The sequence below is a fragment of the Pseudopipra pipra genome, chromosome 2, assembly GCF_036250125.1.
Source record: "Pseudopipra pipra isolate bDixPip1 chromosome 2, bDixPip1.hap1, whole genome shotgun sequence".
Lineage (NCBI taxonomy): Eukaryota > Metazoa > Chordata > Aves > Passeriformes > Pipridae > Pseudopipra > Pseudopipra pipra.
This window is the reverse complement of record NC_087550.1, coordinates 94811299-94955477: the sequence shown is the minus strand read 5'-3', so window position 1 is coordinate 94955477 and position 144179 is coordinate 94811299. Positions and strand designations below refer to the sequence as shown.

At 39.4% G+C, this 144179-nt stretch overlaps 1 protein-coding gene across 5 annotated transcripts; it reads right to left on the bottom strand.

Moving 5' to 3' along the window:
* Positions 1 to 77876: 77876 nt before the first annotated feature.
* On the bottom strand, positions 77877 to 126714 carry IRS2 (insulin receptor substrate 2). 5 transcript variants are annotated; one of them, XM_064646532.1, is made up of 2 exons: positions 122827 to 126713; positions 77877 to 93775 (listed from the first exon to the last, which is right to left on the bottom strand). In XM_064646532.1, the coding sequence occupies exons 1-2, from the start codon at positions 126326 to 126328 to the stop codon at positions 93759 to 93761; spliced, it is 3519 nt and encodes a 1172-aa protein (XP_064502602.1). In that variant the 5' UTR covers positions 126329 to 126713; the 3' UTR covers positions 77877 to 93758. The 5 variants fall into 5 exon arrangements, with proteins under 5 accessions (XP_064502602.1, XP_064502603.1, XP_064502599.1 ...); XM_064646533.1 differs by lacking the exon at positions 77877 to 93775 and adding an exon at positions 99279 to 101711 and having other exon boundaries at positions 122827 to 126712; XM_064646529.1 differs by lacking the exon at positions 77877 to 93775 and adding an exon at positions 104788 to 108845 and having other exon boundaries at positions 122827 to 126714.
* Between the last annotated feature and the right edge of the window lie 17465 nt (positions 126715 to 144179).

Below are 144179 nucleotides of genomic sequence, written 5' to 3'. Positions count from 1 at the left end.
CATACACAAAATATTAACTAAATTAAAAGTATCTGAAGTTCATTAAATCAGTATAGGAAAAAAGAAACATCCTATTTTAAAAATATTTTCAAAAATGTAATAGCCACTGTAGTTTGTACTAAATCCATTGAATCAGCCCCATCTATTCTCTTTAAGGCAATAACCAGTGGTTATTTCTAACCTCACTGACATTGGAATAGCTCAGTTTTTTTCGTCAAGTTACTTTGATCCACAGAGCTTTTAAGCTCACCCCTTAATATATTTTAGAAAGCACTCACAAAACTGCACTGACTAAATAATGTTTTCATAACCACTTTTTTGTTTGTGGGGTTTTTTTTAAGTAAGGATTTGGGTTTTTTTAACCTGTGCTCTCCTATACTAAATTTCAGCATAGATAACATGTCTAGGGCCATTTTATAATCCTCTGATCAGTGACCCGATTGGTACCAGCGCATGTTGATACTGTCTGAAAAGGACCTGGTAGCAAGTGCTTCAAGAATGTTTCTGAATTTGGCTCATGGTCAGGACTCACAAACCCAGATAATAACAAACCCTCTGTAATTATGGAGATTGAACAAGGAGCAAGATCCCTGCTTGAGAAAGAGGACATTCTTCTCTGGATAAGCAGTACCAGCAACACTGAATGACAAAAATTAACTCAGAAGGGAAGAAGCACCGGATGATTGTGTCACAGGAAGGAGAGTCAGAACGCTGCGTCAGCGTCTGTATGTAGGTGTCGTAGGTGTTGTTACAGAAAAAGAAATGAGGTCAGAGATAGCTGTGACATAGCAGAGGATGACTGAGTAGGGGAGGAGCTCCCCATTGCAGATTGCTCAGCAGGGAATGAGGACAGCAAGTTTTGATGGTTCTGTGTGGTGTCGCATCTTCTGCGGAAGAGAAAACCTAGCAACTCCTCACGGAAGTGTATAGGAAATGAATGGAGGGAGGTGTCTTTGGCGTGTGGGAGGTTATGTGAGGAGCTGTGGGGGAACAAGGAGAAAGGAGTCTGATGCAGGCAAGTGAGTCACAGCACCCACCACAAAGAACGTGAAAAGGCAGTAAGCAAGCCTAAGACTACACATGAATATTCACAGGGAGGAGGTGGGAGAAAGAAACTGAATGACTAAACTACAAGCGTTTAAGATTTGCCAAATACAATGTGCCATGCCTCAGCCTGAGAATTTTATTTTTTTCCATGAGTTTCAACACCCAGTATCTTAATCTGCCAGCAACTTTCACAGCTGCATGACATTCACATAGGGCTGTCTAGAGCATGCCCATGGAAGCATTTCCCCATTTTATTCAATGCATGTCTTCTTTTGAGTGTTCTCCAGCATTATTCCCATCTGGTGTGTCTGGGAATAGTGCAGTGGTTGAATGGCAAAATGATCATGTGGGAAAACACATCTTTTTTGGTAACATGGTGAGCGAGCTGTGCCTACCAGGTATTTCCTCACTCACCTGGCAAGAGGCCCTTAGTGGGCCAAACAGCTTAGAGGATCAAAAGTGTTTTTAATTAAAGTTTGGGGGCCTTTTACCATCCTGGTTGCTTATTCATCATCTCAAACAGATGGATGGAAGGTGAAAGCTGTTACAATCTGAATGTTACTGTTGAAGAGGGTTTTGTGAAATGAGCTGGGATTCAGCCAAGCTCCAAGTGAAAATGTGTCAGCAGTGCAATTGACACCTGAGCTGTTGATCTTAGTTGCCACTAACTGCAATGTATTTTGCATCAGGGTGTTCCTTTTGCTGTAAAGAAATGGCTGAAGCACAAAAGATCTGTGTACAGAAATCCACAGTTTTCACTGATTTTATTCAAAACCAGAATTTAAATAACAAGCATCTCTATAGGAACTGTATTTGTTGTAATATGTAGAACAGAAACTCAACGTACCGTTTGTTTTTACTAGCAAATAGAGAGAACCATGTCTCCATACTGAGTAATTTTACTGAAGTGTGCAATCATTATTCTTAAATCACTTATTTAAAAACTGGTACTCTAATCTTTAACAAAACTGGTGTAATGCTACAGTCCCAGCTGCGATGAGGCAGCTGGATGCTTTTCTTTGTACAGGACTCAGATGTACTCTACTGAGTTTACTATGTGAAATGCTACTTAGAGCAGGAATGTGTCACAAGTAATGTGACAGATACCATCCAGCACCAAAACTGTGACATAATAAAGAATCAGGCCAAATATTTCCGGACAGACCAGTTTTGCACAATTATTTTGAAATCTTCGGAAAGCCAAAGAAATTGTTTGGGGCCAAAACTATATAGGACTGAATGCAAGAGATGTTAGAACATCCAATTCTGTTCATTAAACTTACATATTTCTGTGGTATTGTCTATCACATGTTCTATGTTAACATAATTTTGGCCATTTTTTCAAAGTATATTGCCCTGGCTAGTCATAATTCAAGGATTTTCTCAAAATTATAAGGTGTTCATATTTATTTCATCTTATTTGTCAAGACCGTTATCAATGGGTTAAACTTGCAAGCCTAATCAATACATAAAAGTCACATATCTGTAATAAATGTAATTAGTGTACAATGGAAATGTTTTAATCAAGACAGCCAGAAGTATATCACTCCTTTATTGATAAGTTGCTATTAATAGCACTGTTAACTGCTCCAGCTGTCAGAGACATTGAGGTTTCCGTAAAGTGAATCCATTTGCACAAAGTTAGCAGCATTTATCTCAAATGCCATTCAGTTGGGTCAAGGCTGCAGGGCAGGTGAGTCCCACACCTCAGCTCTCCTTTTCCTTCTGACTCTGCTTTGTGTATCCTTGACTGCCTGCATACCAGGGCTTCCCTCACATGGAAGCCAGAGTGCTAGAGGGGACTGACATGCACTCAAATCTTACCCCGACAGGAATTTGGGATGCAGCCAAAGTGACCTTGAAGCTGGGACTCATTCCCAGTCCCTCAGTACAGGCACAGTCCCTGTTAGATTGTTTTCAGCATATTCATTGTCTCTTGTGAGAGCCTCCTCTAACATTTTATTTGTTCAACAGTTCAGACTTGACTGCATGTTGCCATTTGATATAAGAGGGGATATAGCTGTGTTCTTTCTCCTGTGTGTGAGTTTAATAGCTGTTATTTCACGTGGATTCCTCTGAGATTCATTCTGCTTTTTCAAGAGTAAATCACACTCTCTGCATAACAATCATAGCTGTCTATTTGGAGTATTTCAGAATGATTGAAAAATGTGTGCATGTTGTGCATTTCTGATTTCTCATTCCTGCCATTCAGTTTCTTACCCTATTCTCTCCCACTCAAAGTGTCCCTCCCCTCCTGAAGCCATTTTTTCACCTCCACATTGCAAGAATTTCTAAATCCTCATCAGAAGAGGACATTTGGAAGTTGAGAATATATTTCTCTGTACAATGTACAAAATATACACTGTTGTTTGTTCACCAAGGGAATTAAATTGGAAAGCTGGTATGAGCTTCCTACCAAGATGGATCTTAAAATAGTATTTTCTTTTCACTAGAAATCTCATCAGTGCATATTAGAGTAAAGCCTTAGCCACTCTGTTTATGATCACCATAAATCTTAGTTAGGTTCTTTTTTTATTACCAGTAAAACCTATGTCAATATGATTTTCACATTCTCCAAAAAATGTGTTGCAGAAATATGCAAAGTAGAAGTTAGGCAATATTGCCAAGTGCAATATGCAAGGCACAAACACTGTAATCACACACACACACACACACAGAGAATCACACTGCCTAAAAGTAATTACAAAGAAGCATTATTGACTCCATAAACTCTGGGCTGGGAGTAGCTGACATGGAAGGAAGTGAGACATAAAAATTCTCTGGTAGGACTCCAGTATTGCAAACAGAGCTACTGCTGTCTCCTCTCTGATTCTCAAAGAGGTGACTGCATTCTTACAGATTATATAATGAGTAACAACAGCACACACCTTGTTGGATTGTTTTTAGGCATTAGCTTTGTCACAGAGGTTACTCTCAAATATCAGGACTCCTTGAGGAAGTCTATTGCCTGGTTTCATCAGAACTCTGCTTCCTCTACAGCTCCAGCTCTTTAAGGAAGACACTGTTTATAGACATGTGATCACAAGGCCTCAGACCCCACTGAAAGAAATTAGATGTAGCAGCAAACCACTGTTAACACTGATATTTTGATAGCAAACTCAGATTTCAATGTAAAAGGATAGAGAATGCAAGATGAATGTCTAGGAGTAAGACCATACCATCTTCAGATTCTTCCAAGACTGGGAAACTATGAAAACATGCTTGAACTCTCAAATGAACATACTGTGTTTGCTAACATGAAAACAGTTCAAATAAGAATAAATTTCTATTGATTTTCCTATGTTACAGGTTTTGTACTTGAAATTTTCAGTCCATTCAAAACACCAGAGTCAGTCTTTGTCTAATACCTGTAAAATAGATATTACCTATCAAGGCCAGGTTGGACAGGACTTTGAGCAACCTGGTCTACTGGAAGCTCTCCCTGCCCATGGCAGGGGAGTTGTAACTGGATGATCTTAAGGCCTCTTCCAACCCAAACTATTCTATGATTCTATGAGTCTGTGATCCTATGAATGTGAGAGTTTAAAAAAAAAAAAAAAAAAAAGTGGAAAGAGGAAAATCTTGAGGAATTTCTAAAGATTTTTGCAAGACATGACTGGATGTTTCAGGGCTAAAGTCTTTCCCCCCAAGAATTGACAGAAAGAGATTTTCACTGAAAGAGAGAACAAATAAAAAGAAATATGAAAATGAATGGCCAGGACATGAAGACATGAAGCAACAAAAACTGATAGCAAGTGATGTCTTGAATTTTTCACTCCTTTCCTGCTTCCTCCAATAACATTTTATATTTGCTTCAACAAACAAGATTCACCATCACAGTCTTATACATGGTGGAGAGGTTGCCTGGCTGGAGCAAAATGGTTTCCAATACGACCCTTGGGACAGATCTCATTGCTGACAATGTTTTACCATTCTGGTTTTCAAGTAGCCTAACTGGAGGAAATATGTTTGTTCACTGCAGCTCTGGACCATTTCTTGGCTGCAAGCTATTGAGTTAAATTTCCCTCATCCTTTAATTTAAACTCTTATTGTTTGCAGTACTCTAAATGTTTGCAGTGTTCTAAATGTTCTCAGTGTTTGCAGTTTTGGCACTGCTTGTACTGATTGCACTTTAAGGACAATAAAGTCATGTTTTGTGAAATTACAGAACACTTTGAATTTTGCCTATCAGCAAGAGCCCTGCTGTGGTATCCACAAACAACATACAGCATATACCTACCTGATGGCAGACAAACCCTTCACTCTTGTAGCCCCAGGTGCTGAAATCACTTGTGCCTTTCAGTTTAAAGATTCACAACATTCAGAATTTGTGATAGCACAAAAGTATAATGCCTCCTATAGACCAGTATTCTCTCCTACAGCCAAAAACATCCTCAGAGAACAGCAAAACCTAAACTTCCCACTCTTCCTCAAAGCAGGTGTAAAACACATTCTTCATGCTGAGTCCTGGCAACAAAAACAGTTGCAGGACGTCTTGATAGCTTCTATTTCCCTGCTTGCAAATTTCTGGCATAATTTCTTTCCCTCATTCTCACAGCTGTGGTGTAGGAAACAAACAGTAATCAGTTGAAGCTGGTGTTATTCAGCTATCTCAAGGCTAATGTCTGCCATCTACTTCTAAATCTCTGAGGTACACTCCAGTCTCATGCACCTCTGCCTTTTCTTTCCTAAGAAAAGCATCCCCAGTACAAAGTTCTTCATCGACAATTGTGGGTGGTAAGAGGGTTTCCCAGATAAAGAAATAAAAGGATGATGTCAATTATGCTCACATCTTTAACCGCACAAGGCAAATCATTGTGTTCTCACTGGGTTCCTAGAAATCCCACTATCCTATTATTAGGAAATTTTCTTGTGTATTCATTCATCATGTTATTAAGTCTACCTATGTGGTCTTACAGAACAACAGGGAATAAATCTTTTGTTCTGCACTCTGTGGAAAGCAGAAGTTAGGTCATTGCATTTCCTTTCACACAGTGAGAAACACTAGTCATGCAAAGCCATGAAGAATTCCCTGAGAAATTGTAGACTTCAGAGCCTTTTTAATAATGCTGCACATGCTCATCTAAACAGATCCTTGATTTAGCATTTAGGGTTTCTACATGTAGTTTCCATATGGAGAATTAATCCCTCAGTACTGAATGGAGATACTGCATACCTGCTGACAAAGTTGAGAATGCAGATAGCTTACTCATGAGTGTTGATTGTTTAGGGATAGTAAATAAATAAATAAGTTTCCAGAAAGAAATGTTCTATGAGAGGAATGAAGGAAGAATTATGGAGCTTTCTAAAGTGTATTATCGTCCTCTTTTTGGCTAATTTCCCCTGTCTAATAGACTGCATACCTTGGAAACACTTCCACAGTACTGAAGGTGAGAAGTATATAATGTATCCATTCCTTATGCTGAATTCATGAATTCATGCTTTGAAAGAATTAATAATATGAGGAAGCAATGACCTAAAGTGAATGAGAGCCAGGTACTTCTCCAAAACATCTGATTCATGACAGTTTGTTCAAAATTGTTACTTCCAAGAATCTCTGTAAGACATAAATTTTTTTTCTGCTGTCAATTTTGAGAACAGAGTCTGAATTATATTTGCACAAGTAAATCTACACAGTTTTCAGAGAAGACCCACAGTGGATCTGATTTTACTTCTTTATATACCTTGTATAGACTTCTAGAATTTGATTTGGTGGTCTAAACACAAGCATCTAGTAGCACTTGAAATATCCCTGGTAGTCCCGCCTAGTCTTCTGCATGGTCTGCCGGATCAGTTTGAGATGAGAACTTCATAGGTCCTGTATCTTCCAGCCCCATACCTCACATAAAAGGCACTATGTCCTATGATGTTTAAAAAAACAAGGTACAAAATACAAAAAAAGTCACATTTTTATTTAGTCTGCTATTTGTAATTTAAATGTAAATAGCTACATAAGGAAATAGGGTAGAGAAGAAACATGTTCAGAATATATATTGTACTTAATTTTTCAAAAAAGCACTAGTACCTGCGCTGCTTACCATTAAATAAAGAGCCGATAACAACAGAAATTATTATACCAATAGGGTATCATTAAACCTGAAGGCTATTTTGGCTGCTACTAAAGTGAGTATCAAGAATTACCTTGGCCCTGAAAGACCATCTGCTTTCAGTTTTAGACTGTTTTAATCCTTCTAGAACATGCCAGAGTAGTGCTCCCTGGGAACAAAACATTTGCTTCATTTCTGCCTAAAGGTGAGATTGAAACCATTTGTTTTTAAACCTCATGCTGTCATCTATAATTAATGGTATGACCCTGACTACAGAGCTTGAAGGGAGTATATAAATTTTCAACTGCAGCTCTCAGTTTTTTATTTGGCAACTAGCCAGTTTTTTAAGCTTTTATCTTTGAATACAAAAGGTTATTTCTAGAGATTGAGTGCTTCATTTGTTTTCAGTACTTTTACTATTTTCATCTGCTAGGATCAGCATTGAATGGACTTTTGCCATTTCAAGCTGTTTGTTAAGCCAGTGTTCCCCAAATCACTGTAGGGAGATTAGTTTTCCTTCAAGCAGAATATATGCCAGCAGTTCTTCTGCCACTTTACATTTTTTTATTTTAAATAGTTGGTCTGGCAAAGCATTGCCATTTTGCCAGAAATGCAAAGGGCCATTTCTCTCATGGTAGATGTACCAGCACACCGAAACAATAGCCTTGTCGCTCTGAAAGTCACAGATCTAAAGGAAATTAAGGCCTTGTACATATGGTAAATATGAGCTATGCAATTAAAGTAACACCTGGTGGTTGGAAGGAATTATACTGCAATTAGATTATTGTAATATATGTTTGAACATGCTGAACTGAGTTGAAAAAAAAAGCACATGGGGCATGAGCCTATGCTCATAGAAGTAACTGGAAGTTTTGCTACCCACTTTCTTGTAATGCAGAACTGATCCTTACTTTATAAGTTTTGTGTACAAATATGAGGTTGTCCAAAAAATATTGCATGTATTTTTCAACATCAGCATTCTCACAAGTGGAACAGAACTCCTCAGTACTCTCAGATGGTAAGCATTAACACAAGAAATTATTTTTGATGTATGGATCATTCTTCTTTCACCATAAACATAGATGTTCCAAAGGTGAAAGACATAGACTTCTGTTTTTCAGAGCTACGTGTAGTGTTGTTCCCTGTGCCCAGCTAGTACACCAATGACTTAAAAGACCTGGAATAAGTTCAGACCACAGTTACCTGACTGAAGCAACAGCACATACAATAAGGATCACATTGCCCTGAGCACAGTTTTTTACCCAAGCTCCCAAGAAGTGGCACCACCAGCTACAGCTGGTTAGGAAACAAGACAGAAGTTGTGGGCAACATTAATTTGTTGTATTCATTTTCATCTGGAGAACTCCATTCAAATTAATTTCTAAGGAATATAAAATTATTTAATTCACCAGAAAGGACCTTGTTTTCCCACATGGATAAAACACATGGGAAATGTGTAGTTTGAACTAGACACCAGTTTCAAAACCCTGGAATTCCAGGCAAAATGCTGAGGCCTTAGTGAAAGACCTGCTTGTCTTTAAACTCATTTTGCATCTTGCATGTAAAAAGATGAATCAGATTATGGAGAGGAAGGAAAAGTTTTGGGTTTTTTGGTCTCTGGTCAAGCCAATCACTGCATTTGTACAAGAAAGCACACAGATCACAGTAAACTGGCAGAAACACTTCCACAGAGCCCCTGCTTTGCCATGTTGGCTTTTCTTCCAAAGTTCCTTTCAAACCAGTAATTTCTCTTTTCGTTCTGCCCATTGAGCTCATTGCTTTCTGTTTCCTTCCACAAAGAAGGAGGTGATTACTGTCATGTCTTCACCTACCAGTAAGGAAAGTCTTGTCTCTGTTACAACAAGAATTCAATTGAGAATCATGAGCTTTGATGGATGTTTCCCAAGAGATATATGACACTAGTATAAACTTTTTAAATTAATTTCGTGAGGGAGGAAAAACTAAGCCCTCATTTATTAGAATAAAGATACAGTCAGGGTTATCTAAATGTCATGCTTAGGTCTTTTCAAATGCTTTTAATTTGACAGAAATAAATTAATGTAATTCTCTAATTTTCATGTAGCTCAAGGGCCTTTCAACTTGCTACAAAACTTGAAAAAATATACCAAAAAATTGCTATTATTATCTTGGCTGCCCTAGGGAAAAGAAAGTAAAGGAGAGGTGTTTAGTTGTTATACATATGTGCATATCATTAGATATTTAGTGTGATATGTAAAGTCTGTCTGCTAATTTCACTAGAAAACAAAAAGTATTCAAAGATAAACATGTAAGGCCAGAAGTTACACACATTTTCTTTCTCACTTAAAGACCAAAGTTTTAACGTGTTTTGAAGGTAAAGACTCAATATATTTTCCTAGTGTTTTAGGCATGATTACCCCAAAATATCACTAATATCAACAGAGTGACATTTCCACAACTTTATTACGGATTTACTCATGGAATCACTGTCGTCTTATGATTAGGAGGAAAGTAAGATAGAAAAAAAATCAAATGTTTTGTCCCATGAAACAGAAAACAAATTACATGGAATGTATTTTGTCTCTCTTACGTGGAAACCCAACAATTAAGTAGTGAAGGTCAAGCGTGAAGCGTGATTCAAACAATAGCATTGTTCAGTTACTTATAAAGTCATTTTAATCCAAAAGTTCAGATAGGATTCCTTTCAATTATACACTGCAACAAAAAAATCATGTAAGGTTGAAACTCACATCTGAAGAAATAGAAATGAAATAAAACATGTTACCAACACCTATTTTGTATTTCAAAACACTAGGATTTAGACGTCTGTTAATTAAATTGCTGTCACCGGTTCATTTCGAGGTGTTCTTACAACACATTCATTATTTGTACTTGCAGAAAACCCTTAATGATTTCTCAGGTCTGTACAAATTGTTTTAGAAAGGAACACCTAGTCAATGAAACCAGTGCATTTTGCCAAGTATTTGGTAGCCAACCTTGAAAGTGAAGTGTTTAGTTTGACTTCAGTAAACGATATTCACTTTGTAAGATATTGTCTGTTGTATTCACTCACAAAACAAGGCATGCTTTGGTAGTCAAGGTTTCTTTTCATCTTCAATTCATTGGTCTTCCTGTTGCTAGTGTTCATTAAATCCTTTTTTTTTTTCAACACAGAAAAGAGAGTAATACACAGTGTTAGGCAAACAGAGGCCCCGTCTGCCTTTCCAAGGACTGATGCTCCTGCGGTCTAAGGCAATGGGAACATTCTGCAGGCTAAACAGCACAAATTCAGTCTCAGGGTCATTCTATTCAGAAAATCCCTAACTTCCTCATGCACTTCCCAGGATATTCTCTTGCTTTTTCCACAGATGTTGTGAAGAGGGAACAAACAGGCAAGAGAGAAAAGCTGTGTATGAAAGAGAAGGGCTATCACAGGTGCATGAGAGAAGACAAAAAGATAGGGGAGAAAGAGATGGAGAAACAAAGAATAGGATGCATTTAGAGTAATAAGTGTGATTTTCATTTGGTTAACTCTGCATGGACTTACTGCTGTCAACTGAATAAGCAATTGGCAGAATATCTATATATACCCTTATAAAAAAATTTAAAACTCTTGAGTTTGCTTCCCACACACCCTAGTTAGATTTCCTCTTTTTTTTTTTTTCTAATCAGGCTGGAGGATGGAGTTTAGGAAAGCAGATTGTAGTTACTCCACTAGATTAATTTTCTTATAGATCAAGTCTTTTCTCAGCAGAATGAAATATAGTCATGATATCTCATCACGGTCTCTATCCATATCATAGTGAATAATCTCATTATACTCTGTACCCAATTTCCTTTCATGACAGATCCTTAGCTAATGCCACTTGGTATAGTTCTGTTGAAGGAACAGACTATGTCTGTATTAGATTTGTAAATGTCCTACGGAAGAACTAGCTCCAGATTTATAGCATCTTAAAATAGGTATTATAAGTTTAAAACATTAAAAAATGTATCACTAATTGTAGCTTCACATATATCACAGCAATGTAACTTCTATGACTCCATCTAAGTCCATTTTGATTAACACCAATACAAATTGAATGAAATTCAGATGAACAGATGATCAGTACTTGCAGATATGTGAGACTTCAGCTGCATTGGTCATTTTACTGCCGTGTTCAAACGTGTTTTCCATGCACAGTGTATAGTACATTTATACTTGAGGATCTCAGTGCCTTTTATGAAGACTAATGGATAATATTTCACAACAAGTGTATGAAGTAAGGATTACTGCTACTGTTATTTGTCATCTATTGAAGGTTACAGCGGATTTGAGTTTATTGATTGATGTGATATAGTGCTTTCTCTCTTGAGCTTAGAAAAGGAGCATGTGCCTTTGTTACCAGTTGACGTGGTTTAAGGAGCAGCAGAAAGGCATTCTGTATTTTCATGCTTCTCTTTTCTATATTTAAACAAGAAACATTGGTGGTATGCTCCATTACTAAACAAATGAGTATTTCAAAGAAATACAGTCTAAGAATTGTTTTTTAATGTCTTTCTTCTACACCTAACTTCCACTATCCCTGTGCATGATATCTATATTCTTCCCTTGTTTTTCTCTTACCTCCCACACAGTCTCCACAGCATCTAAACATGCCTTAGCAGCAGCACATGGTTGTGCCTCACTCTGGCTACCAACAGCATCATTCACATAAGAGTTATAGTCCCTGTCAGCCTGAAGACATGAAGACACAGTAATTTTCTAGCCACACTCCCCTATGAATTTTGTGGTGGTTTGACAGTGAGGCACAAGTTTAGTAACGTCTGTATTAAATGGGCAGTGACAGAAGTGCAGGACCAAATCTTGCACTAACGCTAGTTGTGGCCACATCATCTGTCAGCTGTGAGCACAATCCCCAGTTTCCCCTTAAGCATGATGATTTCAGCTGGCCTAAAGCACACATCAAAGCCAACAGGTTTTGAAAACGTGACACTATTTCCTTTACAGCTCTTTCCTTTTTAAATGAATAGATTCAGCATGCCATAAAAAGCTATTGCTTCCAGGAGGAAAGGGATGACAAGTCAGCTCAGCTCGTATCATCGCTGTAGTCAAAGTGTTAGTCTGACCCTCTTCTCAGAGTCATCTTAAGGCATCAGCCAACACATGAGCCCACCCACTGTGACTGATGATGCAACACATGCATGGTATAATCAGAGCATGTGGCAACTCCTCACATGTGCATGGATCTTGTAACAAATCTAGCACCCTATGCATCTGCAAATGCAAAAGTGTCTCAGAAATAAATAGGAGATTTCTCTCCACGCAGGATCAAGTTAATTCTTAAACTCTGTGGTGAATTAACCATAGCTGGCAGTTAAGCTCCACACAGCCACTTGTTTGCTCCTCATCTTCCCCAGTGAGATGAGGAAGAGAACAGGAAGAACAATGGAGGAAAGAGGAGAAAAAGTAAGTGATAGAAAAGCAATCGTTCACTGCCTTCCCTCAGTAGATCAATGCTCAGCCAGCTCTGAGCGATGACTACATACCACCAACCACTCTCCACAGTTTTTATGGCTGACCACAAGGTTATATAGTATGGAATATCCCTTCAGTCAATTCAGGTCAGCTGCCCTGGCTGCCTTTCTTCCCAATTTGTGTGAATCCCCAGCTCTCTGAGGGGGCAGAGTGAGAAAAAGACAAGTTTTGGTGCTGTGATAGTACTGCTCAGCAACAACTAAAATACTGGTGTGTTGGTCATACTTTTTAGTCACAAATCCAAAACATAGCACCATATGGGCTGCTGTGAGGAAAACTAACTCCATCCCGGACAGACCCAGCACACTAGGCTATTGGGGAAAAAAATCATGTGTGCAATAACAAAGGAAGACAATAGTCTGAAATTTTTTTCTTTGTCCTTGACCAAGGTAGTGGGCCATCCACCTAATAACCACTTGCATTAGGTCTCAAAGTAGTTTTTCTGTTATAATACTGACACCCATCTAAATTGTTGATCCTCTCTTAATTTTCCACTGTGTCTCCCTCCAAAACTTGAACTTTCATTCTTTTCAGTAACAAGCTGAAAAGTTCTTCATCCTTGTTTCAGTGGATATCTCGGTCCCACTTTTACAATGATACTAGAATAAACTGAATGAGAAGAACAGATAGGAATCCAAACCCCATTTACTTCAGTGGAATTATTCTCACTGCAATGCACTGCTGTTAGTCAGACATGACTCTGGCCCTACATCATTAGCTTTTCTGGAATTTTATAATTTAAAAATCACTCAATGGTAATCGGGAATTCAGAATTTATTTTTTTTTTAAAGGGGGAATAAATGTACTACTTCTGGTAGCAAATATACTGGTTTACAAAGCCAACATTGAATCATCCCTCAGCCTTGGTATTTCAAGACATCATGGCAGTGTTGCACTTGCAGGAAGGATGAAGAATTAAATATGACAACTGAGGGAGCTGGAAGTGTGACTTCAGAATTGGATACAATAACAAGGGTCATGGATTTGTAGTTCTGAAACTCTGCCTCCCTTAACACACTTTCCACTTTGCTGCTGGAGGTTCAGCACATACAGTACAGACTGTAATCAAATGATGGATGTTAAACTGTTAATGGTAGCTTACTCAGAGAGTAGTAACTTTGGGAAAGGAAGCTCTTTCCTCGAAGTGTTGAAATGAGGATATTTAAGAGATCCACTGAGTTAGAGAAAAAATAAAGCAAAGTTCAAAACTGAACAGGAAAGAAAAAGTAATGGGCAGATTTTTGTAACAAAACCTACTGCATTTATTTGAATATCATTTAATGTCACAGGGGACAATCTAGTCCACAAGGAATTTACAGGCAAACAACATGATGGTAAGAAACCATGGCCATATTTGTATGAAAAATGTCTTTACAGCAAGACTCATGTCAGCTGAGTGGTAAGAAAATGTGTGCTTTAAGATTAGCACTGTTTGAAGTTTATCTGGCTGTCACAGGTGATTACCTGGGAGCAACATTTAGCTTCTGATAGTTTCACCACAAATTTTAAAGTAATCTCCTAGTTTGGAGAGTGAAACTTAAAAAATTTGGACCATATTACAGATTTTTGTTAGCTTCAGCATACAGTGGCTTGGGACCTAATACCTGGTGTAATTTACCAGATGATCCAACAAAGTTCCCCACCACCTCAAACAAATCTATCTGTACTATTCCAAATGTGTATTTCCCAGGAGAATTGAATTAAGGGGCCTGTGCTCCCCCATGAACACTATCTCATATTACACACATGCTCTCAAATCACTTGATCTGTTTGCTATTCAGGTTTCTCTCCTTCAGAACAGCTTCAGATTGCCTTGGGACCAAAGCTGTGTCTACCCTTAGCCTCTCACCGATTTTCATAACAAATGACATCAATTGTTTTTCTATTGCTCTTGGCATTACTCATGTATACCAATCAGAAATGATCAAGAGAAAAAAGGCAGCACTTTAATCAGTAAAAATTGCTTCCGTTTGTGGTTGCCAATGTCTGGACATTTTAGATTAAGGACCTCTTGAATATGGTAACTCACATCCTCTCTCCCATCTTGTAGTGATGATATTTCCAAGTCAACCTTGATGCTTGATAAGACAGAAGCACTGAAAATTTGACTTACCTCTCCAGGGTATTAGTTTGTCTTCAGATAAATAGGAAATTATATTCCATAGAGCTGTCAAGCTGGTAAATTCTACCAATGAAATAACTGAAGGTTTCCTGAATCCATTTAGTTTTGAATATGATTGATCAATTCTTTTCCCAAGCCCTTCAGTTTGCCATTTCCTTAGTTTTGTGGGACTTTGAGGAGCAAAAACAAATGCTCCTCTCACAGTGCAATTAACCTTTTCTATATATACCCTCAAAATAAATGCCCTTTGTGAATTCACCTGTGACACCAGGGAAGGATAGATAGTACCTTATTTATGGACATCTAGAGAATTCATTAGTCAAAGCCATTTTCCTGAGCTCTAGTTCAAATATTCCTTTTCACAACATGAGGAATTGAGAGGACTGCCAAGCAGCAGAAGAATTCCAAAAGTTTTTATTCTCAAGGGCAAGAGACAGTCTCAGGGAGCAGCCATTAGCATGATTCTTTGTGCCAAGAACACTAATGTTTACATGCTCAACAGCAATGGAAAGCAATGAGGCTCGAGACATGGAACTGCTTGTTTGAAAATGGAAGTTGGCTTCTGAATTGTCATCACCATCTTCAGAAGACTGAATATGACATTTCAGCAAAGGATGTTTATTAGTGCTTCTCATACCTAGACAATGTGTCATGACAGTGACTTTTGCTTAAATGTATGATAATTTCTATTACCTTAATTCAAGCCTTTACAAGGTAGTAGAGACAGTTTTCTGCTCAAGAGTTCCACGTATTACTGCTCTTATAATTTATTTTCTACAATGCAGTTACAGTGCAACCAATGGTGCTCTGGATATGTAGTGAAGGTCTGGAAATATCATTAAAAAGTTTGGTATTTTGAATTCCATACCATTTGCAAGGTGGTTCTTGTGCTTTAAATATTGGTGAGGATCCATATTTGAATCATTTGACTAAGAGTCTTGCATAAACATGTAGTCTAGTGTACTTTCTAATATTCTTGTTGAATATTATAGGAATTTTATTGCTATAAACAATTCAGCTTAGGAATCCACATGGAAAGAACTTTTTCTTGCTTCTTTTAGGAACATGGTTTCATCACAGTTTTCACAATATGTAAGGAACCTACATATTATGGTCGTTTAGAGGGTAGTGAGGGATTTTGGGTACAATTTTCCAAGGAGGCTAACTCCCAGGATATTTTATTGCAAGGTTCACAGTAATTGACATTTTTTTTTCTGAAGTCCCAGATGCTGGAATGGATGCCTATAGGGATACATAAGAATTTCACCTTTCATTTTAAATAAATGGCTTTCTAGAAATTGTGATTACTGAAAAAAGGTGAAACAAGAATCATTTTACTTCACAAGACTTACAGAAACAGAAAGAAATACAAAGAATAAGGCATTCATTTGTTTAAATCTTCAGCTATTTAATCCTCCCTATTACTTTTTTCAAGAGTGACTCATGATTTTTAACTTGCACAATTAGTAACACTTATTTTCAAAACTAGAGTTTTGAGTATCAGAAATTCCTTAGGTACTGCATTTATACACATTCAGTCTCAACTGGGTTTTTTTGTATTTGTGTTACCTTGGCGAAATTCCTCCTTTTGCTATTAATTTACATGGAAGATTTCAGACTAGTCTGAAAGCACTGAAACCCTAGGACACTCCTGTGCTGTTTTGTCACTTTGTTCACTTTTAACCCCTCAATCCTCCATCCAAGTATTTACCTATGGGAAGAGTCACAGATCAAAGGGTCATTGTACTCTGAGAAAATCGACACCCTTTGATCTTTTGACAGTTGTTTTTCTCAGGCAGTTCGGGCCATCCTCCCCCTCTCCTACATTCCTCCTCACACATATGCAGCTTATTCCAAGCAGATGTTAGGTAGTGCATCTGCCACTTTGCTTCTCAAATAACTTGCAGAACCATATCTGCTCAATATAAGATAACTGTTTTTGAGGCTCTCTTCACATTCATATCTTCCTACTGTATGTTTTCATCCTTGTCCACTTCCTATATCCCACACATGTGTCTGTCTCTTCATTTTGCTTCTCTTCATTTTCAAGTCTTCTGTATCTCTTCTAAGCTGCCGTCTTTTTTTCCACTCCCAATTTACACATTTAAGAAAGTGCTGAGCAAGAAGCCGGCTTCTTGTAGATAAGGACAGAGAGATAAGGCGATTTGCCCAAGGCCACACAGAAATTCTGTGGCAGAAAGGTGAATTGATTTTAGGTCTCTATGACTCAACAGACTCATAAAAGAAGTCTTATTTGAAGAATATATTTTAAACATCAAATCGAAGTTTGAGTCCAAATGAAAACAGCTCCAATTACAGGGCTACTTTTATCTGAAGTTTCATCTTAGCACTGTTAGGCACATGGGCTGTGTCTAGACTCACCAGGTGGGGCATGCTGCGGTACCTGTCTGACTCATATGCCTGGCTTTTGTCTCCTTCGATCTCATTTACAAAATGGCTGAGGTACACACCACGAGCTGAGAGGTGCAATATAGATGTAAACATATAGGGTTCAGTGTCAAAGCTCAAGTTGTCCAATAACTGTCTCTGAAAATTACAAAGTTCCCAAGGATTTGGCCCCTATCTACCTAATCTTTGAAACACAACCACAACTTTTTCTTTTCTTTTTTTTTCTTGTTTTTTAACAAAGAAATTATTTTTTGAAGCATAATCTTTCATTTGTGTTAAGACAAACCACCAGTTTACATGAGGTTTCATGGGTACGGCTTTTAGGTAGAGTGTAGGTGTTTGCTTATATGAAATTTCTTAATGCAATGATAAACAAAGCTGTTTACTTATACCGCTCAAAACAGAGTCTAATGTTACTTTCTGCCATACTCCAAGCTGTAATGTCATTATCCTTGGCATAGAGCTACTAGAAAATTTTGTCAGCCTGTCCACAAAAATAAGCTCTGCAATAGTATTGAATTCAAGGGGCTAAGCCAGTGCTTTGGACTGCTGCAGGGTATCTCTGTTTTGCAGCCACCAGAGAAAGTTCTCTTAGAAAAACAACAACACAAGTTTATGATTCACTTTCAGACTTTGTTCACCTAAATGACTTGTTTGTGCACTATGGAAGGAAAACAAGAGAATCCAGAAACACGCATACACAGCATGTCCTTGTTTATGCCTTTTAATTATACAATAAATGCGCACCTAAATATATAAGGGAAGGGCTGGATGATCTTTCAGTGAGGCTTTTCAAGTTAACTGTCTTCTACACTGAAGAATGACAGTCTGCTATAATGAAGGTTTAGTATCTGAATTTAATATTAAACTGTGCAACAGAAGGAAAGGGTTGGGGGGGGTGTTGAGTTTTGTTTTTATTTTTTAAATCCTGAAACCTTATCTGAACTGAAAGCATGACTATAAGTGTGGGGTAGTTCAGGAGAAAGCATAGGAAAGGTTAGGAATTCAGGACATAATTTTTTCCTCAGAAGTACCTAGTTTAAGGAGGTTTTAGCTTACCAAAGTTTAAAAAAATAGTTTAAACATCTGTTTATCTCTGAATTCTTATCTACTAAGTAAAGAAAACCTCAGGTTTGCATCAAAATGTCCTGTAAGTCTGTATTTCCTTTTTTAAATTCAGATTAGTCTTTTGCTGTATTCATTCTCCCTCTGTCATATCTGTGTTCTCTTCCCTGCCACTTGAGATTTTTAATGAGCAATATCCACTCACTCAAAAAGACTGGGTACAGGAAAAGATAATTAATAATTTACAGAAGACTGAAATCCAGACTAAGAAATCAGAAAGGTTGAACCCTGCAAAATTGCAAATTCATTTATGACACTTCCAGTGAAATCAAAGGAATCTTGATTGTGAACAAAACCAGCAGATTTTTCTTGGATAAGTTTCAAATAGAGATGGGTAAAGTTCACAAGGTTGTTTATATTATGATAGCATCCAAAAGGTCCAAATCACAAAGGGAATTGTTTTCTATAATCTGATAATCTGAGATGAAGTAAAGTCACATAACATGCTGTTAGGAATGCATTAAAAACTCTTCAAGGTCTTTTACAGAAATGAAATATAAGTGAAGAAAAAGATATCACTCAAGATCAGTGATAGGAAGGATCAGTGATCAGAAAGGAATAGCAGAGGTACAAATTTACAGTTTTTGTGGAAGTGGTTGCTGAAGCTGAGGGCACAACCAGCAGTGGGAAATGTAAAAGGCAAGGAAAAGGGTTCACATAGAACCTTGAGTAGACAGAGGAACACATCACTAATGGAGCAAGAAGCGGCTAATTTCATCCCTTATCACAAAAAAAAAGAAAAAAGATACAAGTAAAGAAAATATTGACTTTTAAAGAAGGGATGGGAACAGAGAAATAACAAGTTACCAAATACACTGGATGTATTCATGTTAACAGAGCCTAATGAAATTCAATAAAGAATGCTGAAGAAACCAGGCAAAGGGATTTCTGATCTGTTAGAAAAGTTCTGAAGAACTCACAGGGAGCAGAAGATACTCCAAAGAAGTGAAGAAAGGGAAGGAAAAAACTAAACTCCTGATAAGAAGTGAAAGGAATTTAGAGGAAAATGGGTCAGTTAAATTGCTGTAACACTTCTGAAATATCAAAATACATTATTGAACAGTTTATTTGTATGGATTGAAAAATAATGAAGTCATAAACTACTATCAGTAACACACTAGTATAATTTCTTCTCTACCAGGACAACTGGCCTATTGGATAAAGAAATAATTCAGAATTAATTAGAGAAGGCGTTATGTGTGATTTATCTGGTCTTTAATTTCAAACTGCCCTACAGGAAGAAAACTGACAAATATGGCTTTGATTAAGTCCATGTAATAAGATTGGTGCACACTGCTTGGGAAGAAAACAGACTTTTAGGCAGCTACAAGTTGTTTCCTAGTCAAACCGTTGTCTAGAGCACATAGAAATAGTGGCTTCCTCTATATGTTCTGAGTTTATTTACATTCAGTATTTTAAAGTACTGCTTTGGGCAGGTGCCCAAGTTTCTTCTGCCTTCATGTTTACTGTCTAGTAAAGCAATTCTAATGTATATGCTGTCTCACCAGAAAAAAAAAAAAAAGAAAAAAGAGGTCAGCTGCTTGAAAGGTCTCAAGAACAAGACTATAGATAGGCAAAGAGGATCATCTGCCAGATGCTTTGAAAGGCAGCTATTTTTCATCACTGGCTAGTTAAAACATAGGCACTTATTTTAGAAGAATGAGTTTAGTAAACATCTAAATTGCAGATGTGTTTAAATCAGGAAAGCTGGATTCAATCTCTTGATAATGAAATTGAGTATGCTTCTAGATTTCTTAGTTATTTTCACAAGTGAGAGTTGCCAAGCAGTTGGAGGAATAGAAGTTGAATTATCTAAATTAATTACCAAAATTACTTCAAATTGCTAGATTATATTCAACAAATAGAAGTGTACAGATTACTCTGAGGAAACATTACTCCATTCTACAAATACAAAAGAAGAAATACGTTTAATTACCATGCTGCAAAAAGAAAAAAAAATTAATTATAAATTGAATTTATGGCTTTTGCAGAAGAGACAGCCCTTATTCTGATTTTAGTGACTATAAGCATTTAATAACTACTTAGACAAACATCTTTCAGAGAGTGTTTGGGTATTTCCTGCCCTGTGGGGGGATACTAAAAGACTTGTTGAGATCGTTTTGACTACTATACTCCTTTGATACAGTAAATACACTGTAGAAGAAATAGAGGATATTAATCAAAAGCTTTATTATTCACATTTGATTGATGGAAAATCAAGCTATATAAATGGAAAATAACCTACACATGGCAAAATAGAAAGTCTATGGCAATGAGCCAGAGATGAGACACAAGTCTGTTAAGTCATAGTCTGGAATTTAACCACAAACCCATCTTCTTTCTGGCCTTTGTATTCAATTTAGATATATATTCAAACATTTGGATGTTTATCCAAAGCCTATCAGGAGTGATCATCCCCTCCAGACTACATCGCTTTGCACAACAGGCCTGGCTCCCCTTCCTGAGGGAAGAGCTAGCAAGTCCTGTCTCCTCTCACACCCACCATCTCTGTTTAGATACTCAGGCAAGAGCCTCACTGCCGTGTCAGACCTGTCTGTCTCACAGGTTCCTGCATGATAATGGAGAAAACACTTTGCATTATGGACCGCGTCAGCCCCAAAATGCATTTTGGGTTCGTTGGGAGGATCGAGGGGACAGCTTGGGGCACTGACATGGGCAGGCAGAGACTCCAGTGTTCAGAACATGCCCTGCTCATATTACAAGAAGGCTCTGTGAGATTTAAAAATCTGCATCTGTCAGAAACTTCCCATTCAGACAAAAGCTAACCCAGTTATGTAAGAAGGTGTTAAATGTACACAGAAAAATTATGCTTTTCCAAGAAGCCGGCAGTGATTACATTTGCTAAATCTGCAGTCATCTTCCAGTAACGAATAAATAATCAAAGACAGCACATTCTGTGAAAAAATAATAATGTTGAACTAAAGGAGGCAATTGCCATTTCAAATCAATAAAATGTAGTTCCTTGTATTTTCATGTTAAATAAAAACAAACACTTGCCCAAGGAAAGCAACAGCTAAGCTGTTTGTTTTTATATTCACTTGGATCCTTAGATCTCTTCCAGACAGACTTGTGGATAAATAGGTTTGTTTATGAAAAATCTGCTCATTACCCCATCAGCTATATCTATGGAGTTTTGGTTTCAGATGAAGCTGTTTTGAAGACATTTGTTTGCCTAAAGTTAGGGGAGGGCAGCTCCTAACAGATAGAAGTGGGGGCTGTGGTGTCATAATTGGGGTTCTTGAGTAACTCTTGCAAAATTATAGGCTCATCTTGAAGCAATTCAACTTTAAAATCAACCTTACAAAAAAAGTCAATAAACATAAAATATGTAAACCTATTTTGTCCTTCTATTTCCTACTGTGTTTGACACTATTCCAAATGAAGGTTGCTAATATTGTTTACACAGGGTTCCTGAGAACTTGAGAAGACAACCTCTAAATAACACTCCACTTCCCACACATTTTCAAGAAGTTCAACTGTTCCAGAGCACACAATCCCTCTGTAATGCTCATTTGCCTTTATCTTCCATCCATCTCTGAGAACATGCTGCCCCTTTACTTCCAGGTAAATACTAAAGCATGTTTTGCATAATGATTCTGTGTTTTTATTTCTGTCTTTTCAATAAGGAAGTTAATTGGGCGGGAGGGGAGAGACTTGGCAGACAATAGTACACAGCCATCTTCACCCAACTGACAACTGTGTTAATAGGCTTTTTAAAAAATGTGTTACACGTCACTGACTTGACATAGAACAGCTGTGTCCAGGCAGAGAACACTAAAAAGTACCACCTGGTAAATGATATATTTTTATGGATAACAGCTAGTCTTTGGAAGACCAGAGATGTCGCTTTTTCTGCTTTGTTGAAGATTGATGGCCACCTATTGAATGAGAAATGTACTTTTAAATTGGAAAGCATCTTATTCAACTAATGAATACACTTTTCCTCAGGTACAGCATAGGCAGAATTAAAAGTCAGAGGGTGTTCTTCAGTTACAGTTCTCTGCATTACCAGTATAGTTTGTGGGGACTGTTCTAGGGTTTTTTCCTTCATTGTGCTTCTTTTTCCTCTGATAAGCTAACATTTCCTTCTTGTAAGTGGACTAATGCAAATTTCTCCATGGGGTATTGCTCATCAGTTATAGTGACAAGGGACAAAATGATCAAAATATTTCTGGATAGGAATGTGAGGTTCATCTGAAAGACAAAGGGTCTGATGATTTCCAATGAATGTCCTCTCCTCATGACAGGATGCATACTGGCTTTGATTCAGGACAAGGTGCTTTTGTGTATTGCAGTGAACAACCCTGGTGGAAAAAGAGATTAGGCTGAAATCCCATTTCATGAAACCTGCGGTCATGTGCTGACACTAAGGAGCAGCTGATCATGGCCATTGTCCTTAGGTTGTGCAGCCAACATAAAATCCTCTTTTCTTATGCATAATATGGATTCTATTATTACTTCCTCCTTTCCTCTTGCATTCATATTTCCCTAGACAAGGTGAGCACTGTTATTATTTTCCTCTTTTGCCATTGTCTGTACAGTTTCTATTGTATTGACTGCCTGGAGTGTCTTTCTTCTTCCCTTCCTTCAGCACGGGCTAAAAAGCAACACACTGCCTTGACTTTCTTGTCACTATTCGTTTGTGAATTTTCATGTTTCATATGCAAACTTTAATTAGAAAGCACTGTCCTTTTTTTAAATAGCAAGTGTGAAAGAGTACCATTTTCAATGCACTAGCTCACCCCCTTTTTAGAACCATGAGTGTTTATCTAGTGACTGCACATGGTCCATTAAGCAGAACGTAAATATTCTCCCATTTACTTCTTATTCTCAGAATGGAGCAAGGAAAGAGTACCCAGAAGAATAATTTCTCTTCCTAGAACTCCAAGATTTGTCAGTTTTCCTAGGGCTGCTTTTTTCTCTCAGGAATAAATGTATTGCATGTTATAGAGCCCAGATCCTTAATAACTATAATTAGCTAACATTTTAATTAATTTTCAAATAAAATCATATTTATAAATATCTAGCTTGTATAGGACAAGGCTGATGCTGAACTCACATTGGAGTCATAATATTAGGTAGTGTAATGTTACGATGAGGTCACCACAGGCCTTGAGAGTATATTTCTATATTTACGTGTGAAGAGAACAGCCTGACAGAGTTCAAGAAGCATTGGGATGATACTCTTGGGCACATGGTGTGACTCTTGGAAGTGAGTTCAGGGCTAAGGGTTAGACTCAATGATCCTTGTGGGTCCCTTCCACTGCATTTTCTGATCTACATTAAAAGAGCCTTTTTGTCCGTCTGCTGATTAATAGAACTGTACTGCACAAAGGCTCCAAGGTAGCAAATACAGCCTTGCTTTTCAAGGCAAGCAGATTGGCTTAGACCTAATAAAGTCCAGTTTGGGAGTGACTAGGTTTTAGAACTTACCTACATTTTACTGGAAAACTGTAAAAATAGAATGGGAAATATGATTTTAAATGGAAAAATGGGCATACCCATAGACAATGGGATAATTCTCCACCTGGAGGCAAAAACTTTCTTTTCCTATAAATTAAGAACAAACAAAGCAAAACATTGCTGTTAACACATGTTGATTAGGTTAAGTACAATGACCACCTTTACTGTGACAGGCATGATCAAGTTGCCATTATAAGTTAGTAAGTTCAAAAGGAACTTTTGAACCTTTGAATCGAAGTATCAGGAATCTTTGTAATGTATTTCTGTCTGTGGGCCTGAGAAAGCTAAGGAGTAAGAGGATTTGAAAAAACAAGGGTGGGTGGAAGAGTGAGGGCTCTGGTGTCCCAACTGACGGATATGCAAGAACAGAGATGACTCATTAAGAGTTATTATTGATCTTTTGTATTTATTTAGTTATCTTAATCTATAAGTTTATTAAAAGATACGTTCATAAATATAAGATACAAAAGAAAGAATATCACTTTTACTATAATGGGTAGCAGTATTCTGGCAAAAAAATAGGTAGCCCCTATACTTTGGTGGTAATAATTTTTTTGTGTGTGATATTGATTGTCTGAGTTATAACATAGACAGGACAGGTGTCATTCTTGTGGAGACTTACACTTTTAACAGACTCTCAAGACCAGACTCAAGGACTCATGAGGAGCCCCAAGCAGCTTGAATTTAGCTACTAAAACAAGCAGGTCTCATGCAGACACCATTTCTTTGAGGTATTAGCAAACAGCAGCAACAAAAAAGAAAACCAACCTATATCTGAGACCTCTGTTAAGCAGGAGGCCAGAACATTTGATTTTGCTGACTTCTTTAAGCCTTAACAAACGTGGATGTGAATGCAGCAGGAACCCTTTGACCAAGGGCATTAGGGAAATCAAGCATACATGGCTGTATGCAAATCAAATCATGGCCAGTCTTTGCCAACAAAGATTTGGGAAGGGTCTTTACCCTTCGAGCCTGCGCAGTGGATTTTTTAGGTGAGACACAGTGTGCACTGAACTGAGCCCACCCTTTAATCCTAAGGTTCATCTGCCAGGGCTGAGCGAGCTTGGACGGTGGCAGTGAGGTCCTCAGGACGTAGGTTTGTTTAGCGTGACCTTCTCTTAGATGGATGGCCTTACAGGGCTGACGAGCTCCATCTGTCCGGAGAAATTCCCTGACCGGGAATCAAACCCAGGTCATGGTGGTGAGAGCGCCGCATCCTAACCACTAGACCACCATACCACTGAAGAAAGCAGTGTCAGCTGTCATTTCTGCATGTAGGGGGAGCTGCCTGAGATGTGAGCCAGAATGGAATCTTTTATTGCCAGATATGCACACAGGATCTCACCTGTGCCAAGACAGATACCTCTGTATCTGGGTGGTATGGGTTTAGAGAAGATACAACAGCAATGTCTTCTTGCTGTGTACAACAGAGGTCTTAACTCCTGTGTTTTCTCCTCAGTGTATGCTTGAGCCAAGGACACAGCAAATTCTGGCACTATCTCAGTATTCAGAAATCGGGCAAAAGAGGGAAAGGAATGGTGTACTGAGGGATAAGTTAAATGTAGTATTGAGGGATGTAGTTAAATAAATGGTGCTGAGCTGCTAGTTCTTATGAGCTATATGGAGCCTATTACCAGGTGGTTGAGAGCTTAGTTGATGGTCAGGTACAGAGGATGCTGATGATCCAAGGCTAAAGATCTGGTTATGGGTGAGAGTCTATGAAAGAGGGATCATAATCCAAGACTTGGTGGAAGCCTAGGAGTGCACACAGCCTGTGCAAAGAAACGAGGTTATCCCAGTGATCAGATACCTTCCCCCAGACACTGCTTCTGACAGCAGTACATTCTCCATCAGCCATTCCCAACAACGGCCCCTGCCCTGCTGAGACTGCTTATGATGGCAGCTGACCCTGCCAGCAGGTCAGTCATGAGGCTTGCCCAGACCATTATTGGCAGGGCTGCATCATACAATATTTGGAAATTTCTCTTCTGGTTTATTAATGATAATCTGGTATCTGTAATGTCTACTCTAGCCCACCAGTACATGTGTGTGTAATAGTTGAGGTACATCATCTTTCAACTATAACTATTTCTCCTTCAAGACTTAAAAAATAATTTTTTGTGACTCTTGAACCTCACTCAGCACAGCTTACTGAATTTGGTTTCCCAGTGGAATTGCTACAGTTGTCTCCTATGATTTGCCACAGTTCCAGCTCAGCCCTGCTCCCTAGTGAAAGGATTGGATGCAGTACAGGTTGCCCATCAGCCGTGGGCCACACCTCTGGACTCTGCCACTTCTTGCCTATCTGTACTAGGAGGGTAGCTAGCCAGGCATACTCAGAAGCAAAGATTATTCTTTCTGTGCAAACAAATTTGTAGGAGTAAACACCGTATCCTTGGCTCATCATATTTGTGAGTCACTCTTTGTTGATGGGTGGTGGTTTCAAGTGTGGGATTATAGCAAGGAAACAGCTTTGTTTCTGCTTTGCTTTAATTCCATGAAAAGAAAATAACTACCATACTTAGCATTCTTAAAGCTCTGTAAAAGCTAATCCTTGCAACATTCCCATGAGGTAGGCAAGTATAAATTAACTGTATTTCAAAATATGTGGAAGCCAGGACATAAGAGGATGAGTCATTTGCCCAGAACCTAAAGGTAAGTAAGGATCCAAATCCAGAAGAAGTATCTTATGCTAGACAAATTGGTAAAGGACTGGACAAACTGCTTCTTAAGCCTTATCTCAATTACCCAGTCCAAAACAAGGACAGCTAAAATAGAAAGAGCAGTACAGGCTGTGGATCCCATTGAAGCTCCAAGTTCAAAAGCAATGCCTGTCCTCACATTAGGGGATGTTTGGGTCCAGAGTATAGAGCTCAGCTTTATGTCTTGCTCTGATTTTATGGTAAGATGCTGTTAAAATTTAGTGAGAACCTAATGTAAGGAAAGTATATCAAACAGCTTACAACTTTTTCATCCTGCTTTTGCATCAGTTGTCACACTGGTTCCTACCCACCACCATTGTCCTTAACTTCTTTCCTCAGGTCTCCTTCCCTGTTATTTTCTCTCTCAGCTACTTGACCTTCTCCTTTCCCTAAGAAACCCCTTCTCAACAACACCCAGCTCCTTTTAGCCACTTAGCTGACTTCACGTGTGCATATTTGCTCCTCTTATCCTCTCTCCACTAGGAAAACATCCAGCTTCTTCCCTGACTGAGACATCACAGACCTCTCCCACCCTTGCTGTTCACTCCGCAACCACCTGACAATACACAAGCATTTGTCTGCCGGCTTGTCAAAGTGTCTTTCCACTTGTATTCCTACAAATAGGGTCAAATTATCTAGGGAAAGAAGGGGAAGGGGACTGTTAATTTTGTCTGAAATTGTTATAAGAGGGAGTTGGGAAATGCAAAGCAGACCATACTGCATACTAGGAAAAACTGGTGTGGCTTTGCTTTCGCCAGGGAAGAGACAAGTGAGGTTGACAAAAAGAAACACTTGGCCATCTTGACCCGTTTTTAATTAAAACTGATAAAATCTGTCTTTGCAGTATGACTCTGCATATGGATGCCATTCTGTTTTAAAACCACAGGAGATCATTTTGACCTTACAACTACTTTGTGCAAGTTTGTTTATATATTTAATGCCAAAGCAGATTCATTTAAATTTACTATTTACCTGCACAGTAATCCTGAGAAATTGTAATACATAGGAAGCATAACAAAACACCAAGCAAATGTTAAAAGCCATGTTAAGATTACACAGAATTTCACAGAATGTTCTGGAGTTTCTCCCTTTTGTTATACACATAAGAATGACCTCCTCATTTTTTAGAGGGCCAAAATATGTAATTCATTATTTATCTTTATGAAAAGCATACACATATATGCGTGCATACATGATTGTGCATATGCATCTACATGTGTGTATTTCTCCGTGGGGAGATAGATTTAGATAGGCATGACATTTGTGGAAATCATCCTGTTTTCAAAGTCTACATTGTTAGTATTGAATAATTCATTCTAGAAACCTCTCCTTCACAGAGTGAAGTAATTTATCTTTCAGCAAAGCCTTTTCAGCTTTCTAATTTAATTATGAAACTGAAATGCTTCTCTTTCCAGATATTATCCTGGCAAGGAATATCTATTCACTATTTCGCAGGCAAGCACACTATGCCTAAATCAACAAACAGGTTTGGAAGGAATGATTGCTAAGAAAAGGTCGATATATCCTTTGACAGCTCAGTTACTGGTTTATACCTAGCTGAGTGCGTTAGCCACAAAAATGACATATCTCGTTGCAAAAGCAGCAGTTTTCATTGGCACTAAATTTAATTTTCTTGAAACATTTTTAAGAAAAAATAAGATTCTGAGCTCTGTCATATTTTACACTATTTCAAGGAAACAGTTCTAATTATTCTAAAGTTCACTTTATTCTTTTCTGTGTTTTCTCTCTGTTCCAGTAATCTCTTAATTAATGGTTTATTTGGTCAAAGTTTGCAAGGCCTTTGCAAATGGAAAACCAAACAGGTTAAAGAAAATACTTCTGAGAAGCTATAATTCAGTGGAAACTAACTTTACAACCCCACCTGTGAACTGTTTCTTGTGAAAGAAACAAAATGACACGCTGAATGTGAAAAATCCCAAATTTCAGATATTTGCACCTGAACCTAAATTAAGGACAACTGCTCTAGGAAGAGACCCAGGTATGTATTCACTCACTGAGAACGTCAGTCCAAAAATTCAACACACAGCTGAACTGCAGAATCTCCTTCACTGGAATGGTAATTATACCATAGTATAAACCAGGAGGGGATGTCCAGGTCTCAGGTATGTGTGGCAGCAGAAACAGGCAACACTGAGAGATTGGAGATGGATAGACATAGAAGATGGTTAGAGACAAAAGATGGTTAGGCACACACAGGCCACACAACTGCTGCCATAACTGTCTGAATACACCCACTACTGCTTCAATAACCTGAAGGTCCCTTTGAAGGGACCAGCCTGGAGAGAGAGAGAAAGGAAGAGAGTGGGACAATTCAACAATGAAAAGCAGAAAGATCAGGGAACTATGGAGATGAACTGGCTGTGAGAGCATGGAAGGAGCTGAGTCTGAGGGAGATTCCTTTAATTTATGTGATTAAAACTCAGAAAAGCTAAAAAAAAAAAAAAGTGACTGGCCAAGTTTCAAGACATTATTTTAAGCCCACTATCAGATTTAGGTTATTAAACTAATTCTAAGTTTCTTGCTCTGCTTCCCAGGTTGCTCCCTGGAACTGCAGGTTGATCTGTTCAGAGAGCTGTTTTTGATTCTCCAGATATCAAGTTTGTAGTAAACAGAAAAACCTTTTGCATAGTAAGGGCTATTTGAGTGCAACATATCAGTAACAGATAAGTGCCTACAGAGGTATTACCACACTCACAACACTGTGGAAGCGTTAACTAATTGTACTAAGTATTTTTACCTTCATTTTGCACATGAGGACATTAGGTAGAGACAGGAAATACCACACCCTAGATGACAAAGTTCAAAGAGTTCAGAAGCCTTTTGACCGTACTACCTCAGCATTTTACAGATCTGTTTACTAAAAATACAGAACACTTTTGTTTATGAAAGATGAGGATTAATAATTTACCTGGGCCATTAGGCCCTTTGTACCTGGTGTACAGTAGCATGCGTTGGAAATGTTTGAACTTTTTACAGAGAAATGACAAAGTTTAAATTGGCATGCGATGCCTCAGGCCACACCGGAGTTGTGCATGGCCTCCAACTGGCAAACACACATACATGTTGGGGATACTTGTAGGGGGATATTAAAGACAAAAACTTCAGTTTAAGTGTGTTTCCTGTCCCATGTAGCAATGGTGATTGCTTGCTACATCACTCAGTGATCTGTACCATGTGAGGTTTAGGTGGGCCTCTCTTGTGGGTAAAAAGGATTATGCATTTAAACATATAGCATTCTTCTGCTTTATTCTTCCTCCTTTTTACTGAAATGAATGCAGATGCCAGTAACAGTATCTATTTCTAGTTATCTGTGTTAAAAGTGCACTTGCACTGTGCATTGGCTATATTGAAACAAACTGCTTTATTTCATAACCACACGCTTTTCTGCCAATACATTGCAGCTTAGATCAAAAGAACCGGGTTGCCTTCTGTTTTCTAATTCATCTAGTTTGTTCAAGCATTTGCTTTCCTGAAGTCCTAAAAGAGGGTAAATGATTTGTATATCACTCACTCTTCAAGAGGTCAATATATTCTAGTAAAACAAGGATTTTGATGTGTCTATACGCATCGCATAACAGGTGACTTCACATAGGACATTTTTATTATGGAAAGCAAAACTCAAGCATTTTTCTTCATTGCCTTCTTTTCTTATCATAAAAAAATCTGATTTCAGTAAATGTTTAGGTACTTCTCTTCAGAAATTCCAGTTTCCAACAACCTAAAATTTGCCACCTCACCTGAATCCAGCTGCTCCAAATCTCTCTGTTTGAAGTCACTCTAAGTCCTAGGTGCTTTCTAAAATCAATAGATTTTAATAGACTTTCTTGCATGTTCAAGGCTATGTTTCTTGCCCTCTAAACCCCAAAGAAAAAATGCTACAGAAATCTATTATTATATTGCATGTGGGCATTTTTGTCAGGCTCATTCTTTCTCTGTTCTATATGTAATTTTTTTCTCTCTTTCTGTTTCATTCTAAGACTTATAATCATAGAGGTGAATGCTGTATTCTAGCTGTTAATAATCCAGCACTGGCAGGTTGCTGAATCTATTTTGTGATGGTGAGATTTTATCAATAGTAATCATTCACATGATTATTTATACATCACAAAATAGAAAGAGATCCTAGTGTATGGTATAACAAAATGGGTTGGAAGGAAAGCAAACATATTCCAGGCTCTGAAATGTCTCAGCTATGATTTTGAAGACGCACATGAGACTGTATCTAACGTTTAGTAATGGCCCATGTGCAGCAGCACTTTTCTGATGAGTCTCAATATTTCATCCTACACAGTAGATAGTGAGTTTGTGACTACAACTTACAATCATGTTGTAAGCTGAAGGGGGATGATGGAGCTCTGAGCAGACCAACCTCAGATGGAAGTGAAGTTCATACTGTGCTTTGTAAAGGATACGTGCTGGCAAGTAGTAAGAAATTTAGGAGGCTGGATCTCATGGGAGGTTTTCGATATTTGCATGTCAGCACATCCACACAAAGGGCTTCTCTCACTGTAAAATCAGAATATAACTGGTTACAAACCAGGGATTCACAAGTGGAACTGTATGAGTACTGAAGTAAATGTTTGTTTGCAGATCGTGGTCAGATGAAAAAAAGAGTACAAAATTGCTACCTGAATCTTGATAAAAAAGTCGAATAACATCTACACTAAGAGAGTTGTGGTGCTTGACTGCCTCTGATGATAAACTGCTACGATGACCTGAACTTTCTAGTCTTACAGATTATTGCAGTTGAAATAATGGAAGTGCATTTATGTTCATAATACTTTTCCATTATGCTTGATTTTTTAAATCTAAATTTAATTCATAGTGGCAGAAAATATGCTTCATAAAAAAATGCTCCATAAAAAAAGCACACATAATTAATCTCTTGTTTATTATAAAGTGAATTTCATTGAACTAATGCTGTCTTTTCCATCAGATACCCCTAATTACTTACTGCTCTATACTATAAAAGTGATACCCAGCCCCCTTACCAGGTTTCTGCTCATGATACGCCAGCAAAAATAAAAATATGTAAATCTCAGCTGTTTGGTGTCTATGAGAAGTAAGTAAACTCTGTAATACACAGACTAAGAAGTCACTGTTTTTAATAAGGTGCACACATGATGGAAGGATGATGTCTGAAAATAATGACATTTTTAAGCCTTGGCAACAGCATATTGACGTCCTGCACTAGTTACACATGCTTGCTGTTGTAAACGACAGTCTCCTCTCACCCTGGAAGCAAGCGGTCTTGAATCCAGGGGATTTATATGGAAAAGGAAAAACGTGTTAGCTTTTAGTTTTTCCACTTACATATGTAGACAATTTAGTGGACTCTTATTGATCTTTGTGAGAATGTTTGCCTTCCACAAGCAGCTGTAGTACTGAGCAATCTTTGATCAAGAAAATGATCTGATAGTAATAAAGGGAAATACAGTGTTACAGAAGGGCATTAACGGAGCTGTATCAAAAGTAAACAATTAATAATCAATGCCAAAAGATTTGGCTCCTAATTTTGAGTTTTCAATTGAGATGGATTGGATGAAAGTTTATTTTAGGGTTTCCAAAAAAGACAATATTTTCTTGAAATACTTGAAACAGATTGAACGTACCGTAACTTCTGTTCTACATCTCAGTGAACCACTTCATTTTTAGCAAAAATTATTTTCTGTTTTCAAGTGAGATGATTCAGGAGGGTATGTGAAAACAGAAATTAATCAAGATTTAAACAATTCTAGTGAATACAGGTGTCCTTGCACATGAAGAAATGCAATTAATAAATCATATTATGAGTCTCTCTGAATGGTGCACATGCTGCAATTACAGCTAGATTTTTTCGCCTGAATTATTAATATGATTTAACTCATTTGAATTGGTCCATTTTCATGCACAGATTATCAATGTCAGATATCCTTTTCATTTCAGACAGGTTTGGCCCAGACAAGTCTATCCAAACATAAAATCAGGTTTTCAATACTAGGGCATTCATTATCGAATTGGCCATTTTTTAGAGAACAACTTCTATTCCAGCACTTACACAGACTTAAAACATAAAACATTTCTTAAAACATAAAACATTTCCTTCCCTTCCTTCAAATCCTTTGAATGTATATGTCAGGTCTTGGGCTGAAGATTTCCGACCTCTTGTATAACAGAGGATCTCAAGCGAGGAAAAGGCAGGAAGCAAATGCAATTAGCATTTGCTATTCAGATGGAAGTGAATGCAGCCTGTAGATACAGAATTCATGAGGAGCAGCAGAGAGAGCATAGGACTCTTTGAGGCCACAGAAAGAAATTAGTTCATCTGCTCTATTTCAGGATTCTTGCAAATCAGAGACAAAAATCCACATACCAGACCACCATAGCCCAGCAAAACAAGACATACTAAGTATAATGCAAGGGTCCAGATAAATAATAGCCCTAAGAAATGAAGGATTACTATAAAATATGCAGGATATTATCCTGCTTCATGTATTCTCTTGTTCCCACATGTCTGCTGCATACCATAGCTACAAAATATGTGTCTCTATTTCCATGAGACCCACTCATAAAGGTTTTTGCTTGGCTGATTTTTCAAGTTAATGATAGTCAAGGCACTTGGGAGAAAGATTTATGTCAGTGATACACAGGTTCAGCAAATTGTCAAAGAGTTCTGCTGTGCAATTAATCATCTTTTCTCCATTACAATTTGTAAGTGCCAAGCATATATACAAAACCATTTTTATAATATAGCTATCACGGGTATGTAAGTACTATATGAATCATCTATAAAAAAAATACAAAGAGTGCTAGCTACCACATGGATTTGTAAATCTTTTTCTGCATAAGACAGCCCTCCAAAAATTGTGGAGGCTGTCACATTTAACTGTCATCATTTTTATGACACTACTTTAAGCAGATCTGCATCTCAGTTATAGCTGTGCTCTCCAGGCTGCTTCATCTAGAATTATGTACATTAGGTTTTTGTGTTTTTCTCAGAGGGAAGCCATTCTTAGTGAAAAGAAAAAAAAAAAGCAAACCAAAACCAGGAATCACCTAAGGGTCCTTTTTTTTTTTTTTTAATAAAAGCGGAAATTCAGAAAACATCTACATAGATTGAAAAATTGATGGTGCCTATCAGGCCATTTGCAGCAGCTCCACTCGATCTCTTCCAGGTCACCCAGACAGCATGCTATATCCAGGGTCAAGTGAGGAGGTTGTCTTCTCTTCTCTAGGCCAGAGCTACTGCATTGCCAGGAGCAGCCCTGAAAGATACCTTGATACAGAAGGAGCTGAGGGTGACCTTTTCCAGTGGTTTCCATGAGATACTTTGGCAACTCACACTGGCTCTTTGAGAACCAAAAGAGGTTTTCCTCCTTTTTCAGGGAGAGGAAGTACTATGGTTCAAGCCCCAAAACTAGACTTGTGAGTGATGCAGATGTAGATTCTTGTGTCATCCTAAGCCACTTGCCCGCCTCTGTTTCTCCCTTTTCTAAATATCCTCAGAGTCAAGCTCCTTATTGCTCTCCATGAGTATAGGCTCAGAACACAGCTTCCTATGCAGTGTATTAAAAACTAAAACTGCAGACTGGATGTCCTAACAAGCACAGAGCAATTCCAGGGGAAGCAGACTCATCTCCAAAGTTGTTGGTGCTGTGAATGCTCACGTCTTCTTCTCTCCAATCGGTTTCCCTTTTCAAGGGATTCTGTGGGAGTTATGTTCATTTTAAAAGTTACACCCTCAACAACCTGTTGCAACTCTTATAAGCACTTTCCCTTTGGAACTCAAGAATAAAAAATGTCTGGATTATTAGTGTTTATTACCCCAATAACTTTTGGAAGTCAGTTTTATAACGTGTATACTACAACATTCCACACAGATCAAAGAAAACAAACTGCTCTAATTGGGTTTTGAGATCAAATACACCAAGCTTTACATTCACTGAGCTACATGTGGCTTAAATTATCTATATTGTACAACCCTGGATTGCATATTTTGTGCTGTACAGTAAATAGAGAACATGTGGTTTGGAATGTGCCTACTGTATGCCTTAGTCCTCATACTAACCAGCAGGATCACTTAAATGCATGATCAAAAGCCTAATAAAAATTGATTGTGAGTTCCAGAGTCAGGCTTGATGTGGATAGACAACAATTCATTGGGGTCTGCGAGTGCTAAAAGTAATACTGAACCTTTTATGTGAGGCTTCAAACACAAGTAGATGAAGAATCGACATAGCACAGGGCAAATTCTTGCCTTTCTCATTAACGCATGAAATTACTCTGACTTACATGAGCGGAACAGGTATCAGAATATGTGCATGTATGTATATTTAGATGATTGTAGAATTCTACCCCTCTTTGCTTTAGCCTTTTTCTGTACCAGAAATATTCATACCTAGATATACCTGGGGGTTTATGTTAATGACAATGAAATAAATATATTCAAGCCCCACTTCTAAAGACTATGAAAATTTTGTTGATTTTAATCAACAGAGACCAAAAATTATTTTCTTATGTTATATTGAAATTTTTAAAACATATTTCAGGAAAATACAGAGATCATCTTGAGGTAACTTGGGTACCAAAAGATGTTTGAACTACCTAAATAAAACAACATTCTTATTTCAATTTTTTTGTAGCTATTTCTGCTCTTCCAGAAACATATAAATTTGCCCACAAAGTTGCAAAGTCATTTTGAAAGACTCCAAATGAGCGATATTTTAAATATTACAGGAAATTTTTGATTACTAAAGTACGGCAGAATGTAAAGCCTGGCACAGACAGAATATCTGAGTGCATTTAACTAGTTTTCTCACTTTCCAGCACTTTTGGAAGCAATAAACCCGAAGGCACACTTCCTAGAGAGCTGTCACTAACTTGTCTCACAGTAGCAACCTTCACAGTTGACTAAAGTGAAATCTTTGTCAAAGCTTCTACTGACGTGTGTTTCTTGATACTGCACTGTTTGGAAAGAAGTGTAATAGCAACAGAAAGACTTGGGATGTTTTTGAAGAGGAAACACAGAGGGGATACACAGCTGTAACTGGACATCTGCTAGTGCAGCAGGGTATGAATGTGAGAGATGAATTCCTCATTTTAACACGGTGCATTATGCAAGAATTAATAGTACAACCAGCAATGCTAAAGGATAATACAATATCCTAGATCAAGCTATTCATTCTGTGACCATTAAAATAAAATAAAATAAAAAAAATGCCAGAACATTGGTGAAATCTTTTCTGGAAAGAGCTTATTTTTTCATGTATTCTTATTTCATTTTGCTAGCAAAAACCTGGCAAGTAGCAATTTTACAGTACTTTCTGCAATCTGAGATGGAGGAGGATATTATGTAGGAGGTTGGTATGTTTAAAAGAAGTGCAGATATGCTCACCAGCAAGCAGGCTTAATTTTTCAGTCAGAGTGATCACTCCCAATATCTACTTTCAGTAGTGATAGAGGTGAAATATCCAAATATCTTACAAATAGCTGAACCTTTTGTGCCCTTGGACCTGAAGTGAGAGAGCACTTCAGCATTCCAACAGAGCCCAAGAGATTCACCTGGAGAGAACAGAATCGACCAAAGCAAGTAGTCGATCACTTTCATTAGTTAGGGATGTGCTGCCTAGCTGCAGTGCTAGTTTCACTTCATCCAACCTGCTCATTACTTTTCCCCTGTGATGACAAGATTCCGACAAACCATCCTTTCAAAACGTGGACACACAAGAATCAATAACAGACTTCAGAATGGAAGAAAGAAAATGGTAGTTGTCTTCTCTGACTATGTTCATGGTGCCAAATGGGAGAAATCCACAGCACCAAAATCGCGTGGGCTGACCCATGCACCTGCGGTGTAAGTCTCTCTTTCTGCCTATCAGACTGACTTCCTCCACACAGCACAGTAAGTGGCCCAGCATCCCTTCTGGCTGCTGACTGGTGTCTTTGAGACCCCAAGAAATAAATATTACTCTAAACGTGTCTATTAATTCCAAGATTTCTAAAATGGTGTGAGGGTTCTGCTGCTGCCTGTCAGGGTGAGTGAAGCTCAGGGCAGGTGTTGCATGACCCAGGGTGTGACAGGAGAACATATATTTGCTTGAGACTTCTGGGATGGTGCTGAGGGACAGACTGATCCACAATGCTTTTTTTTGAGCAGCCCTTGGAGCACACTCTGACTATTGTCTTGGAAGAGTTACCTGGAATGGTCCAAACCAGAGTCAGACAGTGAGCTGACAATTAAGATATCTGGATCATAACAAGGCTTATGCTCTGGCACACTGCCTCATCTGCTTTTATTTGGTAAATTTACTTTATTCAGTAAAGAGCTGAACTACACACCAAATATCATGTAGAGATTATGATACTAAATGAGGAGGGCAGAAGGGCTCTTCAGTGGCAGGCAGGTGGAAGCATTTGTAACTCACATCCCAAGAATGCAGGCAGAAAATTATAGCTAAAAGATGTAGCTTTTTTTCTGCTGTTTGCTCACCAGGGATTTATTCTGTCTCTGGAAACACTTAAGTTAATGCATTCTTCTGTAATTCGTTTTTGTATATATTTTCCATATTTTCTCCCCTATTTTATTTTGTTACCAAAGGTTACTTACATGGTAACAGAAATATTTTGAGGGTTTCTATTTAAATTTTTCTTTTCCTCCTACGTCAGCTTTTTTGCTTAAACTCAGAATCTTTAGTGTTCCAAGATGGATTGGTTCTGAGCAAGAGCATTCCTCATGGACAACTGTCCGACAAAGAACAGGATAGCTCAGCTGTGACAGGGACATTTACAGAGGAGAAGCTGTATGCTAGGCAACAGCAACATCAATCTGCATATGTGTTTGACTTTTCCTGCTTGAGTCTGAAGACTTAGAGCTCAAAAGGCACTTGACATTCAGGAGAATTTGTACAGCCACTTTCAGCAGATGTGGGCTTACCAGGCATTGAAGAAATATTTGGGAGTCCCTTGTTTCTTCTCCCTTTTGCTACAGATGGAGAGAGGCCAAAGAAGTATGCAGTCAGGTGAGGGGGGGGAAGGAGAGAGAGAATCCATATGTGTATCTGTGCGTATCTGGTTCTGTTCTCCAGAGAGTCAATTTTGTGTTGCTTTTCCAGACTTGATCCTCTGCTCAGGTAAAACTGCATCTACCTCTCTCTTGTCCTTTAGCAAAAGACAAGAGGAACACTAATATCCTTTTCCTGATACCTGTCTCTTGGCTTGGCTAGTATTACAACCCTGTCTGAATACATGCATCTTATTTTCTTTTCTCTTTTCTATAGTGAAGATTGAAAAGCAGTAGGTGTGCTGGTCAAACGCAGTTGGGAGCAATCAGCAGTGCAGATATGGGTGGCATCCAGAAAAGCAGCAGGACTCATACCCAGACCACCTACCTTCTGTATGCGTCAGAGCTGCTGCAGCATATAAATCCAAGGCAGCAGAGTGCAGTTCCTACAGCCTGCTATCCAGAGCTGTCTACAGCAGGTCACTCTTGTATATAATTCTAGGCTAGGCTTCATAAAGCTAGGTTTCATACTCTGAATTTTTAGTGGTGTTGAATTTGTCCTAACTTCTATAAAAGATAAAACATACTAAACCTTTCTTTCTTTTCACCAGTTTAACTTCTCATTTTATTGTTTTATTTCTTCTAAAAGTGAAGAAAACACCTTTTAGCTTGCTTTGTTGCAAAGAAAACTGAGAGATTATCAGTTTTCTTTTTTCTTTTTCTGTTAGCTAAAGTTTAAGCTTAAGTGTTTCTATGACTCTTTAATAGTAATTTTTTTAATTAAACTACTCTTTTTTTTTTTTTTTTTACTTGAAGAGGTTTATTACTTCAGTTTTAGAAGTGTGATCATGTCTACCAGCAGTTTATTTTAGGAACTCTGAAGGAACTGCTTCAGTGAATCTTGGTACCTTTGTAGTCAAATCGCTTAGAAAAATCTTAACTGTTTAAAAGCTAGGCATTTAATCCAAAGGAGTGGAATCAACTCCCTTTACAGTCAACAAGAAAAAAAGCACATCCAAAAGAAAATTCACATCTCTCTATCGATTTCAGAAATAGTTGAAGCGTCTCTACTAGACTATAAACCAAATTATTAGTTGGCTAAAAGATATCCATCACTTTATAGAAATTGGGCAGGATATTAATTTTGAAAGCAAAGATTAGGAAAAAAGGAGGTTGTTTTCTGAAGAAAGGCTTGGATTTAAGCAATTGCACAGGATCTATCTGCAGCAGTTAGATTCATGCATATATATTTCATTAGAAATAAGTGATTTTGTAGGAAGAACTTTCAAGAAAGATATATGTGTAAAAGTCCCATGAAGTTCTTTTATATTCCTGAGATATCTGACTAGATACAGAGTAATTCCTCCTGAGACACATCCCTTGTCTTTCATTTCCTCTCACCATTCAAAGTAACAGTCCTTAACAGGATCGTGGCAGTTTCAAAGGTAGGAAGACTGACCCGGGATGTTTCATCCACCAGCTATCCCGAGATTTGGAAGTCATATCAGATAATCAGTTTTCTGTGTGCATCCCTACCAGAAGCATTTCAGAATTTCTAGGGCAGTTAATTGTCCTCATGAGCACTACAATCAGACCACGAGAGACTTTCCACAAAATAAAAGGCTGTGCAGTAAGTGCAAGAGTTTGTTTACTGTTAGGTTGTCCATCTGGTTTTGACCCTACCTTCCTTCATACCCTTCCCTCTCCAATCTTGCCATAGATGTTGGGTCGCTGACTGTACAGCTGTTGTGCCTGTCCCCTAGGCTGTATGGTGAGATCTCTCTGTGCTACATTCTAGCCCTTCCCATATCTGTTCTGTCTATGCTCTATCTTTCATTGTGCAGAGAATTGTGAAGAAGAAATGGTAAATGATGCTTCAGGAAAAACTCAGCACCCAAAAACCTGCCTATTTATGTGCACTCAGACCAGGGTTGATTCTTCAGCTATTCTTGCTCACCCCACCATTGTGTCTTCTGACCTCAGAAACCCTAAACATTAAGAATAAGAATTGTTAATCTTTTTTAAACCACAATCTACACAGCAGCAACATGAGCTGTTCGAGAAATGCTATGGGATCAACTTCATTCACAATATTTTTCTTCATTAAGCATAAATAAAGGGACAATGTCCTTAAATACCAGCTAGTGAACATTCTAGAGTCAAATAAACAGAAATTGCCAAAAGAAATTGTATAAGTGGTATGTACTTCTGTATTTGAATGTTAACAGTTTCTTTTTTAATAGAGGAATTGATTATGCAAATTTGATTTATTGTTAACTAAGCTCAATAACATTGACTTAGGTATAGAGCATGATATGTGCTGCTGTAGTTATTGTTTCCCTGAAATGTCTTGCTTTGATATATATACATTGATCAAATTTTTACTGTTTTAATAGTACCAGTTATATGCAAGCATTATATACTGGTCGTTATTTCCAAAGTGATATGTTATGGGGCAGGGTTACCAGATATATGCTTCTTATTGTTGTGTATCCTGAAAGTCAGCAGTTAGCATCCACTTCTTATTATTTTTGAAAATCAAATGGAAATCATACATTCATTACCACCTGACACAGCCAATTAGTACAACCTGAGCAGGGAAGACACCTGGTCAGTCTCAAATAAGAAAGCATTCTCTCTCTCTTGGAGGACACATCAGGTACCTAATACCTAAAAATCCCAGGTCTCTGCTGGTCTTATCCTGAAAATGTCCCCCTCCCCAACCTGTGCATATTGTTTATTCATGTCCCTTTGCCTTCTCAGGGCCTGAGAGGGAAGCATGATTTTTACAGCACTTGCACAGTCTTCTGGACAGTAGCTACAAACAAACTGTCAACTTCGATATCTTTTTATTGTTCTCTCATTCTCATATCTATGAAATGAGAATACACAGCAGTTATGCATGCATTTGTGGGACAACTGAGAGAAGTATTATCTTAATAGATTGCCAGTTACTCTGTCTTTGAAAACTAGTATTGTTTGCAAATGACATTAGTTTTAGCATGAAGAGCAACCAGCTTGTCCAGATATTCCTCATCTTCTGATTTCCTCACATCATCAGCTTTTGCAGCCACTTTTCTCACAGGGTGGGGAATCATCACATACTTTCTTTTTTTCAGACAACAAGCCTCTGAACTGATGATCTTCGTGATATTCTGTGTAATTAACTATGTCTTTTCCTTTTTTTAGATCTAAAATGCAGGGTTTGCTTGGGATTTGCTGGGTTTTGTTTGGAGAAATTTCAGGTTTTATTCGAAATGGAATCAATTCCCCTTGATGGTATTGTGTACATGCCCTCAAATTTGTTGCAAGCATTTGCCCTTGTTTTCTGAGACTCCATGTGTAGTTTTTATCAGCTACACCTTAAGAGTTCTAAAGCACTTTCACTTTAAAGAATACAATCTTCACTGCAAATCTTCACTTCTACCTGTTCTGAACAACATCATGTCCATTTCTCACAGGGAATGCTTTGCTTTGATCTTATTGCCAGTTCTAATGCTTTTAATTTGATCTGTAATTATTGCCTATAATAACTGTTTCAGTTCATGTGTTTCAGCTTTAATATAAGGTTGATTAAGCACTCAGTGATCCTGCTTGGCAGCCACCTTCTAGTAAAGAAACATACCATTCCCTGACAACATTCAGGACTCCAAGTGCTCTTAAATTGTACAATGATTTTAGGTTTTATATATCCTTCTTTGCGTTCCCAGGGTCTGAGATATAGCTCAACACGGTGCTGACCCCTCCACAAATACCCATGTGAAATACTTCTGGGCTTTATAATTACCCTTGCTTTGCTGTGCAACCACATTTTCTTGATCTGCTTTTCTTCATTGTTTTTAAACGTTAAGGTATGGTTGTGTAACACATAAGGCTTCTCGTTTAGAGAGAACTTTATGTCCTGTTTTTCCCAATCTTAGATGGACCAAGGTTGCTGAAGGTTATGGTCCTCTCATGTGGCATGAAACACTCTACTGACTTTTGTAACACCATGAAATGTTGAGCTACATACATTGTAATAGATGGGAATATCATAATGAATTGAATTAATTATAGCTTGCTGATTTTGTCAGAGCATGTTTCTAGAGCTGTAGCTAATACTTTACTTTCAACATAGAATAAACATTCGCAAGTTACAAATGGGAATTGAATTTATGCAGGTTTTAGAAGGCACAGAACTGTAATTTAGAGACAAGATTGACTCTCCTTTTTCTTTTCTTTTTATCTGGAAAGTGGTTTCATCTCTCAAAAACACAGAGAGAATTTCACCTTAAGTATGTTTTCCCTTGCAAGATTTGAGAAAATATAAAATACTTTTACTTTAAATTATAAATTAGAAACACATGTCAATCAAGTATATATTTATGCAGATCATAAATAGCTTTATGCAGAGCTATGCCAAAGATATAGATAAGGGTATTGATATGCATACATATTTTTTAAGAAATAATTTTGTATTTATAATCATTCTATGGCATATCTCACTGCATTGATATTGACTGTATACTGTTTACTAAGAAACAATTTTTCCAAAAGCTGCAAATCTTTTCATAAATATTTTCAAACAGCATCAAAGGAAAAAGTTACACATCCTAACTTTGATATAGTTTCTTTTTTCTTTTTCAGCTCAGCTGCAGCTTTTAATTCCCTCTGTTGATAAACCCTTTTTTCAAATATGTCCAGTGGAAATTAAAATGGACACTTATTTCAATATAGGTTTATGAGGATGTGATAGCTCAAGACAAATAGATTATAACAAGAAATAATATTAGACTAATGGCACCTGTTCTCATAGATGAATTCCATCTTTGCCTCTTAGAAATCAAGAATTAATCATCTCATATATTCTAGACATTTCTACTTGTTCTTCTCAAAGGAAGAAAAGACAGCATTTATTGTTATTTAATTGTTTCATTGGTGCTGGATATTTCCCTCTGTGAAGACTGTACAGTAGGAGAGTTGTAATTACTGCAATAAGCAGTTGCATATGCTGCTTTAAAAAAACTTTTTATTACCTTTATTCTTGAACTCTAGGACAACGTACACTGTGCCTTTTGGGGATTCTCTCTGTCCATAGCCAGATGATCTTCTCCTCATAAGGTAGCATACCCTTTCCCCCACCCCACTGCACTTGAGAGATGGTCAGAGGTGTTGGTGTTGGATGTACATGTGCTCTTTACTCAAAGATATGAGGGGCTTTAAAGGTTGCAGCAAATCAGAGAAAAGAGGGAAGCTACATCTCAAAGAATAAATACAGGTTTCAGTCTCTTGTCAAGGAAAACAAAACACTGAAACTCAGAATTAGAGCCCACTTCAACAATGGAGAAGAGGCCACTGAGAGGGGATCTTGTCACTGCATACAAATATCTTAAGGGCAGTTGTCAAGAGGATGGGGCCAGACTCTTTTCAGTGGTGCCCAATGACAGAACAAGGAGCAATGGGCACAAACTGAAACATAGGAAGTTCCATCGAAGATGAGGAAAAACCTGTTTACTATGAAGGTTCCAGGGCACTGGAACAGGCAGTCCAGAAAGGTTGTGGTGTCTCCCTCTCTGGAGATATTCAGGAAGTTGCCTGGACACAATGCTGTGCAACCTGCTCTAGCTGAGCCTGCTTTAGCACGGATGGTTGGACTACATGATCTCCAGAGGTCTTGTCCAACCCCAACCATTCTGTGATTCTGCATGTAATTGGTGAAATGTTGGAACGCCTACTTGCTTTTAAGAGACAATTAGGTGATAACTGCTGTGCTTCAAGACCATCTCTGTGTTCATATGGCCCTCAGCATAGCAAAGTCCCATAACAGGAGCCTGTAGATACAGGAGCCTGTACACTCTGCTGTGATAGACAGGTAATTATTATCTTAATGCCAAGTGCCTGAATTGTCCCATTGATCTTCCTCTGAGTAAATACACTGCTGAGTAAATATGCTGCTCCAGCCTTTTAGAAGGGATGGTGTCGAGAGTACTTAGTACTTGAGAAAGGATTCCAAAATGTCCAAGAGGAAAAAGAAGTGTGTACAAGGAGATGCACAGGCCAATTAAAAGGGCAGGTAAAAATCGCGTCTTGGCCTTGGTTTTTACAAGCTACATGTAAGAGCAGATATGATGACCACAAAGTTAGCACAGTATTGTAAAATAGTGGCATATGTCTAAATCTTTCCAGAGAAGAGCTCATAGACCAAGCAATGGCTGATGCTTACGGAAATCCTCAGTTAATCTTTACATTTTACTTTTGCAGTAGCTGACTGGAAATCTCATATCCATCTCTTTGGTGAACATCTGGATTTACAAAAGCAAACTTTTCCACTTTCTGGGGAACTTTCTGGTTGGGCAGTAAAGTTTCATGTAGGGCTATATCTATTATTTTGACTAGGTTTTCTCTTTGTGAAAATCTCTCTCCTAGTCTTCTGCCTTCAGGTGTTTTATAAGCTTTATAAAGCATATCTTCTCTTCAGTGGAAAAGAAAGGAATTCCAGTTCTCTCTCACAACTTTTTGTGCTTCTGCAGTCATTTTGTCCCAGACTTGCACCTCCTTGTCCCATTTATGGCCTGTTGTTAAGTGTCATAGAAGAGCCTATTCACCTATTTCTGATACAAATATGGAGGTTGCTTTCCCTACTTTTTTACAACTTTCCTTCTTTCCACATTCAGGTTCCTTGCTTCTCTCTTTGGGGTCAGATCATTCTGTCCTGTGGTCAATCTGGTTTTACTTTTTCTTTCCTTTTCCCACTATTTCACTTTCTTAGTCTCGTTTCCATCTGCTTTTCAGCTTGTCCATGTTATTCTCTCATGTGTCACAACTTATTTTAAATTAAGATTAATAGGAATTTTGTCTTCCTGCAGTTGTGAACTGCTTTTTAGAGATGGAGATATAAACAATGTAAATATTTATTAATCTTGTTACTTATTCATCACCTGCATAACCAAAGTCTTCTGCATTAGCAATACCAGTAAGTCTTGTTCCTCTTACAAGCTGCAATAAAACTAGATCATGATCAAATTTTTTGTTCTATAAGCCTTGCAAATTTTGACATCTGATTTTGCCCTAAACTGACATCCTACCTTTCAATACCAGTTTTGCCAAGTTCAATCTATAATTATATTCATATACAACCTGACTCAAGTTTCAATTGTCATGAATATTTTTGTGTCCTAAAGTCATCCAAAGAATGTAGCTTTTCTGAGCAACCCAGCCACAGATATCTTTCAAGTGATCCTTAATTGCTATTCCTGTAAAAATTCCCAATTCCTTTTTTTTATAGTAGCTGTCTAATGTCACTGCATTAAATTTAAAAAGGAGAAGAGTATGAGAAACAGCTACTCTAGTTTAAAAAGACAGTCATCTTTTTGCTTACAGTGATTGGTTTTTGAAAAGAAGTTTTTCCCAGGTCCAAGCCAGTCTCTCAGAGAAAACTGAATATGTAGACGTTTTCTAGTTAATAACATTTTTTTACCTTTGTATACACGTGTATAAACAGACATGGTTGAGATGAGCTCACAGTGTGCCTGCAAGCCTTCTTCTGAAACGTATGGACCCAGTCTGGGATTGCCTAACAGCAAGAGGAATAGTCTTGCAGCAGAAATGACATCCCTAGCATTTTGCTAGCTGTCTTTCTAAATCTATATTTGGTTGACACCTATGCCCTCTTGAAAATGGCAGAGAGTTTTCTGAGTGGGCATAGTGCCACCCCAACAGATGGTCACAGACAAAGGCATGCCAGAGAACCAGTATGTGCTTCATGTTTGAGTATGAAGCGATGGATTTCCATCCAAGAATGTCAAAATAGCAGTCAATGCAGAACATCTGAGCCTATGGTTAAGAGGTTATGCTGAATATTCCTGCTTAGAACTGCATTAATTTTTAATTTTTTTTTTTTTTTTTTAAAGAAGAAGAGAAACAACCTTCTCCAGATGCAAGATTTTGGCACTAGAAAATCAAGAATAGAAGGAAAGAGAAGTATTTAATGAAATACCCACCTTTAACAGCTTCCTACACATTAAGCACCTGAAATGTCTCCAAGTAAATAAAAATAGCCATTATTCTGAGTCATGGCTCAATTTTCTGGTGAATAGTCTGAGTGATGGCAGAAGTTAGACCTGTAGACTTTGCATCATGGTAGCCCAAGTCTGCTTTTTGTTAAACACAGTCCAGTCCTGTTTAGGTTATGTCACACATCATGTCAGTTCATAGTGGCACACACTGGTGAATAATATTGTGCTTGTGCCAAGAAGGTTCTGTTTGTTTCTAATATTGATCTATAGCAGAAGTAAAGCCCTGAAAGAAAAGAAAGGATATATTGAGTAGTTTCAGCTGAATCAGGGTTAACATTTATTCCATAGAATCATAGAATATTCTGATCTGGAAGAAACCCACAAGGATCATGAAGTCCACCTGCTGACCCTGCACAGGACAGCCCCAAGAATCAAACCATGTGCCTGAGAGCATTGTCCAAATTGCCCAAGGCTCTGTTCTTGAACGATACCATGACCACTTCCCTGGGAAGCTTCTTCAATAACTGATCACCTTCTGTGTGAAGAACATTTTTCCAGTAGATAAAGGCATTGTTAATAAACAAGTTGTATGGGTCTAAGGATTATATTGTGAAGGTAAAAGCAGATGCTGATTGGAGAGAGAAATATTAAGGAAGTTTTCATATGTTTCTTCTAGGACTTGAAACGAAATTATTTTTTGAACTCACTTTAAAGTCAAGTCAAATTTATGGGTAAGAGAAGATGCTGAGTACCAGCGTGAGAAGAAGCTGACATTCACTACTATGGAGGCCTTGAGTCACTGGGGAAGGGTGAGTAATGTGCATCCTCTCAAGCTACCAAACCTGCATCTTGCCTGGCCTGTTTTGCCTAAAATATCTCTGATATTTTAGGCTATATCTACACAGAAATGTACACTGAACTATTTATTTCAATCTGGTTGTGGCAGCTCAACTCCAACAAACTGTTCATTTCACTTTGCTACCTGATCGAACTTCCTTGTTAATCACAGTGTAAATGAAGCTTTGTGATAATGCTTCTTAATTGCAAGTCCTTTGCTAAAAAACAAACAAACAAACAAACAAATAAAAAACCCTAAAAAACTATTCAGTTGTGTCAAAAATTACTGCTCTGATTTTTCTTGTCCTTGCGTGGATACCTAAAAATATGAAAAACCTGAGGTAGATTCAGCATAATCATTGTTAAGACCTGGATAGAGCATTTAGTTCTCCTGAGAGAATATTCTTTTGCTAACAAAAAGCAGAGGTAAAATGTTGCTTTCTCAGTACTGGCCTAAAAAATTAAACAAGAACAGGATTCAAGGTTTAAAACATAGAAGGAATATGGGGGAAGGGGGAGGGGAGAGAAGACCACTTGCAAGCTTCTGTCTGTAATAAATCTTTCCCACTATCCACAGAGTTAATGTTTGGGGCTGATGCTAAAACAAACATCCTATAGGACAATTTTATAAGGTGTGATCTCTTTTCCAAATTCCCTGGAAAAGTACCCCTTCATAACTCTGTTTTCACAGTTGTCTGCAAACATGGGCACCCAGGTTCCTAAAAGCGCTCTTCAGCTACTTTTCTTCCATCCCTCCTTCTCTCCTCTACAGTTCATGATGTTTTAGATGCTCTCTACATGATGATGCTCCTCTTGCAAGGGCTGAGGAATGGCAAGCAAAATTGGCCATGAAATTAGAAAAACAAGTACCCATTCTAACTCCTGTTCCTAGGAATATTAGCATTGCAGTTTAAAGATGTGTTTAGATATACAGATTGAAGTAGTTAATACAAGTATGAATTTCATGGAAACATTTCATCCCAGCAGTCACTTTTAGCCAGGGTGCAGATGAGATTTTCAGCTGAGTTCAGTCCTGCACTGTGAGCCGTGCCCATGTTAGGAAGGTTACATTGGCTGCTGCAGTGCAGACATCGCCCTCATCTTTTTGCTGTGATGACAGTTTTAATTTCTATAGATTTGGGATGCTGTTTCCTGTTGCTCCAGATGTGATAATTTCCATATTAATTCTCCCAGGATAGATTAAATATTTGGGAAATTCTGTTGATTTTAGGTAGATGAAATAGCTGGGAAGCAGCAAGACAGTAATTGCATACATAAACACCTAAGCTGTCTTTCTGCAGGGAGATATTTATTGCCAAGAAAACATAAAAAGATTTAAACAGGGCTTTCAGCTCTCCCCAAAATAGTCTGAATGCTTAACAGAAGTAGTTTTCCTTGCAGTTATACTGTGAAATAGCTCATAAATAATGTTCAAAGATTTCCTTTGCAGAATTTTTTACAAATATTTGAATTTTCATATTCATAATATATGAAAAGCAGTGACCAGGTAGCCTTTGTCCAGTGTCTTCCTCTTGAAGAGAAAGGTGAGAACTGCTGTGTTATAAATACGTTCTAGAAGAAGAGAACAAAAGAAGAGAGACGACGAAGAAGCCATGGGAACTGAGCTGCAAGGAGGAGAAATCTACTCTGGGTTGTGTGTGATTGCCTGTGTGCAACATTTCTGTACTATCCAGGGTTGCTGGGGATGTGGTTTTTAATTGTCTTGATAAATTCTCTCCTGTTAGATGCCTATATTGACTAAACAACATTGAGAAAGCTCTGGGTAGCTTGCTAAAGCCAGGCATTTTGCATGGGGTGCTGACTTCAGTCTGTGTGTCCCTATCAAAGCACTCTGCTTTGCAGATGGCAGTGTCTGCTAAAGAAAGGCCTCCTGATTCTCAAAACAGGCACGTTATCAGAACTCCTTTTCTGTCTTGTTCTTTCCTAATACTCTTTTAGTCTTTCCTCGCCCTCCTTACAAGCTGTGCCTAGCTCCAGGGGTGCTTCCGCATCTAGATTTCCTTTAATATACCGACATCCATATCCTTCTGACTCTGGCCTAGATAGGACTGAATGAACAATTCTCAGAAGCCCAGGACTTCCAAAATAGCCTAGGTCAAAGCACATGGGAATTCATTAATGCATTATATTAGAAAAAAAAAATGATTTCTGAAAAGTAGTTGGCAGCTGTACATTGTTATCTGTGAGTCCTCCTGAGTTCCTCTCTTTTTTGCCAGTTGGTACATTATGCCTTTTTTATTTTTTCCCCATCTCTACTCAAAACTAAGCACCCTGATGTAATAAAACACTTCAAAGAGCAAACCTTGAAGGTCCAAGAACTGGTATTAGCCTTGTAAAGCTCTTCCCAGAGATCTGATTTTTATAAGGACATTGTTGTTAAATCAGGTACCACTCTTCATTTTTCCAGTGTACTGATGTTAAATAGGTGAGTGCTACTCCAGAGAAGTGCCTCTTTCTGGAGGAAAAGAGTGAAAGAAGAAAAATGAAAATGGAAGAGTGTGCACTGAGCTGTAAAAGGGTGATTTCAGGATGTATGTTTATGTTTCTGAGGAGATCAGAAAACTAGGGAAAGGGGTAATTGTGTAAATGTAACAGCTATTTTACTTGAAATAATGGTGGTTCATATTTCCATAAAGAATAAAAAGATCTGATATAAAGGATGCACACATTTGTATATCTTACTTTCACATGTTAGATAAAAAGTGCTCTCCCTACTGCAGAGCCCCAGTTTTACAATAACATACCTCCACAGATTTTTCAAGGAGTTGATAACACCCTTGAATAAGACAGGTGTGGAACAGACCCAGAACACGTATTATTCATTATCCAGAGGGGACTGAAAATGGCATCCTTGAGGAGAATGGGACTACTTAAAGATCTGAATAGTTTTCATAACATTTTCCCAGTTTTGTTTCTCACCTTTCATAATTTTCATATTTGACCAAACATTCACAAAACAACAAACTGCCTGAAAATCCCTGCAAAGTCAAAAGACCAGTGATAACAATTTAACTTGATACCTAACACACCTGCACTGGAAACGATCCACTTCTAAGATGCAAATGATGCAAAAGTGAAATTCATTTGCAATTTGAGACAAGTGCCAGTGTTCTTTATGTTTGAGGATTTTGAAATTGAATCTGTGCAAGTACTTTCCTGCAAAATATGCTTTTTTCCTGAACAAAGTGTTTACGTGATTGCCCTACTCCTTTCTTGCACCTACTAACACTTTTCTTCACTACAAAAATAAGGGGGAAAAAATTGTATCTGTGTTTTATTTGTAGAAAAAAATATAAACACAGTTGTGACTCTCTATTTTCTAGTTTTTGTTTTTTCCCAAGACTTATTGGTTGCTAATTTCTGAGCCATTTATGGTGTAAAATATTCATGGCACAGAATCACAATATCTAAATCTCGATATGTGAAAAAAAAAATAAATCATTTCTAAAGGCTTAAAGCACCAGGATGCTTGAGGGTGAGCAAAACAGTATGGGTCCAGTGATTTAAGGGATAAGAAAGTTTTTCTGGATTAATATAGTGTACGTTTCTGTTTCCAGCATTAAATGCCACTTGCCAGAACTGTTTGATGCTGTGAATTAGTTTGGAATTTTAATTTCATGAATAATTCACAACTCACTGTAGTGATTCCAGAAAGTCGTAACACCTTATCATACATTCATATCAGTGCTCAACACTGAAGGGAATATTGTTTTGTTTCTGGAAAGTGTTGTGATATCTTGGAGAGTAAGTGCAGTTCAGCTAAACATTAATAAAATGTCTGTACTTACGTGCATTTTCTTCCTGACAATCTCCTGTATAACCCATCGGTAACATTTTTTTAATTCTGACACGCAGTCTGAAGCCACTAAATGGTCTGTGCCCGGGATTTTGTTACCTGTCATGTATTTCAATGGCATTTCATCCATTTTCATGAGTTATTGGAATCTTGCCTTAAGGGCACCAAATAGTCAGGTACCATAGTAGCTAAAGTAGATCCCATCTGCAACTAAACTGAACTTCAAAAAATATTGCTGTCATCCTTCCTTAGAGGCACCAACAGAGAATAAGAGAACCAAATAAGAAGGGAGCCTAAATCAGGAGAGAAAATGATCCTTAAGTGGAAGTTTTATCACTCAGAGGACCAAAATTTTACCTCTGATAATGATAGTCTGAGCTAGTAAGAATAGGTCTTCAAATACTCTGACAACGTTTCTAAACCTTCCTTTGTGAGATACAGAAAATCTGTGCTCTTCCCAGGCTGGGGAAGATAAGATTAGTGGAGGACAGGACAGGATGCATTGTCACAGAGCATGTGTGAAATGCAAACTTGCTAAATGTAGTCACAGACTACATTAATTATCAATCAATTAATCAGAGACAGAACCCTAGAAATGTGCATCCCCACAATAATTATTCATATAATATCTTAGACAACTCCCCGATTAGGGAACCAGAAATGTACTAAGTTAGAGCAACTCCAAACTCATGGCTTCAGGGAGCACAGATGGGGCTTATCCTCATATGTTGTGACAGATCGGTTCCCCACCACAGACTGCTAAGTTCACAGTAGGTCTCAGAAGTTTGAAAGTGAGAGAGTCAGCTTTCAGCATTCAAATAAAAATTTGTTTTCAGCTGCACATAGAGGAAGAAACACGAATTTGTGCTTCTGCCACAGTACGTGCAAATCAGGGTCAATGGGAAAAGTACAGAGGCCAGATTATTTGCATTTTTCTGTATCATATACAACTCAGCAAAAGGAAGATAAAATGCAACTAAAATGGAATGGCAGCATTTCAGGCTCTTTTTGCACTGATGCCAAAACAAAATACAAAAAAACCCCAACAAAACCAAATCAAAAACTTTTTCTCCAAGATACCTAGTTAAATGCCTGAAATCATTAGTACAGGGTCTCAGAGCTTCATAGTTATTCTTTACTCACTGTCATGAATAGCCTTTTGACTGTTTTCCATAGAAGCCCCTGTCTTTAAGGGTCTTCGAGGAGCTTAAACAGTTTAATGTGTTGTGATGTAAACAGAATAAAATAAGGAAAGTTAATGGAATTATTTGCCATTGATGGCTATGAATAAATTAGGCACTATTTGTAGTAACAAATATCATACTAGTGTGTAAATAGTAGTGAGTTTCAGGGCCCATGTAAATTATTCAATGAATAATCAGGAGTTGGATCACATTTTCAGTCGAAGCAGACACAGGTTTGCTTAAGAAATTTAGGAACACTAAAAGAAAAAACTGTGCAAAACTGTTCATTGGAGCTAACAAGATTGACTCAAATCAGCAGATAATTAAACTATTATTTCTTTCAAAATAAAGGATTAGAAACTTGTGCAGCCAGATGTGTTTTCAAATGAAACAGAGAGACAGAATCTGGTTTGATAGACAGGGAAGGGAGTGCCTCTCTGTTCCTGACTCTCAGTTAAATAAGCCCCTAGAATAACATTCGCAGCAGGTTTTCTCTGTGTCTAAGACAGTGATAATGATGAGAATAATACATTTCCCTGGTAGGGTTCCACTTAGAACACAATGTTCTGTTCTTGTCTATTCAGATTAAACAAGACATTTCGGGATTTGAAAAAGTATTCAGAGAAAGTGCAGCGAACTATGAAGATGGAATTGTACAAAAAAACAAGTAAACATGTGTGTTAGAGGTTCAGGTAAAATAGACAACATCTTGAACATATGTACAATATATCTGACAGGTGTGATGATACAGCTCCTGTAGCAATGTGCAAATGTACCTGTCCATAAATATTCTAGACAGAATATATGGTAAAAATATTATAGTCAGAAACTGAATACAAATTATTACTAAGGATGCCAAAATACCCATTACAAGATAATGTTTTCAGTGTATTACTAAATGAGTCATTCAGATATAGATTATCATGGGTTTTATTTTGCAAATATATATCATACACTTGTTAGATGAAAGTATTGGGCACATTTCTGCTAAGGGTTTGACAGTTTCCAAGAAAAAAATCATGGAAGTACACACTTTTCCCTATTTAGAAAACAATTTCCCTATTGAGAAAATAATTTAAAAGTCATTTTACTGTCAATCTCTAGTCTTTTTCATGTACTTCAGAGTGAAGGCTTGAAACACATTTGAGTTGAGTTGTTCTGCTGTCTTTTGCTATCCCCAACAAAACTTTCAGCGTCATAAAAAAAATTTGGGAAATTTTGATTTTATGAGGACTGCACTGAGTTGATGGGGATTGTGATGGAGTTCAGCAGCTTTGGATGAAGAGTCCATTTTCACTGAGTCTTTCATTACAGGTCTTCCACATGATCAAACTGCTGGAACTTTTCCACAGAGCAGTGTTACCTCTGGGATCACTACAAGACTTTCACCTACAAGGAGAGTTGCTGTGCTCAGCTGCAAGAGGCAGTCTCTGATAACAGAGTGAGCTTCCATTCAGTCTTCTCTTGGTGACCTGCAAGTGTGGGGGAGATAAGGACAGATGAGGGATAGATGAGCTGCAAGAGGAAGTTTCAGACTGGGAAAACAGCTGGGGAGAGAGGTAGGAAGGAAGAGTGGAAGAAAGAAGGTGGCAGAAGATGGGCCAAGAAGGAGTCTGATTTGGAGTAACGTGAGGTGGAGAAAAGGAGCTGTGTTAAATGACCATTGGACGGGAGGAGAACAGGCATGGAGACATGCTGTTTGCATAGGGAGAATTGCCTATAGCCTGCTCTTTTTCGAAATGAGAAGCTGAGCCCAGAGGACATGGCTGTGCAGCACATGGCAGAACACATTGCTCTATTCCATGCTGGTCTAACCAGCTGCCTAAATAGCCCTTAAGGTCTCACAGCTGCCACAGGCTGTTTTATTAGATGATACAACAGAAACCTAGAGAGCCAGGAGTTTGACCCCTGCTTAATAGATCCCAGATCAGAACCCAGTATCCTTCTGGGAAAGGGGCTGCTTTTTCCTGGGGATGTTTTATCTGCTTGATTTTAGGTTAAAAAAAAACCAACAAAGAACCAAACAAAAAAACTTATAAAAAATGCAAAAATAAAATAAAACAAACAAACAAACAACACCCCCCGCCCCTCCCAAAAAAACCCAAACCAACCCAAAACTTAGACTTTTTAAGGACTATTAATCTTGCAGAGTCTGTTCAAAGGTTGAGAAAGACTAGAACTAACATTGCCTGTGCAGTCTGATTTTTTGCAATATCTTTAATTACAGGATCACATATCATCTTCTACAGAGCTCTTGTCTCAGTCAGGATGGACATGATATGTGGATGAACTGGTCTGTGTGAGGATTGAGTTATGGTGCCATTAATGTCTGAGTGTGGATTCAGGCTACCCTGATTGCAAAGAAAAGTACATGCATCTAAGACACTTTCTCTGGGACCTTAAAGATCCTCAGTGATGAAGGCTAAAGGGTGAAGATTAAGCCAGCAATGTGTAGCAGATACCATTACTTAACAGCAAACATTTCCATATTTGAATTAAATTAATGACGTATGTTTCAGTTTTATCTACAGGCTATCTTCCTGACTGTCATTACTACCACATTTACAGAGCCACTCCAGCAGTTGTTCCTGCGCAGAGTTTTTAAGAGGATATCCCATTATGCACAGTAGTAAATGTCATTAAGTCACTAATTCAGAAGACCTCTATCCAAATTGCTCATTCCGCTTGAAAGAACTGTTTTACCTAACAGTTCCAGAAACCTTTACCCAAGATCTGTGTGTATAAGACACATTTTCCTTTCATTTGAAATGGAATACTGAACTCTAGGAGCTGAGTTCAGGTTTCAGTTATCTTTTTAAATGAGAAACAATAAAAATCATGAATTAGAAGACCCAAAAAGAACACAGAAACTCATTTCTGTTTTCTGTCTCTTTGTATCCACCCAGCTTACTCACAGCTACAGCTAGTAAGAGAGCCCAAATAAAAGTTGGTGCAGAGAAATGTATCCATTTTAGTGGAGTAGCTTATGTGATTTCTCATAAAAGCTTTACAATAACGACAGCCACGGCTCGGAAGCTATCATGGTCTATTTCCCTGGAGAGCAATATGTGAGCCACACTTGGTGTTTAACCTTTTCTGAGAGGCAAATGAAGCAGGACTCAGGCATAATTAAGATCTAGAGGGGGGAAACTATATAATCAAACATGTTTTTCAAAAATGCCATTCAAATAGTTTGTTCTGGGTCCTTTTCTTTGTTTTGATGGGGGGCAGGGTGTCATAGAGATGGATACTTGCTGTAAAAGCACTTCATGACAGATCAAAAAAACCCAAAGCTTTTCTGTATTAATTTTCATATTAACCAGTCACTTTCCTCTCTCAACTGAATCAGAGACCTTCCTTCCAAGGGTTTTTTCCCCACATGGGACAAAGTGAGATTATCAGTTTTGTACACGTCCATGCCTTCCACCTGCACGTGTCCATGGTGCCACAGCATATTGGGGATCTGCTCCTGTGTTTGGCCTTGCAACAGTGAAATCTTCAGTAGCTCTTGTAACTAGTCTCAGTGCATGCAAGATGAAACCATTCATAAGTATGCAAAATACCTGTGGACATCTCTAAGCTTGAAAGAAACAGCTCAGCCCCTAAGTAACTGAACCTATATTGTAGTATACTGTAGTATATTATATTAATGGTAGTCTGTCTTTAATGCTAAAGAGCCTACAGGTTTCTAATTGGAATATAGATCCTTTATTAATTCACTAGTGAGCATATGCCTTTGTGCCTGGAACAAAGTGCTGCTGCAGCAGCCAGATACATGTGAAATACCTTTGTGCTATAAGGCCACTGCAAGTGTATTTTACCCTCTCAAAAAAATCAGAGGTATTGCTATATATCTAGTATGTTACAAATACATATCTCACAGCTAATTTGACATTAAAATTGTTGTAGTCATTGTACAGGGGGCTTTTCTTTTTTTTCCCTTAAGTGCTAGGGAGGTAAATGAGAACATAATTACATTGTCAAAGTCAATAATAGCAAGCAGCCTCTGTCAGGTCTTGCTGTGCTCAGCACTGTTTCACAGGAACTGCTGGGGAGCTCTTCCGCCACCAATCCATTTGGCTCCATTTAAGAACTGAGTACAGGAAGGTAGTTATTGTACGAGATTAGTTTCCTGTATGCTGCAAACTGGCAGTTGCAGAAAAATACAGGATGAATTTATTAGCTTTCAAGGTCAGCTAATAAAAAGAAAAACCATATAACTCAGACCGTTGTTTACTTTTAGTCGGATCGATTATTAAACTTCATGCAAAATTCAAACTAGTCAAGTCCTACACTTGCAGCCTGCAAAATTGTCATACAAGAAAGGTAAAAAAAAGCTTTTACATAAAATCTAGTCTGAATGTTCATATTCAAGGAATTTAGCAGGACTATAACGCCCTGCTCTTAAAAAAACCAAACAAAAACCTGTACTCAATACAGACAGTTTTGTCACTATAACAGAAAAGAATACAATAAAGATTATCCCATAATATTTAATTTGTGAAATGAGCACTAGTATCAAGTTTTAAACTTGGGAAAGATTGTTTTTGCTAATGAGACTGAGCTTTTGGCCTAAACACCATTTTTGGTTGAAGTTCAAAAGAAAAAAAACCATAATTTTCAGACAAATTATATTATTTGAAGATGATAATAGCATTGTGATGGTCCTGGGAAACAATATATGATGCAAATTTAACTTATTGATGCCTTTTCTTTCCATAGACTCTAAAGGAACTGTGATAAAACCATTTCAAAAAAGAGTAACGCTGTGCTTCAAACAGCAGATAATTGATGTCAGCTCATCTTGAGTTTTCTCTGGAGTCTGAATACATATAGACACTCACACAAGTGTAAAACTGGATAGAAAGAGGGATTTTCAACTCTTTTGTAATACCTGTACAATAACCATACTCCAGATTAGCAGTCAGAAATTCTGAGTACTTAAATTGTTTAACTCTATTTTTTTAAAACCCCTAAAAAAGTTATACAGTCACATCACTCAACTTACTTTGAAGCACTTTGAGGTAAGAGGCACACATTCACATCCCTCCTTTCCTAGAGGAAAGCCTTAGGCTGAAGCCTAACATTAACAGGGACACCTCTCTGCAGCCTAGCAAGCCTAACCTGTGCTCCTCATCCAGACAGCGCTTCACCTGCTCTTTGGATGGGAGGACACCAGGATCTTAAACTTTCCAAACAGCCAAGGAAGGATCAGCAAGTAATTCTGAAGAGCACCAAAGAGAGATTCAAACCCTCAGTGTTAACCAGCAACTTCTTGCTGATGGTTCTAAGGTGGAACAATGGAAGCTGTGAGTCCTTCTCAGGAATTAGTGCTCAGATCTGTTCCTTTTAAATAAGTAGGTCAATGTCTCTGCCTTCTCCACCTAGTACAGGCATATATCTCTCTGCATGTCATGGATGTACCCCTGGAAGAGGTGGTGGTTAGAGTTTTGACAGACACCAAATTTTTGGGTTTGTTTTTTTTTCTATGAATTAATGTAATACCTGGGATGCACAGTTATTTAATGCATGTTTGTATATTTAATACACAGTTTATATATACTTGTGATGGAGAGGCAGGATCAGGATGATCAAGAGCATCAACTACCACAAGAGTTGTTAGAGATGATGGTTTGTGGTGATCGACTTTGTGATGGATAGAGGCACTGACTGCTTACTAAATAAAAAGACAAGGAATGAGTACTTGCAGGATGAAAATGTTGATTGGTAAAGGTCTTAACAGCATGCAATCTGATTTTGCTATGCCCTGGTGACCTTGTTCAACTATCTTACATTAGATGATTACTCTGAAAGGTCTCTTCAGCCACTGCAACTGTGACACCAAACACCCAAAGTCAGACTTCAAAAGCAAGCATTTTCTCTGCCTCTTTCTAAATAGAACCATCCAAACAGTTCACCATCTGCCTCAGAAGCTCACTCCTCAACAGATTCAGTCAAGTCAATGAAGGCTGAAGGAGGGAAAAATAGGGTTATGAAGACAATTACCAGATCACAGTACTAAATTAAAACAGTAGATGGTATGGATTACTGTACTAGATGTGCTCTTTAGCACTGCGGGAGATTGGGATTCCCCCATCCTGGGGGCCCAAGTTCCAGCAGGGTGTTACACTTTTTGCTGCCACTGGTGTTTATCTGGCTGTAGTCCGTAGCGTTACCTTGTTTAAAACAGCAGAACAGCCATACTAATTACTTCTATCTGGGGATGGAGAACACCCAGAAAGCTGCAGTACAATTACTGTCACCCTCAGTATTCCTTATCAAACGCTGTATAAACTCTTCTGGTTTGTGAGGAGGACACTCAGAGGAATGAATCTCTTGGCTCTGAAAACATGCACAGCAGTCAAAGTACAGGGAAAGGAATCAAAACCTAGAGGAAAGATATAGATTGAAAAAGATATTGAGGAATATTTGGAACAGACGATCACTGGCAAAAGGGAAAGTAGAACTCTTGTCACAACCCAGACTATAGAATCACAGTATGATAGAATAATTTCTGTTGAAAAAGAACTTTAGGATCAAGTCCATCCATTAACCCAACATTGCCAAGGCCCCAGTAAACCATGTCTTTAAGCACCACATCTATGCATCTTTTAAATACCTCCAGAAATGGTGACTCTATCAGTTCCCTGGGCAGCCTGTCCCAGTGTTGACAACCCTCTCTGTGAAGAAAAAAATTCCTAATATCCAATCTAAACCTCCCCTGGTGCGACTTGAGGCCACTTCTTTTTTTTTTTCTATTGCTTGTTACATGGGAGAAAAGACCAACCATCACATTGCTACGGCCTCCTTTCAGGGAATTGTAGAGGGGGATAAGGTCTTCCCTGAGCATCCTCTTCTCCAGGCTAAACAACCTCAGTTCCCTCAGTTGCTCCTCACAGAGCTTGTCCTCCAGACCAGCTTCTTTGCCCTTCTCTGGACACGCTTCAGCGCCTCAATGTGTTTCTTGCAGTGAGGGGCCCAAAACTGAATGCAGGATTCGAGGTGCAGCCTCACCAGTGCCAAGTACAGAGGAATAATCCCTTCTCCTGGTCCTTCTGAGCTCACTATTGCTCATACAAGCCAGGATGCCATTGGCCTTCTTGGCCACCTGGGCACACTGCCAGCTCATGTTCACTCTCAGATCCTTTTCCACCAGGCAGCTTTCCAGGCACTCTTCCCCAAGGCTGTAGTGATGCATGGGATTGCTGTGACCCAAGTACAGGACCCAGCACTTAGTCACATAAGACCAGTAAAAAGGAGAAGGAACACATGTAAATGGTATGGGGGAAAGGACTACGGTTTTCTCACTTTGAATCTACTGTTCTTCTCTTCCTTCTTATTTCTCTTCTTTTTTCCTTTTTTTTCAATAGATTGCTCTGTGGGTGTAATGACACAGATGTAAATTGAAATAAAAAGTCAAATCAAAGATAGGTTTCAGTAACTGTAAAGCTGATCTACCTTGTTCTGTGGAGAAGTCCACAATAAGCTGGCCCCTAAAAATACTATTGAGAGCTCTGACTCACTCTCACAATTATTGGCTGATCAATGGAAACTTTGAGAAGTCTTTTGTAAGTATTTGTGTATGAGAACATGTGAATAAGAGAGACAAAGAGCAGGAATGTGTTGCTATTAGATACCTCACTGTGTCCTGATAAATTCAACATGTTAAAGTTGCACTTACGCTGCACTCCAGAAGGCGTGCTGTGCTATTTCTCTGGTACAATTGTTTTGGTCCTCTTATCAGAATGTACATTAATAGCTTTATGCTACTTATATTGAGAGCTGGAAATTGCTAAGAATTTCAAAGCTCCATCAGGGAGGAAGTAAGAATGGTAGATAACCCAAAAACACCCTACTGAGAGATTTAGCTGCTGGCTGCATTTTTGCCTTTAGTCTGTTTTTTTCAGGCTCATACTATTTTCCTTCAGCCTGCAGAGACATCTATTTTCAGTAACATCACCCAGCGCAGAAAAAAATGCTATTCATATCCACTCATATTAATTAACTGAGAGTAAAATCTGCTTCTGAAATAACATCAAGTGTGTAGAGCAGAACAACATATTAGCCTGAACACATCAAAGTGCTGAATGAAGCTGCTCAGCTCCTGTAGTAAAGCAACTTATACACTACCTTTGTAAATCACAATAAAGAAAAAAAGCAATTTGTACAGTACTTTTGGCAGCTTTTGTGTTTCTCTTGTATATTTCACCTCTTGATTCCTCAGTCACAGAATATTCTATTCATATTCTTAAAGCCTTTAGAATAATGAAATATGTATCAGTAAAAACACTACACCATTGCATTAGAGCACTTTCACAGAGAATAAAAGGAATAATGTGATCTGGAATAGCATATTTCTTTCTGCCTTTTCTTTTCAGCATTTCATGCTTCTTGATGCACTGCAAGAAATCATTCCTAGAAGGAAAAGAAAACAAAAAAAACTCCTTCAAAAACTGATGAATTTGTGAAAATCTGGGAGATTTCACAGACACATGTTTAGAAACACAGCACAGTCTAACAATGACAACTGATTTGATATGGAACAAAAATTAATGATCTCAATTCTGCCAGGTTTTCCAAAAAGCTGGGAGGCATATGAATTCTGTGCAAGGGTATCACCTGTGACTGCACTGGATAGAACTACTTTACATGTAGCTTCCTTGCATGGATTACTTCTTAGTACAGAACAGACTTTGTTAGATCAGGATCAGGTAGCCTGAAGTCTCTTTTCCCTTAGTTGTTTTTCACAATCTACTGGTTTGGCTTTGTTTTTAAGGGCATGGGGGAGAAAAAACCCACCCTGTTGGAAGGGAAAAGATGGGGTGCTCTGCTGTCTCTGCTGAGGTCCTGCTATTTTATCAGAAATCTTTGAGCAGGATCAGCAGCAGGAGTAATTTGCCCTCCTTTAGGAAATGTCTACATAAACTATCAAATGAACCCTCCTGGGACTAAATTCAGACAGTTGTGGCTTTGATTCACTGTCCATATTATTTGACACAAGAAAGCAATGCCCTGTCAGGAAATGCTCCAGCAGAGGGATGTGCAATAACTGAAAAGAAAGGGGTTGCAGACACGCCCTCAGGTAAATCTGCACCTGAAGATCAATTTCAACCTATAAAAAATCCCTGCATCCTCCAGACTCAATAGCATAAATCCATGACATCACTGCATTTTGGAAGCCCCACACAATTTCAGGCCATCTCCCTAAGAAACAGTGAGGTGGCCCAGGAAAGGCTGGCAGAATGAAGACAGGGACTGGCAAGGGTGTGGAAAAGCTGCTCTGAAAAGGGAATTAAGTTGTTTGTAACCTCTCAGTCTGGGAAGGGGGCAGAAGAATATGACAGGAGTCTTAAGAGACATGAGTGGCAGAGAGGATTGAAGAGTTGTTATATTTTTATAGTATAAAATCTATTTTTTCTTCAAAATAAGTGAGTTTTTGTTTGGTTGTTGTTGTTGTTGTTTTATGTGGCATATAATTAAACTATGGGACTTCTGGCAAATCTAATTTTGCAGACCTGCAGAAGAAAAATCTACTGTGAGCTACCAAGAGGCAAGCTAGCACCTTTGTGCTAAGTGGATCCTACCTAGCCTGCTGCTGTTAAAAGGCATAAAGCTAAGGAGCATTCATCATACTCTGCTTGTTCCTCTGCTCTCCCCTTATCATCAGCTACTGAATCATGTCAGAGATAGGATAGGGAGCCTATGGCCTGCCTCAGTACAGCTTGTTCCTTACATCCTTACACAAGCTATATTTATAATGCATGAGCTCAGATCCAGCAGGAACCTATATTTGTAAAGACTGGCTGTTGCTTGCACAGTAAATGACCAAGAAGCATGGTTATATTTAAAAAGCCAGTTCTTTGGCTCCCATAGCACCAAAAATTTCCAGTATTGAGAAACACCTGTCCAGTATACATTCATACCAGTTACACCAGAACAGCCAATGTCTGTATGTATCTCCATGCTAAGCCTCTGGTTCCTTAAGGCAAGCTAGGTCATCTAAGTGAGCACCGAGAATTGGAAGACAGTACATGAAGTAGTCACAGCAAAGCAAGGGAAAGGACATATGCAGGAGCAATAGAACTCCTTTTAGAGGAGAGCAGATCACAGAATCACAGAATATTCTGAGTTGGAAGGGACTCACAAGGATCAAGTCCAACTCTGAAGTGAATGGCCCATACAGGGACCAAACCCATGACTTTGGTGCAATTAGCACCTTGCTCTAACCAGCTGAGCTAATCTCAGGGATGTTCCATGAGAGTTTGCAGTGGGAGTAGCTAGAGCTTGGAGCTTGTAAATAATTTCATTAACTACCCCCTCTTTGTGAGCTGGAGAGTTCAGTTTGTTGAATTAGTATATTTTCAATCAGTACTGATATTACTATCACTAGGAAAACAGGACCAAATCCTGAGAATATGGAATTTATCAACAAAACTTTGGCTAATTGAAGTCCACTTAACACCTATCTTCATAAATTATGCCATTTTCAAAACTGAAGGGATTATTATACCTCACTGTGACGCTCCTATCTGTTTTAAATAATTTTGAAATTTATTGTGTTTATCAGCATTGAAAGAAGCTTCATGCAAGTGTAAAATAACTAAGAAAGAAGAGAGTTCAGAACTTTGGAAAGAGTATGTACTTTATTTTGTCCTAATAAATACTTCAATAGATTTCACATAAAAATACCTTAGTAATCTCTCTGTTCAGCTCAATTTTCTCCAAAATTAAAAAGCACCGGAATACAGCTGAGAAAATAAGCTCTGGATAGTATTACTTTGTTTACATTTTATTTATGTGTATCAGCTGCAAAACAGAGTGTTAGTGCTATCCCTCTTTAATGAACCTTTGTACTAAGGACAGGGAGTTTATGAAGACTAAAGCCTGTGAATAATATTGGACTTCATAACTATATCAGCACAGTAGGACTAAAATGCTTTATTGGATCTTATTCACAAGAGGTTTATACTATACTGCTGATATCTTCCATTTCACTTAATCACTTTTACGAATACAAGCCAAGCTCCTACTGCAAATTGCCACCAGAGAGCTTAGGAGTCTAAATGATATTCCACTGAAGCTTCAGAAAGTCTCTTTGTTCTGGAGAAAACATACTAAATCACAGCAACCTAACCCTCTTAGTTTCTTATTTGCTTTAGAAGGTATTTGTCTCCACTCTTATTTGGTAGGATCATATGCATGAACAGAGACATTATTGAAATGCATCTGCTATTCATCTCTATTGCCACAGCCTGCATTGTCTTTAGGTAACTCAGTAAGTGCAAGGCCATTTATTTGTATTTCCTCAGGGCAAGAAGTTTAGTAACACGGTTTTGTAACCTAGGTGATTTATATTAGTAATATTATTGCATTACTTTTATATTCTATAGACACCATTATTGTCATCGTCACAAGTGTCATTAGTTATCTTCCAATTTATGGCAGCAGTTTTATCTTTAAATTAGTTTTGATTCACCCAAGCACTCTTTACATCAGTAGCAACTTGAATCCTTGTGTGAGCAGAGGTCTGAGGGATTTGACAGGTCATCATGTCTGTAGTAAGGAATTAAACATTCCATGAGCTGTACTCTGGCATTCAGATCAACTATAACTGATTATGTTCATAAAGATTCCAAGCTGTTCCCAGAGACTGGGAGAGTGCCAACTAATTTGGGCCAGAACCAGGGCAGGAAGCACCCTAGCAATTCACCAGGACAAGCATGCTAATAAAGACACAGACTTTGGTTGCTCTGAGCTTGTGCTTCAGTCGTCTGTCAGGGATAGTGGCACTTCACTGGAACATTTTGAATCTCCAAATGCTGAAGATCATATGGTGCTCAGCTACAATATTAATAGGAAGAGGTGGCTTTGGCATGGAGGTACCAAAAAAATAAGACACTTTTTCCATAATAAAAATAGATGCAATACTTTTATAGTAAAAGTAATTGAGAATAGCAATATTGTCAGCTTAGAGTTTCTTGGTAGTATAGTGAAAAACATCAACATGTTTTAACTTGTATGAGGGTGCAGGAATGCATCTCTAAGAAGCTAAAGTGCATTCAGATCACAAAAGGAATACTCCATGCAGTGCATCTCTAAAGATATTTCATTTCCTATGGAAGAGCAAGGAAGAAAAAAACTCTACATTGTCAAGAAGAGAACCTTCTTTACAAAAGTATTCATTTTAATTGGCTTTTTTTTGTAGTCATCATCTTCAAACAATACTGAAAGTGTCTTCTGACAGTAGCAAAACTGCTCCTGCATTTATTGATGATATTATAAAAGAAAGTAATTAAAAATTCCATGAAGCCATTCATTCTGACTGTCCCATGTGTAGCAAGACATTCTTTCCCACTGTGCTAAAATTAACTGTTTCAGAGAAACATATAAACAACATGAACTACAATCAATAACATCTGCCAGCAGCACTGCAGAGTGACAACCAATCTACCCAGCACTGGGATTGACTGCTCAGATTACTTTCAGCAGATCGAGTTCTGGTGATCAATACCAAATATTTAACACTTGTACCTCCTGCTTTGCTCAAGTACTAAGAGGACAGACTGAAACAAGTTTGCTGCACAATGCTTTCTCATCACTGGATTTATCTGTTAATTGATTCCCAAAAACTTCCCAGCTGTGATCCCCACATTCCTCAGATTTTACAGGGAAACGGTGAATTGACTAAGAAAATAATCTGTGTGAGGATTGTTATCATATATTCCCAAGGCCTGATGTCTTCTTTTGTGGGCACTGTGAGTAACTTACTTTATTTATTTATTTATTTTAATAACAATCCCATTACCTTTTCTACTGATCAAGTCAGTCTGAGTCTGCCAGCTGATTAGCTATTATTATGTCAAAATACTTTGTAATCCCCTCTGATATCTTCTTAGCAGTGATGCCGGGGCAGTGATACTCTCATTTGAATATGCTCAAACATGCAATCATAGGAGCAACTCAGCATGCTTACCAGTTTTTTGTTTTGATTTCTCTATATCCAGAACCACAGGCGAGTCTAGAAGATAGTATTTGTTGCTCTGACTTTCCACAGGGGCACGGCAGACAGTGAGGCTGCTCCAGAGCTACGTGGGCAGGGGGAGAAGGGACTCAGAGCTCCCTAAGTCTCCGATCCTCAGCTGCCCACATTTCCTTTCATAACAATGAATGGGAGATCCTAATCATTCATGCCTTCCATTGGTGCAGAACTGGGATCCTGCTCTTGGATCCGGGATGTGGGAAGCAACCTCTGATTCCCTAATCCTCAATGTTTATATTTCTGGTGCATCTATGCCTCAGAATAAGTAAATTCAGCAGCTGTCCTGCCTGAAGTTTACTGATGAGTATCTTCATCTGGGGTCTTAACCACAACAAAAAATGTAACAAAATGGGAAGAAACCAAACAAAAAATAATATTAAATCTTGGAAGACAAAAACACTGCATTGCCAAATTATCCTTTGGTAAACCAGCATAAATTCCTTCTTGTTTACATCAGCTAAGCGGAAGAATGGAAACTGCTGACGGAATTGGAGCTCAAGGGCACATCAGTCACAACTCATTGAATTTCCATACTCTCCTGACCTAGTAATGTTGTTGGGGCATTCACCAGAAGATGCTGCTTAAGATGCTTTTTCATCCCAATAAATGAATTTTTGCATTCAGGCTGCATACAAGAGGTTTCCAGAAAGCTTTCAAACAGTGAAGAAAAAATTCAGACTATCAGGTTGAAATCAGTTAGTCTGCATCTCAGGCAATAACTGCTTGCCAGGGAGATCAGCAAGGGTAAAAGAGTCTCCTAAGGGAAGCAATGGAAATTTCATCTTAATACATCTCAAGCTACCTGGATAAAGCAACAGTACATGCACAAGAAGAAATAACCTTGCTTTTCCAGGGAGGTAAGTTGAAAGATTGAGCTGCTAAGATACTTTAGGGATAAGTGTGATGTGAGGTCTAAAATAAACAGAGTGCTTCATTGCACTATCAACAATGAACCATAGAGAACTATCCTGGTGGTTGTACCCTGTCAATAGGGTTTTATCCTGTAAATTAATAAATGGTAAAAATTCTTGTTAGAGAGAACGGGGGGAAAAGGAAAAACAACTCTGCAATTAAATTAAAAAAAAAACAACAACCAAGCCATTCAAAATTAATTACTTACGTATTCTCACTTCGGAAAGATAACTAAAGAGCAAACACATGAATTGAAAATCCACAACATAAACAGTGTGTTATTTTATAAAACACTTCTATTCAGTGTAGCTTTCAGTTGCCTTCATACATGCAATGCAATTACCCTTAGTTTCATCATGTTACTTCAAAGGGGATTTATGGACAGTATGAATACATGTCAATATCTCACTTTAACTGATTCACAAAAACTCTTCCTGTGTGAAAAAATTTGCTCTAGATTGCACTCAGCATTCACCATTTTTAGTATGTCTGAGTATCTCAAGAAAAACTTCTTTTGATGCAGAAGCTGGAATAAACATTCCAGCCATTTCAAAATATTAAGTGAATAGAATTTGAAGGCAGAATATTGGTCTGGCTCCTGAAGTACTTACCATAGTTTGCAGAATTTGTCAGTGTAAAACATTTATCCTAAAATCCAGAAATCTGAACCAACTTGTCTTGTTTTCTAATCCTTCAGTAATACCTGTGGTTGCTTAAAAAATCTTTCAAGGGACAGAGGCAAGACAGAATAACATAACTTTTTGCTGTAATTGAATGTGAAATCAGGAACTTGTGTGCTAATATATGCATGGGTGGGAAATCCCTTTCCATTTGTTCCGCTTTGTCAAGATTTTTCTTCATATAAGTGCAACCGTTCTTACAAAATAATTTATCAATGACTATTTAAACTTATACTTCGTCTCATAGACTTGGGCACACGCAAAGCACATTGTTTCACTTTGAAGTTGTAACATAATAACTTTGAGCATTTTGTGAACTAAATCTCATTATTCTCCTCCTTGTGTCTACATGACTTCTGTGATGACATGGTGCTGCAGTCGCATCAGTAGCATATGGACAAGAACTACAAATAACAGTCCTGTATTTCCATGGCTCAAGGCATTCATAGCTACAGAAAAAAAAAAAAAAAAAAGCACAAAAACCCACCTAAACTTTCAAGGAAGATTTTAAATAATTTTTAATTGAAAGAACACTAATATAGTGTTTGCAGTACATAAAGCCTCGTCCCAAAAACATGCTTCATTTTAGCTATACACAAAACTGGATAGCTAGTTCTTCTTATTTCCCATCACAGTCAAGTGATCTATTGGCATGACAGAGGACGAAAATATTTTTGTTGTCTTTGTGGGGGAAAAAGTGTTATTTATTGTATTTTCACATTTCTTACTATAATTTTTTTTCCTCAACTCTTTATTTGGAGTCCCATTAGACTTATTTTTATCATCTGCTCCATTTGTATGCAGGCCTCCAATTGACAGACTGCTATAACTAACAGAGGCACTTCTGTATATGTCGTGATATGTCCTGTGGTAATCATTGCTATCTGATCCGTGCAAAATCATTTCCCTGCTTCTTCCATCAAGTGCCAGTTTCTGCTTTTTAGTGTGTATATCCCTGCCTCTCGTCAGAGTGTGGCCACTGAGTAGTGGTCAGTCATAGTTCACAAGAGACAGTGAGAAGCCAATTGAAAATAAACAAATTGTGCCTCAGTCCAGTCTCAGATGCCTGACACTTTTGTCTGTTCTACATCGCACAGGACCAGTTTATCTCAGACACTACATAGACAGTGTGAAGTGAGCATTTTTCCTATACAATAAGTTTTCAGTCTGCGTTAGACATATGGAAAATGGCAAACTCCATGTACCAGAAGTTGAGCATAGAAGGTAATCTAGTTACAGTTCTCCTGGGCAATACATTTCTAGTTTAGCTTTTCATATTTCAGCAATGATTTGATCATTTCTGTATGAAATCTGCAAAGAAATATAAGTTTTTTATTTTCAAAGAGTTATATAAAATCTAAACCGCTGTTGGCTCTTATCAAGTATATAGACCTTGATTTCAAACCATAATGTGGCTTTGATAAATGAAATGGCATTCAGCAAAGGTAACTTAGATCAAATCACTCAAATGTTGCTCTGAGTGAGCAAGTACTGCTGGTATCTCCCTGGCTTATTCCCAATCTCGCAGTAGCCAGATCCTTCAGCCTTGGAGAAGCATGTCAGCCTGGAAAGTGGGAGACTCCAACTACATAATTTTTACAATGAATTTTTTACCCCTGTCCTATGTCGCCCTGCCCATGACATTGCCCAGAGCTGCAGGGGAGCCCATTTCTCTCTCCAGCTCAACCCAGAGCTCCAGACTCAGCAAGTAGCTGCAGTTCTGCTCTAGCCATAAGATACTGAGCCAGGTGGAGATTTCCAGAGAGCTCCAGCAAAGGCCCTTAAAACATCCCAGCTCTGACAGAACAAGCTGTCTGGACCCCACGTGTCGAAACTGTACTTTATACACAGTATTCACTGACCCTCAGTAACCTAGGGGTGTCAAATATTTGCTCTTTATAAAGCCAATAACTCTTTTTTTCCTGGAAGTTTCCTTGCTTGCTTGAAATTTCTTGTATGGATTTCAAAGCAGAACAGTGAAGCAATATTGTGTTTTAAGCAGCAATCTCAAATAGGAAGCCAAATCTACGATTATTTTTTTCAAAGCATTCAATTAAGTGTAATCTTCAAAAAACATGAAAAGAAGAGCCTTTTTTCTTCTGTGCTTGGCAGTTACTTTTTGTTAAAGGATTTACCTAGGCTGAATTTTGCACTTAAAACAACATTTAATCAACACTTATATGCTTAGCATTGCACTGTGAATGTCTGATCATTTGACTGACTAATTCAACTTCTCTTTCCCTGTGAAAGACTGAAATGAGGGACTTTTAAAATGGGAGAAGGCTAGTTCCCTGAAGGGCTCAGTTTAGGAGAAAAGGCCAGTCTCCTAACATACAGGACTGGCAACCAGCCTAAGTGACACAGGTGGAGCTCTGGAGGGTACCACACATGAAGAAGGTACAATGTCCCCCATGCCACAAGCAGCAGCTCCAGCAGTAGCATGGAATATGTGCTGTCTCTGTTCCTTGGCAGCCTACAAACTACTCCTGGTAGCTGGGAGGAAAGGAAGCAGGAGAGACCTCTTACCCTGCTTTCCCATTCTTCTGTCAAAGATGCTAGCACCTACCATAGCAAAAGATCCTATCATGGCTTGCAAATTACACAGAAGACAAGCTTCTGCCTTCTCCTTCTGTGCTGTCTATGCTGTGGTTTCCCCACTGACCTAGCCTAATCCACCTATTTCTGCAGCCCTGTCTCAGCCAAGCAGTCATGTGATGCTTCTCTTTACATGTTGCTGCAAACCGGAATCCCCACAGAATGTGTGTGAGACTCACTTAACATCTGCAAATCATTTTGAGATCATGAGGAGCAATGTATAGTTTAAGCATAACAATATATCTACACAAATCTTTATCCAACACTGCATATTGACTTATTTAGATTTTCCATTTAATACTAGTGTTCATGTAATTTATAATTAAACAATTCAATTTGTCTGCTTGTGGAATTTCTTTCATCAAGGTCATGAATCAGAGCTCTACTAAAACACTAAGAAGTGTTTTGAAAAACCTGACTGACTCCCATAAGCACACAATTACAGAATCACAGATGTAGGAAGAGATTTCTGCAGGTCATCCAATCCAAACCCCTGAGTTTTCAATATCTCCAAGGACAGACTTTCCAGTCATCAGGAACCTCCCTCATCTGCCATGATTTCTCAAAGATGACAGAAAAGGACCTCACAATGACTCCAAATAGCTCCACGAGCACCCTCGAGTTCTTCCTGTCTAGTCCCATGGACTCGTGTATGTTCAGTTGGCTTAAAGACTGCCTGCCCATATCCTGCTTTGTGTTTTTCTCCCGCAGACTCTGCAGATAAAGGAAACAAATGTTTCTTCACTATTTCTTATAAATTAGGAGAATAGATCTGTGAATGGATTCAAAAAGCAATTAAACAAAGTCACAGAAAAAAAATCTGACATCACGCTGCCACTACTTCATACCAGGTAGTCCTTACTCCAAAGATTGCCAGACAGTGGGATGACAAACATGGGAAACCTCACAATATGATAACCACACTGCTTTTCTTTTCCTTGTGCCTGGTCACAATTGTTGTTGGCTTATGCTGAAGAAGAATAGATATGACAGACTTCCACACCACCACACAAGGTCCTGGACTACAGAAGTTTTTGTTCTACACAGTAAATTCTTGCCTGGGATGTTTAATGTTTTTTCTCTGCAATTTAAAACATAAGTTTTAAAGCTTCCAGTTCTGGTGAGAGCAGTAGTGTATTACAAGTACTCCAGTGATACAGGCTCAGATGTGAATGCCTGGTCATTCCAATGAGCCATCCTATTAAAAAATGCTTTCATTGCTGTAGCTGACCACCTACAAAAGCCTCCTGCTAACTGGACTATAGCAGCAGAAAGCTGAAAACGTTCTAAAAGTAGGTTTTAAACAGCCAACATAAACTGCACTTGCAGCACCTACGAACACACAAACTGGCTGCGGTTCGCTGTAGCCTCTTCTGCTGCTTTCTCCTACTCTATCAAGGCTTCTGAAGTAAGTGTTACAAGCCATTTCAGTGGTAGATAATTACAGGGCAATCTTGAGTCTTTAAAGCTATTTATTGATTCCTGACCTTGGCAAAACCACACAAGATTTAAATCTGCCTCCTCTTTAAAATATTGTCATACCCTCAAGCAACAAGTGAGGGACTCTACTCATGTCAAAGCTAGTGGTTTCATGAGGATAGCAGAAAGTGGAATATGAGGTTGTGCTTCATACAGATGATTATCTGAAGCCATAATGACCTTTCTTGAAAGCTGCACTGAAGAATAAAGAAGTATTATATAAACTGTGCCTCCTTAAGAAAAGGCAAAGGGTCAAAATAGCATCAAATTCCATTAATTACTAATAGATCCTGTCAAAAAGGGAACTTTTACTATTTAATAACTAATTCAGACTACTCAGTTATTTTTATCTCTAAAATTCTGCCTTATCAGTCATTTTCATTAAAAAAAAAAAAAAAAGAGCTATTACTTCTGATTTTCAGGATTTTTTTAATGTGTGTATTTAAAATCTCACGAATATTCTGAGGGTTTCACATGTGGAGGTCAGCAAGAGGCTGTGCTAGCACTGCCCTGTTTAATATGTATATTAGCCACTGGTAGTTGGGGAGATTGCTAAGTGTACAGCATAAGCAATTTGCCGAAACCACAACTCTCTGCTTCCCTGCTATTGAATGTAGATGAAACAGGATTTTGTTTTACCCACAAAACAGACTCTCTCTGAGACTAAAAGTCAATCCAGCTAAGGGACAGGTATTAGAAAAATGCAAAGAAAATGAGAGCAAAATAAGTACAATGAAAAACAGAAAAACAGTACTGGTGTTAGTCAGCTATATGTTATTTATTCTCTCCAGTATAGGTTTCATCACGACATTGATGGAATACAAATTGACACAAAATTAATGTAAATTTATGTAAATGCATATATAAATGAGTTGCAGCCCTCAGGGTCCTGGCAAGTTGCCACAGTGGCTCTGAGCAGAGCAGAGACTTTGCACCACTGTAGCACTCTGAGAGGTGTTATTGTGAACTGGAGTGTAGTTTTCTGAGAAACATTAGTAGCTTTTATCAGTTTCTACATGGAGTTTGCCAGGGGCAAAAGAAATACCACTTGTGAACTTTTGGCTTCCTAACTGAGTTAGTAATAGTACTGAGCCTAGAAATAGCTCATGTGTGACCATTACCAACTCTTTCACTTTCTCAGCAGAGTTTATAGGTACTGTGAGACAGAAACACGCAGCTCATGAACATGATAAACTTCAGTGGCATTTCTTTGGAATCTGTAATAGCTATGAACTCAGAAATAGCTGGTTCATGACCATTATAAACTCCTTTGGCTTCTCAGTGGAGCCTTTCTAATAGCCATGAGCACAGAAATAGCTGGTTCACAACCATTAAGATCTTTGGCAATATGTCCATTGGGAATATAATGGTTGTAAACCCAGGAACAGCTAGTTCACAGTTTTTACACATTTTTTTACTTCACCATACTGGAACACAAGTCATGTAGATATTTTGCCTGTAACAAATAATGCCATCATGCAGGCTTACTTAAGCATTCAGGGATAATGCAGAACGAAATAAAATACATTAAAGTAAATGGCAGGACTAGATTTAAGTAGGTTTCCAAAGCTTGTGCCTTATATCTGATGTATTTCTATATATCTGTTATGGTATTTAGCACCATTGCATTGGCATTCATAGAGTCCAATCCCATCTCCATTCACAAGGGGAAAGGACACCTCACAGACAATAACAAGAGCAAGGATGAGGTACTAGGCTGAAAGTGTGATGGACTGTTCAGGGAGGCAGCTCTTCTTATTTCCCTATAAAAAGACGTCGGGATGAATATGACACCTCTACGGCCTGTCTATGAAAATACCTGTGGCCAGGTCTATGGAAGTACTTGCTGGATTTTTCTAACTGAAGGTATACTGAGTCTAGCTGATTGTCTGTTGACCACACAGCCCAATTAAGACATCTGACATGGTAGCTGATAGTCTGCACGCAGAATCCCACCTTGGCTCTCAACAGCCCATACACATAGCCTACGCTTAGCCATGGCATGATGTGAAGGAAATCTGCTCACAGTCCTCCTATTCTCCATGAAACACCCGATCTTTGACTTCCTTCACTTCAGAAGTCTTCTGGAGCAAGTATAGGAAGCCTTCAGGGTCCTCACAGGTCCTTTGCTAGACATTCTGTATATTTACAGAATACCTACATGACAGTTGAGTAACATTTGCAGACTTTTCCAAAGGAACAAAAATATAACCAGTCCCAACTTCTAATTCTCAAAATAGAAAGGAAGCATGGAAGCACTTTTCCTCTATAAACCTCTCCACAGCCTCTGACTCCATATGTTTCCTTCAAATTCCCCAAGATTCCTCTCCTTTTGAACCACTTGCCACTGATTTCCCAGGGTTCTGATCTCTAAACACCTCTGTTATCAGAAAGACATTTTTCTGGGGGTGGAAAGTCTCTCCTTTGCCCAGCTCAACATGAAAAGGATTGAGTCCAACAAAGCATAAAAGTCCTGGTGGCACAGGTAGAAGAATATAAGTATCCATATGCTCTTCTCCCTAATGCTTTGGGGAATTTATTATTTCTTTAAATAAGAAGTGTTTGTGCAAATTAGCCCCTCTGGGGCCATGTAGTTGTAGTCTTGGGACCCAGTTCTGAAGTCAGTGGCCAACTCTCTATTGATTTCAAATGAAGCAGCTCCAGGCTCTTTGGTGTTTTCTCTGTATTTCCCATTAAGAATTTGTTTTCTTTAAAGCTCTGACATCACATGATGCAATCCACTGTAAAAATTATGCTTTTGATGTGTATAGATGTTCAGAAATGGAGAAGTGATTTTTCAGTGATAATGACATTTCTCTGTGGCACAGCAATCATGGGAGCCAAATTATTGCAGGACAGAAAGCCTCTGGAGAAACCATGTACTAACACATCAGGCTTCAGAGAAGAGATCATCTTCCAGCAATTAAGCATAAGAGAAATCAACCATTTTAAACAGTTTTATCTTAATTTTCCCAGTTTAAAAATGCCCTACCTTTGGAGAATTTGGAAAAAGGACAGATGGGGTTTTCAAGAAAGTTGAGGGATGAAATAAAAGGTTGAATAGGCAAACTGGCAGGAAAACAATAACAGAAAGAGATGCTGGAGAGTGTTGTTGTGGTGGTGCTGGGAAAGGACATTAGTTCCAAGATAAAAGAGGAGATGATCAAGGGCCTGATCCTACAAATCTTTATTTGCTTATGTGAATGATCTCATTGATCTTAACTGGACTCTGTGCCTGAGAAACTATATGTGGAATTAGATCACAGAAAGTTAGAGAGCAAATGCTACCTCATTCCTTGCCTAACCTGCAAACATTTAGCCAGAGGGACAAATCAGGGGCGGAGGGAGGAGGAGGGCACATCAGAGTAAGAAGAGACAGTAACACAGCTGGGGAGATTTTGCTCTGGTGTCAGCAGAGTGATGTCACTGATATCACCTTGTCACCCCTTGATCTAAAAGAAAGGGGAGATCCAGATATTCAAAAGCCATGTAGATGATGCACTTGGCGATGTGGTCCAGTGGTGGACTTGGCAATGGTGGGTTGGCATTTGGAGTCGATGATCTTAGAGGTCTTCTTGAGAGTCTACTTAAGAACATATTTTAAAAATTAAATGCAGTTCCTCAGCTAAGGTTTACTTCTCCCAAGGCTTAGCCCAAGGAAAGGTTGGACAATAAAGTTATGAAAACCATCAAAAAGTAAGAAATATTGATAGGAATGCATCTGGGCTGGTGTAAAAGCTGTATCCTACTGATATATCATGCTAGTCTATGAAGTATCATGAAACTGCTAAAAAATAAACATCTACTGAAGAAATAAATGTGTCAAAGTAACAATTTTGTGTTAAATATTCATTTCCTCCTTCTCCCTTGTACTCATTAAAGTACCTGAACAGTCTCACATTCTAAAAATGTATTTGAATGCCTGATTCCTACTGAAACCAGTAGGAGTTAAGCACTTAAATGTCTTTAAGTGCTCGAGCTCTAATTCACTAATTTTATAAATGTAACAGTGCTCTACCTGTTTTCTCCTAATTATGCTTCATCCAGTTTCTGATTGTTTATTTTGTTTCACTGCACTGGTAGCACATTAAGAATAGATATTTATATACAGGAGCTATCAAAAAATGTTTTCCATTGAAAAAGATTGTCATTTCCAAAATCTTTGGACTGAGTAATAACTTACACATTAGTTAGTGCAAAAAATTGTATTTCTGGCAGTTGTATTTTCCCTGGGACCAAAAATCTATATTTGTTGCTAGGTGCTAAGGTCCTTCTGACCTTGATGGCATAAAAGGTTACTATATCAGCCCTTAGAGAAAAAGCAAAACAGTAGATGCAATGTCCTCTCTTCTACTGCATAACCTGCTGCTAAACACAGAGCAGCTTAATTGCTACAGTGAGAAAGATAATGCTTTTAGCTCTAGCATTACAGATACTTGTGTTTTTCAGCAAAGCTTAGGAAAAGGATTTTTAAAAATTTAAAACAAGAATAAAATGATACAGGAAAGTTGCCTAATTTGGCTGCAAGGTCTACTGTGCAAAAATATATTAATGCTGAAACAATGGCAGTCATTTGCTGACATGCACTCAGAAGAAATACAGACAGAACAAAACTTTATCATCTACTAATAATTTTGGGAAATAAAGAATATTTTCTGCTGATCCTTTCCATGTTGTAGAGAGGTAGGAAGGTAAACAAAAAAACCCTGCAAAACACAGGTAGGTGACGAGAGATTTCTTTTAAGGTCCTGAGCAGCATAGAATAAATATCTATTTCCCCCCCCCGCATATAAGTTTAGTTTCAGGGAGAAATAACTCAATAATTCATCATGCCAGAGAAGTCAGTCCTTTCACAACCTCAAGCATAGTTTAATCTGTTTGAGGCCATAAGAATCAGATCTATTTTTAGCAAACCTAATGCTAAAAACCTTTCTTTCTGTAATTGAGATCATTGTAATAATCATTAAAGATAGGAGATCAAGGCACAGTTCCTTAAGAACTATGACTGCAATAAATATTGACAATATTGGCAATCTTTTCTAAAATAGAAAAGTATAATATGATTCTGATCTCTCCTGAGAATGTAATTCTATGGCCTCACTAAAGCTTCTCCACATTTACTTCAGCATCAGTAAAATCTGTAGTAGACTTGTTTATTCACCATTCTGAGGAAACTATCTGACTTTTTGTAATGGCAGAATTTTTTTTAACCACTGTTTTTGTGACCAAACTTCTTTCATGAAATACTAAGGGTCATACAGGGAGGTGCAAAGTGAAACCCTAAGACACACTAATTGAGGACAACAATCCCCACTAAGTTTCCAGACCTAGAATCATATACAAGATTCATATAATTTCCTGTTATGAATATGAATAATTATTAGGATTTTTTTGGTTTGTTTTAAGGTTTTGACTATTCAGACTCAAGATTGTCTACACACATCAAGTCTGAAAAAAGCATGCGCTGAATTTTGACACATTTTCTTCCCTTTATTTAAAATTCTTGTCATGACATGTTTTTTTCATAAATTATATTCTGAAGGTTTTCCCCACTTCAGCTATCTCTCCTCCCTTTACTCTTGTCAATATAAATACTTTCCAAAGGACGCTTGTTCATGAGCGCTCCCATTTATCAAAGGGTGCCCACCAACTAAATATAGAATAATGCACACTTGCTAAAAATACTCTGGGACTAGTAAGGAGGAGTGGTTACATGGTAAAGGGACATAAGGGATAAGGTAGAGTCTGTTTAATTTCTGTGAAGGTGTGGCCTGGCATTCAAAGGGAGAGGCAGCTCTGGAATCCTGGCTGTGGTCAGTATCAATACTATGTTCAGCACCAGTTGGTGGCCCAGAGCCAATCTCCACATTATTGTCCCCTGAAGTAGGCACACCAGAAGCACCCTTTATTTTCTGTTGCATAAAAGGTACATTACAAAATGACAAAAACAGCAAGTTATGCATATGCAGACGAGTCACCTGCAGCCAGTTATACTGCAGATGAGGTGGAGCATAAAATTGCCAATTAAGCCTGAAGCTTACTAAGCAAGTAAGAAAAGTGCACTTTGATGGTCAATATAGTGACACATCGTACACCAAAGACAAGTGTTAGGAACATCCATGTTTGCTGGTAAAAGCTTATTCAGATGTCTGAAATGTTGCTGTTCCACATGTCTAGAGGATCCACCACTGTGGTGGTGATTGGCACCCTCTCAAAGACTATTTGGAGATCACCTGTCTAAGCACCCAAAGTCTTCTGGGACCCAGTCTAACCCATGCCCGCATGTCTCTCCTTGACTATTCAGAATTAAAAATCATGTTTGCGTGTCTTCTTTCTAATAGCCAAGCAATTAGACCATCCTGCCTTGTGGTAGGAGACTTGGTATTTCCAGATTGTACCTAAACAATACAGTTATTCATACTTATTAAAAGAAGTTTGTGATGAAATGACAGAGAAAAACCTATGATGAGCAGGAGTCTCCAATGCAAATTAAAAGTATCTAATTCTCTCTGTGTGCTGTATAAATCTGGCATGTATTTTGGAAATACCTAATATGTGTCACAGCTGAAGCTTGGAAAGTAAACAGGCATAAGAATATTTGGCAGATAACCCAAATTACAGCCTCGCCATTGCAACTTCATTAGAAAAGAGATATATTAGAAAACTAATCTCCTAGGAGGTGTGGAACAAACTGACACTTGTCTTTAAGCTCTTAAAATGTCTGAATTATAGAATTTATTATTATTATCTTAACATATTTAAATGAATTCAATCAAGTATGTATCTGAACTCTAGAATGAATTATTATCTCTGTGTCACTGCCTTGAAATCTGTTAATTATCTAGGAAGGATCCATTTGCAGAATTGTTGCATATGTACCATATGCCTGAACTGAAGACATTCACCTGTCATTTAAAATCAGATTAATCTCTTGCATTTCAATACATGAGTACAGAGTCATGAATCTGAACGAACAGATTCTAAGGCAATTCTAGTTTCTTTTTCTGGAGGGATCTACAAGTCCTTGAGACATTAGCCACTTGAGAAAGATAAGAAACCATCTACTCTGTAGTGGAATTTAGGACATTCAACAGGCTAAATATACTCAAGGTGAAATCCTGACTCCAGTCAAGCCAGCAGCAAAACTCCCTAAGACTTTTAAAGGCCAAGATTTTCCCTTATCTCATCACATGTGGTTTCGAGCCCAACTTTGTAAGATAATGAACGTACAGAAGTAATGACTATTCACAGTGACTGCCAGAGTTATGACTTGGTTTTAGATCTGGCAGATCTGAAATGTTTCTTCATACCCTATAAGGGAGGAGATGCTCTATACATGCAGAAACAGGTCCTTCATAAACTGGCAGTAAAGTCTGTCTTCCTTATCAGGGTACTGTTTAGGGATCCAGAGAGTGGAAAAAAGCTTCAAAGGAAGAAAAATCCCCTGCACTCATTTCTTCCATTCACACTCCTCCTACCCAGGAGCAATGAAAGAAGTCCTTTTTGCTACCTCCACAAAGAAATTTTCCTAAGAACCTATATGTTGAATTTTCCTTAGAACCTATATTTTGAATTTTCCTTTGACTAAGTGGAAAAGGAACCAACAAGAAAATTTAACTGTTGGTTACTAGTCTTCCAATTAAAAACAGAATAAAAATAACAGTTACAGGACAGCAGCACAGTAAGGAACAAGGAAATAAAGCAGAAAGGAAAACAAGCAATAAAATATTCCTATTGATTTAGTAAAATAGTCTGAATTGTTCTCAGAACCTGAGTCAGAGACAATTATGTTATGGGAAAGGGAAAAAGGATAAAGTCCTAGTAACAGAGAGAAAACTGTTTCAAATATGGTCTTTAGACCTTGTGAGAACAACAACAACAACAACAACAACAACAACAAAAAGATAGTATGCAAACTGAGAAATCGTGTTCTTTATTTAAAGGAGGAATATGATGGATCAATTTCATTCATTGTTTACATTCCTGGATAAAGCCAGCAGGACTCTATAGATGTTAATTCAAAATCACACAGAACCCAATTTCAAAATCCATGAATTTTTTACTTTATTACCCAGTAATATTCCAATTTCCTTTTCTCTCCTGAACAAATTCTTCAAGAAGACATCCAAATGGACTACAAGTATTCTGCATTCCCATTGTCACATCTTCATCTTCTCACGTTTCCTGAATGTTCAGTCTTAGCTCCATTTCTTAAATCTTTTTATCCCTATTTTGTCTGGGGATTTACATTCACAAACTCAAAAGCTTTTCCCTTAACAAGGTGTCTAACATGGAATATTTATAAACACTGAAAGATCTCAGCCAGAACAAACCATAAAGCTGCGGTAGAAACTGTTTTGACCAGTCAACAGCAAAACATCTCTCCCAGTCACCATTGGAACTGCATTCTAGCACCTCCTCTTCTGCAAAATTACCTCCAGTTACAGACCTTTCTAAAATACTGTAGTAAATTAGGTATCACCCAAATTCTGCAGTAAATTAGGTATTACCCAGAGTAACTAGCTTATATCCATGTGTATCCACTTGGGTAATATCTCACCTGCCTTACTAGAAAATGTTGATGCGATTACATTTCTGCACAGGACTGGGTAATGTGACCTGGTAACTCTGTAGCAAACACCCCCCACACCCCCCCCCCCCCATCAGCAACAACAGCCTTAGTGTTTTATGCCCTCTCCTTGTCAAATCAGTCACATTAGGAAAATAAATCTCCTGTGAACCCCACAGTTGCAGCCGCTTTTTTTTACTCCTTGCTTTGAAGTTTTGATAGCACATACTTTATATCTTAGTTAGCTTTTGGTGATGACTTGCATGTTTCTTGGGGCTTGAAAAATAAATCTTCATAGCCCCAGAATGCCTACAATAGTTCAAAGTGGCAGACCATGCACATCTCTGGAAGTAGCCAAAGAAATTCTTCCAAGAACTTCTAAGATAGATCAAATAACTTCACAGTCAGTGTTTTTTCTGAATTCCACCTAGGTAACACTGATCTCAAAGCATTAGGGTATGCATCTTTCATCTTTTTTCAGCCTTTTTAATGTCACTACTGTGGTTCTATCATTCATAAAAATTACAAACCTTATTTTGACTTATTGGAAGCTCTTGGTTTCTATAAGACAGAGCTAGACAGACCTGTTCAAACAGAAAGAAACTGAATTGTAACCTCCACAGAAGATTTCCTAAAGGATTTTGCTAAGGTTCAGGTACAGATCAAAAATTTAATCTTGACTCTTAGTATATTGAATAGTGTAGGATAGAATCATAGAGTCGGAGCATTAGAAATAGTCTGAGATAACAACATCAGTACCAGCTTAGCAAAGCATGAGTAGCAATTGCAAAAAGTGCATGCCTAGCTTACCTTTAGTCATAGTAACAAGAAATAAGAAGTATGGAAAGCATCAGTAGTGAGAACATTTATATTTTTAAAGCTGAATGACAGTTTTCAATGGGTGAAGATCAGAAAGCAGTTCTGACTGTAAACAAAGGAGACTTCTATCCCTTCTGGCACTGAGCCTGTGTTCCTGATTAAAATCCCACCTGCACTGGCACTAAAACTTTCTTGAAACTTTGAGGGTGAACTGAGGTTAAGTTAGGTAGAACGAGTCCTAAATGTCATACACTCGCAGCAATCTCTAGAATACATATTCTTCCTTTTTGTTTATTATTCACATAATTATAAATCTGATATGTTCCATATTACTGTAATATATGCTAATAACAGCTGGCCTGTGCTTCATGGCTCTTTATTTGCTTACTAAATAATGCATTTGAGATTTTAAACAAATTTATTTTAATCTCCTACTATGAGAATATGGTTCGTCTATGATATGGTTCTTTGAAATATCTTTGTTTCCAATGATATCTAGGGTTCAGCATGAGCACTCTCTTGTATCAGTGACTTTGAAAAAATGGCTAACACTACTTATTGAAATATATTTTATTTAGAGTGATGCTCTATATTTCAAATAATTTTTATAAATTAGAGAAGGAACACTAGCTCTTCAGTCCTCCAAAATATGCTCACTGCGGTGCTGACACGGAAAAGTGATAAACAATCCAGGATTTAAGGGTCATCACATCCAGAGGAAAAACCATGTTGGTGTTTGCATTACCCTCAAATCAACTTTATCCCAAGACATTAAGAAATAGATACAGAAGTAGATGCAGAAACAGTTATGGAAAACAACCATTTACTGTGATTCAAATAGTTACAGACTTATTACTTGGTTTAAATTCATATTTAAACAAATAAAATAGGGAATAATGATTACATGTGTTCGCACTTGAGATCCACTCAAAGACATTTTTCTTCATTTCAAATACTCCTAAAATGCTCCCACGCACACTGTTCTTAGGATGAAACTATTGTCTTTTGCTCTCAGAAGAAAATCTTGTTGAAGGTGGATTCCTATTGAGCTCATATTCAAGCTCAAACCTTTACTCCACCACAGACACCTGTGATCTGCAATTTAATCGGAGTGATAATTTTGACACTTCTCCTGAGGGGTTATTTGCCCTCCCCATCTAACTCTGCGACTTATTAAGGTCCCTTTCAGGTGAAGTCATCTCCCCATAAGCAGAAGCTTGCTAGGGAATATTTTTGTTTTCAATATAAACAAATCATTAAGACCCTGGGGAGACAACATTCCCTCATGCCTGGTATTCAAAGAATTCAGCTCGCAATATATATATTCTTTACCAACAAAAATCTGTATCTCATGTAAACAACTAAACTGACAGTTGTATTTTATACAAGCATATAAATTACAGCTCATGAGAACTTATGAGGTGGTCATTGTGTATTTTTGATTGAGGTTGGATGTAACGCTAGACAAAGATCTATCAGGAAATAGGAAGTTTGAAGGTTTCCTTAATCTGGATTTAGCAGAATATCATGGTCTACTTCACATTCTCCTATGCCAAGCAACCACAGCTATGATGATGAGCATTTCTTTCATTCCAAACCTAGAAAATGTTCTTTATTATACATTTTCTAAGTATGGGTCAGTCAGGTGTAACAAATAAGGCCCACAAGCTCCCACAGCAAAATTGCTTCTTTGTTAAAGCTGGATCGCAGGAAAGGCTGAACTGTTCTCAGCTGGCAACAGTTCTCAATTTATATGATCAAAGCTGAAAACACAGCCGTCACCTTGATGTCCTTAGCCTTTTGTTGTCACTGTAAAAATTTATACTTACATCAGTGGTTAGAAAAATGGTGGTTAAAGTTTATACTTACATCAGTGGTTAGAAGTTCTGCTTCATCTGTTGCTGAACGTTACCTCGTTATGTTTCCTGCAGCCTTTACTGAAAACAAAACCCAAATCTGCAAAAAAACCCCTTAAATCTAGACACTTGTTTTCTCCAATGGTAAAGCAGTGTAAAACAGTTTCTCGCTCCCCTGTTCCTGCACACTTGGTTCCCTTCTTTGCAAACCCACTTTGCTCACAACTGCAACTCAGCGCCCTCCTAGCTCTGCCAGCTGAAGGGGCTGCGGGGCTGACTTTGGCTTCTTTGGGCTGTGCTCTGATGGCAATCACCAGAAGGATCAGAGGTGGAGGGGGGTTTCTTTAAAACTACTTTTGAAAAGGGAATTTGATAATTTCAGTGATCCCAGTTTGCAAGACATCTCTACAAATAGTTGTATAAGCACAGCTAACAAACTAGTAAGAGAAACATCGTGGACAGTGAGAACAGAGAGAGGAATAGGAAAAATCAGAATCAGAACCTCTTACACTGGTTTTGCTGATAGGAAAAATATTACTGGAAAAATGTCACTGGAATGAAGTTTTTGGAGTATGGCTTTGTTCAGCAGCATTACCCAAATAACTGTTTTGCTGTAGGAAAAGAGAAAGCCTGCTTGCCTTTGCCGTGTCTGGACTCTTGCTTACCTTGTGCCAGCTGTGCTGGTTGTCTGGCAGCACAGAGGGACAACTAAGAAGTTTAGCGAATTCAGTTCATTAAAATTACACTAACATTAGGTGGAACAAAAAACATAGGGTTGTTTTTTAGTTTGTTTGTTTGTTTTTTCCAAATGAGGGAATTAGCTTAAAGAGTGTGAAAATAAGTGAGATATGTGGAAGAAACAGGGCAAGAAAAGAAAAGCAAAGGAGAAAAAGGATGGAATGTGGTCTGTTATGGAACAGTTATTCATTTGGCTCAGTTGTGTCAGGAAAACTTGTTATTACTCTTTGAAAAAATAGCAGCATTAATAAAAAGATAACCACTGCAACCAATAATAATTATTCCCTTGAAGTCAGGCTTTTTGTATATAAGAGAGAACTGGATTATCATTACTAAGCAAAACTCCTCTGTGTGATGCTATTTTCACAGATGTGCGTGTCTGTTGGCACTTCAAAGGGTGGAAACAAATGGCTGCACCCCAGCCTTACCAGGCTGGACTTTGGAGCAGAGGATGCAACAAAACTGTACATGTATCCATTGCCTGACATAACTTTTAAAACTCTCCGAGGCAACTTTACGACACTGAGCCACCTTTCAAGGACTAATCTTCCTTCCAGAATTTACCAGCATATAACTTGCAATTTTCGTCAACTCCTCTTAAGCCAACAGTATTTGTTGCACATGACCCCAAAGCAAGAACAAATAGCAGGATGCCATTGCCAGAAATCACTGGAGTGATGCTGTTGAAACAGGTTTTGTCTTCTTTGCATTGCCTAAAGGATTCAAAATAAGGATAGACCAGTCTCTTTTCAATAGTAACAGACTTGCAAAGAAAAAAGGAGTAAGAACCCTGAAATCAACAACTTCTCAGTGATAAGATGATGTTAGCATTGATAAGTTACTAAAATCCTTGTCTGATACTTGCCATTGTATGAAACTACGGTTCTTTCTGATTTTTTTCCATTTTCACAGCTGAGACTTCGGTTTTCATTGTCATGTTCCATTTTTGTACTTCATTACACTGGAGTTAACCCTTGATGGAGCAAACTGTAATCAAGCACACAGTAATTTAGCATGGGATTAAGAAACCCAAAATAGATGACAGAATCCTGGTAGCCTAAGAAATGAAACAGAAATTTGTTTTCACAAAGAAGCAAGGTAAACAGCAACAGTGCCAGCAAATCACTGTGTCCTTCAACATGACTGTGCAAAAAAGCTTTACCTATTGGTAAAATTGTTCATGAGTCTGGAGTTCCTCACCTACATCTAATTAATGATAAATCAGGATGTAATTCCTGAAAGCACTGTCTCATCCTGCCATGGGGATTTTGAGAGCATTACCTAATTTTCAACTGACCTCTTTGAACTTGGGGTGATCAGCAGTTTTCCAAAAAGGACCATAAGCTGAGTAATTTCAATATTTTTGCTGAAAACAGTCTGCCTTTGGGTTGATGATGATGATGATGATGATTATCATCCTACATCCTTTGAAAAGATCATTTTCTCCTTGGAAAAAGTAAACAAACCCCAATAATTTCCTCTGTTAGAAAAAATCTCTTCAGTCTCTTCTGTCAGTACATACCCGACTGCTGCTGTGGCTGACACCAATAGCCTTTGCTCTGTTTACTTTAAAGAATAAGATACTGCTGTTTGATTTAGCTTTTCACTTTTAATGTGTAAGCCCTCTCTTGATCCTGCATTCCAGAGAGAAGGAACTAGAGTTCCTTTAAATATCATGCTAGGCACCTCTGAAGCCAGAGTTGTAGATGTAAATCCCCCTAGCAAATTTATATAACTGAGATTTATAGGAGGAAAAAAAAAAAACAAACCAACAAAACAAAACTAATCATGTGAGCACCAAGTTCCCCTGGCAGCATTAACATGACAGGTGTACCTAGCCCAGCCAGTCACTTTTCATTTAACTGTCAGTACACTTGTTTAATGCTTCTAGCTGCATTGTACCAGTATAGCTTTTTATTCTAAAGGTCAGCCACCCTCACCAAAGTTCAAAAAGGCATTTAATGCAAACAAAAGATCAAATCAAAGGTGGCTTTCATCAGACCTTGCTTGAACTAGCTTGGCAAGATAAAGTGCGTTAATATGCAGGTTCCAAATTTCAAAGTAAAAAAATTCTTGTCAGGGCCATATGAATTGCAAAACAAGTAAGCAATATGGAATTGTGTTCTTCCTTATGTTTGTGTTTGTTTAAAGTATTAAAGCTACCAGAGTTATACAAGTAGGGATTTCTATAAAGAAGGAAAAAACACTGAAGAATGAAATTTAATGTTTCATTCTTAAGGGAGAAATAAGGACCCTGATCTTCTCTCAGGGAACTCTGTGTAGTTGATCAGGGTGGCCAGAAATTGGTTTGAAATTATTGATTACGAAGCCCCAGTCCCAGCTCCCTGATCTCGAAGGCACTCTCCAAGTCATCATACTGGAGGTAGCTAATGAAGCTGTGATGGCCACTCCAGCATATAATATCAAGAGAGTGATTATCAGTCCAGAGCCCCGCTATCTGAGGCTGCCAGATCCTTCCCCAATCAATGAGAGAGGCAGAAAATGAGCTGCAATGACTAAGATAGATGTCAATAGAAGACGTTATCTATACAGCTCCCATGAAGCCACTTACAAGGAAAAAAATGTCACTTCCCCTTCTCTCTTCCCTCCTTTCTCAGTTCTGGAGGAGGTGGCAGAGGAAACACAACAGTACTTCCCAAAACCTGGTGGTCCCACTAGGTAGGAATATTCCTTCCCTGGCCAAGGTGCCTGGGCTTTTTATTGCCAGATTAACAAAACAGCCAATATGTCCAAGAAGATCAGAAACCGTGTAAGGAATGTGAAATTCTATAGGGTTTTGGTTTGGTTTGATTTTGCACAGGACCAAACCACAGCAACAGCCGCTCAAGATGTAAACATAGCCCTCTTTAGGATGGAAACCACTTATTCAAGTTGTTTGAATTGGCTGATCCTCAGCAAGGGAAAGATGATGTTTATATAAATCCTACACTTCATCCCAGATAACAACATAGTGACATCTTAATCCAAACGACACGGGGCCTCATCTTTCAGATTCTTTGTGTGAAGACTGCATGATTAATTCCCTGCATCAGAAACAGGTTACTCATCTATTTCCAAGTGCATTTGTCTGATGCAAATATTTACAGTTCTTCATTAGGCAGCTGCATTCCTTGGACACCTTAACTGACTTCAAGATACCCTAGTCTGCATGGTTATCTTGGAGACACCTCTAGGGATGTACAGCAATCCCTGAGACATACATGACTATTCTAAGTTAAAAGGAATAGATTTTTCAGGTGGGCTTTCCAGTACTTTAAAGCTTACGCAGTCATGTACAGCCCCAGAAAGCAGGAACTGCAAACTCTCCTTCCCAAGGAAAAGCAAAGTCTGAACAAACATGAATGTCAAATTCAACCATGCTGAACATGCAGAATTGGACTCTGACTCAGGAGTCATCATATCTAATCTTCAAAACTTTCAGGTTGGTTTATATATCACATAGCAGGAAAAACAAACAAACAAAACTCAACATATTTTTTCTCTCTTCATTTTCATGTCATTTTTTAGTTCAGACCTAGGGTCGATGGTCTTATATATTTTTTTTGTTCCTGTGTAAAATAAAGGATTCAACTACAATTTGCTTATTTTTTCATGTTTTGTGAGAATTAAAAAAAAAAATTCCCATTGGAAGCTTAGCTTTTTGGAGTTTATCAGTTTTCTTCCTGCGGAATGTCAAATGATTTTGTTATCAATTGAAAAGACATTTCAAGTGAAAAGCAACTTTTAGGGTAAAAATTTCATCAGTTACCTTTTGAATGCAAATCTTCATAATGTTTATACAAAAACCCGGTGCATTTCAAGGTACATTCATATTCCCTCACCTCCTCCAATGAGGCTGTGCAGAGGCTTAACTTTAAGTGTTTGTTCAAGTGTTTCGCTGCAGAGGAGTCCCTGAGCCCTTGGTGCAGAAGGCATTGTTGTGGTGATTTCAGACCTCAAGGCAGGAAGGAAACTGCACATGTGGCATCTTGTGAAGGACAGAAAATATCTCTGGCTTTTTCAGAAAATATAAAAACAGGTTTTTCCTTGGATTCTAAATGGACAAATTAATGGGCATCAGTAAAGGTAAGGAGAGCAGAAAAATTATAGAGAAAGTGAACAGCGGAAGAATAGATGTCTTTCTCCTTACAGACTTTATTGAAATGCTTTCAAACAATTGCCTTTGGATCAAGAATTCCTGAATTATTTTGCAAAACAAAGTAGAACTACAAATGAAAGCAACACTGACAAGAAAAGGAGATGTTTCCCACCTTAAATATAGTAAAACAAAAGGTTGGAGGAGGGAGAAATGCATGACTCTATAAAAGAAAACAAATTGAAAGAGGTTTTTAAAGGGGTGGAAATGGCTGGAAAGATGGGAAAACACTTTTATTTTCTGATGTTTCAGTGGCACATCTATATTCTCAGTGTTTCACAACCCTAACACTGACCGGTATGTTTTGCAAGAGAATTTGCATTTTCGTCCTACTGCCACTAGACACTAGAAGTGTTTTCCTCCAATCTCAGATATCCATACACTGGTCTAATTAAACAAGGACAGAGGACAAAAACAGTCTCCCATTGTTGTACAGTCCACCTAGAGCTGTCTACAGAATCCCAAGACCATTTGCAATGCCTTCTTTGAAGGCATATCTCCTCCACACACCTGAGATGCCTGCGCTTCAGCTGAGCTGACCCAGGCTACCCTCTTACCTATCACCCACTCTAGGCACTCTTGTGAACAGGAACTCCCTTTGCTACTTTATTAAGTCCTTATACAGACCATGAAACCCATAGTCCATCCCTACATGCAGGGCATCAGGATTGAGTTTTTTATTTGGGATTTCTGAATGAGAGATTGTGCAATGCTTGGAAGGCTTCCGTTTTTGTGCCAAATTGCACATATTTTCACTGAGGACTAGTCATGCTGGACCTTGCCCCATATGAGGTTACCTCACTGCATTGTGCAAACAGCTGCAGTCTAACAGTGTGGGGCAAAAGCTGTGCTTACAGATGGATAAATGTCACTGGTAAAGGCAGCAAACGCCTGAATCATCACCATACAAGCACCCGAAAAAGTATCTTTTCCTGAAGACACTTACATTAACCTCATTTTGCTTTTGGATTGGAAGACTCTGGGAAGAATCATGCAGAGAAGGGCAGTAACCAGAGCACATTTCCAAAGGGCAGTCACTTGTGCTGCTCTCTAGTTATCTCCTGCTTACATGCAAGTACACCACGCTCTAGGTTTCATGCCAGGACATACCCAAGACTCCATCAGTGACTGCTGCAGGGCACTGATGAATCATGGGGACAATGAAGGTCCCCAGAAATGTGCAAAAATGTATGTATGAGTCCTTAATATCTGTTTGGAGTGCAAGCAAAGGGAGTGCATTCAAACTCAGACTGGAAAACACTCGCTGCAGTCAAGCATTATTACACAAACTTCCACAAAAACAATAAAAAAGGAATAGATTTATTGCCTGTATTCCAGGAACCTGACAGAATAAGAAATGGATGCTGCTTATCATAGGCCAGAGAAAATTCTCGGCCAGAATAAGATTTTATTAATGGTTTCACCACATTAATTCAAGAATTCCAGACTTGGCACTGAGAGGCTTTGTTTCCACAAACGCTTTGGTATGGCACTGAGGCCAAAAGAAGCAATCCAATTCTCATTTTTTCTGACTCAACATTGCCCTTTCCCTTGTTCTGGCATTCAGGAGGTGTGTGTCAATGCAGTGGACCAGAGTGAGGACCAGACCCATGCCTGAGCTAGCCAAGCCTCTTTTCCCGACCCAGCTCTCTCCTGGCTGGGTTTCCCTGCCCAGTGCACTGTGCAGTTACATGAAACCTCAGGTGGCATCAGGGACAGCACAGGTTCAAGGGGAACACCCTTGGTAGGGGGTTTGGAACTAGATGATCTTTAATATGCCTTCCAACCCAAGACATTCTACGATTCTATGATTCTAAATATGCACAGGAGCAAAGAGAATGCTGGACTGCTAACTCCAGTGGCAGTGATGTCTGCTGGCTTAACTTGGCTGTGAGTGACTGTGGTATCAGCATCATTCCCTCTTGCTGTAGCCTCCAGATTCACTGACCTATTTTGGAAGTACATCCTCTAAAGCAATGTGCTGTAAATGTGTAAGAGGATGTTACTTATACAGGATATTTATTAAAGTGATTGCATAAAGCTTAGGCAAAGAAAATACACAGAACATGCAAAGAGTATGTAGCACACATATATTACATGGGTTTATAAACGGTTTTAATTATATTGATGCTCAGTATCCATATCTGGAACTCAAAAGGATGTGTTTTACAAACACTGGCATAACAATGCGTGATACAGAATGGGAAAGGAACCTAGGTTAGAACTGAGCATACAGTTCTCTCATGATCTGTGGCTACCAACAGATACAGCAGAACTGCTCTTGAAAAAGACCTAATGAAAAATACAGACCCAAAAGAATTATTCTGATTTTAACAAACAGTTTAAATAAATAATATTTGTTTTTCTCAACTGAGTTCTGGATAGTCTTTAATAACAGGAAAAAAAACCCAGTATTTTTCTGGGACCAAAAAGGAGCAGTTCAGCTGCTGGCAGGAGTGCCTGTAGAGTACACAGAAGAAGAGTGAGGAATTAAGCTGTGCTATTTTAAAAGGTTGCTTTCATTGACTGAACTTTATTCATTGAACTGCAGCACATTAACACCAGGAAGGGTTTTTTTTGTTGGTTTTTTTTTTCAATTCTTAGAAATTTCCTAGTACAAGTCAGACTGAATATTAAGTATTTCCTCTGTGATCCTAGTTGTTCTTCTGTACTTCTTCCTCTTCCCAGGACAGACTGATCTGTTGACAACCAATTACCTGGGCATACATTTGGATTTACACATTGCCATTTGAACCTTCTATGATAAAGATACTACCGAATGCCATGTTGCATGTGGCTCCAGTTGAAAACAAGGATATGGTTTCTCCTCACCAATCTTAGTATCATAGAATTATAGAACAGTTTGGGTTGCCATGAGCAGGGTCACCTTCCACTAGACCAGGTTGCTCAAAGCCCCAACCAATCTCGCACTGAACATTTCCAGGGATGAGGCATCCACAACTCATCTGGACAACATGTTCCAGTGTCTCATTACCCCTGAATAAAGAATTCGTGCAGGTAGAGGACTGTGCAGGCTACATCTTACAGAATCAAAGGTGTAAGATCTAAGGGGATAAGGGTGGAGAAAGAGGCAAGGGAGGTGGGCCATGTGGCTAGCACACCACAGAGCAGCAGATTGGTGTTGCAAAGGCTATGAATGCATCAGCACCTAATAATTTTGGTACTACTTGATATCATGTGTGTTTAAAATTGCAGCAAGCTGCCTAACACTTGTGGAAATGGGGGAGGGGTGAGAATTGTTGCTCTTGCTTGGGATTTTTACTGTATTCTAACTGAGTTTTATCTTCCCTTGTAGTGAGCAAATAGAGTGGTTACTGTACAACATAAGGCTGACTATTAACTGACAAGTAGGCATGCTAAATCTGCTTCTTGTCCCCTCAGGCAGTGGTCCCTAATTCTTGGCTCAGAGACAACATGTTAAGCATCAGATTCCTCAGTGCTACTTGCTGATATCAGGGAAAGCAGAGCACAGCATCAGACATCACTTTTGGTTCAATTTTTCTTCAGTACATTACTCCAAGCTAGTGGAAGATGGGATTCTCTTCTTGGGTTTAGACACTGGTCAAAAGACACCAGAAAATGAAAATAACAGATGACAGAAAAGGAGTTGGATGATCACAATCTTGCCCAGTGCCTGAAAGCTCATCTTTTCACTTCAGCAAGCTCTCAAATAAAAGGACTGGGCAATTCTCTGCTTTCAGTGCCTTCCACCAACTCCTTCCTCAGGTTAATGAGAAGAAAGATACCATCTCTGGACAAGTTATGGGCTCCTGGTGCTGTACTGTATTTCATGAGGTAACTGGGAAAGCCACATCTTTGTTTGACACAAAAAGAAACAAAAAACTCAAACAAACAACAAACCAAAAATTCTGGAAATATAAGATAGTAATTGAAGTTGCACAGAGCTATTCACCTAGTTTGGGATGATTGCTTTCCTCAGTTTATAAAGAATTATTTAAAACATTCTGAAGTTCAGACTGGCTTCACACATCTATGTATGATTTAAGTTTAAGCAGAAAAAAATTTACCCATTAAATACTATTTGGGTTGCAATGCACTGCTGAACCATAGCCACTGACAGACTCTGGAGGTATTTATGTCTTATATTCCTGTATAATAATGATGATGGAAAGACGCTACCTGTGCCTCTGATGGGCAGCAGCAGTAATGGCTATTCACCGAATATAAAAGGCTGTCCAAGCAGACAAGACAGATACACAAGTTAGTCTCACAGATAAAGTAATTCTAGTGAGTCAAACTTGAAGGGAAACATGCATTTAAGGGCATTATTTCAAGCATGCACGTGCGTGACACTCTCCTGATTTTGACTATAAAGGTTACATGCAGATGAGTTAATTCTCTTCACTGCACAACATGGTTGTGGCTAAAAGAGAGAATGATCTTAAGGGATCTTATCTTTGAATCTTTACTCTGCGTTCAGGAATGCTCCCCAGGCAGGGCTAACACTCTTGTATAGGTCTCCTCCATGAAGAGAAGAAATACCTTTACTGGCCTCCTGCAGCTATCTCTGTTGGGTCATTGGCTCTCTCCTCAAGTGTAACAGGCTACCTCAGGTTCACCTTAGCCCACTAACGATGTGCTCTCCTTCCTACTGAGTAACTTTTTAATACCCTGCAAGCTCCACATGTCTGTTAGTTGTGCTGCAAACCAAACCGAGTACCTGCAACAACACAGCTTGCCTTGCAAGTTGCCAAGGCTACGCTGAAAACTCTTCCCTCCTTTTCTCTGCCTCGTGTATCCTTTTCTTGGTACGCAAATGTCAGCAGTTGTAACCTACTATAGGGAGGCATCTGGCAGTGATGGCTGCCACAAAGGAGGACGCTCTTGCTGAAGATGCTCTGCCAGCAGTGTTATGCAGGCTCCCCTTCTCAATTCACATTTTCTTGGCACCTGCACCCCTGTCTGACTGACTTTTAAATGGGCAAAGAGTCAATCCAACAGATGGGCTAAGTGGCAGGCAACCAAGATGCTATGAATGTACATTGTCTGGGTGTGGAGAGTCAAACTGCCAGTCAGGAATATCCAAATTGCTGCCCATCGAACGGCTATGTGACGACAGCACAGAGATATGCCATGAATAGCCAAGTTTAAAATGTCTTCCATAACAGCAGCATTCATAGAGAGAAAAAGTACAGTAAAGGGGTATCGCAGCTGACTGCACTTGGGAGGAATCCAGGAAGGAATTGCGATGGAGAGGCAAATCCAGAGAAGAACGACTTTCCTCTCACAAAGTAACTGTTGCCATTCCCCATCACAATACCTTCCAGCATCACAGAAGACAATTTTATAGGACAAGGCAAGCAGCAAAGTTTATCTTTTGTCTCTCAGGAGCCCTTTAAAATTAGTACCAAAAAATCTAATGCATTAAATTTTTTTGCTAAATGGCTCAATAAGCTTTGTACAATATGTGCTGGCCTCTGCATGCATGGTGTGAGCAGACTAGCCTAACAAGTCTAGTTACCAAGGAAACAGGTTTTTAAACTTGAAACATAGGTATTCGTGATGACAAAGGGATCTTACACTTTTTTGGAACATGTCTCTCTTTTGAGGATGAAATGTGGAAGTTGGCTTTCAAAATACTCCTTGCTGTGGTCACGAGGCCAGTGGAAAATGTTGCATTGCTGACCCTGATTCACTGGGCTAGCAGAACCGGCAACAGAATATGGAACAAAAGATCATTACACAGCATCACCTAATGCTTTACCCTAAAAGAAAGCAAATGAGGATGTTAATTAGACAAGGACTTCCGTTCTTTGAGGGTGCCAATCAATCACATTTTTTTCCATCCTGAAGGGACAAGATTTATTATTTTTTTTTTAACATAAGTCTTTTAAGCCCCAATGCTATGGCTTTATAGGAAGAGGAAATTGGTCTCAGCCATGCCCTGACAGAGTGGCACTGAACAGAAAGTGTCTTTCTTCCAGAATGCGTTCATTAGTTCCTTCTCTCAATCTGACCTTGAATGCATTTGATTAAATGATTAAAACAATTTCATCCCAAAATGACAGTCTGTAGGACAAACTTAATTAAGCTCCAAGATAGAAGAATGGAAAAGCTTGTGCTACGCTTCTTGCTTTGTATGAACTCCTATACTTAAATAATCACAAGGGCCATTATAAACCCCTGCAATAGGTTGGGCATCTGGCCTCCCTGATTCCTCTCCACCTGCCGGGACCTCTGAGCCCAGGCAGGCACAGGTTACTGCTCCCTGCCTGTCTCACTGACCCAAGCACCACTCCCTTCCCTAAAAGCACCAACTACCTGCACTGTGAGCAGAGACACTCTTTATCATCTTCTCATTTCACAGTCCATCAAGAATATACAAACTGGCCACAGAGAGCTTAAAAAAAACATTTAGTGCATGTAACAAGAAGGAAAAAGACTTTGCTAACTTCATTGTTATCTCATCATTTAAAAATACAAAAAAAAAGTTATACACTCTGTAGAACAGTGCAGTGAAAATTGTGAAATCATTATTTTCTCGTCACTTTTTTTGATTAGCCTGTCTACACCATGAAAAAACCTGAATATGATTTCTCTACTAAAATAGCACCACCACTTTTGGCAGCAGTGTAATATTAATGCAAGTCAAGATCTTCAGCATTGTTTCTTTTAAATTTCTCAGGTTATCTTATCCTGGCAGTTTAGAAATAATGGGGCTTTATTTGCTAACATTCACACTACATCTAGTCCCTTTGCAGGGCCATTGGTGCTAGCAATAGTGGATATATCACATAAATACACCCTTTATACAAGGCTTGAGAGAAAATTACAGCAGGCTATGATGCTCAGTTATAAATAAGCAATTCTATTGACTTCAGTGGGGCTGTACAAAAATAACTACTAGCCAAACTTGGCTCAGAAAATTAAAAAATTTTTAAAAATCCTTAAACAACAAACAGTATGTGGTTCATTTAGCAAACAATTACTTAACTCACCAATATATCAATGATAAAAACAAACTTACCTTATTGTCCAGCCAATAGAAAAAAAAAAAGACTAGGAAAGCAAAATTGCCTATGCAAATAAACTTGAACAGGAAAAACATATTAATGAATCTTCTTTTAAGAGGTAAACAAAATGCTGGCTCCTTGCCAAGGAGTCATGCATAGAAATCAAGCAGGGGATCCCAGAAAGGACAGCAAAGCAGCTGACAAAGCCTCTTTAGTGCTGTCAATGAGGCAGACAAAATCTGAGAGATGGCTGCACCACACACACGCTGTGGAGGGGTGAGGGGGAAGCTGTGAGCGCAGCCACCGGGGAGGCTGCCAGGGGACACTTTCCTCCAGCAGCTGCCTTAGAGGAAGGTGCTAAAATACTTTGAGGGCTGCACTCTTGTCCTCTCAGTGGGGAGAGCATGATGGCAGAATTAGCCGAGGCTGAGTTTGATGTTTTGTGACATGTCCCCACTGGTGTGGCTGGCTGGAGCGGGAACAGCTTGAGTGGACCTCAGCAGATCATACATCCATCCCATTAGTTCTCCCCATCCCAGTGGCTAGGGAGGTTGCATAAAGTATTACACTACTGCCTTACCCAACACCATAAGGGTTTCCTGTAAAATGATGCACATGGCTCTCTGCTTAGCTGGAGGGGTTTATTTCTTTCCTTGTCAGGCTCCTGAAAAACCTGAAATGCAAAAGGAAATAAAAAAAGTCTTTTGCTCAAGTCAGACATCTTCCAGAGCCTCCTTGCAGAATAATGCAGTGAGACAGCAATCCCAAAAGAGCTTTGCAAAGCCCTTGTCCTCACTACATCTCAGTCACACAGATCAATGTGATGATTTAAATAGACTAAGAGAGGGGCACAGCTAGTGTTTCAGGCTCTGAGGCACAAAGTTGAAGTCCGGTGGCTGACAAAAGTTGGAGGACAAATGTTGGAGGGCCATTTGAATTATTATTATGGGGACATTCAGAGGTTGCACCTTCGGTGCATCCTTGTTGTATCTTCTGTGCTAGAGGACAAGTAAAATAGTCACCCACTCATCAGCAAAACAGGACAAACAAACACCCTCCAAATGCATGTCAATGGGTACACTGACATCTGGCAAACTATATCTGAATGCACACAAAGCATGAGATTTCTTGTGTAGTAACAAGTATAATGAGGCCTTTATCAGAGTATCCATTTATATCCTTGTGCTGCTTCTGCCTAAGAGGAGAACCCAAGCACGTCACTGAACAGCATGAGAGTGATGATGCACCTCGCACTGAGACGGTATATCACTGCTTTAACCCATCAAATGGAGGACAATCACAGTGTCCAAAAACACAGTTTCTTGAGCTCATAATTTTTCATAGGACAGGGAGTTCAATGGCTGGAAAGCATAAAGGTAAGACCAAACATAAATGAGGTTCTTCTGCCCATGGTCCCTGTATGTTTCTTCTAATCTGCACATTTGTAAATGAAGAGCACAAATCACAGATATAATCTGGAAGTGGGTACATCACATAATAAGTCTTATTGTTCAACAACAAAAGATCAAGTTTTCAAAATGAAAATTATGATGTCCTGAATTTCTTTGCAGTGCTGCTTCTCTGGCTTTGAAGGCATTGGACTAGAGCTGCTCAGTTAGAAATCTCATTTCTTTTTATTCCCTTGGAACAGAAAAATCCTGGTGTCTGTTACCTTATGAGAAATACAGACACAGTCAATAAAAAAATGAAATGTTTATATTGTCCACATATTTCCTGAAGGAAAACATTATTCCTCTTTGGTCAAGCCTGTTACTAAGAAAAGACTTTATTCAATGTAGAAATACTTTAATAATTGTTCTTTAAATAAATAAGATGAAATTTTAACCTTTACTGTTCTGAAACCTTTAGAGAAACATTTATCTGCAGCTGAAATTAAAAATGAATTGCTTTATTGAATCATTGGCTAAAGGCACAGACTAGCTGTGAAAATTCCTCTCTGCTTTCATTGACACATTGAACACGAATTAAAAAAAAAAGTAATTTAAAGGCAGTTTAGCCTCAAGAAAATGGGCAGTCACTGTAAGGTCTGGCATCTTAGAAGAAAAAAAAATTCTTCGTGTATCCCACTTAGGAACCAGGATGTTTATATGGAACAGCTTGACAGACATGATAAATAACTGATTATAATTACATTTCTTGAAGTTCTGCTCAAAGGCAATCTTATACCACAACACAGAATAACCTTCAGAGGATATAAGGTTTAAAAAATAAAATATCAGAAATACATAAACAACGTCCCAAATGACTCTGAGTCAGAGTTTCAGCTGCAGTAAATCACCATGAATGCAATGGTGGCATATTCCTAATCTGTGGCCACTGGGACCAGGGCTCCAGAGTTTATCTTTGTGCAACAGCTTCTGATATTTAGACTACAAATTGGCAGCAGTAACAGGGCAACTGGTGGTCATGTTGTAGGTTATCTGGGTGACCGGTGTGAACTTACTTCCCAGTGTCTGAGTCATCACAATACCCTGATCCCAAGTGTGAGATAATTTGATGTAATCACTGTTCCATAGGGAAGGTGTAAACACCTCACAGTTACCTCTGGGTTGGGTTGTAAAATGATGGAATTGTTGTTGCTTTATCCCTTATTTCTTCTTTATCTACATTGCTTAAGTATATACACATTTACATGAACCATGACACCTTCACCTATGTTTATCACACAGCTCAAGTCATGGCATAATACACACCCTGCCTCATGCGCCTTCTGGTCCTTTTGCAGGATGGGCTATTGTCTTCAACATCTACATCCAAATTAGGCCAATTGCCAGTAAAGGGTCAATGTTACAGAAACCATAACTTTTTTTTTCCAAGAGTAGCTGCTCTGTCAGATATGGTTATAATGTATTGTAGCACCAGAAATTTACAATACACAAAAATGTGTATCATAAAAGATACAGGGAGACCTTTCCACAGTCATTTAGTGTACAAATTAATTCAAAAAGCCATTATGCCTGAGTGAAAAGAAACATTTTAAAGTAACTAAGAGCATAAGAGCATATATTATATCTACCATTTTAAGGAGACTTTCACACAAAAATATTCTAGTGGAGATGTAGTAAATTCATCCCTTATACACAAGTTTAATCAGTTGATCTGACATTTTGAATTATGGGAACACTTCGGTTCACTTTTTTTTGGAGAGAAATCTAAGTCATATTACAAGCTCTAAGTATGGACCCTTTTGCTTGAGCAAAGTTTCCGTGCTGGAGTTTCTCTGAGGTAGAATAGTAGTCCTGGATGTTCATCTCTGCAATACAGCATTTTTCTCAGACCAAAGAATGAACGGGGAAGTAATAACTGCATTGTTGCAAACACCCACATTTTCAGACAGGATCATTACTTAATGAGAAGGAAAACTATTTTTGGGAGCAGCAGCAGAAATTTCAAAGGTTGACACAGATTAAAATACTAATGTTTAACTCCTGTCAAATGTGGGAGTTCAATTTAACTGGTCCATCTGCAGCAAGCATGTTTCCGACTAAGGAAATCCTGTTCCTTTATCTAGTCCCTCCTCATATTCATAATAATGGATGTTTCAAGGTGTGCATAATTCCATCTTCTGCCTACTCCATTTACAATATGTAAACATAGCCCAATGTTTATATCCTCTTTCTTTTGTAAGAGTTAATATTTTTGCAGTAGTGCTTCTCACCTTCTAGATATACTTTCTACATTCAGTTTAGCACTTACTGATGCATTTTTGATTGTGTTTATTACTCACTTTAAGCAAAGGGGAAAAGAGAAAATGAGAAGAGATGAAGAGGCCCTGCAAAGAAATACTGAGGGTCAAGTGGACTTTCCAAAATCCTTTGGCAGCCACGCATTCGACACATGACACTATGTTGCCTAATAAAATGAAAAAAAAATGAGGCCATAGCTCACATGAAGCAATGTTATGCGCTATATCCATCCCTCAGGCCACAGTTTCCTCATCCCTAGATTGAACATTGTAACATATATGTTTAGTCTGATATATAGACTGGACACATCACAATGATAAATTAAAAAAGTTTAAAAAAAATCATTAAAAAAAACCACAAAAGTGAATGGTGACATTTTCTGTCCCTAATACTTTGGTAGGCCATTAAGATGCTTCAGAGAAGTCGTGTTTTCAGAATTCAGATTCCCACTAAATGTCACAATCAAGAAATATCTATTATCAATTGTAAGTTAAATAATTACAGCTCCTAAAAGGAAAAAATATCCCATTTATTAAGTATAATATCTGTTCGTAGACCGTATCAGAAACTCTTGCCCCTCAGGAAAAGCCAGGTGCAAGTCAGGTGAGTCTTGCACTGCATCTTTATATCTCTGCAAGAGCTGGCTGAAGTTCCTCAAGGCAGAAAAGCCATCTGAAAAAGACTGAAGTGTAGTAATATACTGAAAAAACTGGCAGGTGATTTCCAGCCAAATCTCTTCCCTTTACACTATTCAACAATGGTTCTCCCAAGAGCAACCTCCAGAATACTCACAAATTACTTCAGAATTTGCAAAGCAAAGACCTGAACACTTTCCTCTTCCCATGGTCTTTGAGAATAGAACGTACGTTGGGGCGACATCTGGCCATATACCAACTCTTCTCTGAACTGTGTACCACAAAAAAGTAACCCAAGGTTCTCAAGGAGGCTAGAAGCCATGGACTCCTTCTCATCATTGACAAGGATAGTCACTGGAAAAGGACTACAAAAGCACCACTCACATCAGTGCAAATGTTGCTCTGTCTGAAAGCATCCTACATCAAACTAAACTGCTGCGAGGATGCTGAGTATCCCAAGGTTTCCTTTCTTCTCTGATTATCAGAGAAACTGACACTGGATTTCCAGATGTCTTATCAAACACATTCTTCTTCTAAGGTGTCATAAGGTAACACTCACCTGTTGACAGCAAAAAAGGAGGACATTCTCCTGGATAGTCATATTTCTCCATCCAGAGCATTTCAAAGACTAAAGCAATTGCTCTTTTTTTTCAAGGATGTAGGCACCATGAGATCCAAATGTCCCATTTTTTCTCCTCTAACAAAGCCTACAGCTAAGAAGGTCAGGACAGATAAGAGAAGGAACTGAATGTTCTCTCTTACACAATCTCATGTACAATTGTCTGTGATTTCCTTCTGCACTCCGTGGCTTATACAGACACTCTAGCGACCACAGGATGATCCTACTGCAGCAGGAAACAGAATTGCTCATTTCCATTCCAGCCACTTTCAGAGAAAAAAATCTTACCACAGCAAGCCAGATTTTGTCCTTTAAAGGCCAAATTATACAAGTACGGTCCTTCAAACACCCCCAACACATAAGGTAATCTTGAAAGTACCAGCCCACCTAGTTGCAGGTGTGGCCAGAATATAACATACATATCGCAATGCAGGACTTCACTTCAAATGACTTTAAACATGGTAGACAGAGAGATCGTGACTCCTTGCACTAGCAGGCCTTGCACATGATTAAAGGTTAGTCACTCAGACACCCTTGAGCTTAAACAAAGGAGTTCTCAGCAAGAACTGCTGCAAAACAGACATCAAGCTTTTTATGAAGCTATTGTTGTTGTCCCCTACCCCTCATAAGCATATTTCCTGTCATGAGTCCATGACCATCTCATGTCATTTGCCTGGGTGCAAGGGACATTGCAAAAGGGGTCTAATGTATAAGAGACATTCTTACCGCCCAAATCAGGCTACAGTGACCCCATGGTGTTTGTGACTGCAACTCAGATGCCCCACATGCAAACTAGCAGCTGAAGATACCCACAGAGACCATTAGGTTCCCACTCACCTTGTACCAGTGTGACTATACAGTTTGGATAGGGCAAGTCTGTTCCCACTAAACAGGCTGCCAGAAAGACTCACATAGTCTTCCACTCACTTTTAAAACTGGAATTAAAAATTAAGACCAATTTCTGCTCCTAGTTATCTCCTCAAATCACAAACTTCACCTTTATAATACCAATCTTTTTAGCACTAAAAAATATTCAAAATTATTTTGTGATTTTTCAGGAGTGCTATACCTGTTAAGAGGAAAGCAAGTATGTGCAGAACAGTTAAGATTTAACCATAGAAAGTGTGTTTCCATTTAAAAGAGAGAATAAACTGATTTCATGTAAACCACTAGAAAAATCCATTTCACCACCAGAGAAAACAGGCACACAAATACTTTACTCCTTTCATAAATAACGTGTTTTATTGCATATGGCTATTAAGGAGAGCATCCATGATCAATACAGACTAAATACAATACACTACTCTAGTTCCATTTACTCTGGTCTCCAGCAGCATCACATTTATCCTTATATACAGCGTGTACATTGGAAGACACAGCAAGATAAGTTAAGTCTCTTGTCATATCACAATAGCAAGAAATATATTTAACATCTTGATATCCAGAAACAATACGTACCCAAAAAGAAAGCACTGCTTAATAACTGTTAAGGTTATATAGCAAAAAATATTTTAAATTTAAGGTAAGTCAGGCAAAATGTACAAAGACCCAATATACATTGTGAAGTTATAGCAAACATAACATTTATACATTTTGGTTCCGTTCTGTAAACTAAATTAAGAATGTAAGTATTGCATATGCCTTTGTGAAATATACAGGATAGAGAATAATGGACTATATTGTCAAGTTGTTTCGAAGTTGCTGTATGCATTTTAGCCATTTGTTTTAGTGGCACGATTTCTTAATTGATACAGAGGGATACTTCAAAATAGAGACGTTCAAAACATTGAATTCAGCAGGTACCACACTCAGTGATGGTGGGGGCAGGGGTCAGGGGGATGGTTCAGACAGAAAATGTCAAATGTATGTAGTTATTTTTCATTCCAGACTTGAACAAGCAGCATTTTAGAAATTCTGAGAACCATTTATAGTATTATTGTTAGAAAAAAACCTCAAACAGATCAGATATTTAAACTGATTTTAGATGTAATATTGTATTAGCCTATGCATTGCTGTGATTTAAGACCCCAGAAATTACAGTGAAAAATAAAGTGTGTCATAAGGTAGGGAAAAAATTAGTTTACATTCATCTTTGTCTTGTAATACAATCCTCAGTTCTAAAAACTCAGCATGTAAGCAGGAAGACCGCATTGCCATTCATTGTATTTGTAAGACATTGACTCTTGTCTTCCTCAGAAAAAAAAAAATCCCAAAGATAATGCATTGCTAATAGTGAAGTACAGGTTCCACCTAGCACAATGATTAAAAAAAAAAGTCTCACATAACTCATAACTTAGTAATACTTACATGTCTATCATGTCTATCAGAGCAGGCACTGGGGAGGTACCCTTTAAATGTATACAAACTCTTCAACAAATTTAGCGAAGGAGAAGCAAGGTGGCATGACATTCTGCTAGTCTGGTGCAAGAGCTGTATGTGACTTTTGTGACAGTAGCCACATCACTCGGATTTTCAGGCCACTGGAAATGTGATGCACAGGTAGCCTTGAAAAGAACTCAGGATAAGTGACTGCAATGGTTCTTCTTCCCTGTAATAGTGCCTGCAGCTACAATGGTGCTTTCCCGGTAAAAGGCAAATATCAGGACTTTCTAGATGGCAAGATAATACTGTGTTAATATTAGCGCTTGAATCTGCCCGATACCCATTATCATCCCTGCATTCCTAGCATGCCTACGTGGATTTTTGGTTACAAGAAACGCAGCTAAGAACAGGGTTAGCTGACAAAAGTGAGCTTGTAAATAGAAGAAAAGGCTTTTGCAATCTGAAGTACCTACATAAACACCTACATAGAGAGGATTAAACAAGTGTGTCAAAGGTACAGAGAGATACCTCTAATACAGTTGGATGTTTTTAACTTATGTTTCTTCAGTTAGACATTTTATATTTTTTAACTACTCTGAATCCTTTGTCCAAGTCTGATTCACAGAGTTTCATGCCATTTTAGAATTTTCAGTGCCCTACTTCGGCTTTGTCTGAGAAGTAAACCCTGCGGCTAGCGATTCAAAACCCAGCAGCAGCAGCAACTGCACGCATTGCAAGTTCAGTAAGGCTGGCAACCGTTCTTGAGAGACTCAGCATAGAGATAAAGGAGTTCCTGTCGTACACCAACACCGCAAATCCGGCTTTACTTTGAACTGAGGTAGTACTGTCGTAGGCTTGAAATTATGCCAGTAAATACCAGATCTTGCTGCTTCAGCAGGTGTTACAGAATCCCCTATTATGCCAAAGAATAAATACAGCTGTCTTTGAAGAAAAAGAAAATGAAGGCATTGGCCATTAGTTAAAGAGGCCAGCAGAAAAGTTCCTACAATTTAAAGAGCATCTCCAACTTCTGTCGAAACAGCAGCAAAATGATACCATAGATGCCATGGACAGGTAATGAGTTAGGCAAGTTGCTTTCCCTTCCTCCTAGATTTGTTGCACAGTTTGGCCCACAACAGGTAAGTAACTGTTAGGACCAAGAATAACAACAATAAAAAGTAAACCTTAAGCAGCTTCAGTTAACCAAAAAAAAAAATTAAAACAAAAACCCAAAAACAAATAAACAAAAAGGTATATGCCGAGCAGCTTCTTTGAATGTTGTACTCTGTTGTTTGAGGTCATGGTCAGAAAACTAACTCCTTCACTCTGAAAAGAAAAATGAAAGAAAGTCAATAAAAGAGGCAAAAAAATTTCATATATATGATTTAAACAACACAAAAAATACCATAGAGAGATTGTTCAGAATAGGTTTTCACATGAAAAAAAAAGCTATGCAATTATTACTTTCATATTTGTATACATCATAAAGTATTGCAGAGGCAATAAAGGGAGTACTCCTCAGTATTTTTAATTCCTTTGAGACAATAAAACCAAAATAGATTACATACAAAACCTGGATGTCAAAGTAAGCACAGTGCTTATCTGTGCAAGTTTTAATCCATATAAGCCTCTGATAAACCAATAAAAAGGCTTTTCCCTCAAGTTTACACAAAAACAAAGGCTGATATATCTTGACATATATGTGAGAATTGCTAAATTGTTATTGAATCTCTCAGAGCTATGGTTTACTTAAGAAATTAGTCCTGCTGGAGTCAATTGGATCCACTATATGATCAGATACTTAGAATATTACTTGGCATTTTACTTCATGTCACAGCCTGAGATTAATTACTAGTCTGCCAAGATCAAAAGGAAAGCATCTCATTGCCCCCACTTTTCTCATCAGAAACTAAGTCAAATCTACCCACTGAATCTTCAGTGAACTAGCTTTTGTTGTTTGGTTCGGAAGGGCGTTTCAAATTAAGAACGTGAACTGGCTTATGATGCAACCAGAGCATCCCAAATCTGCCACCATCATCCCGAATGGCTGTATGGGTGAACATGTGGCAGGATGGACAGCTCTCAGACAGCAGCAGAGATCTCTCATTTGAGGAAGAGACGCCTAACAAACCACCTCGTTCCCATTTTTGTTCAGGGAAGCAGCATAAATGCATCATGTAGGCAAACGAGTGAACGTTTAAAGGTCAGTGCTGACTCTGCATTACTGCTTTCCTCCTTCAAATAGAAACCAACATGACAACTAAATTTACATTCCCAAAAGTGGACAAATGATAGTGAAAGCCAAATAAAGTTTAAAAAAAAAATAAAAACCTCATCTTCAGACAGGGAAATCAGTGGAAAATGCATAGAGAACAAACAAGTTCCAGAAGAATGTCAGCCTAAGGCAGACATGAGGGAAGATTATTAGCAACTGAGTAAACCTGATGTTGTGCTTGCAGTACACCAGGTACTGTCCAGTCAGAATTAAACTGGAATAGGTGAAGTGGCTGATGCTTCAAAGCGCTTTCAAACTTAGTTTGTAGGGTTTTGTAGGTGGAATTATAGGACTGTGGGCACAAGCCTAAGAGTCTATGTTGCAATAAACACATCGTTCAATGACTCTATAATGCTGACCTATAACTCAAAATCTACCCCAAATAGTCTTCAATAACGAAACAACTTTCCCTGACTTTAATAAGTTTTCAATCAGGTTTTGAATAAGCTTTGAATCGAGAAAGGAAAAATAACTACTGCTACCACTTTACCCATGTAATAGCAGTGTCAGCTTCAGAGGAAGCCTATTTGTAAGAAATGAATTTGGAAGTTCCACGCTAAACTAAAAACAGAACCCAACCAACCAAACAAACAACAAAAAAATCAATACCACTGTTAATTTTTACCTCAGTGATTAGTATCTTTTATTTATTTCAAGCCAAAGGTCAACATTCCACTCACACAGCAAGTCACATCAGTATGCACCATCTTTATCCAGGAACTAAAAATTCCTACAGGACACGAATATATTCTCTGGTAACTTCATTCTCCATGGACATGTACAAATCAAAATATAAAGTCCAGCACTGTGTCAATACTGAGGTTTCTTCTTGGTTTTGGGCTTTATTAAGAAAAGCATCCATAATCATTGCCGAGTTTCCAAAACAACTTTTGTCATCTGATTCCACCAGTGCTTCTTGGGGAATAAATCAAGGAATAAACACACAACACAAACTGCTAGGAAACTAACAAATACTTATAGACTTGTTAAATATACTGTGAAGAGAACACAATGGTTACCTAATTAAGGAAAATCTACTCTGCTTATTAATTTTCATAGTCAGTAACCAATGAATAATTTTTTTTTTAATTCCTAAAATAATTCTCATCTGCTAAGAAGCACACAGGCAAGAACAGTTATTCATGTGGCTCATGGCAAAATATGTTGCTGGTTATTCATAACCAGTAAATTTATTCACTGGCAGCGTGACTGCCAGAGCAGATCAGGCATCGGACGCAGAACCCCCGGCTCTGCTGCAGGCTTCTGCCCTGACTCCAGACAAATAACTCAGTGGCTTTATCTCTGTTTCCCCTCCCCTTGCTGTCTGCCAAATCAATTAAGCCTGTGGTTCTGCTAACTAACTTTTCCTGGAAGAACACTCCAATTAATAAAACTGAACCTGGAGCTTAACAGCACGTAAGTTCGTGGGCATCAGGCCAGGCTGTTAGACAGCACAGCCCAAGGAACTGAATCCCACCCACACGGAGATGCCTTTGGTACCCCAGACACCTGGGAGGAGATGCATGGCACCGGGCAAGGCAGCTGGCCACCCAGAAAGGGCTAGTGTACCCTCCCGATCCTCCAGCTTCCTCCAGCTCCATGCATCATACCTGGCCAGGCAGCTCACAGGAGATGGGCCTGCACAGGTTGTAGTTTTGTGCCTCAGAAGCACTTCTTCACGCCCAGAGCAGTCTGTCAGCAAGCAAGTAGAGCAGAGAGGCAGGGGCTGAGGGTGGGAAGGGACAGCATGGGTCCTAATAGTAATCAACCCTGTGCTGACCTGGCACTGACAGCAACAAGAGATGGTCTGAACCGCAGTCTCCAAGGATCAGATCACAAGATGCACACACATCATAAGGTGTAAACTTGGCCAAGCATCCAAATGCAAATACAGCCTGCCTGCTACCCAGGGTGCTACTGGGGAAGCGCACAGAAGCCAAATCCTGATCTGGCTCCAACTCTCATAAAGCAATGCAATGAATACTGTACTTAACGTTACAGGTAACCCTGCTAAAGACAACAGAACAACTCATGTGCTGAGCTATGGCTCTTCACAAGTAATTCCAGGGAATCTGAGCTCCACTCAGTGGGACTCCTCTTACAAAATAAAGCTGAGTACAGCCACTGTCAGAGGAAAAGGTTTCAATCAGAGCTTGAACATTAGCTTTACCAACACTTTGCAGGAAATCATGAAGTAGTACACTCTGAAAGTACACAAAACCCATGAATAATATCCATCCAAAGTAAAATGTTTCCAGATTTGATGAGAAAAACAAGTTAAACTATTAAATGAAAAAGCCATGTTATTTTTATTTTTTAAACAAGTTATGGTTGGTCATAATTGGAGACATGCTGCCCAAAGTAACTAGGCTCTTTTGATATGTTATTCTACTAAGAAACAGTATGCAATGTTATTTAGATATGTCTCTGTTGTTTTATGAATTTAGAAAAGCGAGCATCTGACCAACATAGATTCTTCATGACAAATAACAAAAAAAACCCCAACCAAACAAAAAAAACCCCAACCATACACTATATTTCTTTAAAGTAATAAAGTAGGGATTTTGCAGCTACAGTTATCTATACTAAAATGTGCTTTATAATACTTTTAACTCTTGTGTCAAATGGTTAAAAATCATATCATCTTGAATTGCATTAAGATAACCATGGAGAAAGATTATCGTCTAAAGTGGGAAACAAAACACAAGATTACCTGGGAAACGATGCTGCATGTCAGTACCTGCAAGTACCTTTTGGTTTTTTATGCCTAGCATACACACAAGAGATTAACATGTTCATCTGATGTCATGGACAATTACCTAGAACTTACAATAAGTGCTGACTTTTAACCAAAGGTACTAAAACCCAAAATAATTTGAATGTATTTTGATGCCATATATTTACATGATTAACACTTATTTTACCTACAATCTTACACTGGAGTTTAAGCAATTGAGTTTGTAATAGAAGTACAGACGAGAATGTTGGCTATGCTTAGTTGACTTCAGAATTTGATAGAATTTGTGTTTCATATAATTTTGTCAATGTTCTTATATATTTTGTAGTACTAAAAACTAAACATTAAAATGTAATTATGTGGAAAATAAAGGATTAAACTTACAAATGTCATTATAATGAAGTTATAGCGCTGGTCCAGAAATACATTTTCCATATCAATTATAATAAATATAGGCACTTCAAATTTAAAATTAAGAAGCTAGACATGCTCATTTTTCCCAGGATTAATTTAATACAGCTGCTACTATATCTCTCAATTTCAGAGCTACAGCCACTGTGTAGTATTAAACAAGTTTGTATAGATGTGATTTAATCTCATGATTAGGAATACAATAAATTAGACAACAACCTCTCAACATAGTATTATCTGAAATGTGTTCAATTATCCTCTCCCTTGCAAGGTGGGTATACAACCATTCAAAAGCATTACATGAAATTTAACAAAATCCATCTGCTTTCTCTGTACAAACAAAATCCTAGAAAATAAACATGTTTAGTCCTTCTGGCCTTCCACTGGGAGTTTGTAAGAGGAACAGAAACATGCACACAGAAGAAGATGTAGAAGCTATATAGAAAATTTGCCACTGAAAAAGATTAGTCTGTAGCAGGCAGGCAAAGAGCCAAGAGCCACTCCACAGTTCACACGCACAGGATGCACAGGATTTAACCATCATGGAACAAGAAGTCACATTCTTCGTTGATGACCATTATCATGCAAGTGGAATTGCCTCCCACCTTACAACCACCACATGATTCCTATATTAGTGTAGATTCAAGACCCAACATCATAAAAGTGGCCTCAGTGAGGTGACCGGCTTAATTTTTACAGCTCTTTTCACTACACCAAGGAGAGAGAACAGCTCTTCCCAGGTGCAGCCTGACAGCAATATTTGCATACAAAGTGACACTGGAAGTTTCTTAAGAGACAGAATTTTTGCAAAACAACATGCTCACTTTCCAAATGATAAAGGGCTAGGGTAGAAAGGATTGGTGACTAATACACTGAACTACTTACCCACCTCATCTCTGGAGAAACAACAACTGAATTAGCACACCTGCCTGCACAGACCAGGCAAGACTCAGCTAAATTCTACCAAGCCTTGTGTGTACCTCCACATCTCTGACCTACTCACCCTATGAGGAGCTAGTCACTCTAACTCCTTAGAGTCAATGGGAAGAAACAGCCACTTCTAAGCAACAATTCTTCTGTCCTATTTCATACTGGGCTGTGATGAATAAGAGTTCTGAAAGATCCCAAACTCTGTGAGGTGTACGACTTGGTATTATTTTAGGAAAAAGAGATCATATCCTTTTACAGACTTTTACAATTGCTGGGAAGTCTGCTCAGCTGGGATGTCAAAGGCATATTTGTCCCTCTTCTAATTTATATCAGTAGTCGTTAACAAGGTCAACAAGGAAGAAGAGCTCTTGTAAGTAGAGCCTGATATTCTCACACAACTGCTGACTGAAATGCTGTCAGTGTTGGCTGTCCTATTTCAGGCAGCTAACGGTGAAGTAAAAAAAAAAAGCACAATCAGACTTCTGGTTAGATCCATAAGTGAGAATCTGAGTGCCATCCTAAGTATCAATGGACAATACCAAAGTTCAACAGCTGCTCCTGAGCCACTAGGTTACCTCCACCCACATGCCTGAAAACACAACATTAGAGTACTCTCAAAGAGCTTAAAAGCATGCTTTTTCTCTCTCACACTTGGGATAAAAAGCAATCTTTTCCACTGACTAAACTGAAAAATTATTCATATTAAAAATTTAAATATTAATAGGAACAGAGATAAGGACTCATGTAAGTTGTGGGAAGTCATGTTCACTCTCCCTTTCCATTACAGTGAAAATCTAATATCATGAAAACAGCTTCAGTAAGAAAGAACAAGAGCACTCTACCAAAGAATATATGGCAAAGATCTGCTGTAAAATGAGGAGGGGGGAAAGAGGACTGAGATTTTTTTTTTCATCCAGAAAGGTACTGGACACTGGTCAGTCCTGGGTAAGTGCTCTAGCCATGTAAATATTGTGGGGAGGGGAACAGAAACACTTCATCCAGGCACTCTGAAAGACTGATCCCTGCCTCTGTCACTGCCAAATGGGCTTAGGCACCTCATATCAAAAGCAGCTTCAGATTTACAAAGTCTGTGAGAAAACTGGAGCATTCCTCATTCCTAGAGGAAGTCATGCATGTGGAGATACCTCTCAAAGTTCTCATCTAGTTTCTACTGATTTACCTACAAGGACAAGCCAGCTAACTTCCTTAGTATTGTAGACTGTAGAGTTCTACTGTAGACCCACAGCAACCGCTGGCACAGTGGATACTGTCTGAAAGCCAGATTCACAAATTTAGTGAGCTGCCCTCACCCTGTTGGTTTCAACTCCTTCACCTGCTTGAGCCTTAATAGTTATCCCTCTATGGAAGCCCACTAAGTCTTCTCGAAAACAGCCATTCTTTCTCTAACACAATCCCCCAGGAGACATTTCCCACTATTCCTTCAATAAACAGTCAAACACCCTGGTAAATCAAGCTAAAATGATGTCTCAAAGAACAATATTTGTACATCTATTATTTACAGATTGTATTCTATTCTCCCTTGCATTAAATACATTTCTGAGAAATGCTCAAAAAATAAAAAAAAAACAGTTTTATGTTACATTTTTAAAACAAACAGGTATCTGTAACTTCCTACTCTGACTTTAAGCTCAAGATGAATTAGCATTTCTTTCTGAAGCTGGTATGGATTTTATTGCATACAGAAGTTAGTATTATATTAAGACATGAAAGGAAAAGATGTATTTTTGTCACATGGTCATGATAAATATCATGCACCTATCACTCCTGGAGGCTAACTGATACTCTGTTGGAAAGCAGAGGCAAAAAGCGTAGTAAACTGTTTAGGAAAATAATTTTGGTTGTTGAAATTTATCTTCTGAGAGCACCAGTTCCAAAACTGGAAGCTGGTCATAAAATAATTTGATAGCAGAAAGCATATAATTACCTTCTCTTTTTTACTCATATTTTACTTTCTTTCACAAGCAAGAAACACAGATTATACTGAATGAATGAGATTGTTCCCAGCTCCACTGGATGCACCTTGAATCCTCCCCATCTAAGAGCTTATTGCAGAAAAAGAAGTGAAGCAAGCCCACACTGATTTGCTCTGCAAGACAAAACAGATGCCAAAAGTGAATGCAAAGCGCCAGGTTTTACCTACCCTAAGAAACAAAAATATCTGAGACATGCAATGAATCTCAGTTTAGAAAACAGCACTTATTTGTTTTTTCAGCTATGAGACCTGCCATAAAAAATGTTACTTTCCTCAAGAAAAAACCCCCAAACTTAAAGTATGAAAAATACTATGTGCTTTCACAGCACTTTTCTCAAAACTTCAAAGGGATTGTTTTTAAAAAGAGAAAAAAATTAGTGTTGGTTATATGCAACATTACGCGCTCCAGAGCAAGATGCACTTTCTTCTGTAAATACACAAGTTCTCAGTAAATATTTACAGAAAAAGAGTTCTACTCTACTGTTTCACCATTTTTTTCCTTCTCTTCCAAGTGCTCTTACACAGGTGTCTTTGTTTTGGTTTATGGTTCTCTACATTTTTTGCCATTAAATGTATTTATAAGCAATCAATTACACTTAATTTCCTTAAAAAGGAAATTATCATTACTCATCAGTAACTGATACAGCATTTTTAAAAAATGCATTTTACTTATACCAATATATCTGACCACACACCTATATAACTGACATTGTCATCTTTTTGAGATTGTATCACGTTGCCAGGATTGTTTCTATAAAACAAATTAAACCCCATCTATGTCACTCAAGATGCCATACTTTAGAGTTTGGCTCTAGTCCCTCAATTCTAAGCAGAGAATTCCCCTAAAGTTCAGGGAGGCTTTCCAGTACATCAAGACCTGCATGTATTTTTGCCCATTGCCAGCATCCCAGCTCTTTAAAGATGCTTAGGACATCTCGAATAGGTGTGATGAACACCTCTCGATGTCACATCAAGGAACTATGATTTCCTGTAGGATATCATGCAGTGGCTGAAACTTTATAAAGCTATGATGCTGCTCTAGAAGTTTGCTCTGTCAAAAACAGAAAGATTGCAGACACTGCCACAAAGAAATACTTTGCAAAATACCAGTATTTCCCCCAAGGCATCTGTACCTTTAAAGCCCAAGTTTGCTTGCAAGCGATAGGGTCCCAATACTGTTGCATATTTCCCATATTGTAATTGACCAGGAAAAATACTGGAAAGTGTTCAGCCAACAGTGCAGCAGCTGCACAGCTAGGAAAACAAACAAACAAACAAACCGCAAATCCCTTTTAATTTCACATTTACTGCACAAGTACAATATACATCATCAACTAACTGAAGTACAGTCTGGGTCAGGCAGGAATACTTAGCTATGCCAGCTGATCCACATACAAATATCAGTCTCATTTCAAGTCCTTCTGCTTGAAATAGACTCCACACAGCAAGGTTGATCTCACAAGCTGCAGATCTCGGTTCAGTGTTCCATTTATGCCAAGCATATGAGCTCTCTCTATGGTCAGGGAAGACAGCTTTGTGCCAATCTCCAATTCAGTCAGCCTCTTCAATACTTAAAAGGCACCTGTATCCTTCTAGTGACTACTTACAGAAGCCAGATCCTTATTTTAGGAGAACTGCTTCAGTAGGCTCCTAATAAGGTACAAATTAAGTGACTACAGACTGGGCCAAATCTCTCAGTTCTGCAAAAAGTGCAAGAACACTTGCTAGATCAAAAAAACCACCATATATGTAGAAATCTAAAACAGGAACATGGACCCTTAGGACATATTGGAAACACTTGAGCTGGAATCTGCAACATAAAAGACATCAAGCAGCTTCACTCAGGACACCTACATGAAGGTCCCTCAATATTTGGTCAACCTCTAGCCTCTGCCTTTTAATTATAGTCATGTCCATCAGATCAAAACAGGAACCCAGCACAGCTGAATTCCACAAAATCTGTCAGGAAAAACAAAGATAAATGGCCTCCTCTGGAATACTCTCCCTCGGCTTGCAAATAATCCCATCCTGTCTGTGCTAAACAATCCTACAAAAACATTTCCGCAGCAAACACAAGATGCCTGTTTACAAGGAGGGGAAAAAAAAAAATCAAGCAACCTGAAGCATTAATAAAAGGCAAAACGATTTTGACAGTGTCTTTCACTTTGATGCCTCAGCCTCTCCAACTATCAACAACAACGAAAGAAAAAGGCAGATTCAATTTATGTTTGAGACAATAGAGTACAGACACACATTTCTATACAGCAGGAATAAGACTTCGGCAAAATCAGTTTACCATACCCATAAAGCACATATAAAATAAACCCAACATGAACAGGCTGTAAATGACTGGTTCCTCCATATCACAGATTTCCAAATCACAGTATAAAGTAGTCTGTGGACCATATCAGAGGTTCTTATTTCCAGTAGCTATTTTTAAAGTACACTGAAAAAATTAATTGAAGCAATTATTATTACTATTCCAGAAAGATAATATATGGCCACAAATGGCCCAAAAAAGAACCTAAGATGATCAATGAGAAAGAAGAGAAATGGTTCCAAGCCTCCCTGTTAATATCTCATCACTGCTATGAAAAATCTTGGAAACCCATGTCAAAGTAGAAGTTACACATTATAGAACCAGAGAAGAAGTTAGAGAATGGTGTCACCATATACAGCAAGACAAACACACCTGGTAGGAAAAAAAACTTCCAGTACCAGCTGATCCAACAAAGAAACAATTTCAGATTTAAAAGACAGATGGCAATGCTGTTCATTCCAACAGTCATAGCCACATTATACTATATCCTGTACAGAATGGGTACCACTTCTTTTCAATGTTTTTCCTAAACGAAATCATGGAATTTGGACAAGTTTCTCCTGCTACTCAATTAACTGACAATTACCAAATCTAATTATTTTTAGCACAGTGCTTTTCTGAACTGATGAGACAACAGGCTTTTATCTATCAAATACAAACAAGGCTAATTCTTACCTAGCAAAATAAAATAAAGTGTATCTGATGCAAATAAGTTAATATATTTTGAGACATACTGGAATGTTTCTTTGACTACAGAATCAAAATTAAGATCTTAATCGGGTGCACACACACACACAGAAAAACACAGCTATACTAACGAATAAGATAAAGCCACTTCACAGTCTAATAAAACAATGTGATTACATGGTAAAAAAAAATATTGCAAAGAAGAAATTTAATATAAAGTTTCAATAGAAGACTTATTTGTCTACTGTTTTGCCATCTTCAGCAGAACTTAAACTTTGCCTCCAGAGAAGAATGAAGAAGAGTCAGCTGCTCAGGTAGCCCAATACAAAACACAAGAAAATCCCTCAGGAAGACAAGTAAAAAAAATGAGTGCCTGATAAAAGAGGCACCTGACTAAAGACAGGATGTATACACTTCATTCCACTCAGCGTGGAGAGTTTAAAGCTGTCTCCTACGCATCACTCCTCAACAGAGCCCGGTATTTCCTATGTACATGTTGTAAGTCCCAGTACCTTTTCTTTTTTATTATAAAACCTTCATTCTGTTTCTCCTATGCCTTATTAAGGAAACAGTGCAAGCTGCACGAAATTAATATTATTCTTTAGCAAAGTAGAGTAGAATACTTTAACAAAATAAGCAGAATACAAGCCTGAGTCTACATGACACAAAATATCATGTAAATAACTCCCAGTATGTTTTTTTAGAACAGTATGGATGAAATACTGTCACCTCGTAAAAGTGACAACAGCCAAACTATGAGAATAAAGAAAATTGAAAACATCTACTGAGGAGTGAGAGGAATAGAAAACGCTGCAGCATTTTCTCTTAATATAACACCATAGCATCCACGTGGCCAGTATGGCAAGTTAATGCTTGTCACATTCATGACAGATGAAGCAGACTCAACATTTAAGGAATTCCTTAATTTCAGACTCAGAGGACTCTCTAAATGACCTCTAACAATGACTCCATCAAAGAGCAGCCTGGTATACAAACATCCTACATAGCTCATTCACAGCAGAGTCCTGCTCTCTCTGCATTCAGGTACAACAGTTTGACTATGTTCACTCAAGCTGCAAGATCTAAGTATTGTTTACACTTCCTAGCACAGTCAAGTGTACATTTACTAAAATAGAAGTCCATCAATTTATATCCTGAGGGCTGAATCCTAGTTCTACTAAAAATCAATTATATTTCACTACTATCAAGTTGTGACTTTTTTTTTTAAGTAACAAGTGTACTATCTCATGTTACCATATCTTACAAACCTCTCAGTTTACTGTTCCTTGAATATTCATACTGAGAGGGGGGTGGGAGGGAAAAGAGGACACAGATTAGAAATCACTTATAGTGCTGAAATACATCAGTGCATATGGAAATCATCCTAACGGCTAACATTCAACAACCAAGTACCATCAATTTATTTATTTAGAACTCACACAATCTACCATTTATTTAAAAATACACTGGTTAAAGTTAAAAGCTTATCTTCACAGAATTTTCATTTGGTATTTACAGATTAAAACAGAACAGTATAACAAGTCACCTTTCTGTAGATATCGAAAAGAAAGCAATACTATCCCAGCACTCGTTAGAGTATGTTAAGTCTCTCTCTGGTATTTGTGAGAGTAACTGCTAGCCTATTGGGATTATAAAACAGTAAGTACTAACAGTTTTAAGTTTATGGCCAATTCTTTCAAGTATTGTGTGCCTCAGGATCATGTATATATATGTACACATACACACACATGTTTATTCCTAATGGTCCTCCACATAGTTCATTTTCTATAACTATTATTAAACTCACGAGCACTAACTCTGTAACTTCACCATTCAGGGAATTATGTAACCTTGCATGAAGTTATACAAGATTGATTCCAAATCCAAACATAAATGTTCAAAGTTCTATGTCAGATCAAAACTAATTAGCTGTAAATAATTTTATAATAAAGTGCCTCATTGTAGTTCACAAACAACTTTCATAGTAATCATCAATACAAATCTTTATTGTTTCTGCACAGGATTGTTAAAATGAAAGCATAACTTTTCTTTTTGTTATGTTAAAGAGACAGTATTATTATAGTTATTTTTCATTAATTTTGACAGAACTAATTGCTTGGGACTGAAATATCTTGTAAAAGATGCAAGCCCATCCTCATATAAATTTTTCCAAACTTCTATGATGTAAAAATGAATGGTGTTAGAACACAATTGAGTGCAACTGCCTTACAGAAGAACTTTACCTCCACCTTTCAGTTCCAAATCTCATAATTCTGTCACCAAAAGTCTTTTTTAGGTGTAAGTGAAAATTTTGGTTAGACACATCACCTAACTTTTGGTCTGCCTTTTAAAGTAAACTAAAAAGCACTTCCTGAAGTTTTTGAAAAAATCAGTATCACAGAAACCAGTAAAAAGACTACAGAAGAAATTCACACCTGAACTTCTCAGTAATTCAAGCATGGGAGAGACCACGGTAGTTGAAGCAGTCAACTCAGTGATGTAAAAGAGTTTTGTATTAACGGGAAAACTGATGAGGTTTGTGTCTGCTTGTCAATTTTACCCTAATTCTTTTAAATAATGCTGAAATGTAACATTACCAGTTATTGCAAATAAGTTTCTATAGCCTCAGTTATCTTCATCAGAGAAGTAAGACTAAGCCAAAGTCATTATTGTTTTCTTGTTCTTGAGCAACTATTCAACATCACTGCTTTCTATGTAAGAGTTAAGTCTAACTCTGCCCCAAAAGACTGTCAGATGTCTTGGTCACCAGAAGTCACAAGACTGATTGAACAAAAGCCTAGATCCAAAGCAAACAACAACAAAAAAATCTTCCTAATTCTCATTCAATACATTAATTTGACAATGCTAATCAATTTAATGAGGTGTTAAACTGGACATTATGACTGCCTTAAACACTGTTTTTTAAATAATATACTGCCTCGGAGGAAACAATGCAAGAGGCAAATCTAAAACTGCTTAGATCTTATTTCATTGACATGATTTTCCCACTGTTACTGGAATGATTTATTGATTTGTCTTTGACTGAAGAGAATCAAAGTCCTCTGCCTCACGTTCCACTTATAGTCATGTTCTTAGTCTACTTTAAGATATCTGTAAAACAGATCTGTAAACTGAAACTCAATGGAACAATAAGTTTCCTACCTTACACTCATCATCACGGCACATATCAAACAAACTTTACTAGAGCATCACTTGGAAAAGCTTGGAAAACTCTCCACAGTGCTCTACTGTTTCTAAGAAGCTTCTGCTGTTTCTGATTATCAGCAAGTTTGCTATTTTGGCATCACACTAAAGCCCCAGTGCCTCCATTTCTGACCCCTTCAACAAAAACAAGCTGCTCAACAATGTCTAATCCGTGCGTCATGTAATCCTGCTTAATACCCTACAAACTCTGGGTAATATTTGGGTAGTTTTTAAATTTAGCAAAGAACATCCTGGCCTAGTTCAAAGATACCCTTGCCTTGGGTAGTGTCCCCTAGAAACATCGCCCACACTAGTTTCAAAGAAGAAAAGCAAACACACACATATGCATAACAGAAATGAACAAAAAATAAAGTAAGAGATCCTGGTCTAATGACATAATAAAAACATATCAAATTACAAATCAAATTATTGAAATGGGAATGCATTATGCAAGCAGCAAATGTGCCATTCAAACAATTAGAGAGACATTCTGTCATTCTAACACTGCTTATGGCCTCATTTGCCAGTGCAAGCACATCTAACTCCCTGCTTGCAGCGAGGGCAGACTATGCCGCAGAGGACAGTGGCACAGCCAGCCAAATCACACCAGCCCAAGCCTTCCTCCCATCAACACTGAGCTATTAATATAAAGCCAGCTATCACTCTGCCAGAGAAGCAGAAAATCCCTTCTTTGAGACATTGCTTTTTGAAGCATCATTATCTTAAAAGTGGCTCATACTAAAAACACTACCAAAGAGGTCTAATCTAAATTCCATTAAAATTTTTCAACATACTGTCCTGACTGTCCTGCCTAAGATTTCTCAGCCTCTTGTTGAAGGGCAAATACGTTCCTATTTTGTTTAGGCTGTCAGGCAGACAGTCTCTAATCATTAGCCTCTTGTCAACAGCGATGCTGGGGTAGATTACTACTGCATAGTGCTTGTAATGGCAGGTGCATGGCCCTGGGGCTGCCATCTGCCAGGAAGGAAGTGTTCTCCTCCAGGATGCTGAAGAGATTGACAAATAATGTAAACGAAAATTACACTGAATCACTCCTAATCTATGCAATAAAGCTATTGCATTACTCTTCTGCAGTGTAGATGTTACCATCAGAGGTGGAGAGTTAGGTTTGTGGCTAGGGTTGTTTTTTTTCCTATTTTTGTGATTGATTTACTGAGGTAAAAAACACACTCTAAAGTAACTTTTATTTAATCAAGACAGGCAATTCTGGATTTGAAAAAAAAAAAACCAACACCCTAGTGTCAAAGATGTTTATTCCGGAAAGTATCTCCCCACTGTTAGCTCGTAACATATCTCTTTCCAGAGTGTATAGCCCTTTACTGAGAACAAGAACTGCGTTTTTTTAAATTACTATTTTTGATACACCTACACACAATTTGGGATTCAGAACCTCTTTTTGAAAACTATTTTGTTAAAGCAAAAATAGTAACAGAACTCCAAGTATTGTCTTTGGTCTTTTAAATCAATTTCTAAAGGCATTTTTTATCATCAGATTGAACAACTCTCCTAAACAGTCCTAGTTTAGTGGCCAATTTGTCACCTCAGCTACCAAGCACTAGTACAGCTCCATAGAAATATGCAGGCACTTACCTATTCTTCAAGAAAGTTACTCATTACCATTTCACTGGCAATCCAGAGATTACAAACTACTGCTGTCTTTGAGTGAGCCTCAAATGTTACTATATATGTTAGCACTTTAACACTCCATGAAATGTATTTTTAGGTGATCCTCTGTAAAAATCTCTGCATTGATTTCTCTGCGGTTTGGATGAGGCTTATAATATCTAAAAAGCTTGTTTTAACTATGAACACTTACAGCCCTGCAACTGAGGGATTCTTCTGCCTATATTAGTGTTGAACCTGCAAATACAATCTAAACCAGTAATCCTGGTTTCCTCCAAAGCTGACAGAGATGCAGAGGAAAAATCCATGCTGCTTTATAACTTGCATTTAAAAGACAGCAGGAGCAGTCACCTTTGCTGGCTCTGTTTACTGCTGCATGTTCTCAAGAGTGCCTGGCAGACTGACTAATCCAAGAAGCCAACATGCTGGATAGCTAAAGGCAGTTGACACAAACTCAAGCATAAAAAAAACAAACAAACAACAACAAAACAACACACACAAAAAAAACCCACAAAAAAAGTTTTCCCTTGTAAAGTCTGTAGTAGGAAAGCCAGCTTTTTCAACAACCAGCAGCAAGGGGACTACTCAGCTGAACTTGGCTTTTCAAAGCTGCCACTCTTGACCCCCTACGTGCATATGCACAAAAACTTTAAAAATAACCATATGCCAGACAACAAACACACAAAGAAAACATATCTGAACTTTGGGGTCACTACACGGTCTTCTAAAAACTCAAGGAATACTACTGACTTCTGTGCTTACACAGATCCCTTCAAGCAAACTTTTTACGAAACTACAACAAAAACAGTTGTGAAACTCTCATAATTACAAGTCCTAATTTATCAAATCAGTCAATATATTCACTTTAAATTGCTATTACACATACTGCATCAACCTAATGTTAAAACTTCCACAAAACTGCTGGACTATATCATGACTAACACAATGAACACAAAGAAAACAACATATGGACAAACAGTACAAAAAGCATACTATACTTCAACAAAATCAGAAGAAAAAAGCCATAGGTTTATTACTTTAAAAAGAAATATATTAATACACATAATATCTGTTCATTTTTAGATAAAAACTGATATAGACAGGAAATATCTGGATGTGACTATGTTGCCATTTAGCTATTGAATAGGGAGAGAAGTTAGATTACATACACTAGCTAAATTTTTCATTGGATGCTTGCTGTGTTTCAACTCATAAACCACTTCAGCATTCCAGTGTAACTAATGCTGTTTAAAAATAACAGTAAATCAAGTGTGAAGAAACACGTTATTCTCTCCTTATTAATAAAACCCAAACATAAAGAACACCACCATATAAAACATGTCCTAATACTTTTTCTGTTCAAACACTCCTTTATTCTTATTACTTACAAACCAACATTAGCCTCTGTAGCTATCTTGAAAGAAATCAAGTAATCAGAAGCAATCATCAACCTAAAGCATTTCCTCTGCCTTAAGCAATGACTGTACTGGTTCAGTTTAGAACAAACCCACCATTCAACTTGGTCTATAACACTTTATCTTAAATGACTCAAAGTAACCATGACATTCTTTCTATGAGCAGTATAGCTAAACATAATTTAAAGTATAAAGAATAAAAGTCTAATAGATGTCACACATTTTAATATTCTATCTGCTTGTAAAAAGCTGACATCCCTATAATCAACATAATTTAAATATCAACATAATTTAAAATATCAAAGGCTTAATTTAATCTTAGATAATTTCAGTTTCACATGTTTCACAAGTGGTACTGCTAGGTTCAGACCTAAGCATTCAGACCTGACCAAATGGTCAGCTGGAAAATGCTATCTGAAAGACAATAAGTGAATTTTGAGATGTTGTAAAAAAAACTCTCAAATTTTTAATTCTAACTGTAAGTTAAATAATCAAACTATGTAAGTTATTAAAAGTAGTTCAGTTCTCTCTGTTGTTAGTTTTGATGTTTTCACAGAACTTTACAGTAAGACAAAATACTACAACTGATTTATTAAAAAAAAAAAGACTTTAAAAAATGTATAGATTTCTAACACAGCATATATTTTAATACTTTGAAGAAGTAATTTTAGTAATTAATATTAGTTTTGTTAAAGAGACAATTAAACATTCTCATGTTGCTCTGAGAACCAAAACTTTATGGCAGCTGGCATATGAAGAGGAAGGAAAAAAACAACTTAGTAATATAATTCATTGTGCAAAGTAATCCCAAAGAAAAAGGAAACAAAGGTTATTTCTTTAACAATCTAAAATGGCATTAGAAAGACACAAGAAGAGATTTCTTAAGATAGGCTTTTATTGTTTAGGTGCAACCATAAAACCCTCACAAAACTGAAAGCTAATTGACAAGGCAGGAGTGGGGGGCATGATTATCAAAAATCACCTTATTACGATCTTAAGTAGATGCATTACAGATGATGACTTCTTTAAACAAATCAAGACAAAAGAAACTAACACAGGAGGAAAAGAACCTTCAGCTTTTTTTGCACCATTACACATAGTATCTGCCCATTTTTAGAAAACTAGATCAACTACTAGAAACATTTACAAATTAAAGGTACAGAGCACTCTGTGAATGGAAAAGAAAACAAAATTAAAGATTAACCACCCAATTCTGGTGGTTTCAATTAAGCAAAATTCCCTATTATACATTCACTAAATTTAATGGGAACCTTAAGAATTTCAGGAATACACACAAACGGTAAAATCCCCATTAAGACAGAGACAAAACTACCATTTGACTTCAAGAGAACTAAGATCCACTATAAAAAGTCACATCATTATTGGGTATAATCTCTCATAAATATACTGGAATAAATAATTTGCACTATATGAAAAAAACAGTGTAAACATCTCCATAAATAATTAAATCCATACATGGTTCATATGTTTTTAAGCAAAAAAGCAGTCATAATTTAAGAACAAAGGCTAATCATTAGCAAGTAACAAGCTTTAACCAACCAGTAACAGCATTATTTTATTTACATTTCAGATAAAGGCAATTGTTTCTCCAATTATTAAATATTTTCACATTTTCAGAACACAGTAAAACTAAATGAAAGTATAATTTTAAGCAACTTTTTAACTGTTCTGTTTTGACATCAGCTGTGGACGCACTCCTTGCTTCTATCACGACAGGATAATATGGAGAGAGATTTCCAAAAGCACAGCACTCCCTGCAGCAGAGGCAAGCTACAGATAGTAGAGACAAGCTACATGTGAAAGCCAGCCACCTTCAAATGATACAATTAGTTTCCCTCAAAACATTTATCCACATGAAAACACAAGTACTGCTACAAACCTTAAGGAAGAATTCAAACTGGTTTTTTACATGTATTTTACACAAATCAAATGTTAATTTACTAAGAAGGTAATTACAACGGGCTTGTCCGTATAGTCTGTATCTCAGCCTCCTGTTCTAAATATTAAATATATGTGGATTCTCCATTGTTTTAAAATTACTAGGAGCCACACTTGGTTTCTGAAGAAGTAAAGCTTCTCACTTTTCTAATATAGTTAAAAACAAAATTCAAAAACAGTGCAAACAACTAAACAAACAACACTGATTATATAAGCTCTCTCCTGTACGAACCATTTTTACAGAATTAGATTTTCTCAAACCTGCTGCATGACTAATGTTAAAATAATCTTGCTTACCTGCAAAATACTGTTTTCTTTAAAGCATGTGTTTCTCTATAAAACATGAAATTCTTAGTAGTCTCCCAAATCAAAATGTTTGAAATTCAAATACATTAGTACAATACTGGTTGACCTTTCTAAACGGTAGCAGAAGTCCTTCTGTAAACAAACTTTGATGTGAAATCCCAACGAAAACCAGAAGGGAAACTAGGAAATTTGCAGAAGTTTATGCTTTCATTCAACTTATACCGATCAAGTCCTTTGTGATGTATTTCTCCTTCCCCATGGCATGACTTTCCCAGCTCGACTGCCAAAAGTGCAATTAACCTGATGCCTCAATTTTGGTACCCAACCCTGCACACCATTGGCTGAGAATGCTGGTGGTGTGAGGTTCTTCCTTATCACCTTTGGCCTGACTCTGGTTACATCCATTTATCCCTGTACCCCTGAGTGCACCCCACAGGCTGGCACCCCTCTCAGGGAAGCGAGGTGCTGGAGAATCTCCGCCCACCTCCTACCGAGCCGGTCAATCCCAACGAGCCTCCCCGCACCACTTCTCCACGTGACCTGCGTTTAGAAGCTTACGGGAAAGAGGAAAAACAAACACGCATGCAGATTAAATATTAAAATAAGGCAAGCCTATAACCATCCTTGGACAAACACATGCAGCAGCACTGAGCCCTCTCCGCTGTACGCCGAGTACCACATTAACACGGCTGCGTTATCCTTTTGTTTACTGGATGGGAAGGACAGCGGTCGTTCCCCCCTCCTTATCTGACAGACAGCCTCTCCCATTCCCGCGTGCCGCCGGGATGCCGGCCGCGCTCCCGCGCCGGGTTTTCCCGGTAACCGGTGCCCGCCCTCGCCCGCCCCCCTCCTCCCGCCTTAGCGTTAGCAGTTTGGGGAATGCTGTGGAAATAGCTCTTTCCCAACACTGGGCTTGGTTTGCAGTTGGGGCTGTAGGTGGCTCAAAAAAAGCTCCTCGTTTTTGTGAAAAATCCGTCTGCAAAGCAAAGGGGCGTGATCGTCTGCTGGCGCCCGGCAACGCCATCCCAAGGCCGGGCAAGGAGAGCGGGGGCTGCAGCATCCACACCGGGCTCGGGCAAGCCACAGGGATCCTGAAAACGACCCCAGCAAAACTAAAAGCAAGACACAAATAAGGCTCTGCCCTCAACCCCTCCAGTCATTCAGAATAAGCCTTCATCCTTTCAAACTCTGACATTGCATTCAACAATCCTCTCGTCTTAATTAGGTTCAAAGCTTGCTCTGCAAACGGTGGATCTCTCATCTTTTCCATCTTCCTGTACTTCCTATCAAAAGAGAAAATATTTTCTTCTTCAAAATCAACTAGCTACTAAGAAAACACAAGGAAAAAAAACCTGCAAGTGGCTTTTACAAGCTGTTGCTGTTCACTTGTTATTGACGCCTCTATAGCACCGTGAATACAGAAGCAATACTTATCCCCCTACAAGCAACTACTTTTTTGTATGTCATTTCACCCAGCTAGACCCATAAACATGTATTACAGCTATATATGCACAGAGCTTTAAGCTACCACGTCTTCCATAAATTCAAGAACGGAGGGAATCCTAATGGTGTCTTATCATTAACTTTTTCTCCTTGACAGATTGGCTATTTTGTGCCCTCCTCAACCAGCCCCCAGTTGTGTACAAACCCTCACTCACTGAAGGGAAGTGAGTTGCTATTTTGGGGAGAAGGTATTTGTTTCTTTGCTTTATTTTTTCTTTCAACAGCATAACCAGCACCCCAATAAAGGAACAGCTACATACTTAAAACCTAAATTCTCTCTCACACAAAGTTTCAGAGTTCTTCAATTTGCTTTTATCTTTGAACACCAAACATTTACAATCCATACAGAAGCAAGCCAACCAACTGGTCATCCATGCTGGGACTGAGCCGTCAGGGTGGGCCTTTAAGTGAAATGTGTGACACAACGTGTAACAGCTCAAGCATATAGTGACTTCTGGAAAGAATTATTACACTTTTTAAATTTACATTCCATGCTTACTATGATTTACTGTTAAACTTTTGCAAGAGAGAAGGTATTTCAAAACCATGGTATTAAATTTATCTTTCTCATTTTGATATTACAGACATTCTCAGCTAGAGAGCCAAGGATTGTTTTTGTAATCTGATGTCCTCAGTCAGACAATCCTGTTTTTAAGTCAATCATTTTACATTTTTAAGTAGTATTCAGAAGCTGCATTAACATGAACTATTTTGGTCACATTTTCCAAACACTTTCCAAAATTTAATGTAAGAAAACTGAAAGACAGCCCAAACATAGTAACTGTGTAAACATCAGCTTCTATTGGGATACCCAGAAGTATACACTCATAATAGCACAGTAGAACCGAAACATGAAGAAATATCACAAAATTAAACCTTTTTTCTCATACAAAGAGCCACCAAATTCCTCCAAAACTGCTTATTACAGGATGTGTAAAAGGGGGATAAGAGTGATTTCTAAGGAAGCAAGGAGGGATGGCGACAAACACACAACACTATGATGGCAAACAGTAGGCACAAATACACATAGCAAGCACTGTCAGACGTAGCTACTCACCTTTCACAGCACTTGCTTCTTTCAGGTTGTGAGACAGAAAGTCTATGCTGGCATAGGCGCTCATCTCTACTCCATTGATGCCCCCGTTCAGGAGGTGCCTGGCTTTCAACCTGGATTTGTCACAGTTTGCCAGGGACCCATCCACTACATCAATGGCAATGTAGTTGAGGCCATTCTGGAAGCCAGCTGAGGTCTCGCGGCACATGGGACTGCTACCCTGCTCCTCCTCCAGGCCTTCGCTTTTCCTGAGGGACACATTCTCCACTGAGGCCGAGTTGTGTCGTTTGGGGTTGTGTGCGAAGGAAGGGGACACTGGGGTCACAGTGGTGGTGGAGGAAAAAGTTTCTGAGCTGTGCCTCCTCCGCCCCTGAGGATCTGCCCGGATGACTTTGGCCCCCCGGTTTGGGTCTGGGGGAGGGCTTGAGAGAATGAAAGCCTCCACCCCAGAGAGGGTGAGCCTCTTCACCCCAGCTGTGGGGCTTGTGACCCGGGCACTTTCTGGCTTCTGAACAATGGGTTGGGGTGGGGTGGTGGCCATGCCAAAGGTCATTTCAGTGTAATCCCCACCATCTGATGGGCTGGATGAGCAAGCCACCCCCACAGCCGCCTTCAGGTAGTGCCCATTGGGCTGGCTGGTGCTGGAAGAAGAGCTCGGTGAGAGAGCTTCCAAGGAGCCCACTGAGACCGTGCCTGACTGGGAGGGTGACTGTGACCCAAAATCCATGTTCATGTAGTCAGAAAGCGGGGAGCGCCTCTGCCCCGTGCCTGAGCCCAGGGAGGAGGCCGGGCTGTCAGCAGGCAGCGAGGGGGGAGAATAGACAGCAGCATCCCCAAAGTCAATGTTGATGTATTCACCAGGGCTCTTGGGCTCAGGCAGCAGAGGGTGCTCATTCATGCTGGGCAGCACCGTCCGCAAGGTCTCCAAAGAGAGGCGGCTGGGCCGGGCTGCCCGCTGGCACCGCTGGCTCAGGAAGCTCTCAGTCCGGCTGTGCCGCAGGGGTGAAGGCACCATGTGGCTGGAGGGGGTGAAGGTGCCGGCAGGCGACTGGCCCACTCCACACACCACCTCCTCCGGGATCATCCTCCCCGGGGAGTTCATGAAGACATACTGGTCGCTGTCCTTCGCCAATCCCTGGCTCTTATAGGAGCGGGGTAAGGAACTGTATGAATAGCAGCCGGGCTTTAAGGGCTCACTGGACCCATGCCCTGATGGGGCAAAAAAGAAGTCAGGGGGGGTAAGGGAGGGAACCTGGGGCCCATGCTGGGGGTCCCGAGGGGACATGTTGATATAGTCTCCGTTACTCAGTCTTCCATCTGAGCTCTCCACAGATAGCTTGGAACCACACCACATTCGCATGTACCCACTATCATCAGGGGAGCTTTCCCCAGGTGAGCTGGTCTTGTAGCTGCTCCCGTTCCCAGGGGACCCACTCCCCACCGCTGTCCGGGGCTGCAGGATCTGCTTGGGGGCAGACACACTGGTGGGGCTCATGGGCATGTAATCATCGCCGCCCCGGCTTCCCTGCCCTAAGGCTGCGGCCACACCAGGGGTCATGGGCATGTAGCCGTCATCATCTCCCCCACCACCACCCGCTGCCGGCGGCCCCAAATTGGTGCTGCTGCTGCCAGAGCTGCGGTGGGAGCCGATCTCGATGTCCCCGTAGTCCTCGGGGTATGGGGTGTAGGTCACTTTGGGGGAAGCCCCGGCTTGGCACGAGGGAAAGAGGCGGCCGGCGCTGCCGGCGAAAGTGGCGCGCATCAGCGTGTACTCGTCGAGGGAGGCGGAGGAGACCTGAGGTGGGGCGGGTCGCTGCCGGCACGGCGTGGTCAGGGAATAGGTCCGCTTTCGATGGCACCTGTCGCCGGCGGCGTCGGGGCAGGGCCGGTAGCAGAGGCGGCCGCTCGGGGGACGCTCCATCGCCATGTAGCCGTAGAGATCGGTGCCGCCCCCCGGGTCCCGGACCGGGGGGGTATCGGCCATCGACTCGGGAGTGTTGCTGCGGTTGCTGGCAGTGGAGGAGGAGGAGAAGGGCCGCAGGTCGCCGCCCGGGCTGGAGCCGTACTCGTCGAAGGACATGAAGCCGGCGTCGCTGGGGGAGCCGGAGACGGAGGCGCTGCCGCTGGACGGGCGCTGCGGGTGATGCGGATGGGCAGTCTCGGAGCCGAGGCCGCTGCTGGAAGAGAGGCTGATGGGGCTGGTGGCAGAGGGGGGCGAGTGGGAGGCGGGCATGGACATGGAGCGGCTGCTCTGCAGCCCGCCGCCGGCCAGCACCGGCAGCAGCTTCCCCGCCTGCCGGCCTCCACCGCTGCTGAGCGTGTGCGAGCGGCTCAGGGGGGTCCGCACGGGGCCCGGGCTCATGGGGCTGCCGGCCGCCGAGCCCACCCGGCAGCCGTCACCCTCGCTAGCCGTCCTCACCCGGCACGGCGTGCACTTGGTGCCGGCGCCGGCGGCGAGGCTGTCGGTGCGAGAGCGGCGGAGGAGGCCGGTCTGGCTGGGAGGCAGGTTGACCAGGTGGTGGTGCCGGCGACCGGGCACGGTGATGGGGTGGGTGGCGGAGGCGCCGCTGCCGCCGGGCCCGCCGGCCCCCCCGGAGGAAGAGGAGGAGGACGACTGGCTCTTGCTTCGAGGCCGGAACTCGGACAGCTCCTTCAGCGCCTTCATGGCCTCGAGGATGGTCTCGTGGATGTTCTGGGCCACCACCGAGTCGTCCGCCTGCATCCAGAGCTCGCCGGGGCCGGTGGCGGCCGAGCGCCCCACCTCGATGAAGAAGAAGCTGTCGGAGTGGCCGCAGCGGCGGATGTTCATCAGCTGTAGCGTGACCGAGGGCTGCTCGCAGTTGAGACGCACGAACCCAATGGTGCGGGCCGAGAGGCAGAGCCGGTGGACACCAGTGAGGTTTTTACTCTGCCCCAAGCCCTTGGGCTTCAGCGTCACCTGCCAGACCTCCCGGTAGGCAGCAGTGGCCGGCGCGATCAGCCCGTAGTTGAGGTCTTCACCGGCGGCGGCCAGGGAGGCGGCGGCCGCGCCGCAGGAGGCGGAGAAGGGGGAGGCGAGGTGGCGGTGGGGGGACCCCTGGCAGGCCGCCTTGCCCTCATTGAGCAGATCGGTGAGAGCCCGGTACCAGCCCTCCTGCTCCTGCTCGTTCTCGGCAGCCACGGCGAAGTACTCGTCCTTGGTGTAGAGGGCGATGAGGTACTTGTGCTTGGCGTCCGCCCGCTTGTTGATGTTGAGGCAGGAGTCCAGGGCGATCACCCGCTTGGGCGCCCCGGACTTGTTCCTCCATTTCTTCTCGCTCTCGTAGTACTCCAGCCGGGCGCCCCCCGCCTCCTCCCCGCCGCCGCCCGGGCCGCGCAGCACGAAGAAGCGCTTGTGGCCGTGCTTCTGCTTGCGCAGGTACCCGCACTTCCTCACGCCCTGGTTGTTGTTGTTGTTGTTGTTGAGGTTGGGGCCGGGCGGGGAGCTCAGGGGGGGCAGCAGCCCCAGCACGGCGGGGCTCGCCATCCCCAGCCCTGCGGCGGGAGCACCGCCCGGCTCCTCTCGCTGCTGCCGCCGACGCGGAGCGGAACCGAGAACCGAGTGCCGCGGCGAAAAAAAAAGAAGAAAAAGAAAAAATAAAGGAAAAAATGAGAGAAGCAGGTAAAATAAAGTTATTCCTCCGTAGAAGAACGCGGCTGCTCGGAGCCGCAGCTGGGTCCCCTGCTGTCGCCTCTAGGCAGCGGGTGCTGCCGGCGGCCGCCCGGCGTCCTCCCCGGATCGGGTACCGGCGGCGCCGCTGCCGCTCCCGGTCCGCCGCTGCTCCCGCTGGTGCTGCCGACGCCGGCGGGAGTTTCGCCGTAAGTAACACATCGCGCTCCGAGTGCCCCAACTAAAGAGCAAAACAACACGTGACCGCCGCCTCACCGAGCGATCACACACCGAGACGGGGCGGGGCAACGGCGCCGCCGGCACCGCCCCGCATTGGCCTCCGCGCCGCAAGATGGACGGCTCCGCCCGCCAATGGGACTGCAGGGCGGGCTGTCGGGTGCGGGACGGCGCTACGTCATTGGCCGGTGGCAGCCTCGCCTCCCACTCCCTGCCCGCCCCCCCGCGCTCTCGCCCACACCCCGGCCCTCCCCGGGCCAGCGGGTCCCTCCTCCTGCGCCCCTCCCGCCGGTGCCCTTCGCGCACACAGCGGGGAACGTGCCAGGGGCCCGGGCACTGCGGGGGGACCCGGTACACCCGGCAAAGCGCGGGTGATGCCCATCGCCGCCCATCGGTACGCGGCGGGGCGCCGGCGTGGCTCACCGCAGCCGTCAGGTGCTGCGGACCCGCCCGCCGGAGCTTCCGGGCGCGCGTGTGCGCGGCGGGCGCCCCCTGCACACCCACCCAGCCCCACCCCCGCATACACGCGTGTGTGCGTCACCCGCCCCGCACACGCACGGCCGCTCCGTGCGCGCGCTCCCCCGCGCGCTGTGTCACCCGTGCCCACGCGCCCCCCGCACCGCTCCCCGCGGGGCCGCACCGCTCCCGCCCCGTGCGGCGGGGAGATGCCACCCAGGGAGGGCGCGGGGAGTGTGTGCCGCTGTTCAGTCGGTTTCAATTAAACACATTAATTTATCCAGGCGTTTCGCCGTAGCGGTGAATAAGGGCAACGTCCGCGTTTCCTTTGGAAACGAATCCGGCCCCGCTGGAGGAGCGCGGCGCGGCGATCACGGAGCGACCGGCGGCGGGGTCTAAGCGGCCCCCGGTCCCCCCGCCTCCCTGCTTCCCCTTCCTCCCAGCTCCCCCCTCCTCCTTGCTCCCCCTGTCTCCCCCCGCTGCCGCCGCTCCCGCGCCTTCACCAGGCGTGCGGGGACTCCGCAGGGGGCGGAGGCGTCTCGCTTGTTTACCGGGGACCCGCACGCTCGTCACCAGGCGGGCCGCGCCCCGGGATCAATGGGAGCCTTTCTCTCCCCGCTGTCAGGGGGAGGTGAACGGCGGAGGGGCCCTGGCCGGGGTGGGCGGCAGCAGGGGCAGGGGTCTCCCTAGCCCGCGTTTTCCCGTGTGCGGCGGGAGCGGGGGAAGGAAGGGGGAGCGCAGGGGCCCGGGAGGGGGCTGCGAGCGGGGATGCCGGCCTGTCGCCCCACGGTGAGGGCGATCGCGGCGCCTCACGAAGCGCGCAGCGTGATGCGAGGAGGGCAGCGATAGCAAAAGTCGGGGGATGGAGAGAAGACGCTGTACTGAAACCGTCACCCTGTTCCTAACGCAGCAGCATCCCCGCCCGCCTGGGGAACGGCGGGGGAAGCCTCCCTTTGCACATGCCCAGGAGGAAAATCGAGTCTGGGGTCACGCGAACATCCATCCGCGCCTTCCCGTCTGCCCCCTCAGTGCCGTCAGGACACGCTTTCATTTGTCGTCCTGCGGCGAACCTGAAGCAACCGGTTTTGCGTGTAAAGCCGAGGGAAAAAACAAACACAAACAAGCAAACAAGGTTAAAAAATACGAAAGCAATGCGGCGCCTGCCGCTGCCGTTGTGCGGGGCCGCGGCCGAGCGCTCTCCATATTCCCGGCGGAGCAGGCGGCGGGGCCGCCCGCAGCCCGCACCGCTGCCGCCGCTCTGCTCCCTCCTGCCCGAAATTCTCCGCGGTTTGGGTCATAATAATCCATTTAGAAATCAACAGCTGTAACGGGGGGGGGGGGGGGGGGAAGAGGAAGTGTGATTGGAAAAGACCACCTCACTGTAAATACCGGTACGTCGCAATAAAGCAGCTTTTGAAGATAGACCTCTCCCTTCGTCTTACGGGAAAACATTTACATACAAGATAGTAGTTACCTGGGTTTATTAATTTTTTTTTTTTAAAGAGGATGGGGGCGGAGTTAGAGATGGAATTTGAGATCTGAGGCACTGACCTCTCCGCAGGAGCAAGAAAAGAGTGTAACCTTGGGCAAGGTACCTGTGACCTCTGTGTACCTGTATGACTCTTCACACAAAATGATGCTGACAGTCTTTACTGTCCTGGTAATGTTCTTTGATTTCTGTATCTGGACAAATGCATAGAAATAGTAATTGCAAATTTATATTATATGTAATGATTGCATAACATCTCAATGAGGACAGTTTCATATGAAAACTCGGGAATAGTTGATTTTCTGGCTGTGGCTGTAGCGGTCCAGACTATCCCCTCGACTCACACTACTGAAGATATAAGGAAATTAGGTATCTGAAAAATTTCTTGCCACTCTGAGCAATCTGGGTCCGTAAACACAAACTTTTGTCTGTAAACTCCTTGGGAATTTGGAAAGATTTTTCCACACGTTTATGAAATATGATTGGTGACCTTGAGTACACATCCTTAGGTCTGAAATGTAAAAAAAAAGACTAATATTAATTCACCTACATGATATTTTTATATATTTATTCTTGACCATGTGGGCAATACACATTTGATATACTGGCTATAGCAGCAGAACCAGGTTTGCAAACAATTTCTGTGACAAAGGCATTAGGATAGACTAGAATCCAAGGTTGCAGTTTATACTTTTTATTTCTGTATTGGCATTGATATAAGGAGCATCTTTAGTAGCTCATTTTTAGCAGTGGCCAATTCATAACAAGTATTATTTCTTCCATAATTATGTTTGGAGTTTGGTTTTTAATGCATAACTGGGGTACAGAACACAAGAAGTGCGACTCAGGTGTATGTGAAATTCAGGTTAAAAAGTCCTATTGTTTCATGACCAGCACTCTGGAATGAATGACCCCAGTTTACATAGGTGATCTGTCTTACTCAGAGTTTTCTCAGAACTCCTCGGAAATGCTCTTCAACACTATATCCCTTCTGAAAAATTTTCCCAGTCATTTCAGTGTAATTACAGGGGCATTTAATTACAATAAATGCACTAACGCCACTCGTCCATCCCCGCTCTCAGCTACAGGTGAGAGGTTCTACAGCTGCCATGTCTTATGATTCAGCTGTTCCTATCTGCTGTGTAGCATGTTAGCTTTATTTTTCTGGAATAAGTGGTTTTTCAGAGATACAGAGGGCTGTGAATTGGGATGGTTGAGCATAACACATGCATCCTTGTTCCACCAAGGAACTTCAGGCAGAACACAGGGGTGGACAGATAGAGGCAGCAGCATCTTCAGTAACTGCAACAGTTCTGCCAGAGGAGTTTGCTTAAATTGCTCTGTAGAATAATTCCATCACGATGAAAGAAAAAATGATCTCATTTTACCATCCCATTCCTTTTCTTTTGTCATACTACCCTTCCCCATCTCTATTTCACTACATTTACCAGTTTGAGGTCTCGGCTGGGAATACTTTGCTAATACACAAAGTAGACCAACCAAATAGTGGTAATAATAGCAACTTTCCTGCCTCCTAAACTATGCCTTTGCCAGCATACCATGCTTCAGCCATCTACTTTTTCCTCCAAGAAAAATAAACTATGCTGGGCAAGGGTCAGATTTATCAAAATATACTATCTATGTGAGGGGCATCATGTATGTCAGTCATAAAATGTTACTTCTGTCCACCCTAAACTGGCAGAGACATGCCTAGAAAATTATTGACCTTGCTTTTGACAATGAAGTTTAGATACAGCAAATACAGTTTTGCCAGCACAGAGCCCTACTGATTGCACATTTCCCAAAGCACTCAAGGTTCCTTGGCTATATTAAAAAAAAAAAAAAGTGTGATAATGACATTTATGCATTTATGTATAAATATATTTAAACTTCCTGTTTTCCTTACTGAACTCTGTGGATGGATGCTAAACAGTGGCCTGCAACACTGTTTTTCAAGCCATGAACTTCTCAAGCCATTAGTGAATTTTGGTTGGGAAAGCTGTTTGAATAATAGTTAAATGATTGAGTTTACTACTTCTAGGGGCATGCAACTGTTTTTAGTTACATGTGGAAGTTTGATTCTAGAAGCCTAACACACACAGGATCCAGCTGGGGGGTTTTTTGTTGTTTGTTCCACACACAGCCCCCTACACTGGGGGGGATTGAAGCACAAGGCCCTATGAATATGTAACTATATTTAAATACTGCCCAAAGACACAGCCAGTTACTCAAAAAACACTTTCTGAGAGACTGGATGCATGAGTAGGTTGAATTTCAAAATTTGTGACATCCTTTAAATATATGTTTTTGTTTGTTCTTAGTCTAAATCTCATTTTTAAATATCTTTCAATTTCAGGATAAGAAGTAAGAGTTGAAAGGGATGTGTTTGATGTTTGGCTTGGCTGTTGCCTTCTACCTGTTGCCAGGATCACAGAGCTGATGGTAGTGAAGCCATGGGAAAAAAGTGCAGAGAAAGATTATGTGCGTCAGCAACACTTTCTTATACTATCAAGAGTACAGTTATCTGTTCCAACAAAACAGAGTGATTTATATTTTTATGTCCTTGAACTTCTACATAAACAGGTGAAGTCAGTTTATTCCCTGGTACATTTATTTGCATACTTCTGATACAGTGTCATTCTGGTTATATATTTCATAACCTTACTATGAGAGGACATGAACTCCCATCAACTTCTTTCTCACTACCCTTTCTCACTACCCTTTCTCAACTCCTTTGAGTGGTAATGTACCATGACTGCCCAGTAGAGAAGTCTGTGTTATTTGGAAAGAAGTACAGACCGTCTTTCCAGATAGTTTTACAAAATACTTTGTTGATACTACTTATTTAGTAACTCTTAACGTCTGGCTTTATTCCTCTATAGCAAGAGTAACACTAAGTTGCTCTTACCCTTAAATTGGGGCTGCCAATTTTTATTCCCCCTCCCCCCCCAAGTCCTGAGTAAACAATTATGGGTGGCTTTGTACATGAGGAAAAGATATTCAGAAAGCATAAATTCTAAAAATACTTCTTTCTTAAGTAAAGGTTACTTGCTTCAGTGAGTATCACACCCAAAGATTTCCAGAGAATTACAGGTTAAATAAATAGGAGTTATGGTTATGCAACTTTGGGCATATTCAGTAATTCTTGAAGCTACTACTACTTTTATTAATTATTTGAAATATATTCTGAAATAATGTTGATGTCATTAGCTTGTACATTCTTATGTGGGAAGGGTATACAGGAAAATCTGAAGCATGACTTATTTCCAGTTCATTATTTTTTGATTAAGAGTTTTTGACTAAGATGTTTTTCTGCATTTGGATCATTTCTTCCTCAAAATTCGTCTCTCAAGCGGCAGGTTCAGAACCCCGCAGCCCACAGGCAGGCCGATACACTGGCGGTATTTTGGAGAAAACCCTGAGCAAAGTTCCCGTGGTCTGAACAGGGAGACTTCTTCCTGTGGCAGGTGAACGCAGAAAAAGGCCAGTTTGGGAACAGGTCTGCAGCAGCGTGTCCCCAGGCCGGCCGATGCTCCGGGCTGCCGGTTTGGGGTCCCCGGGGCAGCTCCCCGGCCCCTCCCGCCGTCCGTCGCGGGGGCTCCGCGCCCTCGCTGCCGCCTGTTTGCCGCGGAAATCGCCGCCTTTGGTAAAGCTCCCAGGAGCGAGCCTGGGCGGAGGGCTGGGGGGCGTGCGGGGGGTGTGGACCAGCTCCTGCCCCGCTCCCGCCCCTCCGCTGCGAAAAATTACGCACTGGGGGCTGAGATGCGTCAGCGCGTCGCAATCATCGGGACTTTTTCCCTGGAACATCTATTTTTGTTGGTGCGGGTTTTATTTTGGTTCCGCTTTTGTGTGCGAGCGCTTTTTGTGTTGTTGAGGTTGGTCGCCCCCCATCCCCGCCTCCCAAACGCGCCCGCGGCGATGGCGCAGCCGCGGCGCTCCCGGGGGGGAGGAAGCCCCGGGACGCCCCTCGCCCCCCCGGCGGGGCGGGCGCCGCGCCGGTGCTGCCCCCCGATGGCGGCACCGCGACAGCGCAGCGCGGGGGCCCTTCTGCAGCACCGACGGGCAGCTTTTAAAATGGGGGAGGGTTGTCTTTGTTTTCTGTTTGGTTTTAGTTCTGTTTCGTTTTCTTCTTTTCTTTCCTTCCTTCTGGAGCGATCGCTAATTCAAAAAATATAGTTATTTAAAGAAAAAAGGCTGACTGAATATAACCAGCCCTCTCCTAGGAAAAGAAGAAAAAAAAAAAAGAAAAAGTCTTCTTCGCGAAGCAACAGAGCCAAGTATTTTCAAGCGATAGTTGAAGTCTTGCATCAGAGAAGAACGCATAAATATCTAAAATAATTGAAAACAAAGCCCTTTTTTTGTTGTTTTTATTTGTTTGTTTTTTAAACAAAGAAGTTTTGTAATGTACTTTTCTGACCCATATAGATAGCCAAGATCTAGAGTCCTTTAGGGCATTTCTCTCTGAGAAGAGAACGGATGATAGAACTCAATATTTCCTTGATGCAATATTTACAGAAAATTTGTGAAGGCTTATTTGCACAAACACCCCAGCACTCCAACAGAAGAGGGTTTGTTTGTTTTGTTCATTTGTTTCCTGCTTTTTTCAATTCAGTTTCTTTCCAGGTAGCTTTCTTTTTGAAAACCTATTTGTTTACTTTTTTTCCTTAGGCACGTTATTCCAGTCTTATTTTCCTGTTTGTTTCTTACTGCTCTTGGAGGCTGTTCTCTAGCAAAACTATCCCAGGCATTCAGCTTTCCCCTCTGCCTCACAATTCATTTGGCTACTTGCCTTTATTTCAGATGGCCTTTGCACCTGCTTTAGGTAGTAACTCTTTTTCCTCTAGATTTTTTTTTTCTTTAAAAAAACTTCAGAATGGACTTCATCATTTATCTTGACATCAGGATAATTTTCCTAACAGCAGGGGTAATGCAGTCCTAGAGTAGACTGTCAAGAGTTTTTTTTAGACCCTATCACTGGAGCATTTTAAGCTGTGCGAATATTTCTCAGGAATGACACAAGTACAGTTGTCCTGACTCAGGGCAGTGTGATAGCCTAGATGATCTCATGTTTACTTCCAGTCCTGTTTTATTGGATTTCTGTGATATATACACCTTATAAATAGCCCCAGGATTATTAGTGCCAAAAGAGAAAAAATCCAATCTTCTCTTTCTCTCTCTTTCTTTTTTTTCGTTTTCTTTTTCTATCTACTTAATTGATTGTGCAAAATAAAGAGTATAAAACTGTGATTATGAATCATCACTTACTCTTCCTGTTTGGGATATGCTATTGGTGCAATTCTTACTCGTGCAAAACATTTGCTGATCTCATTTGTGCACACATAAGACCACTGGGAAGATGAAGAGACATTTGGGGAAATAGAGCCACTACAGAGGAAAATCTTGCCTGCTTTTCTCAGTGTACCCCTTCAGTGGAAGTTTTATGTGAATAAAGTAAGGAAGGCTTGCCCTCAGAATGGGCTGACTGCTTTCAAGGAGAATTATCATCTATCTGGATTATTTAGACAGTGTCTGGGAAACTCACTACAGCCTCAGGCTTCCATTGTGCTAGACATTGTGTAGATGGGTAATTAGTGGTGGGCCTTCTTCCATTTTGTAATGTATATATTGTACATATGCAATGAGTTGAGGAAGATTGCTGAAGTGAGGAGTCGAATGAGAGACAGGCGATTCTGCAGTCCCATGAATGGTGTGGCTGACAAGCAGCAGCTTCACCTTGCCAGTTACCTAACTGAAGGATGCTGCAGGCATGCTCAGCATGTAAAGAACTAAAACGTGCCAGCCTTCCGTATTTTGGTGGGCTCGTATGCATGAGTGAAGCACAAAAGGCAACACGTGTGCTGAAAGAAGAGGTGGAGGATCTTTTCAAATATATTTTTGGAAGTATTTTTTCAGACATGCAGCTTAGGTGCAAGTCTGGCAGAGTTCAAGAAGCATTTGGACAATACTCTCAGGCACTTGGTGTGACTCTTGGGGTTGGTCCTGTGCTGGGCTAAGGGTTGGACTCAATGATCCTTGTGAGTCCCTTCCAACTCGGCATATTCTGTGAACTATTAATTTCAGAATGACCAAGCATCACAACAAGATGAGTACAAAACTATTGGCACTAGAAATGTATGCAGTTTCATGTGCCTATGAGAGAGGTTGAATAAAACTTTCTGCCAGGTTTTGGGCATCATGGTTGAAACACCCTACCCGTGGTACAGACTCTGTTATAGTTTGTGGGGCAGAAGAAAGAGGAGTGGGCATCTCCAAGGTCCTTGTTTTATCAATTACTACCATGGTAGGAGGCAATTTGCATGTCTAATAATAATAACTTGCCAAAAATAATTACTGTTAAGTAAGTCCCACCAAAAAAAAAAAAAAGATTCACACCAGTTCTGCCAAGTGCTCATGAACACAAAATAAAACAATTATTTAATATTTTTAAAATATTCATGTGAACATGACATGTTCATTACTAAAATGTGAAACCACAAAATCAAATACAACTGAAGAGTGTACTTTTAGTTAAACTGCTGATTAAGCAAAGAAACAGTACATATAACAGAAGAGAATGAGGTAATCGTGGCAAATGAACATGTTTTTAATGTCATCTGTTGCGTTTAATCATACAATAAGGGAGTGTTTCTGGATGCCTCGCTTAATTCCTACACAATTCTCTTTCGAGAGACTCTTTGCTCACTTGTAAAAATTTTGAAGGTTACAGAAGTAGATTTTTTAAACGTAAATAACTCCAAACTCAGATCTTGCAAGAGCTGCTGTCATCTCTTGAGTGCAGCTGGTATGGAAGTGGATCAGTGAGCTAAGATTCAGTCCACTACCTTGCAGTGACCAAACCAAAGCAAACCCTTTCTTCAGCCGGAGTTTTATAAGGACCTGGAAGATGCCTCAGAAATGAACCCTTCTAGGGGTATCTTTTTCTTACACCCTCCAGTGAGCTGAAAGAACCTTTCGTTTCTGGTACAAAGTGTTCTCAGTTTGTCTGCTAACAAAAACTTCTGTCCCAACAAACTTAGACCAGGTGAGAGATTCCTGGGCTACACTGTAGTTTGGCCTTTGGTTTACTCTTGCCAACCTATGTATTTACAGAAGTTTCCTCTGCAACTATTTCCTAAAAAGGTGTCCCTTTTTGTAACAAAATTACCTTTTCTATTTTGTTTAGGACTGGGACAAGCACAACAAATGTGTTAAACATGTAACTGTATCACAGCAGTATAAATTACACGGGTACAATTTATTGATTGTGGAAAGATCAGATAGTTTTCAAGTCAATGGTTGGCTGTCAAGTTGTTAATTGAACATTTGCTGAAAAATGCCCATGGGTAAGTGATCTTTATATTCTTGCAGGATAATCAAGTTTAAAAACAACAGTTGTCTGCCACCCTACTGTGTTGGCTATATTTAAAGAAATACCTACAAGATAAAAATCACAGTCCTCAAAACATTCACACTCAGACATCCTCACATTACCGATCCTTTAGGCTGGTAATATAATGACTTGTTGATTTAGTGGGAAAAAACAAAGTAGGTTTTCCTGTTTCTCACTTTTGAAGGCTGTCTATAATTAATTTTTATTTGCTTTTTCCATGTGCAGGTTCAACTTTGTAACCACACACATACAAACATCAAATTAATGTATTACTTTAAACAGATATCTTGCCTCCACTTGGATTTTAATGTTTTGAAAAATCTTAAAATCTTACAAAGCATTTGCTGAATCACAGGGTGAATAAGGTTGGAAGAGACCACTAGAGGTCATCTAGTCCAACCTCCTGGTTCAGGCAAGGTCCCCTTGAGAATGTTGCTCAAGATTGTGCCCAGATGCCTCATGAATATCTCCAGGGAAGGAGACTCCACAACCTCTCTGGGCAACCTGATCCAGTACTTGGTCACCTGCACAGTAAAGTTCTTCCCCATTTTCAGGTGGAACTTCCTGTGTTTCAGTTCCCTCTGAATTGTTTCAGCAAGACTCAGGGGCACACATAATTGGCAAGGCTCCCTTTTATTTGAGAATGACCCCACAGAACTGGCAATATTCATTAGTTTCAAATTAATTTCTGTCCCTCATTATAAAATTGTAGTGCTGAATAGACCAGGGGTATTTTGCAGAAATGCAGCAGTTGTACTCTGCATTTCTGGAAGAGATGTTATATCTGTAGAAAACCATCACAATCCACAAGACCTATTTTCTCTCAACAAGCCCATTCTGTTATTTTTCTTGGATAAATCTTACACTTTTTTGTAGGCTTAATGAATCACTTAAGAATAGATATTCTCAATTTAAGTTGTGTTTGTTACAGCAGCATGGATTCTAAAGCCAACTGTAGAGAGTTCAGTGATTTGATATCCTCTGCAGCATGAACAACTTGTGATCAAACTAAATTATGATATTTAAGTCTTTCTATACAAGTCTTGAGTGGCCATTAAGTTATATCCATAAGTGATGGAATAAGTGAAGAAATGCTGTAAAGTCAGCTGAGTCTATTGTCCCTGCATATTTAGTGAGGTGGTGGTCATATCAGCTAAACATAGGTATCCAGAAGTCGTATACTAATGTATACTAATGCATTTTAGCTTCTAGAATTCCTCCAAAGTAATGAAGGGAGAGTTATTAATCCTTTCTTCAGCTAGTTCTGAAGTCTGTCAGTCAGTATGGTGAATCTGGGTTTATGTGCCTCTTAATAATGGAAGAGATAATATGTAGCCATATGATGTAGGTGTTGATTTGTACAATTACAACTACTAATTCAATTTTTTTTTACACATAATTAAGACATTAACTTTGTACCAGGAAGTTTATGTCCATCCCCTCTCATCACGCCACACTTCACATCACCTTCATTCCAGTTAGGGCATCTTTAGAGCTCCTGTAGCATAAAACCCTGACTCGACATTGTGTGCTCTGCCCATTTAACAAAAACATTCAAATTATTTTGAAAGAAGTGTTCAAGATATGCTTAATATATCTTAAATTCATTTGTATGCAGTTTTGGTATCAACAGTCAAAACACAATGGCTTAAAAAAGGTATGACATATTTCCATTAGAAAATAACCATCCTCCATTTGCCATAGAGGGACTCTAGAGAACTGGCTTACACTTATCCCCTCTCTTTTACATGGCCAGATGAATATATATGCATTTGATTACTTGCCTCCCTGGATACAATGTGACCACTTTGGAATTTATTGGAAATCTTCAGGAAACATTTTAGGCATTATGGGGCACAACACTGATGATTTTTCTGAAAATCAGAAAACTGGAAGACATTTGGACTTTAAGGTAACTCATTGCTCTCCAAGTGCTGTGTGACAGCTGTGGGACAGATGTCCCTTAGCCAGCAAGGGAAGCCAGGGGAGAGCAAAATATAGACATTTCATTTTTTCCCTCTCCCTCCTCACAGATGGTTTGTTGATGATGGTAGAGAAAGAAGGAAGACACCAGCTGTTGGGTCATTGTTTTAGAAAGGGTAGAATTGCAGACTATTTAGAAGAAGGATTAAAAGCGGAAGCCCAAAATATCCTTGATGGTGAAGATGTTGAGGGGCAGGGATGTTGTTCATCAGTGCTTTATTTATAACCTATCCATTTTATCTCTTTTGATCTTTATTGATCTTCACATTCCATATGAGTATCAGCAGCTATTAGATTAGGTAATTTTTTTGACTCTCTTGCATTCTCCCAGCACTGCTATCAGTCCTGCCCCAGATTTGCCTCTCAGTTCCCGGTCTGTCAAATCTCATGCATCAACCATGAGATTTGTACTCTTGCTCCTGCCTAACACTTCTCTCCATTTGATCCACATTGCACCCATTTTTGCTGCAGGCTCTTCTGCTCCATGAACTGATATACTAGATGCAACTGATTGACAAACCCCTGGTTTTACTGGTCAGATATAGGATCATGTGTCAGATCAGAGAGGAAAGTCTGCAGGACGGTAAGGTAGTAAGTCACCAAAGATACTTTGCACCCTTAAGTGTGTAGGGTATATGCCTGTGTTGCAGGGCAGCAGCCTCACAACATGACCTGATGCACCAGTTTGATTCCCCATCACATCATCAGCCATTACTTCTCTCTTATCCACAGACACTGAGTAATACCAAGAGATATGCATCTCCCCACTTTTTTCTCTTCGGCTTCACCTCTGCTTCCCTACAGCGGCCTACCTAGCTCTACCAGGTTGCCAAACCCCAAGCAGTTTCTTCAAACTTCAGATTGGACTCCATACAGAAATGAAATCTAAACACTGAGTGGCCCCTTTTCCTGCTCCATGGTTTCCATCTGAAACCCTGGCCCTGGGGTTTGGAGAAGACTAAGAGATCAGAGTCCTGTGGCTGGCTGCATGCAATCTCATATAGCTTCTCAGGTCATATAAACTTCATTTATATATGCTTTCTCCTTTCTGAACTACAAGAGTGAGGTGAGACCTAAAGAGAGTCTTTATCATCTTTCCCTTTTAAATTATGCCAGAAAGGAAAAAAAGGAGTGGAAAATTAGTGTCTTTCTCTGGTGCTCCTGGAAAAGGGAGACTGGAGGAAGAGAGTTAATTGGGGATGGTGTGTGTATGTATGTGCGACAGACAGCTCTGTCCTTCCATGCCAATGATGACTGCCCAGGGAGGGACCAGGGGAGCATTCCAACTCTTACACAGCAAATCCCTGGGGACCAGGGGACAGGAAAATAAGGAGTGGACACTGTCAGTATAGGTTTCCCATGAAAAATCTCAAAAAATTTCACCACTGCCTCAAGCTTTTTTATTCACTCTGAGACTTGTTTTGTGCTTACTAAAATAAAAAAAAAATCCAAAACAAAAAGACCACAAATGTGCAATCTTATTTACAAATAACATAGCCAAAGCCTTGTTTCCCCAAACACAACAAGGAAAAACTCCCTGCTGTCCTACTGTACCTTATTTATGCAGATGGACATAACCCCTGCTAAACATTTCTTCATCTGCTGTGTTTGCAATATCCTAGAGAAATTGCTCTGTTTGTATAGTCTGAAACAGAGTAATATGTGTTTGTAGGGTGGGAGCTTTCATTGCTTCTGCTATTCTCTATGGAGAGCTTAATTTGGTCTGACCACCGTACCCACAAGAAGACCAGCTCTCACCCCTTCCAGAGTAAAACTGTGGATCACATTAACTAATTTTATGCTATTTTAAACTAAAAAATTGACCAAAAAACATTGGCTAACCATTTTTTTAGATCCATAACACTCAGTCCTGCAACTGTAATCTCCATGTACTCCTCTGAAAAGAGTTTTTAATCATCAATATTTATACCTATATCATTTCTACTTAGCTACAGAGTTGTCTGAATCCCTTTCTGTTTGTAATCTGTCCTCATAATTTCTCTCCTTTTGTCATTTGCATAATTTAGAGTTATTACTATAGTTTAGTTTATGGATCTTTTTTTCTCATGCCACAGGTAAAGGTTTTGAATAACAGCGTCTAAGACATGAAAGGATCTTTGCAGCAGCACACTGGCAATACTTGGTAAGTCTTAGTTAACAATTATACATTGAATTTCTGAGTTATACAGTTTGGTCTCATTTATTATATGTTGTCCTGGTTTTGTTCTGGTGTAACATTTAGTCAGAGTGTCATGTGGTATCAATGCTTAACGGAAGTCTTAAAGACATTGTTTTGTCAACATAGTTACTTTTATTAAACAAATAAAATAATCAAAATTCTTATCTCATAAAAGTATTATGCAGTTTGTTTAACTTAACCTGTTTTGCATAAAGTCATGTTGACTGGCAGTAATTATGTTACCATTTTCTATTTCCTTATGAATAGAGTCCCATATCAGCTGTTCCATTCTTTCACATGGAACCAAGGTCAAGTTAACTCATCTACAGTTACCCCGGTCATCCTGTTTACATTGTTGAAATATCAACACGGCATTAGATTTTTCCAGGCCTTTTGGACTTCTCCAGTATGCCAAAGCTTTTTGCCAATGCACAGCAGTACAAATTCTTTTTAAAAGCTTTTAATCAAGTTATCTAGTCCTGCCAATTAAAACAATTAATAGATGCTCTTTACCATCTGCTTTGGAAAATGTCAGAATACATGATAGTTTGGCAATGCAGACTCTATTTTTCTTTCTAAATGCAAATCAGAAGTATTCAATTAAGGTTTTTTCTTTTCCACAGCTAGTGATGAAAGTATGTCAGTACTAAGATTTCTATTGTGCTAAGTAGTCCTTCAGAAAATCAGAATAAAATAAGAACAGGTTCTTATTGTCTTTATATTTTTTCATAGATATATTTAGTTTGCATACAAATATACTGCATGTGTTAATGTATGAAACTACAACTGTTAACTATAATTGCCTTTTAATCGTTCTATTAGCACATATATATATATACATATATGTATATATATGTTAAGATGCTGATGTACTGCTATATGCACTAATTATAATACACATACTAATCAGCAATTAATTCCCTGTGCACATCTTAAATTGGATCACTGCTATGTACTTCTTGGCATGTGTTAGTTTTAAGTTTAGTGAGCAATCACTTTCACAAGTCAGAATGAAGGATAACACAGTATTATAACATGCTTTCCTTTGTGCTAGAAATTTCAATCTTTACGTTTTATAGGATCTAGGTCATTGTAGGGAATGTGGAACAAGAGTTTTAGCACGTATCATTCTATTAGTAGCCCTTTTTTTTAGAGAGGCAGTGTTTCTTTCTTTATAGATATTTATTTTCGATCACAAAGGTTACATGGGGTGGAAATCATCTCACCTTCTCACCTTACTTGATAACATAGATATCCACATCTAAGCGAGTGATTCCCTAGGGTGACTATGCCTCTGTCCACTGAGAAAAGCAGACATTTTAGAGCTCAATGAACCTGACCTATTTTAGATGCCTACATTAGGATGGTATGAATCATGCCTTAAGTGTTTTTTCTCTCTTTCTTTTTCCATTTTCCCCCCACAGACAATAAAAGGAGCTCATGGTGGTTAGTCCTGATCCAGTTCTTTCGCACACCAGACTTCTACATCTGCCCGTCCATACTGCATTTCTCTTTCACTGAAAAAATAGTTTGTTATATAATCATGAGGAAAAGAAGCAGCTGAGCCTCAGAACTTTCAAGATACAAAAATTATTTAAAACTATTCATTTTCTATACCAACTTTGGAGTTGAACACTGGAGTGTCTCAATGTACAGGAAGGACCTCAGTCCCACTTACGGAAAACAACTTTTAAATGAAGTCTGCTGAACAGCCCTTCATCATTGTTACCTTTCTCTCCCGTTCTACCATTTACCTCAGAGTCATTAATATCTAACAGGGCAACATCATGTGGCCTAACGATTGTATGATAAGTTTATTGTTACAGCAGGTACTGGATTTTCTGGCTTATTTTTATTACACCTTCAGCTTTGAACTGAGTTGTTACAAATCACCCAATTCTGACTACAGAAGTATTTTAATAACTGCAGAGATTCTCAGCATTTTATATAATTGGTGATATATTTTATATAATTGGCAGAATCCTGTTTATTTAAAAGATGGCTTCATACTGACCCACAGATATTAAAAAAGAAATCTTCAGGCTAAGATAGTTCTCTATTTTGGAATGGATATTGTGCAATTAAGGAAAGAGCAATATTTTATTATTCTTGGCACAGAGGTCATTTCTTGGGTAATGACTACCTGTTCCTTTTTACCTTTCCCACCCACGCCACATTGCAGCAACCATGGCTGCAGGTGCCTACACTGGATGAACACCCATTCAATCCATGCAAAAAGGAAAGGAAGTCAAGGGGTAGCATATTTACTGATTCTCTGTACACAACAGAGTGATAAAAAGATGGAGAAATTAAAAAAAAAGTGAAATTTAGCATGATTAAGGAGAGACAGTAGAGAAGAGTGGTCACGACCCTTCAGAAATAGCTTTTGCAGGACATAGAAAACAGATATTTCTAAATATACTTTTTTTTCAAAGACAACCCCCTATTTTTTGTGTCTGTCAGCCTTTCTTTAACAGCATGTCTACTGAGGTAGCACCTTTTCACAGCAGTTTGCAGGTACAGCTTTATCCTTCCACATTGCAAAGTAACAAATAGTATGGGCATGGCATGGGACCCCATGAACTTATTCATCTGCCCAAAGGATAGGGTATTTCTACAGTTCCACAAACTATTTTCCCCTCCTCTCTTGCCCTAACTTATATCTTCTGAAGTGATTTTCCTAACCTTGCTTGATTATATTAAAACCTTTGCATAATTCAGTAAAATCCCTGTGTATGATATATTAAAAACCTTCAGGTATATGCACTTCCCTATTCCTGTACTAAGAGAGCATTCATTTTGTTCACGAATCTGCACTCACTTCACAAGTGAAATGTAGGGCATCCCAGACTGTTGTCTTCTTCATCAGATGGAGGAATGCACCTTCACCACTTTTTTTTCTGACTCAATATGTCTCAGTGTTTCTCTATTTACTTTGCTGTGAAAGAATCTGCATGACAGAGAAAATAATTTTCATTAGGTAGATATCACCAAACAAGCATCAAGGTTTTGAGTATTGTTAATGCACAGTCTAAAGCCACCCCACTTGACTGGGTATAAATGAGCTTTTCTTTTCTTAAGCATCCTTCAAAAGTCTTCAAAAACAGGGGAACCATGGATGTTTATATATACTTGATTTTTTGAAAAGACAAGAATAATCACAGCACTATTGTTCTCTATATTTGCTCTTAAAGAAAAAAAATAGCAGTGAATAGTCCAGTGTTTCTAAAAATGTAGGCTTCTTGGACCTACTCATCGTGTAATTCTAATATTAGTAAGTCTCCCATAGTGATCATCTGCTACACCATGGAAAAATTCTGCTTTCTGTTAGGTACGATCTGAAGTGATAATAACTTTATCTGTCACATTATTCATAGAATCATAGAATGACCTAATGACCTAAATGCAATTAACTAACTTCAAATACTTAAACTCATCAATAAGTGCCCGTCTGTTGCCAACTCAAGTAAGCCAAACAGGTTATATTAGTTGTTGCACATAACCCATTCACAATAAACCTGGCCATTTTTCCTGTGGGCTTCTCTCTGCAGTAATGGTTACCAAATGAGAACAGTGAGCCTTCAGATGAAAATGGATGAGTATATTTCACCAAGCCAAGATAAATTCTAAAGACATTTTCCATTCTTAAAGTTGAAGGGCAGTTTCTCCATATAAGGCTCTTGAAACTTAATATTCCCAAACCCTGTTGAAATGGCTGGCTCTCCCTGTTCTGCATCACTACTGAGCCTCACCATTTCATGCATTGATTCTTAGTTATCTCTGCTCAGCTTCAGCTCTGTCCCTGTCCGTAAGGATATGCAAATAGCACCAGGAACCTCTCTGGTCTTCAGTGCTTCTTGCGTGATGATCAGTAGTCCTTTGAAAAGAGAGCTCACTTTGAATGTTGTGATGAAATGAGAGCAATCATGAAAAATACCCCACTACCTTCTGGTGGGATCTTACATGATGAGCAAGCAGCATGGAAAAAACCAGA

Coding starts and splice junctions, on each gene's coding strand:
- IRS2 (XM_064646529.1), bottom strand. CDS start 126,328: ATGGCGAGCCCCGCCGTGCTGGGGCTGCTGCCCCCCCTGAGCTCCCCG. Junction 108,846..122,826: donor AGAAGCAAGTGCTGTGAAAG/GTGAGTAGCTAC, acceptor TTTGTCTTGCAG/AGCAAATCAGTGTGGGCTTG.